Below are 144179 nucleotides of genomic sequence, written 5' to 3'. Positions count from 1 at the left end.
ATTATTATCCGTTCACTGTAATAAATGATTAATTAAGAGAAGTCTTTTACGCGCCAAAACGGGAGAGTGAAAAATCTTAACCAAAACCACACCAAAACAATGAGAGACGACTAAATCACGCACTGATGCGTGTAACAAAGCGGGAAGTAAACGAAAACGCTGACAGGTGGCGCAACACTCTTATGCTTTGTGGGGACTTGTATCGCCCTCTCACTCACTCCGAGAGTGGAGTGGAGGCTGTCAATTGTCAGGATGGATTCGATCCATTATGGCGGATTAGGTTGCACCTGAGTCGTGACAGAGACTGGTTGTAAAAGTCGTTGACTTCCACGTGTCTAAGCTATGTAGCTGTTTTCTTGTACGATTGGTACAATAAAGTATTGTTACCCGTTAACAAGTGTATTATTTTGATGTTTAAGAGTATAGGATCTCTCGTCTGGTGACTACAAAACCTACAGTGGTGACCCCGACGTTCATATAGTAACGGTTGTGCGTGTGCTGTAAGTTAGCAGTGAACTAGTACGCTATTTGGTAATTTTACCCTGGAACGGTGATGTGATCGCTCAGTAGTGTTGTTAATGAATTTTATTGAAAAATTGTACCGTCTTCAGTATCCTTACCGCCAATTTTTCCCATCTGCCATCGTGTGCGTCCGGCTTTGTGATTGTTCGTATCGCTAGGCAGAATTCTGGCACGCAGTTGCTGCCAGTTGAAATTGTGCTGGGTGCAGCCGGCTTTTTCAGTTTGACTGTTGGCCGCACTTGTTGGTAGTGTTCGTACGGTTGCTGTTTGCCGGTTGCCGGATGTTTGGTTGGTTGCTGTACTTTGGGGCGCGACGTTTCGCCACTTGACTCTCGCATCTCGCCGTCTGACAGCAGGATCAGCTGATTTCAAACTTCAAACTTGTGATTGAGGGATCAGCTGATTTGATACTTCAGTGCAGTGCGTAAAGGTACAAAAGTTTAAATTTATTTAGTTTTTTATTATGGGTGTGTGATAATCATCCCTTTTGATTAATTATCGTCACTGTTCTTACTGTATTAAATATTGTGTTGGAAAACTATTTTTAATTTAAAATTAGATCATACTTTTTTATTTTATTGATTTATTTCACATATATTATTCATTTTGTTCCATTATGTCGTCTGAAGAGCTACAAGTGCAATTAGATCAAACTAATGCTCAACTACGTGATGTCAGGGACGCCCTGGCTAACGTTATTGCCGGTAATGGCCGTAATGAAGGCCGCATCGACGCTGTTTCGCTTAAAATTCCCAAAATTATAACTTCTGATATTCAGTGCTGGCTTTTTCAGGTCGATGCCGCTTTCCGCCGTGCCAATATAACTGTAGATTCTACAAAATTCGATTATTTAGTTATGGCTATTGACGATGCGGAAGCCTTCAAATGTATCAGCTCAATAATTAAATCGAGTCCGCTTCCGGGTGATGCGTTTGAACAAGCAAAAGCCAAGCTTCTTTCACGTTTTTCCTTATCCAAGGAGGACAGATTAAAAAAGTTATTAAAGGGTCGTGTCGATGTTAATTGCAAACCTTCTATAGTATTGAGTCAACTTCGTGATTTGAATGAAAGTAACCTCTAGGATCAAGTTCTTAAAACAATCTTTCTCGAGTGTCTTTCGCAACAACAGCGCGACATTCTAACGATTGTATCAGACAAGGACCTTGAAACTTTAGCCACTATCGCCGACAAAATTTCGTGTCAACCGGGTTCGAACGCTGAATTTCCCCAAGCTTTCGGGGTGTTTAAAAAACCCGAGCCATCATTGCCAGTAGACCGCTCTGAATTTCAAAAGCTCGAGGCTAAATTTGACACCATAATGGAATCATTTAAGCAAATGCAAATGGAATTTAAACGCTTACGCAGTCGCGATCGGTCACGGTCTGGGTCCAATCAGGGTCGCAGGAGTAATTCTGCGAAATCCGAGTTATGTTATGCGCATCAGAAATACCCGAATAACGCTCTTTCGTGCAAAGAGTGGTGTAAAATGTTCGCGGAATTTTCGGCTAAGCCAAAAAACTAAGTTCTACACCTTCCTGTTTGGAGGCGGCAGGTAAAGGTGTGATTGGACCTTCTCGACGTCTTCATATCCGTGACAGGACCACAGGTCAAATTTATCTTGTCGATACCGGTGCGGACATTTCGCTAGTGCCAGTCGATCCTAGGTTTCGCGACAGACCGGCTCGGCTAAAACTTTATGCCGCTAATAATAGCTTCATAAATACTTATGGTGAGGCGCTTCGTACTCTGAATTTGGGGCTGCGGCGCGATATATCCTAAAACTTTTGTATCGCGGAGGTTCCATATGCCATTATTGGCGCCGATTTACTTTTTCAGTATAATTTGGCGGTTGATCTACGCAGGAAATGTTTAATGGACACTTCAACTGAGCTATGCTCTAAAGGAATTGTCAAAGAGGCTCCTGTACACTCCATACATTGTGTGCTGATAGATAGTGAGTGCAAAAAAATTCTTTCAGAATTCCCAGAAATTACAGGCAGCTCCTGCAATATTCCTCCAAAAATTCCTAGAGTTTTCCATCATATAGTTACCTCAGGACCTCCCTTGTCAGCTCGGGCTCGTCGGCTACCGCCTGATAAGCTTAAGTATGCAAAAATGGAGTTCCAGCATTGGATAAACACTGGTAGGTGTAGACCCTCTTCTAGCTCTTGGGCAAGTCCCATTCATATGGTCAAAAAGGGTGACACCGAGTGGCGGGTGTGTGGTGACTATAGACCGTTGAATGCTGTTACCAAACCGGATAAATATCCCATTCCCCATTTATATGACTGCTCCAGTGAATTACATGGTAAAAAAATCTTCAGCAAGCTTGATCTTATTCGTGCTTATCAGCAGATTCCAGTTTATCCTGAGGACATCGAAAAGACTGCTGTAATAACTCCCTTCGGTTTGTTCGAATTCATGTTCATGACTTTCGGCTTGCGTAATGCTAGCCAGACCTTTCAGAGATATCTCAACCAAGCCTTGAACAATCTTGATTTTACCTTTGCTTATCAGGACGATATTTTGGTATTCTCCAAAACCATTGAAGACCATCACACTCATTTACGAGCAGTCTTCGAAAGACTTAGAGAATTTGGTCTTCGCTTAAATCCCGCCAAATGTGTTCTTGCCGTTAATGAAATTGATTTTCTGGGTTATCGCATTAACCATCGTGGTATATCTCCTATTCCTACTAAGGTTAAAGCCATTTTAAGTTTCCCCAAGCCTTCTACGGTCTCTCAGCTTCGCCGCTTCTTAGGCATGGTAAATTTTTACCATCGCAATATTCCTACCGCGGCCTCCTCTCAAGCTCCTTTAAATGCATATTTCAAGGACTCGCGTAAAAATGATCAAAGTCCTATCATCTGGACGGATCAGTCTGAACGAGCTTTTGAAAAAGTTAAACAGGAGCTGGCTAGTGCAGTCTTACTAGTCCATCCCCGCGCTGGTGCGGAACTCCGTGTGGTATCCGACTCCTCTGACATTGCGATTGGTGCTTCCCTCGAACAACTGTCTGAACCGATTGATGGAACGAAGCAGTCCTGGGAGCCTTTGGCATTCTATTCTCAGAAATTGTCCCCTCGGCAGACTCGATACAGTCCTTACGATAGAGAATTGCTAGCCATTTACGAGGCAATTAAATACTTTGAGCATTATCTTGAAGGTCAGGAGTTCAAGGTTGTGACCGACCATAAGCCCTTGATCTACGCTTTTCTTCAGCGTCCAGACAAAGCTTTTCCCCGGCAATCTCGCCAACTTTCATACATTTCCCAATTTACTTCGTGCATTGAATACATTAAAGGTTCAGATAATGTGGTGGCTGACTGTTTGTCACGTATTGAGTCTCTCTCTCTACCCATAGACATCTCTCTAAAACAAATTTCTGATTTGCAGAGCAAAGATGAAGAACTGGCAGAGCTTATTAAGACACCCCATAAAGATTTCTGTTTTAAAACCTTCGACTTTGGTCCTGACAAGACATCTTTATATTGTGATGTCTCTGGCGACTCCATTCGCCCCTTTATCCCTTTGCCATTACGGCGCGTGATCTTTGATCGTATACATAACGCTGCCCATTGTGGAACCAAATCAACTGACAGGCAAATTCGCATGAAGTACATTTGGCCCGGTCTGCACCGTGATGTTGCACTATGGTGCAAAACCTGCTTAGATTGCCAGCATGCCAAGGTTTCTAGGCATGTCAAATTTATTCCTGAACATTTTGTAACCCCTGATGGTCGTTTCGACCACGTACATATCGATCTGGTGGGCCCCTTGCCTCCAAGCAACGGCTTCCATTATATTTTGACAATGATTGATCGGTTCTCCCGTTGGGTAGAGGCCATTCCAATCCCGGATAAATCTGCCCAAACTGTTTCGCGGGCCTTTTATGATACATGGGTCTCTCGTTATGGGTCTCCCAAAGTTATTACCTCTGACCAGGGTCTTGAGTTTGAAGCCACCTTATTTAAAGCCTTACTTAGCCTTATTGGCACTCAACACATCCATACGACTGCTTACCACCCTGCGGCAAACGGAATGATCGAGCGTTGGCATCGTTGCCTTAAAGCCGCTTTGAAGTGTCACAATGACAAGAATTGGACGCGGACCTTATCCACGGTTCTTTTAGGGTTGCGCTCTCATGTTCGTGCTGACACACATCACCACAAGAGGCGCGCGTTTGTTTTTAAAAATTTATACGAATGCTCCCATATTTTCTTACGCAATGTTGTTGCGAAGGCACTCGAACGAACTTATTCCGGACCTTACAAGGTTGTTAAAAGACTGTCCGATAGGGTGTTTGATATCGATATCAACGGGAAAACGAAAAGCGTCTCGGTTGAGCTACTTAAGCCGGCATATCTCATGTCTGAAGACTTGTTAGCTGATACACTTGATAGCGACCCTCCTTTAACCACCCCTTCGAGTCTAGCTGGAACCCAGGACTTGAATGGTGCTGGCAATTCGCCAGTCACCTCATCCAGTTTGGCTGGAACCCACGACTTGGACGGTCCTGGCGATTTGCCAGTACCAATGGTTGAAAAGGTTTTAAAAACTTACGCTCGTAAAAAGCAAGTGAGATTTTCAAATATATAATTTTATTAATCTTTGCATATTATAGTGTTTGTAACTTTGTGTTATTCTAATGTTGCTAATGCATAATTTTATTAATCTTTGCATATTATATAATGTTTGTGACTTTGTTGAATTGTAACGTTCACACTAGGAGGGGAGTGTGTGGGGACTTGTATCGCCCTCTCACTCACTCCGAGAGTGGAGTGGAGGCTGTCAATTGTCAGGATGGATTCGATCCATTATGGCGGATTAGGTTGCACCTGAGTCGTGACAGAGACTGGTTGTAAAAGTCGTTGACTTCCACGTGTCTAAGCTATGTAGCTGTTTTCTTGTACGATTGGTACAATAAAGTATTGTTACCCGTTAACAAGTGTATTATTTTGGTGTTTAAGAGTATAGGATCTCTCGTCTGGTGACTACAAAACCTACAGCTTAAGACGCCTTCACACAAGTAATATAACGAACAGAAAATTTATATAAAACCATTTCCAACCACATTATAAAACCAGTTAAAGCAATTATTATTAGTATAGTATGTCTAAATGATTTTTAGTACTGCAACATATTATTATTAAAACGATATATTTAAATTAATACAATATTTAATAAAACGAAACTTTATTTATAAATTTGGTGATTTTTTCATTACTAGTTTTGGCCATCGCCTATTGGCGGCGCCTGCCGCGTTGCCGCCGCTCAGACCGCGCTATGGCAGGCGTTGATTAAGATAAGAGATTCAAATGCTTATTTCTTTGAATTTTATTAAATCTTCGTGAATAAATTGAATTGCACCTAACATTGTTTTAGAAAATATATCATCATTTCTGCTGCCTAATAATGAGATCATTAAAAAAAGTGAAGTGATAAAAATATTTTCACCTGGATAAGACTTTGGGTAGGATTGTATACAGGCTTAGACTTAAAAACTTCGGATAAAAATCGGAATGTTTATTGCTTTCAGGATAAAGTTCACAAAATCTCATTGAAGTAGTTTTGAATTCCTATCATCATCGTACAAATTGTTTTTTGTCGGCGAAGCAATTCTTTTTGGACACCGGTAGTTCTTAAACCCCCGGTAGTGTGGGACTCAGTCCTATAGTGCCCCATAGATTTACTTTCACATGTTCAGTTCTGTTGCTTCTAGAATGTCTAGTATTTTGCCCAGTGGTGTGGTTCTTATCCTCTTTGGTGAGGGTTTGCCATTGCCCAGGGTTGTCGTCCTGGTGTGGTTGAATAATCACATAGAATATGAAGAGTGATTTCTTCCTTTTCCCCACAGCCTCTACACAGCGGTGTATTTACTTTCCCGAGTCCGTGTAGGTGTTTGGATGCATGGCCTGTGAGCACCCCTGTTACCTTTCGCAGTTGTTTCTTTATATGTATTGTATGTATTTCTATAGTCTTTGTATGTATTGTATGTTTCTTTATTTTAGTTGTATAATTTAAAACATTCCCAATTAGGGTAGGGTTGCCTATATTGGACCGGCTCCTAAATTTTACCTTTGAAGATTTGAGCAAACCGACAACAAGTGGCGCCATCTGTCAATGCCAACTAAAACTACACCTCGAAAACTGTTTCAACAGGTGTGCGTCTGTAAATAACGGTTGAGGAAATATTAGTGTTTTCGTGATTTTTTAACTTCCGATACAAATATACTAGTACTTACCGTTCAAGTAAGTAATCACAACATTTATAATATCATTATTTCTCAAGATTAAAGAGGCCATAGTTTAGGGGTTATTTTAGTGACCTAACCTCCAAATTGGTAAAATCCGTTGTGGGTGAAATTTGATATTGTTTAGTTTTGAGAACGAGGTTCCTAAATTGGACAGCAATTGACTTGTAAATTGGACCGGTCCAATTTAGGCAACCACTTCCATTTACTTAGTTCTTAATATTTTTTTTTCAGAATGTCATCACGTGGTAAATACGGCAAGTGGAGCACAGAAGATTTAAGCAGTGCTATTTCCGCTTTTCGTAATGGTTCTTATGGGCTTAATGAATGTGCAAGGTTGTTTAAAGTACCTAAAGCTACACTAAAAAGACATCTCGAAGAGAAAAACAAACGGGCAAATAATTCAATTAAAAAAATGGGCAGGTTTAGTGTATTTAATGAAGAAGTTAAAGCAGAATTGGCTAGGGATATTTTGATTTTTGAAGAGCGAATGTTCGGGATGGGCATACGAGACGTCCGCAAACTGGCATTTGAATTGGCAACAAGAAACAATTTGAAACACAATTTCAACACAGATAAACGTATGGCAGGCAAAAAGTGGTATTATGGTTTCATGTCAAGACATAAAGAAATATCGTTACGGCAGCCGGAGAAAACATCAATGGCAAGGGCTGCAGGATTTAGCAAAGTACAAGTTAATAAATTCTATGAGCTTTAAAAAAAAATCTGTGAAGAGAATAAATTGACCGCCACACGCATATTCAACGTCGACGAGACAGGCTGCTCAACCGTACAACGGCAATGTCAGAAAATATAGCCAAGAAGGGAAAACATCAAATTGGGAGCATTTCTAGTGGAGTGAGGGGGGCAAATACTACTGTGGTTTGTTGTGCAAGTGCAGCAGGGCAGTTTGTACCACCCATGATAATTTTTAAGAGGAAATGTTTTTAAGAGGAACTTTCATTAGGTGCTCCGCCTGGCAGCATTGTCACTATTAGCGATACTGGATATATCAGTAGCGATCTTTTTGTGACATGGCTTAAACATTTCATTGAAACAGTTAAGCCAAGCCCTGAGGCCCCTGTTTTGTTATTGTTGGACGGCCACAGCACCCACAGCAAAAACCTAAAAACTCTACAAATTGCCAGGGATAATGGAATTAGGTTGTTCCAGTTACCAAGTCACACAACACACAGACTCCAACCGTTGGATGTTGGATTCTTCAGAGCCTTTCAAAATGTTTATGGACAATGCATTCAAAAATGGTTGCGAAATAACGTGGGTCGAACTGTCTCAATGTTTCAGGTTTTATGGGATAATTGGAGAGGCTTATGGGTTTGCTGCAACAGTGAGAAACGCACAGAACGCTTTTCGTGCTAGTGGCATTTGGCCTATAGATGAAAATGTTTTTAAAAAATCTGATTTTGCAGCTTCAATGATGTTTGACAGTGCATCAAACTCTAACCATGAATCCCAACAGGAGGCATCCCCTTCTGAAGAAGATAATATTCCATTGGCGCAAGTCGTTAGGTCGCAAGGATTACGAACGAAGAGAGCAGCATCAACTTCCCTAAATATTTCAGTCTAGGATATTTCGCCGTTAGCTATGAAAAAATCAAAATCATCAAAAGTTTGCCGCACCCAGGACGCAGTTGAATTGACTAGTTCCCCGTACAAAAACGAACTTGAAGCAAGAGCTAAGACATCTAAAGCAAAATCGGTTAAAACTACTTTAAAATTTTCAAAGATTAGTGATAAAAAAAAGGTAGCAAAATTAGGTGGAGCTAAATCGGACAGCTGGTATTGTGAAATATGCGAGTCTGAATCAGTCGAAGAAATGATCCAGTGTCTTAAATGTAAAATTTGGTTTCATGCAAAATGTGTCAATGTATCGCTAAAAACTAAGATATTTTATTGTTCAAACTGTAAAACTTAAGATTATGATTTTTAATATTACATAATAATAAAGATTTTTTACATTTAGGTTAAGTTTATCAGTTAAAAAACGTTGAATATTAGTTTATGTTATGCTAATATATATCTTTTTTTGCGTTCCTCATGTTTAAATATAGGTTTTAACATCGGTCCAATTTAGGGCGCTAATGGTCCAATTAAGGATACCGGTATCCCAAATTGGACTTTTGTTTATATTTTTTTCATTTGAAAAATAAAATATTATAAAGTACCATGTATCTATTATTTGTGATTTTTTGGAATATAAACAGTACTTAGTAAATGATTTTTATAATAAAATTTTGAAATATTTATTAACATGTGTAATACAATAGATGTTTGACAAGTGGTCCAAATTAGGATACCTTACCCTAACATAAAAAAATATATTATTTAGCTCTTTTAAAATTTTAAAAATATTTTCAATCCTTATTAAACTTAATCACAATACCTTTATAATTTATTATTAAAATCCAGGGTTGTTCAGCAATATTTTTATAAAACCAATCTCAAGTTTATTATTGAATGATTGAGGGACATCTAACTTTGGTTCTGTTACAATATATAATCTGGCCTTACTGCTGCCATCACCCCTCTACTATCAATTATTTCCAGATCGTTCCTTTTACACCCGTAAACAAAATATGTATCTGAAATCAATAGAGGGTTTAAAATATCAGCCGAACCTCGATAAAAGCACTAACATTGAATTCGCTTGTTCAAACTGTGTTCATTTTTTGAGAGAAGTCCTTTGGCATTTTGATATAATTATGTAGCGCTTTTACGATTCGTTAAATGTGAATTAAAACACAATTAATGCACGAAAATAATCAACATATTTACATACTTACACTACTAAACACGATCACCTGCGACTACTAGAAATATTTATTTTCACCGTATTTAATTACTATACTACTTATGTTCAATTTAAATATAGTGCCAATTTTTTAAACTGCACTGAATTGACCTGAAAGACCACGTGTAACGTGCTGCGAATCATCCTTCACTCCGGGTCATCAACTCTGCATGTGAGTTTGGGAGTTGCTAACTTCTCAGATCATTGGCAAGCAACTCCTCCTTTAGAGAATACAAAGCGACACAAAAGTCCTCATAGGTTCGCTTCTGGTGTGACGCCTCCTTGGTAGCCAGGTAGATAATCTTTCTGCAGTTTTTTTATCTGTTATCTTAAGTGCTTGGCCGACTCTGGGGTCAGACCGACGCGACACTTTCGACGCGACTGATTTTTCTGAACTTTCTACGAAAAACCTCAGCTATTTCTCCAGACAAGTGTAAATTCTTTTAGCCATACAAGTGCCAGGGCATACTCAGCTGAGATCCTAAACAAGTCCTGCTGCAATTCACAGATCACGCCGTAACGACTTTTTTCAGTCAATAGAATAATAAACCATGAGCTGGACCCTGGTTGGATTTTTCGCAGCTTTCACAGATTTTTAGCGTTTTCGCGGTTTCCGTAATAAGGAATCAATTAGTTTAAAGTGCTTTACCCCTTGGCGACTTTTGTATTCTGTAATGAACATCCTTGATGGCTTTCAGCACTTTGTATGGCCCATCCTAAAATGTTTAAAATTTCTATGACAGATCCTTCCGTCTCTTAGAGTCATAGAGCCAAACCAAGTCACCGTTGCTGTACATCAGGTCTTTGGCATTGACATCATATGCAACCGATCGCTGGCATCTTGAACGGAAATGCGCACTTGATTGTAAATGACATCCATTCTTTTACGCAGCTCACTGACGTAGTCTTCTCCGGCCACATCTGTTCCTGGCGGGCAACCAAACTTCAGATTACATCGGAGACGGCGTTTTCTTTTCATCACTATTCGAGTCGAAGACTCACCGTTGCTCTCATGGATGGCCGATTGATAAGTCAACAGAAGCAAATGAAGAAACCTATTCCAGTCTCTTTGGGTGTCTAGGTACTGTCTAGGTACTCTTGGACAAATACTGATTAATGGTTCTTTTCATTCATTCTACTATGCTATCTAACTGCGGGTATAATACAGTAGTTCTCATTTTCTTGATTCCAAGCGTATTAGAGAAGTTCTGGAACAAATTGGATTTAAAATTTCGTTATTGGTCTGAATATAGCTCCAAAGGTACACCAAATCAGCAGATCCATCCTTTTATTAAGGCGTCGACAATAGTGCTTCCTAAACTTGGAGGGCATGTCTCAAGTTATTGGCTGAAGTAGTCCATCACGATCATGATGTACTTATTTCCTGTTTGGAGCAAATGACCAGCAACGTCAGTAGCAATCCTTTTAAAGGAACTTCCCACATTGTACTGACACATCAAAGTCTTCTGCTTTCTCCACTTCTCTTATATCTTAGCTTTCCTTCTTCCAAAATTCGCTTTTTCCCTTCCTTTATCCAGGTGAGGACTATTTGGATATCAGGAGTTCCTCTTGGTTTCTTATAAGATTCCCATTTTGTCAAGTTTTATCGACGATAGTGGTTCTTATCAACTAAGTATTTTTTCCCTTTGCCCGATGACACGGTTTGCAGTTCTTTGGACAGGTTCTTTTTATATAACCTGCCTTGCCACATTTCCAATACTCCAACTTCCGGTCCGGAGGACTATGTCCTTTAAGCGCCTCCCTTATTGACCGATTAAGTTGTCATTTCCTGAAATTACTTACCAAACACGAGTCTGGCTTATTTGTGTTTTTGATAGCTTCGAATTCAAGGGCTCGTGTTGCATCTACGAGCTTAGGTGGATATGCTAGCAGTAAGGCCTGCCTCATTTTATCATAGCCGAGTCCATTAATGCTTGAATTTTTTCTAAATTTTAAAATTTAACAGAGGATTTAGGAAATTTCACTAGAAATGTGAGTGGTTGCCAGAAATGTCTGTCGCAGCTAGCGTCCGATCGATATCCAGAAACCAAATCGAGAACGCAGCATATGTCCGTTGCCAGCAACCTACTAGGCTGGGATTCTAAAATCACGATTCGACACGATTACTCGATATGACTGATTCTAAATAAATTTTTCAGTCGTGAGTGTCTTGCGGATTGCCTATTTTTTAACGATTTGTCGACAACACGCTTCGGTATATCGAATACACCAGACGATATAGCTTTTTCCTTTTTTAATACGATTCATTAATTTTTAAAATATAAGAGATTAGAGAAATTCAAAAGTGGATGAACACAACAAGTTTTTGTGATTTTTCATGAATTCAATTATGATTTTCCAATGGTGGTGGTTTTAAACTACAATTTTTTATTTTAAAGAAATGAAGGGCACAAGGGTAAAAGGGGCTCATTGCAATTTTACTCAAAACTGTGATATTTTCAGGATTGATAGTATTTCATATGTACTTTTACCTCCCATATTCCAAACTAGATAAAACGTGCTCATTGAAGAGAAAATCTGCTTAAAAAAAAGCTTAACACGGGTAGAACGAGCTCATTTATCGTGTAAACCGAGCAAAAACGAGCTCATTGTAGAAGTTAAATAAGTTTCCAACACGAGGGTGTTTTAAAAAACTTTTATTATGACAGGGTGTGACCGACTTACAAGACATACGAGCAAAGAGTTGTTTAACAATAGGTTACATGAGAATATATAAGCTTAAAGTGATTACAAAGCATAATAAATTGAATATAAAGCATAAGATAAATAATTAATTAATAAGCATATTTAAATATACAGGTCGTCAAAATTATACATATAACTCCTCCCGCCTAAGACGAAAACAACAGGGATGAAGGGCTGTTTTCGGGTTTACCATTGGTAGGGTTGTTAGCTTCTTCTTCTTTTTCTTCTTTCTTCTTAATTAGGAGTTCGTATACTGCAAAGGCAATAGTAAAAACAATTAGCAATAAACCAAGGGTAGTAGCGAAACTCCAAGTAATAGGGTGGACTGGGTCGTCATCTTCCGGAATGGTCTTCAGTAGTTTAGCTTGTTCCTGTAGTCTTTGGACATGGTTGAAATCAATGGAATCTAGTTGAATAGCATCGGAGTGAAGTTTAAATTCAATATTGTCGAAATTAATTTTTGGTAGATAGAAAGGGCTGCTTTCTACAGTGTCTTCCTTGTTCATTAATTTGGATCCAAGTAGACTAATACCACAATTATAAGGTATAGAAATTAGGCTTGGTTCTGTCACGAAGAGGATTTCTTTATTCTGGCACAGCTTCTGGATTTTAATCTTGGTAGAAGTAGGTATTACCAAAATATGTTGATTGGTAATAGGGCGTATAATTGGTGTGGTTACATTTACATTGAGTAGTTGGCATTTCGTCATCTCAGCTTTCTTGATGAGGGTAGTAACACAATCATTGAGTTCTGGATTTAAAGCATCTCGGCATATGTAGAGGTTTTCAATCTTGGGACAAGCTTCATCTTGGTATTGTTGTGAATAAGTGCCCATCAAAAGGTAGGGTGATTTGGGTACAATTAAGGATTGGTTTATAGGAACTGAGAACAGGTGAAACAATTCAAATGATTCTTTTACGAATATTGGAAAATGAATTGCAAAAATTATTTTATTTTTTGAAAAGCTGACTTGTAGTCCTGCTAATTGATAATAGTAATTAAGGTCCTCTAACATTAATATTTTATCGGTACCATAAAGGGTAGATAAATTTGAAACTATTAGTTCTAGTTGAGAAGCTGACAGTATTGTGCTGTGCAGGGTATTTAATTTTGCAAATGAGATTGCATCTTCAATGTTATCTAAAATTGTTATAAAACTTTGACAGTTAATAACTATATGGTTTATAGTATTTTGTAATTTTAGGAGTATTGAAATATCCGTTATTGTTTTGTTCATTTGATTTTCAAATTGATTAACATGTGCCTGTAAAGATTTTTGATTTTTATTTAATATGCTTATAGTATTGTTGTAATTATTGATTAATTCTTTAGTTAAAGACATTTGTAAATTTAATTCCTTTTTATAAGTATTTTGATTATTACATAATTCTTGAATAGCTTTTTCGTAGCGCTCTCCATCATCTGAGTCCAGAGTACCAAATAACCATTTTGAGGTTTTTCCTACAACGTTTAATAGTCCACGTTTCGTTCTATGCGGTTTGATATTATTTAATTTAATTTTTATTTCATTAATTAAATATTTTGCGTGCGTAAGCAAATTAAAAGTATTTATATGATGCATTAACATTAAATTGATTATATTGGTATTATTGCAAGAAGCATCTAAAATATTATAAGCGTTTTCTAAATTACTAAGTTCTAACAATAAGGGTTCTAAGTCTATAAAATTTATAAATGTATGCTTATTTTCTATTACTCGTGCATTACCAAGGTGGAATGGGAGTAAGGGCGTATTTATAGGGGTGACTGATAAGTCGTTCTTAGTCTGATCCGTCATCTGTTGTGTCGGTGCAGTTATCAGTAGTGCGATATATGTCATCATCAGGGGGTTCATTTTCCTGCGGAAAAGAAAGTCTTTTAGGTTTTTGAATCTGTGATTTATGTATGACTTTCTTTTTATTTGAAATTACTTTAGTTCCGATATCTTTCTTTACAATTTCTATTTTCTTTCTAGGTTTATCTTTTGATCTATGAGCTTGTTTGTCATTTACATAAATTTTACTACCAGAGGGAATGTCAACGGGGTTTTCACGTTTTTCATTTTGTTTTTGGTTTTGTTTTATTTTAGTATTTAGGGATGTTTTAAATATATTGTCATATATTATTTTTAGGCGTTCTCTTCGATCAGTAATGTATTTATTGAGAATTATTTCATCAGTTAAATCGAAGGGGTCTAAAGATTTTACACGGCCATTGATGATGTCAAATGGTCTCTGTTTTGTAACACTATGATATGCAAGATTATAGCCTATTACTGCGTATAACATAAGTTGCTTGGTAGAGGCATTGGGTTCTTTTAGTTTTAAAACTCTAAATAAATCTAAAAGGGTTGAATGGACTCTTTCAACAGGGCTATTACTGTTTGAATTACCGGGGGTGGTAAAGTGTATTTTTATATTATGTAATTTGCAAAAATCAATCATTAGTGATGTTTTAAATTCGGTACCATTATCGCAAGTAATTTGTTGTGGTAAACCGTGATGACTAATAAATGTACATAAATTATCTAGCACAATAGTTGCTGTGCAACTTGGTTCTAATGGGTATGCTTGAGTATATCTGGAAAATACATCTATTATTGTAAGAAATTTTGTGTTACAAATTTGAAAGGTGTCTATGTGAATAGATTCTAAAGGTTCAGAGGGTGTAGGTGTCAAAGCAAATTTAATTTTAGGTGGATGTCGATCGTATTTAGCTTGCTGACAAATTTCGCAATTATTAATATATTCTGTCAAATCATTCTTCATATTTGGCCAGTAATATAATGTTTTTAGGGACATCAAGCATTCGTTTATTCCTCTATGACAAGTTTTCTCATGGTGGTTAGTTATTAGTTTTAATTGCATATCTTTATCTATTATATCATTTAAAAATAATTTTGTCATGATAAGTTTATAAGAATTATGTCTAAACGTATTGGGTAGTATTACACTTATTTTATAATCTAAATCATTAATTTCCGATTTCATAATGTAGATACAATGTACTACTTTTGGATTTACATATTCTTTAAAGAATTTTATAATTTCTTGTTCATAATTATTTGTTAATGTTAAGTGATACCTATTTTTATTATTAAAATGAATAGTTTTTAAAACGTTAAATTTTTCATTGGATTTTTGTGTAATAATGATTTGATTTGTGTAAGTGTTCAAACAGTTCTCTGTTGTGGGTATATTTAGTATTGGATCTTCATTTGCTGAATGGACTGTATTTCCATCAGATTGTTGATTTTGAATATTTTGAGTATTTTGAATATTTTGAAGGTTAAATGGGGGTCTAATTTGAATGTCTGATATTATGTGGATTTTCTTTTTGGTTGGGTCAAATATATTTTCTAATTGATCTAGTTCTTCAATTGTTACATCTTCTGATTCATTAGATAGGTATTGATTTATATCATCTGAGATATCGCCAGGGTTTCCTGAAAGTGATTGATTTTCTATTACATTAATCTCTATGCGGGATAGTGCGTCTGCGTTAGTATTTTGGGTTCCCTTTTTATATTTTACATCATAGTCAAATTCCTCTAATTTAAGTCTCCATCTTACGAGACGTGAATTTGGTTCTTTCATATTAAATAAATATTGTAAAGGTTTGTGGTCAGTGATGATAGTAAATTTTCTTCCAAAAAGATATGGTCGAAAGTATTTAGTTGCCCAAACAATAGCAAGGAGTTCCTTTTCTATTGTTGAATAATTAAGTTCTGCGGGGTTTAGTGTCCTAGATGCGTAAGCAATAGGTAGATCTGAGCCTATTGTTCCTTGGCTAAGTACAGCTCCTATAGCAACATTGGAAGCATCTGTCGTAAGTAAGAATGGTTTCTCGAAGTTGGGATATTGAAGTATTGGGTCGTTGCATAGTATGTTTTTACATATATTAAAAGCTTCAACGTATTCTGGTGTCAAATTTATTGTAGCTCCCTTTTTTAGACATTTTGTAAATGGTTTAGTTAATTTAGCGAATCCTTTTATAAATCTTCGGTAATAACCTAGCAATCCTAGAAAAGATTTTATTTCTTTTGCTGTTTTTGGAATTGGAAATTTTTGTATTGCGTTAATTTTCTTGGGGTTTGGTTTTATGCCATTTCTAGTTATTACGTGTCCTAAAAATTCTACTTCGATTCTAAGGAATTCGGATTTGTCTAGTTGAATTTTTAATTTTGCGTCTCTAAGTTTTTCGAAAACGTATTTTAGGTGTTTTATGTGTTCTTCAAGGCTTGTAGAGAACACGATAATGTCGTCCATATAAACTAAGCAAAACTTTCCTTGTATATCTCTTAGAATATTATCCATTATTCTTTGGAAGGTTGCCGGCGCGTTTTTTAAACCAAATGGCATTCGAACATATTCGTAGTGTCCATTTTCTACTGTAAAAGCGGTTTTTTCAATTGAATTAGGAGACATTTCTATTTGATGAAAGCCGGATGATAGATCAATTGTTGAGAAATAAGTACACCGTCCTAATTTATCTAAGATATCGTTAATATTGGGTAAAGGGTAACGATCGTCTATAGTTTTGGAATTTACATTTCGGTAGTCGTTTACTATTCTCCATTTTTGTTTTCCGCTGGAGTCTAATTTTTTACTAACAATCCAAATTGGACTACTCCACGGGCTTGAGCTTGGTCTAATAATACCGTCGTCTAACATTTTATTTATTTGTCTTTGTACTTCTTGTTTATGTATAAAGGGGTATCTATAAGACTTTGTATGTATGGGGATTTCGTCGGTGGTTTTAATCTCGTGCTTTATTTTATTAGTAAAGGTTAATTTGTCATTTTCTTTGTGAAAAATATCTGAAAATTCTTTTATTATTTTAAAAAGTTTACTTTTTTCTTCAGGGTTAAGATGTTCATGTCGGATTAAATTATTTATATCAAAATTAGGTATCGATTTATTTACATTATAAGGTTTATTTTTCAAATCTTCTATATGGAAAAATTCAAAATTTTCTTTATGGAAATTAGGTAAAATATGACCTCTAAGTGGTTCATTTAACTCAATTTGAATATTCTTATCAGTATAATTAAAAATGTCAACGCGTGCGAATCCATGTCGTGCTGTTGTTAGTGTCTCAGGAAAGTATAAGTTACCTATTGTTGTCTCTGGTAAAATTATATCCATGTCATCATGTGCTACTGGAATCTTGGCACTTAATACTTCGTATGCATTAACAGTAATTTTATATTTCTCACGCTCGGGTTGTCGATAAAATAAGGTTAATGAATTATTTTTGCTGATTAGTCTTTCGTTAATTAAATCTATATTAAACCCAAAGTTCTTTAAGTCATTTAATCTTAATATGCCATCGAAATAATTATGAAAGTCGTATAAGATAAATGAAATATTTTTATTTGTTTTAAATTCGGGAAAAGCTGGAATATCGGCTTTAAATAAAATTTCTTTCTCTCCTACGCCAGTTTTTAAGGTAGAGGAAAATTGATATATTTTGTCTGGATAGTGTTTTTCTGCGATTGATGGTCTTAGTAGAGAATGAGAACATCCTGTATCAATTAAAAGTTTAATAGGGGGTTGTTTTATTTGTAAATATGGTAGGCTATTAATTGTTTCTACATTCATATCGAAAATCATTTGTGAATTTCTGAAGGGCTGGTTATCTGAAAATTTTCATTCTCATTATGATTTTCATTTAATGTTAAATCATTAAATGATGAATAATCATAATTGGGGTCGTATTCGGGATTATCGTTACAATTATATGTTTCATAGTGGTTATTATGTTCTTGATCATTATTACCAGAATAATATTGATCTTGATTAGACATATTATCAGAATAATAGTCATTTTGAATATTATCGGCATAATATTCTTCTTCGTTAGGATTAATTTCTCGTTTATTTTCAAATTGGTATAGTTCTTCAGATATAAAGTTTCTTGGACCTGTTTGTCTGAAATGATTTTGATTGTTATTGTTATTATTTTTGTTTTGAAAACTCTTTTGAGAAGGCATAGTATAACTTGTCCTTGTGGACATAGGTTCTGGTTGATTTTTAGGAATTGCTCCTGTAGGTTTAAATACATTTTGAGGAGGGCCAAAAACTTGTCTATTTGTTGGTAATGGTCTTTGAGGTAATTGTCGAGGTCTAATATCTACTGGGCCTCTAGGAAATTCAGGATTAGTATTAAATCTTTGATTATTGTGTATTTGGTTTAGATATTGTTGGTTACTATAATTATTTGGGTTTGGATTGTAATTGTTATAATTAGGGTTATAATTTGGATTATAGTTTTGATTATTTGATCTATGATAATTAATATTATTGGGTTGGTACTGTTGTCTAGTATGATTATGATTTGGTTTTTGTTGGGGTTGTTGTTTGTTATGAATAGGTGTCGGTCTAATTAAATTTTGGGTATATTGGAAATTTTCTTCTTCTACAATCATTGTCATAGCATTTTCAATACAGTCTGGACTTTTGAGTCGAATTATACTTTGTAAAGGATTTGGTAATCCGCGTATAAAGGTTCTTAAGCATACGTTATCATATTGTCTTAAATGAATTAATTTGGTACCTTCATCCATTTGAGTAGATGGGTAACCATTGATTTTTTGTGCTAATAAACTTCTTAAAACTTGTAAACGTTTTCCAAATTGTAAAGAAGGTTCATTTTTATAAGGGGTTGCCATAAAAAGATCCTGTTCTAAACACTCTAAGTTTCTTTTATCGCCAAAACAGTCAAATAAAGCGTTTTTAATTTGAAGCCATGTTACTAGTTCTAATCTACAACCTACTAGAATTTGAGCTCTTTCAATTAACTTCATGCGAATCGTACGTATCAAATAATTTTTTAATACTACGTCATTTTCATTTCCATAAGTTGCAAATAAGAAATCAGCGGCGGAAATAAAGCTATTTAAGGTATTTGGATTTCCGTTGTATGGTAGAATAGTGTCTACATACATTTTTAATAAAGTATAATTAACATTACTTGAAGCATTTGTTTCAGGCATTGTGAATTGATTTGATGTTTCAATACTTTCACGTATAGTTTCTTGATTTAATCTTAATGTTTGTGAAAATGTATTGATTAAACTATCAATATCTTCAAAATTAGTATTCATAAAATATTATTTTGACTAGAAATGTTTTCTTTAACTATTATATCTTAAATCTAAAATTCAAATTAAAATCGTCAAATTTAAATATGCTAAATAAAATGTGCAATTCAATATCGATTTGGAATATATCTTTTCCAATTTATAAAATCAATTAAAATAAAATAAAACTTAATACTAGACTATTAATTGCTCAATCGGAGAAATTAACAGAACTTTTCACCTGCTCAAACGGAGAAAATGAAAAGGGTTGATAGGAATTGGGCACTTACCGTTTGGTACTTTTCGGTCTTCTTCCTATCGGGTGAACACTCTGCTGCTTGCTTGCCAACCACAGCTGCCAGGAGTTCGTCTCGGTGCTGAAGAGTTGAAACTCACGTTCTGAAGCAATAATCGTCTCGATGACGTGAATTTTTATTGCCAAAACTGCCCCGATCCTACCGACTGCGCCAGTTAAATAAGTTTCCAACACGAGGGTGTTTTAAAAAACTTTTATTATGACAGGGTGTGACCGACTTACAAGACATACGAGCAAAGAGTTGTTTAACAATAGGTTACATGAGAATATATAAGCTTAAAGTGATTACAAAGCATAATAAATTGAATATAAAGCATAAGATAAATAATTAATTAATAAGCATATTTAAATATACAGGTCGTCAAAATTATACATATAACTTAGAAATGAGCGCGTTTTTGCATGCAATGCGTTTCAACCATGCTATTATTAAAATTAATTTGTTCCAATGTTTAGTATTATTGCGTCAGTTAGTTGGTCGGTCTACTAGACGAGAGCGTGCTTGTTTGTTTTCTTTTTTTTTTTTTGTTTTATCCTTAAAACTCAAAAAGTTCTCATTATGGAAAGTGGTGAACATAGCAGTGATGAAGAACTAAACCTGAAAAATAGTGTAATGGAGCCTAGGAGCAAAAAAAGAAACGGCAGATTAAGGGACGTTAATAAGAAAATGAGACTCCAAAGTCATGAAATGGGCCCTGATTGCAACTGTTTAAAAAAGTGTTTTGATGTTGTACCCAGTGATACAAGATGTAACATATTAAAGCATTTTAACATGCCTAGTTCGACTAATGCTCAAAATTCATACCTTAGTGGCTTAATATCAGTACTTCAGTACCGGTTCAACGTAAGACATTGGGAGAAGGTGCTAAGCACTACAGTGCATCCTACAAGTACAGGGTGCGAACTGTGGTAGCAGGTAGCACGGAGGAATTTGACGTGTGCCGTAAAGCATTTATTGCTATACATGGCATATCAAGAAAAAAAGTGGAAATTTGGGTAGCAAGCTTGAAGGAAACAGGATATGCTCCTGAAGATAAACGAGGTAGCCACCCAAACCATTCTAATAAGCTTCCAGTAGAAACTATAAGCCTAGTCAGACAGCATATCAATTCATTTAAAGGTTGTGGAAGTCATTATGGCCTGAAGAACTCTTCAAAAATATACCTTTCTGAAGATCTAAACATAAAGAAAATGCATAAAATGTTTAAGGAACTTCACCCTGGCAATAAAATATCGTACGAGTCGTACAGGCAGATGTTTTGCCGTGATTTCAATATCTCCTTTGGTTATCCACGAACGGATACTTGTAGCAGCTGTGATGAGTTCACAATAAAAATTAAAAACTTAGAATCTGAAAAACTGGTAAAAAACTCATCTGAGGAGATCTTACGGATATCTAGGGAGATGGAGAGATTAACTACAGAAAACGCGTTACATAAGAAAAAAGAAACTTTTTACAGTAGGAAGAGGATGGCTAAGATAAACAGTCAAAAAAAATCTTACCTTTTTTCGTTTTCTTCATAACTTAGTCAACAACGAGAAAAGGTTATAATCAGCTTCTATCACGTTCCCCATTCGAGGACATTCCTATAATATGGAATGTGATAAGAATTTTGGCCTTGTAAACCAAAAAAGCAGAGCAGATCTTCCCAAAGACTGGTTGAAAATATTCTAAAACTCCATTTACGGTTATCGAGGTCAATCACACCTTTTTCCGCAGCTGGGGAAAATTTCTTGACAATAGTTACGCAAAAAAGTCGCTATTCTCATCTAGATCAATTAGAGAAATTAAGATAAATAGAGGACCTTTGATACAGTATCGCACTACATATAATGGATGTTGGGAGTCAGTTCGTTGCAAGGAAAAAACCGAAAGTCTTCGCGATTAGCTGTTCGTCATCTTCAAGACAACGAATTTATGCTACCTGAGTTAAGTTATGAAGGTACAAATTTTTTTATTATTATTAAATCTGTTTTTTACGTATTTTATTTATATATTTAGGGCAGCTTCAAATATCTGCTGAGAAGTTTCGGGACCTGCAGCATTTAAAAAAGTTACGCAGCGCAAGACTTTTTTTCAAACCTGCCGCATCACTAATTAACGAATTGGTAAATTTTAAGTATAAGGTCGGTTTTATAGTTTATATGTTTTTTTAGGAATATTGTTTGGAGCCTTTCGCACTAACGACGATCGAGGTTATGATTACTGTGAAAGAACAGGCTCATTTCAATAAAATGGACCCCTTTTTCCCCTGTCACTTTTGTACCTATATGCGATTTTATTATTTTTTTGTACTAAACGGAAATACAAACAGTCTCAAAACACTTAAGAAGTTTGTTTATTGTTTTATCTTCACAAAAAAAGTTAATTGATTGAAAAAAGCAACATAGCGTTCGTAAGCTAGAATTTCAACCTTAAAATCGCTCTGCTGAAAAATCACAAAAATGCTCATGAGCTCCTTTTAACCCTGTGCCCTTCAAATAATATAGTTATAGGCATATATCTAAATAAAAAAACGCAAAGGCGAAAAAAATTAACAAAATTCTTAGTGTTCATCAATAAAAAAGACAACTGACGTTTCCAACTGTCAAATATTAGGGAAAATACCAAATATACACCAAGAAACCTAAATCAAATCGAATAAAACGAGTTTAGCCGACGATTGAAATTAGAATCACCCTTCTCGTCGCGATCGAATTCGAAGTCGTGATTTTAGAATCCCAGCCCTAATTACAGTCCGCGCTTGCTGTTATTTAATCAATATTTTATTATATTAATATAATAAAATATTTAAATAGTATATAATAAATTATTCTACTATGTAAATATTGAATATTTTCTGTTGGGCGAAGAAACGAAAATTCAAAAAACCTTTTTTATTTTTTCCTAGCGTAATTTAAAATCGCAGATTATAAAGCATTACACTGTTCAGGGTCACTTTCTCGTGTATCATGCACTTTTTTACTTTCACATTATACTTTTCAACGCTGCATAGCACTTTCAATTCAACAATAATTTCAGATAATCTCCATCAAAATTTTGAGAAAGAGAAATATATTTTTTTACATATTTAAATCTGGTATAATCCAATATGGCACGCATAGGAAAAAAAATTCTAAACGATTTAAAAATTAATTTTAAATCGCTACCGTGTTGAGCATAAAACGCGGCTCTAAGAAAGTGTAATTTATTTTGTATAGAGCTTTAAAAAGCGTCAGGAAAATATGTTTAAAATTTTTTTTTAAATTGAAAATCGGTGAATTCTTCTAATTTTTAAAGCCGAAATTTTCCATGTACCGGGACCTTTTTCAGATACTGTTTACATGCAGTTGAAATGCTTTTAATATTTCTCTTATATTTAGTGGCTACATTTAATTGGTAACCTACAACAACTAACATAACTTACTAATCTTTTTTTAATTTCTACACAATATCTACGCATATATAATTAGTCCTAATAAATAATATTTTAGAATGTTTACATGACCTACATCAATTCTCAAAGCCACTACCAATACCAGTGTTCCCTCCTACCAAGCAAAGCTGGCTTATAGGAGAAATTAAATGATTTTGTTCAAGTCAATATTAACAGTAACACATCAAGAATCATCCGTGTATAAAAAATTTAACAGAGAAGAACCTGTCAAGGTTCGTTTATAGATGCACGCGTGCGGGAACAAAAGTTTTTTTAAATGGACTTAAATGATAAAATTGTGCCTGTAATTACCGTTTAGTGCTAGTGCATACTGGACCTGATAATAATATAAAACTTAACGTTTGTTATCTTTCTTTTTGTGAACAACAATGCGATAAATATTTATCTGTTACTAAAAACTATTACTGATTTATCAAAGTGAATTGTTAATTTATTGTGACCGATTTTTTACAACTTCAAAGGGTCAACATGACCGTAGTAAGGTAAAATCAATTTAGTATTTATTTATCTTCTTATTAAATAGCAAATATATTTGCCACCTTTTTTTATAATTTGTATTTAAATTTTAATGATTTTTTTAAAGAAATATATATTTTTTTATTTAAAAACATTTTTTTTAAGTTTGAGAATTTAATATTATTTTAAAATTAGTTTTATAGGTTCTTTTTTATAGTTTTGGTATGTACAGTATCCCTGTATCTATCACATTTATTATCTAATTATATAATACATATAAAAAAAAGTTTTAACTAAAGTAATATCTCAAATAAGTGTTTACACATATTCAAAAAAATACAATTCCAATATTTAATCATATCACCTTGATGACTTAACACCTGTATGTATAGTACTGCTATTTACTAAAGAAACAAAAAAAACTGTAAGAAATAAAAACCAATTATTAAACACATAATACCTATTATACCCAAGCTACCTAAAACTAATTTCTATAAACACCGGAATTTAAATTTCATACACAATTAATCTTATGTTATTATAAATAATAGTTCTACATATAAATACTTAAAACAATTTTTGAAAAATTTCAATATTTTCAAAAATATACGACCGACACTTTTTCATAAGCATATTAATTTTTTTCTTAGAATATTAGAATTAGCGTTGGCGTGGCTAACTATGGGCAGTTTGTTTGCTTGCAACATCTCTGATGCAATAATGCCAAATGCTTATGTAGAAATCGCAAAAAAAAACTTTATAATATCATAAAAATTTTTCACTTGTTTTGACATGCACAAAACAATTCTACTGTTCCTCTTTAATAAAGTATGAAGCATTTTCTTTAATAATATACCGGGTGGTGCGTCGCCGAGCGGAACTGGAAATCCCATGTAAATTTTAAGGGGATCAATTATTGGCTTTCCTGTACATTGTACAGAAAAAATGTAAGATAACTTTTTGAAGAGACCAATCTGGCAAACCCTCGTGCAAAGTTTCAAAAAATTTTAATAAGCGAATCTTGAATCATTCAATTAAATGTAATTGCAAAATTACCAAATTTTCGGTTCAGGTAAAACCAGACACCAGCCACCAGCAAACATTTTGTTATAAGGCTTTGTCAAATCTGACCTACAGCTGAATACAAGAAATGTTTTTTTTTTCGTTTTATCAATCTCACAACCAGATACATTCAAAGTGAGGCGTCTCATAGCAAAACTCGTCTTATCCATGTTAAGTCGTTCTACGTAAATTCGGAAAAACCTGTACTAAAGTAATTTTTTTGGATACAATGACGAAAAATAAATAATAATATAAAATGAGTTTTTAGAAAACACTCACATCAATTTTTTCAAATGTAGAATATTCTTAATCGGCTAAAATAAATAAACAAAAATGGATAAGACAAGTTTTGATTAGTCATTTTGGATTTGACAAGTTATGCTGCAAAAAAAAATAAAACAACGCCGAGTTTGAGAAGGGACATCTATATTTTTAAAAGTACAAAAGTCTTAAAAGTTAAATTCTTAATTCTCCTTCATCTTCTGCTTCTCGTGGTTCGCAAAATTGATCTTCTGGAACTTCAGAATTAGATCCTATCAATGGCTGCGATATTCCATCTAAAACATCTTTATAAAACTTTAGATCCTCTTTGCTCTTCCATTCATTTCCAAAATGTTTCTCTAGTAAATTATCAATATCCTTTAACTTGGCAGAATTTACTGGACCTCCCATTGGAACAGTGTCTGGAGCAAAATGATCTAATTTTTTTCCTTTTTTTTAAATCGACTTAGGTACCCCAGTATCCGAGTTATAAAATTGTTCTCCTCTAACCATAATATTATTTTCACCAGAGTTTTTAGTCAATATAAACCTTTTAGCAAGAACTTAAAATGCCAAGAGCTAATATTTTTTAAAAATTCGCCAACTTGAGATTTCCAGTTCATAACCAGACAGTCTTGGCCTAAGTTTACTACAGTACCGTGTTTTTTAAATAAATCCAAATATATTTTAGGATCGATAATCGTCGACATTTTTTTAAATTCCTTTTCAATTCTACCGAATACCCTATCAGGTGGTAAATGTGAATGTCCAGGAACAGTAAAAAACCGGAGTAATGTTAGCAACGGAATACCAGCAACGGCGGTTGCCGGGTGGTCACGAGTTGCGCGCGATGTCGAAGCGGCGCTTATGAAAATTGATAGTTTATTTAACACATGCAAAACTTTAGATGCATTAAAACTTCCTATCATTAGATGCATTTTCTCAACGCAAAAAATTCCTCTTTACTAATTTTATTATGTCGGCACAATTAAAAAAATTATGAAAAATTTTATCGGAAAAAAATTATTTTAAACTCGATATAAGTCGTTTAAAAAGCAAAAAAAACACCGTTGGTATGGTAGCAATTTGAGGATTTTTTTAGGGATGACAACTCAATATCTCTACTAACTTACTGGATATACCGTTTGAGAAAGTCAACCAATTTTAAAAAACTACTTTTTCTAAACTAACTTTTTTACTATGATAAAAGAAGAGTCCAAATTCGGTATATTCGACATTTGAAGGGTAAAAAAACACCGTTGCTACGGGTAAAAAATTAGGATTTTTTTAAGAATGATAACACGGTATCTGTAGATACTTACTATCTATGTCTTTTCGAAAAGCCGACGTATTTTAAAAAACTAGATATTTTTTAGTTTGATAAAAAAATAGACCAAATTCGGTATATTTGACATTTGAAGGGTAAAAAAAACACCGTTGCTACGGGTAAAAAATTAAGATTTTTTTTATGAATGATAATACGGTATCTGTAGATACTTACTATGTATGTCTTTTTAAAAAGCCGACGTATTTTAAAAAACTAGAATTTTTTTAGTTTGATAAAAAAATAGACCAAATTCGGTATATTCGAAATTTGAAGGGTAAAAAAACACCGTTGCTAGGGGTAAAAAATTAAGATTTTTTTATGAATGATAATACGGTATCTGTAGATACTTACTATGTATATCTTTTCAAAAAGCCGACGTATTTTAAAAAACTAGAATTTTTTTAGTTTGTTAAAAGAATAGACCAAATTCGGTATATTCGACATTTGAAGGGTAAAAAAACACCGTTGCTACGGGTAAAAAATTAAGATTTTTTTTATGAATAATAATACGGTATCTGTAGATACTTACCATGTATGTCTTTTTAAAAAGCCGACGTATTTTAAAAAACTAGAATTTGTTTAGTTTGATAAAAAAATAGACCAAATTCGGTATATTCGAAATTTGAAGGGTAAAAAAACACCGTTGCTAGGGGTAAAAAATTAAGATTTTTTTATGAATGATAATACGGTATCTGTAGATATTTACTATGTATGTCTTTTCAAAAAGCCGACGTATTTTAAAAAACTAAAATTTTTTTAGTTTGATAAAAGAATAGACCAAATTCGGTATTTTCGACATTTGAAGGATAAAAAAACACCGTTGCTACGGGTAAAAAATTAAAATTTTTTTAAGAATGATAAAAGAGTATCTATAGATACTTACTATGTATGTCTTTTAAAAAAGCCGACGTATTTTAAAAAACTAGAATTTTTTTAGTTTGATAAAAAAATAGACCAAATTCGGTATATTCGACATTTGAAGGGTAAAAAAACACCGTTGCTAGGGGTAAAAAATTAAGATTTTTTTAAGAATGATAAAAGAGTATCTATAGATACTTACTATGTATGTCTTTTAAAAAAGCCGACGTATTTTAAAAAACTAGAATTTTTTTAGTTTGATAAAAGAATAGACCAAATTCGGTATTTTCGACATTTGAAGGATAAAAAAACACCGTTGCTACGGGTAAAAAATTAAAATTTTTTTAAGAATGATAAAAGAGTATCTATAGATACTTACTATGTATGTCTTTTAAAAAAGCCGACGTATTTTAAAAAACTAGAATTTTTTTAGTTTGATAAAAAAATAGACCAAATTCGGTATATTCGACATTTGAAGGGTAAAAAAACACCGTTGCTAGGGGTAAAAAATTAAGATTTTTTTTATGAATGATAATACGGTATCTGTATATACTTACTATGTATGTCTTTTTAAAAAGCCGACGTATTTTAAAAAACTAGAATTTTTTTAGTTTGATAAAAAAATAGACCAAATTCGGTATATTCGAAATTTGAAGGGTAAAAAAACACCGTTGCTAGGGGTAAAAAATTAAGATTTTTTTATGAATGATAATACGGTATCTGTAGATACTTACTATGTATGTCTTTTCAAAAAGCCGACGTATTTTAAAAAACTAAAATTTTTTTAGTTTGATAAAAGAATAGACCAAATTCGGTATTTTCGACATTTGAAGGATAAAAAAACACCGTTGCTACGGGTAAAAAATTAAAATTTTTTTAAGAATGATAAAAGAGTATCTATAGATACTTACTATGTATGTCTTTTAAAAAAGCCGACGTATTTTAAAAAACTAGAATTTTTTTAGTTTGATAAAAAAATAGACCAAATTCGGTATATTCGACATTTGAAGGGTAAAAAAACACCGTTGCTAGGGGTAAAAAATTAAGATTTTTTTAAGAATGATAAAAGAGTATCTATAGATACTTACTATGTATGTCTTTTAAAAAAGCCGACGTATTTTAAAAAACTAGAATTTTTTTAGTTTGATAAAAGAATAGACCAAATTCGGTATTTTCGACATTTGAAGGATAAAAAAACACCGTTGCTACGGGTAAAAAATTAAAATTTTTTTAAGAATGATAAAAGAGTATCTATAGATACTTACCATGTATGTCTTTTTAAAAAGCCGACGTATTTTAAAAAACTAGAATTTTTTTAGTTTGATAAAAAAATAGACCAAATTCGGTATATTCGAAATTTGAAGGGTAAAAAAACACCGTTGCTAGGGGTAAAAAATTAAGATTTTTTTATGAATGATAATACGGTATCTGTAGATACTTACTATGTATGTCTTTTCAAAAAGCCGACGTATTTTAAAAAACTAAAATTTTTTTAGTTTGATAAAAGAATAGACCAAATTCGGTATTTTCGACATTTGAAGGATAAAAAAACACCGTTGCTACGGGTAAAAAATTAAAATTTTTTTAAGAATGATAAAAGAGTATCTATAGATACTTACTATGTATGTCTTTTAAAAAAGCCGACGTATTTTAAAAAACTAGAATTTTTTTAGTTTGATAAAAAAATAGACCAAATTCGGTATATTCGACATTTGAAGGGTAAAAAAACACCGTTGCTAGGGGTAAAAAATTAAGATTTTTTTAAGAATGATAAAAGAGTATCTATAGATACTTACTATGTATGTCTTTTAAAAAAGCCGACGTATTTTAAAAAACTAGAATTTTTTTAGTTTGATAAAAAAATAGACCAAATTCGGTATATTCGAAATTTGAAGGGTAAAAAAACACCGTTGCTAGGGGTAAAAAATTAAGATTTTTTTATGAATGATAATACGGTATCTGTAGATACTTACTATGTATATCTTTTCAAAAAGCCGACGTATTTTAAAAAACTAGAATTTTTTTAGTTTGTTAAAAGAATAGACCAAATTCGGTATATTCGACATTTGAAGGGTAAAAAAACACCGTTGCTACGGGTAAAAAATTAAGATTTTTTTTATGAATAATAATACGGTATCTGTAGATACTTACTATGTATGTCTTTTCAAAAATCCGACGTATTTTAAAAAACTAGAATTTTTTTAGTTTGATAAAAGAATAGACCAAATTCGGTATTTTCGACATTTGAAGGATAAAAAAACACCGTTGCTAGGGGTAAAAAATTAAGATTTTTTTATGAATGATAATACGGTATCTGTAGATACTTACTATGTATATCTTTTCAAAAAGCCGACGTATTTTAAAAAACTAGAATTTTTTTAGTTTGTTAAAAGAATAGACCAAATTCGGTATATTCGACATTTGAAGGGTAAAAAAACACCGTTGCTACGGGTAAAAAATTAAGATTTTTTTTATGAATAATAATACGGTATCTGTAGATACTTACTATGTATGTCTTTTCAAAAATCCGACGTATTTTAAAAAACTAGAATTTTTTTAGTTTGTTAAAAGAATAGACCAAATTCGGTATATTCGACATTTGAAGGGTAAAAAAACACCGTTGCTACGGGTAAAAAATTAAGATTTTTTTTATGAATAATAATACGGTATCTGTAGATACTTACTATGTATGTCTTTTTAAAAAGCCGACGTATTTTAAAAAACTAGAATTTTTTTAGTTTGATAAAAAAATAGACCAAATTCGGTATATTCGAAATTTGAAGGGTAAAAAAACACCGTTGCTAGGGGTAAAAAATTAAGATTTTTTTATGAATGATAATACGGTATCTGTAGATACTTACTATGTATGTCTTTTCAAAAATCCGACGTATTTTAAAAAACTAGAATTTTTTTAGTTTGATAAAAGAATAGACCAAATTCGGTATTTTCGACATTTGAAGGATAAAAAAACACCGTTGCTAGGGGTAAAAAATTAAGATTTTTTTATGAATGATAATACGGTATCTGTAGATACTTACTATGTATGTCTTTTCAAAAAGCCGACGTATTTTAAAAAACTAAAATTTTTTTAGTTTGATAAAAGAATAGACCAAATTCGGTATTTTCGACATTTGAAGGATAAAAAAACACCGTTGCTACGGGTAAAAAATTAAAATTTTTTTAAGAATGATAAAAGAGTATCTATAGATACTTACTATGTATGTCTTTTAAAAAAGCCGACGTATTTTAAAAAACTAGAATTTTTTTAGTTTGATAAAAAAATAGACCAAATTCGGTATATTCGACATTTGAAGGGTAAAAAAACACCGTTGCTAGGGGTAAAAAATTAAGATTTTTTTAAGAATGATAAAAGAGTATCTATAGATACTTACTATGTATGTCTTTTAAAAAAGCCGACGTATTTTAAAAAACTAGAATTTTTTTAGTTTGATAAAAGAATAGACCAAATTCGGTATTTTCGACATTTGAAGGATAAAAAAACACCGTTGCTACGGGTAAAAAATTAAAATTTTTTTAAGAATGATAAAAGAGTATCTATAGATACTTACTATGTATGTCTTTTAAAAAAGCCGACGTATTTTAAAAAACTAGAATTTTTTTAGTTTGATAAAAAAATAGACCAAATTCGGTATATTCGACATTTGAAGGGTAAAAAAACACCGTTGCTAGGGGTAAAAAATTAAGATTTTTTTTATGAATGATAATACGGTATCTGTATATACTTACTATGTATGTCTTTTTAAAAAGCCGACGTATTTTAAAAAACTAGAATTTTTTTAGTTTGATAAAAAAATAGACCAAATTCGGTATATTCGAAATTTGAAGGGTAAAAAAACACCGTTGCTAGGGGTAAAAAATTAAGATTTTTTTATGAATGATAATACGGTATCTGTAGATACTTACTATGTATGTCTTTTCAAAAAGCCGACGTATTTTAAAAAACTAAAATTTTTTTAGTTTGATAAAAGAATAGACCAAATTCGGTATTTTCGACATTTGAAGGATAAAAAAACACCGTTGCTACGGGTAAAAAATTAAAATTTTTTTAAGAATGATAAAAGAGTATCTATAGATACTTACTATGTATGTCTTTTAAAAAAGCCGACGTATTTTAAAAAACTAGAATTTTTTTAGTTTGATAAAAAAATAGACCAAATTCGGTATATTCGACATTTGAAGGGTAAAAAAACACCGTTGCTAGGGGTAAAAAATTAAGATTTTTTTAAGAATGATAAAGGAGTATCTATAGATACTTACTATGTATGTCTTTTAAAAAAGCCGACGTATTTTAAAAAACTAGAATTTTTTTAGTTTGATAAAAGAATAGACCAAATTCGGTATTTTCGACATTTGAAGGATAAAAAAACACCGTTGCTACGGGTAAAAAATTAAGATTTTTTTAAGAGTGATAAAAGACTATCTATAGATAGTTACTATGTATGTCTTTTAAAAAAGCCGACGTATTTTAAAAAACTAGAATTTTTTTAGTTTGATAAAAGAATAGACCAAATTCGGTATTTTCGACATTTGAAGGATAAAAAAACACCGTTGCTACGGGTAAAAAATTAAAATTTTTTTAAGAATGATAAAAGAGTATCTATAGATACTTACTATGTATGTCTTTTAAAAAAGCCGACGTATTTTAAAAAACTAGAATTTTTTTAGTTTGATAAAAAAATAGACCAAATTCGGTATATTCGACATTTGAAGGGTAAAAAAACACCGTTGCTAGGGGTAAAAAATTAAGATTTTTTTATAAATAATAATACGGTATCTGTAGATACTTACTATGTATGTCTTTTCAAAAAGCCGACGTATTTTAAAAAACTAGAATTTTTTTAGTTTGATAAAAAAATATACCGAATTTGGTCTATTTTTTTTTATCAAACTAAAAAAATTCTGGTTTTTTAAAATACGTCGGCTTTTTTAAAAGACATACATAGTAACTATCTATAGATACTCTTTTATCACTCTTAAAAAAATCTTAATTTTTTACCCGTAGCAACGGTGTTTTTTTATCCTTCAAATGTCGAAAATACCGAATTTGGTCTATTCTTTTATCAAACTAAAAAAATTCTAGTTTTTTAAAATACGTCGGATTTTTGAAAAGACATACATAGTAAGTATCTACAGATACCGTATTATCATTCATAAAAAAATCTTAATTTTTTACTCCTAGCAACGGTGTTTTTTTACCCTTCAAATGTCGAATATACCGAATTTGGTCTATTTTTTTATCAAACTAAAAAAATTCTAGGTTCTTAAAATACGTCGGCTTTTTAAAAAGACATGCATAGTAAGTATCTACAGATACCGTATTATCATTCTTAAAAAAATCTTAATTTTTTACCAGTAGCAACGGTGTTTTTTTACCCTTCAAATGTCGAATATACCGAATTTGGACTCTTCTTTTATCATAGTAAAAAAATTAGTTTAGAAAAAGTAGTTTTTTAAAATTGGTTGACTTTCTCAAACGGTATATCCAGTAAGTTAGTAGAGATATTGAGTTGTCATCCCTAAAAAAATCCTCAAATTGCTACCATACCAACGGTGTTTTTTTTGCTTTTTAAACGACTTATATCGAGTTTAAAATAATTTTTTTCCGATAAAATTTTTCATAATTTTTTTAATTGTGCCGACATAATAAAATTAGTAAAGAGGAATTTTTTGCGTTGAGAAAATGCATCTAATGATAGGAAGTTTTAATGCATCTAAAGTTGTGTTAAATAAACTATCAATTTTCATAAGCGCCGCTTCGACATCGCGCGCGACTCGTGACCACCCGGCAACCGCCGTTGCTGGTATTCCGTTGCTAACATTACTCCGGTCAGTAAAAATGATTTCTATGGATTTAATATTGGACGGTGCGATATTTATAAGAAAATGAGATAACATACCTATCATTGTTGAATTGCGATTTTGTCCACCGCGTCCGTCAGCACATAGCCTTATGACAGAATAAGAGGACAAATCAGCTTTTGACAGAACATCATAGACTGCCGAAGAGATTTCATTTGAATCCTTTTTATGTTGATGTTCAATCCAAGTGTAGATATGAACGTTTTCCATGGTCATTTTTGCTTTGGAAGAACCTTGAATAACAGTAAAGTTATATGTGTACAACTGCCTGCTATAATAAGCAATCTTGTCGGGGACCTTGGGATTGACCAAATTTTTTTGACAATCAAACGAATATGTTATCATATTGCAGTCAGCCTCTTTAAGTTTGGCAAAAAATGCATTGGCTCTTAGCTTGTGTATCCTTTTTTCTATCATCAATTGGTTTTTTTATCGACGTCTTTTTCTAATTTTATTTTTTCAGAAAGCTCAATGCATTTGGAACATGCATCGGTTACAGGACTTCCAAATCCAATGTTGTATTCTCTTGAAAAAATGTGATGGAAAAAATTTTTTTTACTTTAAAAGTCGCTTTTTGATTGTAGAGCCTCCAAAGCTTGAAAACATTTAAATTACTACTTAAATATTGCCGACTACTTGATTTCAAACGACAATAATGGCTTTCCACTCCTTTCAAACTCTCCAGAAATTTTCTCACGGCCACTCGCTTTTCTTCGTATTTTTTGCTTACGCGATCGCCACCACGATTTTCTCTGGGCAAAAGCCCAGTTTCAAGATATCGCCTGGCAATTCTTTGGACGCGATCCTTAGAGATATTAAGAATGTTTAAAAACGTTTTTTAGCAAACTTGTATTTCAAATTTCTGGCAACCGGACTTTTTCACAAAATACTTAACACTTACACTTTTTCGGCTGCTACCTACTTTTATATGTCTATCGCGCTTCGGTTATGAATATTTACAAAATTTTTATATGTACGCATCTGGCTCCTTCTTGGTTTTCCCCTGATAAAAGTTTTGATGAAAGTCATAAACATCTCGGCTGGTTAATCTTATACATTTGTATGTTTTTCCATTGTGACCGCAGGTAGGATAAACTGGCAAACCTTTGGCGGAACGCCTAAAGTAGCAAAACAATTATCTTTAATACCCTGTCAGTCTTGCAAAAAAAAAAACATAAAATACCTTTCGCGTTTTAGTATTTTTCTTTTCCACTGAGATCTGTCACTGATATTTCTTCTGCATTTACCCCGTTCTGCGGGGATAATTTTTTGCTCCATATTAAAAATAACTAGTTAGTCTTATAAATTATAATTCCAGTAAAAATACCTTAAAAGTTAGTACAATAACGCTGTTATAAGCTATACTAATCCAAATAATCTACAAAAATATAAAACGGGTGATACAAGCAGGCACGTGTTTCATGTTTTCTAATTGGTCGCGCGGATAACGCGCGTTTTGAAACGACATATCAAGTGGATAAGGCAAGTTTTGCGAGAACAGCAATATTTTGCCGTTGAATTTTAATAGGATAAGGCAAGTTTTGGTGAATATTATTAAGGTAGAAGGAGCATATTAACCTAAAGAGAATACTGCCATATTTACCACATTTTTCGTAAAATTTGGATAAGACGAGTTTTGCTATGAGACGCCTCAAGTAAGACACGTTAACATTACTTTTTTATCAAAACTTTTATTTAATATATTTTTCGTCGAATGAATAATTCATACTTGTTTTCAAATATCGACTGTCACTGATTTATTGACACGTTTCCCCACGTCAGTGACAATATTCATTTTACTGGTGCCCGTTTGGTTTTACCTGAACCGAAAATTTGATAATTTTTAATTGAATAATTCAAGATTCGCTTATTAAAATTTTTTGAAACTTTGCACAAGGGTTTGCTAGATTGGTCTCTTCAAAAAGTTATCTTACATTTTTTCTTAAAAAATGTTTTTTTATAAAATGTACAGGGAAGCCAATAATTGATTCCCTTAAAATTTACATAGGTTTTCAGCGACGCACCACCCGGTATAATAATATAATATAAAGAAGTCAATTTTCAAAGTAACATGAATGCAGATATATGACAATAACATATTCGACAATAACGTCATTTTCTATGTGACACTTGTACGTTACTTTAAGGTCGTAAGGACTTAAAAATGACTCTACATATAGACCAAAAAGTACGAAAAACAACAAACGTCCTCAAAAAATTATTTTGCTACCTGGAAAGTACTCAGGCACACTCTCCATATGAACAGTCAAAACTACATTCATGTACTAAAAATAGCATTTCTGTCTTCATTAACATCTGTTTTAAGGTGACACTAACTTAGATGCAAAATATATTGCAGCAGGAATCAGAAGAGCTGAATGTAAGTAGCATGCTCCTGACGAGGTATAACACATGAGGCTTATGAAGACTGCTGCTACAAAAAACCCATAAGAAGTAAATTAGTTTTATTGTACAATGTCGCCGTTCAGTATGTCCATCAACACATGGCAGAAGCATGTACAAAAGCTATTAAAAAAACTAATTTCTGTCGATATTTAAACCATTAAAATATAAAATAATCTACCTGATTTCATCCAATTTGGCCATTGCTAAGATAGTAAGCATGTTGAACACCCAAAACGTGAAACAAACATCGAATGTCGGTAGCGATGGTGGGGCCAGCGCCAGCGCCACCTGTAGCACCAGTTATATATCTTATTTTATTCACGTGATAGATTACTGAAAGTTAACCCCCTTTGGGTATTACCAACTCCATCCGCTTTAGTGATGTGCAACGATTACTTTTACTAAGTATCGAGTAGATATATATAATTATACTTTATATCTAAGTATCAGATACTTTGTATTCGTTACAAAGTAGTCATTACTTGTATACTCGTTAGTGAATATACAGACGAATATTAAGATTTTATATGAATACCTATATTAAATTTAGGGCTTGCTTTGGCGTTTGTTATATTTTTTGAGTATAATAGAGGGTTATCAAGTTTTAGTAAGATATTACAAAATGATACTTTAATACTTTGATGCTAATAAAAAGTAATCAAGTAATCAGGCACGACGGACGAACGAAAGGTATTGAGTATCGAAGTATCAAGCAAGTGCGTGGCGACAACGCCGGGTAAATATAAATAGGTATTATTGATCATTTTATTAACAATATTGCCATATTTTACTTATAAAATAAATTTAGTACGCATAAGCAGCCACCGGTGACATGGAAATTTGGGATTTAAAAAAGTATTCGAGTAACGAGTAGTTGAGGTCTAAGGATTGAATTATTTTGAATCTTCGCATGTATCAAATTTTAAAGTATCGAGTAGATACTATCCGCACATCTCTAATCCGCTTTAGTGTGTGTTTGTTGTACAGCGAATATAGTGCAGGTGAACCCGAGTTCAATTCTCGACATTGTCGCTTCTTTTTTATTCTTTTTTTTACTTTAAAATTTTGATTTTGGTAATCAATTATGTAATGAAAAAAACTCAATATATATCTGTGGTAACAGAAACTCATTTTAAAGACCAGAATGTAGACGCTTATTAACCTGAAATTACCAATAAGGACGATATAAAGACGTCTTTGATCTCAAAGTCCACTGACGTCAAAGTGACATTGACGCCCGGGCGACATTTTAGGTCACAACAAGTCTGTGACCTAAAAATGACGTCGCTTTACGTTCTTTAATGTCATCTTGCTACCTGGGTTAAGACATAAGACCTGTTCCACGACATAATTCACTTTCCCTTCCTAAATTTTAAAGCTCTTCTTTTAAAAGGTGTTTTTAATATATCGAAGTGAAATTATATAATGGTATTTATGACTCGTTAAAGATGCGTTTAGTTAGAAATTTCAAACGGAAATTAAAACAATAATATTTGCAATATTTCTTATCCTCTTAGTATCTTAATGTTTTTAGTATATTATTATTATCTGTTTTATACATTAATATTGTTAACTGTTTAGCTGGGTATATAATATTAAGAGTATAATGATTGACATGCACGGTTGATGGAACTGTTAGGCTGGAGAAGTCATATAAGCGGTAGAGATGAAAGAGGCTAGTTTTGTAACTGTCTTAAAATTGTTGGTTTTCGATTTTTTTTAAATTTATTTTAATTTAATAATTTCTTTGTTTTTTTCCCTCTTAATTGTAATTTTTCTTACAATTGATTTCTTTACAGGCAGGATATATATAAGAGTAGCTATATAGCGAAATATCGCCTAATTGTATAAGTTGGTAATTTCTTTTTAATTTTTAATAAAAGACGATTATTATTATTATATTGTTTAATATGAAACAGTCATTTAATAAATAGGTAGCTAAGGCTATTCAAGTCAACGAGATAACCTTCAGCATTTGTTAAAAGATAAGAAAAAATTATTTTCCATTGCTGTTGTTATTACCGTTTTGTTTTTGTTCCATATTCTTCTGTTATCATATTATAATGAGTAATATTATATATTTTGTAATAAAATATTCTATTCAACACTATTTAATTTAACCATTAAATTAAGATATCCACATCCTCCGCCTTGGCTGTGGTAACTGATAATATAATGGAGGCACTGCATCATAGACTTGAAAGTATTCTTATACTATTAGACTACTCCAAGGCATTTGACACTATAAATCATCGACTCTTGTTGGCAAAGCTAAGATATTACGCTTTTGACGTCGACTCACTGTCACTCTTCGCATCATACTTCTCTAAAAGGTCACAAAAAGTGTTTGTTAATAGTTAGGTAGTGTGTACTCGGAGTCTAGTACCATACTATTAAGAGTATCTCAGGGCTCTATCCGTGGTCCTTTTCTTTATTATTTACACGTCTGAACTTATAAGCTCTCTTCATGTCGGAAAGATACAAGCTTTTGCTGACGATACCCAGATGTACTATCACTTCTCTTTAAAAGACTTTGTTACTTATACCGAAACTCTTAATCATGAACTAAACATTCTAAAAGATCTCTCTAAAAAACACGGCCTACAACTGAATCCATCAAAACCAAAACTTATGCTGTTTGGCAAAAGAAATCAAAACGAATATTTAAAAAATAATAATTAAATCAAAATAGATGACTAAATATTACCATTTTGTAACTCTGCTCGTAATCTGGGTGTTATACTTGATTGTCAGCTTAATTTTTCCGATCATGGTAAGCAACTTCAACAAAGGTCATATATATCGCTTAAACAACTAAATTCCAATAGCAACGTTTTAAGTTCTAAGTTAATGGCAATGTTATGTGAAACTCTTGTACTTTCCCACTTTAACTATGCTGATTTTATTTATGGTCCTTGTCTTCGTCAAGCTATATCGTATTCAAAAGGTGCAGAATACATGTATTCGTCTAATTTTTAATTTAAGAAAATCAGATCACGTATCACATAAAATTAATGAGTTGAACTCGTTAAATATGTCGAATCGTAGAACTCAACATTTGGATGTTTTTATTCATGGTTTAATTACTAATTCAAAATTTAGAGAGTTAATACATTTAAAGAGTTAATACAATTTTCTAAACTCTGTTTTTTTGCCTATGAAATAAAAATATGGCTTTCTTACTATGGCAAAAACAGGACTTTTTTCCCAGAGAATGGAGGAAGAAGCAGTCTTTATTGTATCGCTGAAGGACAATAGGGCAGTAAGCTGAAAAAAACAAAACTTAAACTTTTTTAATTAATAAAAATATGTTTTTCTTACTATGGCAAAAAAGGGACTTTTTTCCCAGAGAATGGAAATCATACATCAATCATAAATGTACCATACCATGTTTGAGGTAAATAATATATGGATTTCTTTGTTCCTCCCAAAATGTTTTAATTTTCTCCAAATATTCTATACGCCACCTGACAATTCCATTACAGCAGCTCTTTTGTTAACCATCTTAAGCTTAAATCCAAGTTTAATCAGGTATCTCTGCAAAGTTGGTATTGAGAAATATGTGTCCCTTGCCGATAAGGTGTCCTTAACAATCTCTTTGGTCATAACCTCATTGTTTTTGTATTTAAAATACACAACTTCCCTTAGCAATTTGGCAATATCCATGTCAAGTACCTTTAATTGTCCTGCATCTTTCCTTTTTTTTTTGTTTTTAATCCCTTTTTTTACAAAATAGCATATTTTACTATAGGGAATCCCTGTTAAAAACGCTGTTTTTTGCAAAGCACTACAATCATTTGTAAACTGAGGATACTCATTCCTTAGATTGTTATAGACAATTAATAAATTTGTTGGGCCTCTATATTTAAACAATTACGTTTTAAAACTGCTTGATTTTCCCCTGTAGCTTCTACTTCACTTACTTCTTTTTGCTTCCTCAACACTAGAAAATCAACTATCAGAACTATGTAAGTCTAAATCATGTTAATGTCTTTCTTGTGCACCCACGGTCGAAACACTTTAAGGTCTTAGATATAATACCAAAACAAATCCACAAACACAAATAAAAAAATACACTTCCTCGCAGTAAAAACTGCAAAAAAATTAAATTTCAATACAGGCCAAATTCTAAATTCTCCACTTTCATAAACGTGTAAAAAGCCAAACCGGCAAAACCCATCAAATAATAATAACCTCACATGGCTCCCCTCCCAACTATTAAAGGCGATAGACCCATCCTTAAGGATTTCTTTAAAAACACGACAAAAGTAATACAAAAACAGCCCAAAAATTTATTTGGGTACCGCCCCGTAATCCTCAAAATCTGTGGGATAGAGAGAGATACACAATCACTTGCACAGCTTAAAGTAGGAATCGCCAGAACGCAGGTGTTTTATCTTTGTTTAATAGACTGGCTAAAAAGAGGTGAGAAGTCTGTGAGTGCTGGAAGTGTTTAAAACATTTTGTAAGATGCTTGAATTTTAGTCCGCGGTCAATTTTGTGATATTATTTTCTTTCTAAAAATGGATATTTTCGAAAGAAAAATAAAAAAATAGTGTAAAACATGGGGTTTTACGTATATTTAAAATGATTTCATAGATAAACTATATAAAATTTTGCCATTTAAACAAACAATAAATACGACATAGGCGTACGGACTAGTTAGTGCGGCATTTGCGATACATCAAAGATTCTAATAAGTCTCTGAACTGGAGTTTACTTCATAATTTTACTAAGCTTAAGTCTTTTGCCGTTGTATGCACCATTTTTATTTTTAAAAATAGGTATTACCTAAAAAAAACAAAGTCCCGCACTATAAATCACCTTTTTAACAGCGTACTACATTTAGAATAAATTGAGAATAATTCTCATTTTCTAGCTATCTCATTTTTTGTCTCATAATTTAATAATACTTGATGGTTTTGTCCAACTGCCTGGCATTGTTTTTCTTAAAAGTACCGGGTGTCCAAATAAGAAAGGACGCCGGCTGTATCTCGAAAACTATTCATCGCACAGCGCTGAAAAAAAAAATTCTTAAGAAAAGTGGCCAAAAAAATGGCTGGAAAATATTTACAAGTTCCTAAGACTACCACAAGAGGGCGTAACTGCACAGTAATTTCAAAAAATTTAAATTTCGTCTAAAATAGCCAGTATTAGGTACCATTTTGAAAACATCAGAATAATCTTCATTAATTTTGCCTTAATTTGGCTAAAGAATTTTCTTCATATCTCCAATTGGAAGGGTGGGGAAAGATCATAAATAATGCAACTTTTTAATCGCCCTGTACTCAGATTCTTTATTAAAAGTAATTCAAGTGGGTACTCGTTTAAAAGGAAATTCAAAGGGCTTTCAAAATATGCACCTGTCAATATCACTTTGTTTTCAGTGAAGTCGTCAGAGGGCGTTGTTTAACAGAGACTGGGTTTTTAGAGATTTTCTCTAAAAACTGAAATGCAATGATATGATTTTTTCACTGCGGTTTCGAAGACTTAAAACATACTAACAAACCAGTGAAAAATTTCAAATTTTAACTATAAGTATCTATAATTAATTTAACAAATGATTCAGAATTAGCAGGAATTGACAGATTAGATAAGTCGGAATAAGTTTGTCTCAGCATTTTTACATATATTGAGTCGCATTAATATACAGGGTGATTCACGGTAGATGGCCTATTAGACGTTTTAGGCGAATGGCAACGCCGATCAATCTGAAAAAAAAAACGTTACAAAAATTAAACTCCCTCGACTTGATAACAGTTTATTTCAAATGCAATCCGAACTCAACGGATGCCTCTAGAATAATTTATATGCTATGCGGTATCCAGAACAGAGACGTTATACGAAAAGGACATTTGCAAGTTTAGCTACTCGTTAGCAGAAAATGGCAGTATCCGTTTACCTCTTATTCAATCTTCAAAATCCTTCTGACTAAACAATTATAACAAATAGCGCAAATTAATACTAAATATAAAATAAATAAAAATATAACATATAACTAAATCAATTTCTTTCAAGATGTTCGAAGTGTCCACCATTGTTACTAATACAGTCGCGTCCTTTTCGATAAGTAACGTGAACTGCAGCCTCCACTTCGGCAACTGATATGTTTGTTACCGCATTTCTGATCCTGGCTATCATATCATCTCGTGTTGTAGGTCTGGTTTGGTAAACGATATCCTTTAGTCTGCCCCACACATAAAAATCTAGGCAAGTCAGATCAGGAGATCGCGGGGGCCAAAGATATATACTTCCTCGACCAATCTACCTATGAGGAAACCTTAAATTTAAAAAAATTTCTCACATTTATCGCAAAATGCGCGGGACATACATCATGCTGTAAAAACATCTTTGCACGGGTTTGAATTGGGATGTCTTCAAGCAGTACAGGTACGTGATCTTGTAAAAAATTTAAATAGGTGTGTCCATTGACGACCTCTTCAAAAATGTATGGACCAATAATTCTTCCCCCTATTATCCCACACCAGACATTAACAGACCACCGACCCTGATACTGCACTTCTCTCATCCAGTGGGGATTTGTGGGAGTCCAATAGTGCATATTGTGTAAATTTACACTACCAACACTGGTCAAAGTTGCCTCGTCTGTATATAGAATGTTTGAGACAAACTGGGGATCTTCTTCCATCATATTGCTAAACCAGTTACAATAATCAAGTCGTCTATCAAAATCGGTTCCTGTTAATTCCTGATGCAGCACCATATGATATGGATGCAACCTAAAATAACATTCAAATTAGGTAAAAAATAAAAATAATATATATTTTTTAATATTCGATTCTAGTAATATTAAAATTTAATTATTAACTTTTTAACAAACCTGTGGCCTCTTAAAATGTTATGCACAGTTGATTTCGTAATGCCCAAATCCAATGAAATTTGCCTTAATCCTATGTGAGGGTATAATCCAATATAAGCAAGCACATTAACAATATTTTCTTCGGATCGTCCAGAGCGACGTCTTCTGTTAAGAGGTAAATGGATACTGCCATTTTCTCGCAACCGAGTAGCTAATCTTGCAAATGTCCTTTTCGTATAATGTCTCTGTTCTGGATCCGCATAGCATATATTCGAGAGGCAACCGTTGAGTTATGATTGCATTCGAAATAAACTATTAGCATATTATAGGCTACTTCATTTGGAATTTTCATTTTTAAACTTATTAATTTGTAGTAAAAAAACACTTAAAACTTAAAACTGACAACTGTCAATTTAAGTAACTTTAAATGACATTTTCCAATCCTTGGTTTCTGTTTATATTTCCATAGGCCTCTTGATATAATAATAATATTCAAATAGAATTAATAAATAATGCTCTAATAAATCATATTCGGAGATTCTCGATTGCCAATTATATTTTCAAGTAGAAATATGATTATGAGCTTTCAAATAATTTTCAGTAATTTTTGATAATATTCTGTCACAAAGACCGCCCTAATATTGCTAATAATATTTAAAATTTGAAAAATAGGTTATTTTAAAATTACTCGAAAACAAATGGAGATATCGAAACGCGGTTTTCACTGGTTTGTTAGTATGTTTTAAGTCTTCGAAACCGCAGTAAAAAAATCATATCATTGCATTAAACTTTTTAGAGAAAATCTCTAAAAATCCAGTCTCTGTTAAACAACGCCCTCTGACGACTTCACTGAAACAAAGTGACATTGACAGGTACATATTTTGAAAGCCCTTTGAATTTCCTTTTAAACGAGTACCCACTTGAATTACTTTTAATAAAGAATCTGAGTACAGGGCGATTAAAAAGTTGCATAATTTATGATCTTCCCCCACCCTTCTCATTGGAGATATGAAGAAAATTCTTTAGCCAAATTAGGGTAAAATTAATGAAGATTATTCTGATGTTTTCAAAATGGTACCTAATACTGGCTATTTTATACGAAATTTGAATTTTTTGAAATTACTGTGCAGTTACGCCCTCTTGTGGTAGTCTTAGGAACTTGTAAATATTTTCCAGCAATTTTTTTTGGCCACTTTTCTTAAGAAATTTTTTTTTCAGCGCTGTGCGATGAATAGTTTCCGAGATACAGCCGGCGTCCTTTCTTATTTGGACACCCGGTACCTTTAGTAGTCTATGATAAAGTAAAAATATTGAAAATTACCTTTTAAGGTTTAAATGCGAAAATTTTAAAAAGTATTTACTTAAATTGCGTCAAACCAAGTACCCTTGTAAAGAGAATTAAAAGACCTTTCAAATGAGGTATCACTCGACCCCACTTAAGATTTTAGGGGTAGTGCCACCCCCGCTTAGGGGGTTGTAGGTGGGAAAGTGATTTTGTGATTATTAAGTGTCCCCGTCGAAAAAAAAATCGACGGGTCCGAGCGTTTTTTTAAAAAGTTAATGGACTGCCCGTAATTGGCTCTGTTTCGTTTTCGATGCGCCACCCGGTATGTTTGTGTACAGTATTGTTTTGGTGCAGGTTGTGAGTCCCCGTGTTGGGTATAAAGAAGGGTATAAGTATTTTTTTTTAGTGGGAACAATTATTTCTTTATAAATATTTCATCTTTATATTATTTTTCTTATTATTATTATGTATGATTACCGAAATTTATTTATTTATTTATTATTTATTAGGGTTGAGTTTAAGTAGCCTTAGGCTAGAGTTCGCCCCTTTTTTTTCTTTTTCATTTGTAGTATTTGTCAATCTGTTGTTTTTTTTTGAATAAAAGAAGATTATTATTAATACCTTATAATATTGATGGAAATTTTACGATTCCTATAATAAAATAAATCCATATATGCTAAGGCCTAAAAAAGTTGTACGCGTTTTTATCTAAACGGAGTGTCGCCGAGAGCGCCCTCTAGGATTTACACATTAAAAAATTCGTATTTCTCGACACCAAAATCTATCCTCTATGATTACATTTTGTGATGATATGTTTCTTTTCGTATGAATTATTAAGAAGTAATGAAAATAAATATATGCTTGACAGTCACCAATTGATTTAGTTGGTTTCTATACCAAAGCCAGAAGACTTATCGATACATGTTTTATTATGTATAGCAAACCAGATACTTATACATACTAAATGTGAATGGTAATTTAATGTCCTTTTAATTTTAAATAAATTATCACTTTCTATAAAAGTGATCCGGTTTCAAAACTTTAAGCTAAACATTAAGCCAACAATATAAAAGATATATAATGTGTAATTATATGTGCGTTTATAGATTATTAATTGATAATCAGGTCCGTAACGCCATAATAGTTATGCAACAATGACAAATTTGTTACAGGTGTTAAATTTTAACCTTGGTACCTTATTAGTTTTTAGTTTGATTGGTGGTTTTAACGGATATCGCAATTACAAAAATATACGTTTGGATAGGACTTATATTGTAATCGTCACATTCAAAAACAATAGGAATTTGTAAAGTACACAGGATGATTTTTTCACAAAGAGATTTTAGGGTTAAACGTTTTTTAAAAGAATTTGAGGTTTATAAAATTATTAATTAGTAATATTTAGTAAATTTGTTTATCATAAATATATCGACCCCGACTAATAGGCTTATGTTTTTTATATTATAATTACAACATACTCTGGGATATGCAGATTTTATTTTAAAAAGTAATAACTGAACAAGACAGTCTATTTTATTGTCTGATCGCGTTGCATATGTTTTAAATAATTTTTTAAAATATTGTGAGTTTTTCATATTTTCTGTAGTTAGTTAATACTGAAACCTTATTATGAGTGTAACATATTATTTTATTGAAACGTAAGTATTTATCTTTAAATTTCGTGGTTTGTGTGATGTTCCCCAAATATTTTATTTCTAATCGAAAATATAAATGCATTAGTACATTAATTAGGAGAGGTATATTAACTAGGAGACCTTTGATGATATAAAAATAAACTAATTTAATTCGTCAAAGAAAGTTTAGACGTAGATTTAAAAAAAATATTTAAATTAGGTACACACCTTCTAGTGGTAATGAGATATAAATGTCTTTATTCTACTATAAAATGCAGGTTATTTTATAGTAGTATCTTAGGTTAGAACACGCGGTAAAATGATTTTAAAAAACACCATTTTTTTCTAAATTGATTTTTGTTTATTCGCCATAAAAATACGAATAGGAATTTTCAGCTGTTACATGTTGAAACGGTTTTTAAAAACTCTATAATTAATTTTCTCCGTTCTGCATGGGTTTATGTAATGTAGATCAAAATATCAACGGTTATCACTTTAATTAGAGTTCAAAGGCTATTTGACAAATTAGATCACCTTACGTTAAAATAAAAATTAAACAAGTTTGGCTTTAGTAAAAATCTTTTCAAATCCGATTTACTAACTTATAATTTATAATAACTACCTTTCAAGTTCTACTCACTTCGTTAAGTTAAATCAAAATCTAAGGTACCTCAAGGAAGAAACCTAAAGCACCTATAATTTTTTTGATTTTGACAAATGATATAACTGATGATGTACTGTCAATAAAATAATAATATACAGACAATCTGAAGATATATTCCACTGTTGTAGAGACTCATTATTTTTCTATTAATTTTAATTCAATCAGTTATCCTTTTGTGGACGATTTAAAATACAGGGTGTCCATTTATATATAAACTGACAAAATTTAACTGCTTATAAGTCGAGAATGAAAAATGACAACAATGCGCGGTTTTCACAGAACTTCATCAATATTTTTAAAGTTTTTTTTGACAGTGTTGCCAAGTTTCAAAATTTACCTGAAATAAGAGGAAAAAAATTGATGATTTTCAAATTTCAAATTTTAAATGTAACACCCTGCTTTAAATGTATCACATGAAAGCCTCTTAAGTCCCCTTTCCGAAAATGTATAAATTGTCTTAAATTTATTGTTTTTTTTACAAAGCCAATTTTAGTAAATGACACTTTTTTGAAAATTTTCCTAGAATACATATTCGGTGATTGATGAACATTTTCTGGTAATTGCCTATGTATCGCTTTAGAATGATCATTTTGCGCTATTGTCATGTCTATAAAAAGTATTTATTCTATGTAATAAATTACAACTATTTACCACAATTTTAACAACAAACAATTGAAGAAATTAATTTTAATTTATAACTAATAAATTAGCTGCTGAATATGACCCCCATTTTGCTCCGAACACAAATTTAGACGGAGAAATAAGTTGCCGAAGGCGTTTTGTAGCATTCGCGGTGTAATTTGGTTGAAAACGTTTACTATGTTGTTGCGCAGTTCATCTAAGTTTCTTGGGGTTAGATTGTAGCAACGGTCTTTTACATATCCCCATATACAAAAATCTGGAATGGTTAGATCGGGAAAAAAAGGTGCCTGTGACCTGCTCACCCTATCCATCTGTTTCCAAAAGAAATATCTAAGGAATCCCTTGCGACCCTGGAGAAGTGTAATGGTGCACCGGCTTGCTGGAAGTAGACCGTGTCTAAAGTTCCATCCTGCTGAAGTTGAAGATAAAAAAATGTTTCCAACATATCGGTGTAATTGTTTCCATTCACTGTTGCTTCTTGAAAAAAAAATGGCCCATAAATTTTAGATTTCGATACTGCACACCAAACGTTCAGCTTAGGAGAATCTCTTTCAAATTCGTTATACACTCGAGGATTTTCATCTCCCCAAATTCGGCAGTTATGCTTATTTACTCGACCACTGTTGTAAAATGTTGCCTCATCAGACATTAATAAGTTGGTATCCGGCTCATTTCTAAAAATATTTAGTAGTGTTTCGCACATTAAATAATCTTTTTTCAAGGGCGCGATTTTCTATTTTTTGGAAAGTTTGAATTTTGTAGGGTTTAAACTTAATTATTTTTAGAATTTTATGTACTTTACTTTTTGACATATATGTTGTTTGAGCTATCTTCTTAATAGATATTTGATTATTTTTTAAAGACAACACTTCTTTTACCAGCAAAATATCATCCAACAGATTATCTTGTGCATTTAGGTTTGTTCTAACTTTTCTTTTAACTCTTGCTACTGGGAAAATTGGCGTATCTAATGAAGTATATAATTTTGTGAAGGTGGAGCGCTTTCAAAAATCAGCCTAAATCTTCTTCTCGTCTGCGTAACTGATTTGCATTCACTAAATAATAACACGCAACGTGCCTTTTCCCGGGTGGTTAAAAAATGCAAAAATACATATAGAAATCAAATTATTGGGACTGCCCAACGAATGACGTTAAAAAGATTTAAAAGTAGTTGAAGCCCACAAAACAAATTGTGTAACTCACAGCCTCCTTGACAAGCTACAATTGTTATTGTTGTCACTTGATACCGAGAATGTTACTTAACAGGTATTTATTATAGGAAAATTTTCAAAAAGGTGTCATTTACTAAAATTGGCTCTGTAAAAAAAAATAATGAATTTAAGACAATTTATACATTTTCGGAAAAGGGATTTAACAGGCTTTCATGTGAAATTAAAAAGTACTACTAGGGTGTTAAATTTAAAATTTTTGAGAAATCGGCCTTTGAAAATCATCAATTTTTTTCCTCCTATTTCAGGTAAATTTTGAAACTTGGCAACACTGTCAAAAAAAACTTTAAAAATATTGATGAAGTTCTGTGAAAACCGCACATTGTTGTCATTTTCCGTTCTCGACTTATAAGCAGTTAAAATGTGTCAGGTTATAGATGGAAAACCTGTATTTCAATAGAAATCTTAATTGTTAAAATATCTGAGAATAGCTTTCCATGTATATATAAATTCTACATTTTACATCTACAATTTCTACATTGTTCCAAAAACGATAGGGATATTAATGATTCAACATGAAGATAAATGTAGATTATCTTAATTTATTTTACGTCCTTACGATGTTCGGACTTAAATATTAATATAAATATTCATTATTCAGTAATAAGATAAAGCTTAAATTATAATATGAAAGTTTTCTATTAAAAAATTAGCATACATTTTTAATTAGTATATTTCATTCTTTATTCGCTAACAAAAAAAAATCAGAGTATGTTTTAAGCATCAAAATTATAGTGAAGTCTGACACGGATTTATTTTATTTTGATACTCCTAAATTGTAGGTAGACCATTATAAGTAAGTACACCCATAAGAGTCCCATCTTGAATTAATTTCAGGGTATCTCAGTAATTTTTTAAGATATGGCTTTGCAGTTTTCGCGGCCCTGTATCACTTTTTTTGTAAAACTTTTAAAGCCACAAACAGAAATAGTCTAATTACTTTTGCTACTATAATACAGGGCGAAAACTAAATGTTCGCTTTTGGAGATGTTACTATTTCTTAGGCCCTGTATAAGATGGGAAAAAAATAAAAAATTATAATAGATATTTGCTTATACAGGGTGTTTTTTAACCTATACGCATAAACTTGGAAAATTATTACCGACAACAAATAATGACTAATAGTGAAAAAAAAATTTAGTAAAATAGTTTTAGTTACGGAGATAAACGACTTATTAATTAAAATTAAAAAAAAACGTAAATTCTCCAAAATAAATGTTTATTTAACTATTATAGTAACTGTTCGAAGTTATTTCCATGACTTTCAATACATAATTGAGCACGCCTAATCCAAGAGTTGCAGACAGCAGCTAATCCAGGTTGTAGTCGAATTTCCTCGGCGGCAGCAAATATCCGATTTCTTAATTCTTGTTCATTGTCAACTTCGGTTACATACACCAGAGATTTTAGGTGGCCCTAAAAATAAAAGTCAAGCGGATTAAGGTCGGGTGATCGAGGAGGCCATCCAATTGGACCACCTCGGCCTATCCATCGTTCGGGGCACATTCGATCCAAATGCCGTCGCACTGGTCGCGCAAAATGTGGTAGAGCACCATCGCGCATCGTAAAGAAACCACAAATTCTGCCTAATGGGAAGAGGAACTTCTTCAAGGAGTACCGGCAAATTTTGTCGCAAGAATTGTAAATAAAGAGCACCAGTTAGACGATTATCCAAAATGAAAGGGCCAATAAGTATTCCGTTTACAATTCCAGCCCACACATTTACTGAAAATCGTTGTTGAAAGTTTGTTCGCCGAATGTCATGCGGATTTTCAACTGCCCAAAAATGCGTGTTGCGAAAATTGTTATATAACCATTGCATGTGAAAATTGCTTCATCCGTAGCTAAAATGTTCCTGGTAAAGTTTGGGTTTAACTGCTGCTGATGTAACAACCACTCGCAAAAGGCGTTTAAGTTAACTACGCGGCAAAAGTTTACTCGAGGCGCATGATCCCTTGGAAGTAAAGCTTGTACCCTTTGGACATGAAATGGATACAGTAATTCATGCCTTAAAATTCGCCAAACTGACTGGTGTCGCGTGACTGGTGATAATCCAAATTGCGTTGCAATTGTTCTAGTGCTTATGTCAGGATGCTCTTCGATGATATCTAAAATCAAATTCTCCAGATTTAAAATACGCCTAGGTCTAATGGCTCCACCATGTTGCCCTGGCCTCGGCCGCAAATTTCCAGTTTCTCTACCCCGCTAAACCACACGGAAAAAAGCTTCACGCGACGGATGATACCTATGAGGAAACCTTTGTGCATAAAGATTAGCTGCAGCCACACTGTTTTGTCTTGATTCCCCGTATACCAGTAACATGTCCATTAGTTCCTCATTTGAAAGATCATGCGGCATAATTTTAATAAAAAACGAAATACGACCACAACTGTATCAACTGATAGCAAAGTAGGTACTACTAAACATAATAAACATCATCCAGACTTCTTAATTTGAAAACAAAATTCCACCTGATAAAGTTCTTACATTTTTGTGAAAGAAAAAGAATTATCTCAGAAACTAAAAATATTTTACTAAAATTTTTTTTTCACTATTAGTCATTATTTATCATTAACAATAATTTCCCAAGTTTATGCGTATAGGTTAAGAAACACCCTGTATTAGATATTTTTACAGAAAAGTCAGTGGCGTATTAAAAAAAATTGAGAGCACTGTTTTTAAGATTGAGCAAACACTTGGTATTTTTTAAATTGAACGTACATATATTTTAACGTCAAATGTTTGCATTTTTTTTCTGATTACATTGATGTATCACAATCTAATCTCTAATGAATTTTAGCCTCAAAAATTAGAAAAAAGGTAGGCTATGAATTCTTTCACCCATGCACTTAATTATTACTTTTTTAAAACGCCAGGTAATTTATACCTATTTATTTAATAATAATTTAAACACAAACTCAAAATATCACTCTTTAAAATGAACTTAAAAATGCTGAAAATTATAAAAATATGTCGGTACCGATTTAACATTAAAAATTGTAAATTACAAGAATCAAATTATAAAATTAATTACAAAAACCAAAAATAAAAACGTATAAATCTAATAATCGTCCATTTTGTCTTATTTACAATAAAATTTACATTTTGCATTTTTTACAATAAAAATTTTTTACACAGGGTGTGCTATGTAGGCGAGGCTAATACCAACTTTCTCATTTTAAACGCGACACCCTATATGTTATTACATTTTTAGATTCTGCCCAAAATTCCAAACATTTTGATGTATCACATGCTATACCTTTATTCACCTGTTTTTTAAGATTTGATTTTTTATTTTAAAAATGTTTTCAATTCAAAAAATATGCGTTTCAGTAAAATTTTTTTTTTCGTAATGTGTTTTACGAATGTCTTATAAAATAAAAATGTGGCATTTTTATAAAAATGAAGTTTTGCATTTATTCACACAGAAGTATCCTGATTTACCACCCATATCTCAAAGTACTATAAGCAAGATTGAAAAACAGTTTCGGGAAAATAGTCACGTAAGAATAATAACTAGTTCTCGTCAATCTCCGCTTAATGAAGACACCAAAATTAATGTGTTATTAGCCATTGAAAAAAATCCTAATATTCCCACTAGGCAGGTAGCGCGCGAATTGGAAGTAAGCCAGTCTTCAGTAGTAAGGGTTCTTGAAGTAGAAAAATTTCATCCCTATAAACTAACAATTCTCCAGGAACTCAATGGGGAAGATGCAGATAGAAGAATTGAATTTTATGAACAATTTATGGAATTAATGCAGAATAATAATCTTATTATAGAAAACATTCCCTTTTCCGATGAGACGACATTTATGCTGAACAGACAAGTAAATCCTGAAAATTGCCGTTATTGGGCACAAGAAAATCGATGTTGGATGAGGCTAGGCCACAGTCAACACCCAGAAAAAGTAAAGGTTTGGCAGGAATTCTAGGTCAGCAAGTTATAGGCCCAATTTTTTTCGAAGAAAATTTAAATGGATCAAGGTACTTACAGTTTTCCCAAGAAGAACTAATTCCAAATCCAGCTGTTCTATTCCCCGATACAATAGAATTTAATATGCCGAATAGAAACATCTGGTTTCAGCAAGCCTCCCCATTTCGCAAGACCTGTTGGAAACTATTTTTCCAGGTAGATGGATTGGCAGGAGAGGACCTTTTGAATGGCCACCAAGATCGCCCGATTTGACTCCGCTGGATTTTTTCCTATGGGGATATTTGAAATCCAAACTTTATGTGTCAATTCGAACACTTATTAAAGAAAAAGGTTTAAAAGAACCCTCTTTAAGTTTATGAAATACATTTTCTTTAACGCCCTGTATCTTAAAAATGATCGAATAAAGGTATGGCATGTGATCATCAAAGTGTTTGGAATTTTGTGGAGAATCCAAAAATATAATAATATATAGGGTATCCCATTTAAAATAAGAAAGTTGGTATCATCCCCGCCATACATGGCACATCCTGTATAAAAACTTTTTATTGTAAAAAATGCGCAACTTACAATCTCAGTTGCCATGTCCGAGCGTTTTTCCGAACACGCCTCCATTTATTTATTCTTGAATTTAAGTTACAGACTCGCACTGTATGCAACTGAATAATACAGCGTGTCCCAAATGTGAGCCTCACCATTGGGATCTCATTAACTAGAAGAGATACTAGGTCGGTTAAATTAAGGCATAGCTACGCAATTCGGTGCTCATTAAAACGACCTTTTGAAATTTTAAGAATTTCGAAAAGTTCCGAAGATATTTGGAAAAAACCGAATATTGGCGATTTCATTTTAATTGTTTTACGACTCTATTTAAATAGATATAACAAAATAAATTACTCATTCTCATTGCCACTTTCTCTATATTAAAAAATGGTGTCGTCAGATTTTCAAACCGACGTTTCGTATTTGAGCTGTCATCATCAAATTTGTTTTTTTCAAATACGGCCATGGATTTTTTATTACGGATTTTAAGAGTTCCTTATGTTCCTAAACCAATGATGTATCGCACTTATTCAAAAATTTTATTTTTATGGATATTTCCATAAGGACTCGTGTCTTAAAGAGAAAGACAGAAAATATATTTTTAATAGGATTAAAGACGGTTTCTTTACAATAGCAACAAAAAAATGTAGTAGCAGCAAAAATATAGCATTGTTCAAATCTTAGGCCCTGAGATAAATATGTAGAAATTTCAGCAATTATTTATCAAAGTGGCGGTGCGTCGTCCATGCTGATAATAATTGTTTATTTGTTTACTTTTAAACTATTAAATATTTTTACAGTTCACCGTTCGTTAATTTTTTCATTGGATTTCGTTCCTTATTTGTTGGAATATCCACAAAAGCGACAGCCACATTACACTTATTTTGCTGATATTGATAATAATTAAGCTCAATACGGAGGTTTTGTTAAACCAAGGATTAAATATGGAGACACTCCCGAAGAGGAACAAATTATTTTGGACACTATAAGTTTTAAAACCAATAAAGAATTTTAAATTATTTTTAAGGCAAATAATAATCCTCGAGCTTAAATTAGATTTTTCTCAAACGAAGTGGCACTACCTTAAATGACAGTTTGGAGAACTTTACATAATCGTGGATATAAACCTTACAAAATTCATATTAGTCAAACACTAAGACCTGGCGATGCTGAGAGACGCTTAGAATTTTGTTACTGGTTGCAAGATAAAGTTAATGAAGATGCTGACTTCCTAAATAAAATTATAGTGACAGATGAATGCAGTTTCAACAAATGGACTATTTAATAGACATAACGAATACTAGTCCTATGGTTCGAACCTTTAATGTGATGCTCAAATTACGAGACAGTTTTACTAGTAACCAAAACTCTTTATTTTTACTCTCGACACGTGTTTCGCTAACGATGTTAGCATCTTCGGGAGAAGATTAAAACTAGTATATTTAGTAATTTTAAAAAACAAACACTATTGGTCAATAGAAAACCCGAGGCAGAATCAAGAAGTAAGGCCTAAGGGATAAAAATCAGTTAATATATGGGTAGGCATGCAGCACAATAAAATTAGAAAAAAAAGAAATCTGACTTCCGAAAGATATGTAGAATTAATAAGAACCAATACAATGGATTCCTTAATGGAAGAACCTTTGGATGTATTACGTCAACTATGGTGGCAACCAGACGGTGCACCACCCCATAATGGATGATGCGTCACCATTTATTAAATTAATTGTTCCATAACAAATGGATTGGAAATCAAGGACCCGTACGTTGGCTTGCTAGAAGCCCCGACCTAAACCCTTTAGATTACTTACTTTGGAGATTTTTTCAAAACCGTCTTTATCAAAATACGCCACAAAATCTTAAAGCCTTACGTCAAGACCTAACAAGGGAGATCAGGGCTATTCAGCGTGTGATCTATAAAATTCACAGACTGACACGAAAATACATCCAAGCAGGCGGATTACTATAATTATATTTGAATATTTGCTTTAATTGTGTTATTTTTAAACCTCTGTTTATCTTAGTGTTTAAGCTTTTTATTAATGCGATATTATAAAAAAGGGTGTCTTTAATCCCATTATATTTTTTGTCATTATTATAAATTTTTAAATAAGTGTTGATTTAGAAATATGAGGGGCTCTTAAAATCCGTAATAAGAAATCCAGGACCGTATTTAAAAAAAACAAACTTAATGATGACAGATCAAATACGAAACGTCAATTTGAAAATCTGATGACACCATTTTTTAATATAGGCAAAGTAGCAATGAGAATGAGTAATTTATGTTATTTTATCTATTCAAATAGAGTCGTAAAAAAATAAAAATGCAATCACAAATATTCGGTTTTTTACAAATATCTTCGGTTCAACTATTCGGAATTTTTGAAGTGCGTTTTAATGAGCAACAAATTGCGCAACCTTGTCTCAATTTAACCGACCTCGTATCTCTTTTAGTTTACGAGATCCCGTGTGTTTACGTGAGGCTCGAATTTGGGACACCCTTTACACCGTTTGACAACTTTAAAATGTTTCAGAAGTAGTGTTTTGTGGATAAATTGGCCTACTTTAGAAGAACTGGACTATTTATTTCTCGCCCATTTTTCGAATTATGTTTAATTCATCTTCAGGTCTCTATAATAGATAGAAATAAATGGTGTTTAAAAACATTTTTTAAACACCATCCAAAAAAGTTTTTAAAGGAAAACCATCAAAAACGCTTAGTTTAGTTTAGTCATAGTTCTCTTCTGTTAGAAACGCAAATCTACGTTTTTATCCCTGTAATACGTGCTATTTTAATTAACATAAGACAACTACGACTTTGAGAACTTTTTTTGATAATTCTCTTTTTTCCCCTCCTTGAAACTCTCTTAAACGAGTCTATAAACTCGTTTACATAAATAAATGATAAGTTATGTTTTTTAATAAATATTTGAAAAAGTTTTTAAACATTATTTCTTTATGTCTATTGTAAAGCCCTGAAGATAAATTAAATATAATTCGAAACGTTGGCTACAAGCAAATAGTTTCTTCAGAAATTGACCAAATTTACCCAAAAAACACCACTTCTAATTCACAATCTTTGGTCACCATTGAACAAGAGTATTTAAAATGTATATTTGAACAGAATTGATTTATTAAATGTGGCAATTGTAGTATTTAGGATAATAAAGAAAATATAAAAAAATCAGGAAAACCTTTTCTATATAATAATAATTAATTTCCTTAGTGATCACAAATTAGGATTTAGAAAATGTGTCGATTAAGTCAAAATCTCAAATCTGCTAAAATCAAAATCTGGTTAACCAATATTGAAAAATTTCCTATCTTTTATTTCCCATAAAAATTAAAATACTTCATTTAAACCGCAGCCTGTAAATTTATCCTTGATGGCATCTTGATCTTGGTAATTCCTATATAAAATAATTTATATTAACAAAACATGTGAAAGGATGACTCGTGAAGACCTTCACGGATCAATGTTTTATTTATTGCCCATCTGATTGAAGCATAATGACTGAAAAATATATAAGAATATTAAAGCGTACTTAACCATATTTCATTCTTAAACCGGATGTAAGTAAATTTCCTTTTATCGCATATTATTAGTGACACAATTAATAAAAGAAAACAATTCTCGTATATCATGCATTTCTAGAATGAATCTAATATAATCTCTAAGGTCAGCTTACAGTTCACCAGATTCTTTAAAATAAATTGTCAATAAATCGAACACAATTCAAAAATTACTGTAGCAGTAATATATATATAATTAATTTACTTTTAAAAATTGAATTTTTAAGACTAATATGAGGTGGCTGAAACAGAAAGTGGCTATTTTTTTTTCAAAGAACCATTTTTCAGATTTTTGCAAAAAAACTGTTTTTTGTGCGGTAGTGCAGTTATTACCTGCAATCTTGAAAACGTCGAATAGTCAATTTTGAGAGACACATATTTGTAGGGAAATATAAGATTTGTGTCATTTGAAGTTGTAGTTTTTGCAAAACAACCGTTGAAAGTTGAAAAAAGAGGCAGTTTGTCATCGCTTGAAAACGGAAACTGTTGTAACTAACTTGACAGTTTGACGTGCCTCATTGGACCAATGAAAATGGTAGAAAGGCGTGGCCAAATTAGGGCGGGAAATCAAATTTCATTTAATCTGATAAGCTTATTATTTAAATAATATCTAAAGCAATCGCCTAATCGAAAAGGTTACTTATAGATAAAAGGGCCTTTTTGATTGGTGTTAGCATCAGATATTGATCAGCGTAAAAATAAAATTCTTCAGCTCTATTTTACATATCTAAATGAGTTAATTTACTGCAATAATCAATTAACAATAGTGTACTACATAACACCAACTACAAAATGGAAATAAAACAATGTACTGCTTTAATACATTTATTATTTAATTTTCCCGCCAAAAAAATTACTTAAAATAGTATAAGAAATTTACAATTATTTATTATGAGACTTTATATAAATTAGAATTAATAATGTTTAAAAGTATTTTGTTAGTACTGAACTACCCTAATTTTTAAATAGATTAGAAAAGGTTGTGAAGATTTTTGTGCTATTGTACATCTAAAGACATTACCAATAGGTTAATAATATCTCTATTTTACTAACACAAACATATATTCAATAGAGGATGAATTATCCTTGTTTAATATGTACTTGTTTCTGTTTCTTACAGAAAAATTAAGCAGATTTTAATAACTAATTAAAAATTTTAAATATAAAATAATGTTAATAAAAACTTAATTGAAAGACTCTTAAAAAAACACATGTTAAAAGAAAAAAATCATTCTGATCCATTCTGGGTCCTCAGTTCTCTTAGTCTCTATATCTAAGTCTCGTTTAAGTGAACACAGGAAGTTATATGATACAAGCATGAAATAAAATAAAAAAATAGGCAGTGCAAACCTTATAAATAAATGCACTCAATGATTAATTTGAAAAAAAAGACAAAATAAATGTTTAAATAAATATGTATTGTAGTGTAAAGCCAGCAGTATTAGCATTATTAAAATTTGTTGGAAAAAACTGATACATTGCTTCAATTGCATATCTCTCTCCATGTTTTTCTCGTAATAGGGACTGAAGGAACTTAAAAAAATCTTTTCTTACTATGTTTATGAGAATTACTTAAAATATAAATACTCTTACATGGAGGATATTTACAGGAATATTTTAATCAACTTTTTAATTGTGGAAAAGAAAATGAGAGGCCAGACATTTCGTAATATGTATAGAAAAGTGAAACTTCTTCATTGAAATCAACTGAATTTAATTTTATTAAAGACTGAAGATTGACAATACAAAAACATAATAGGAATAAATAAAATCAGATTTTCTTAAAAGAAACCCACTCAAACTCAACCCACGCTTCCAGCATTTATTAAAATGAAAGACGATCTCAGATGGTATACAAATCAGTCAAAATCAGTCAATGTCAACAACTGTCTGTCAGCTCCCTGTCAATTTTTCCATGCAAGATGGCCGACATACGATTCCGATTTTCACCATACAAGCTTCATACATGTGGTCTGGCATGTATACGTTTGATGTATGCAGTACCGATCAAAAAGTGAATAATGATAGCTTGTGTATTGAGTCACACTAATTCACTGTTCTAAAGGTATAGCTAAAACCAATGTTTAGCTATTTATTATTGATATTGTATTTCGTATTTTGATAATTATCAAGTGTCACCTTTGTGATTGCGTTTGTTACCGTTTGTTTATGATATCTTTGTTATAAGAAAATACACCGAAATGTGCAAGCACGCACCTGATAAGTTCTGTTTGTTTTATTGATAGTTTGTATAAATCAAATATGTATAAAAATGTCAAATATATATAATAATATAATCATAACATAAAAATGTTGACAAAGCTTACTTAAATTTAGAGTAAACAAACAGACCATAAAAGAAACAAATAGAAACACATAAAAAATAAATTGGTCAATAAATTAAAATATCAGAATTTATAAAACATTTAAATATCACATAACAAACATAATAAAAACCTTTAAATTAGTAGTAACTCAAATTGGTCAAAATCTGTAAAAAATTTATTTTTTGGTTAAGATGTACGGATCAGTAAATTTATATTATATGACGACCAAGTGTTATTTACATTTTCCGATTGGATAACTAAAGAATACTTCTTATGCATCAAGGAAACAGTCTGCAGTATAAATAAAGAGTCAAGATTTTCTGGATAATAAAGTGAGCTTTATTATATATACAATAGAATAAGACAAGTCAGGAGAAAGAAACTGATAATCCTAATTAACTTATTTAAAAGAGTAAAACTATTATAAAAAAAAATCTTATTACACATTAAAAAATTACAAAAATTAATTACACATTATAAAACTAATTACACTTAGAAACTATAATAACCACAAAAGTACCAACAAACAGTACTGACACTGACTAGGCAGGAGTGACTTTCAGCATGTTCCTAAATTCGTTGATATCATAGACAACAGAACGTATAATAAGACGTTTTAGTCTATTTTTAAATATGTTGAAGTTATCTATTTGTTTTAACGAAGCAGGAAGTTGATTAAATAAGCTAATTCCTTCATAAAAGGGAGTCTTTTTAAAATAAACAAAGTTAAATTTTGGCAAATAAGTGATCCTTACATCTAACATTATATTTATTAAAATAACTTAGTTTGGAGTAATGTTCTTGATTTTTAAATATGTATAATAATAATTTAAATATATAAATTCCGGGCATTGTTAAAATATTATAGTTTTTAAATGTTTCACGGCAGGTTTCATTATATTTCAAACCAAAAATCAGTCTCATAAATCTGAAATACAAATACCCTTTGTGCCTCTGATCTATTACCCCAAACAGCAACATGTGAGGTCAAGAGAGGGTACACTATACCATAGTATACACTTAGTAGACCCTTCATTCCTAGATGCATTTTAAGGGTAAACAATGAAAAAATATACTCTAGATGGTTTGCTGCATAGCTCGTCAATTTGAGAAAGAAAAGATAGGTATTGGTCTATTATGTATCCCAGAAACTTAACTGACGATTCGCAGACAATTGAAACAGTATCCAAAACTACAGAAAAAGTCTGAGCCTTCAACACATTCTTTGAGAAACTTATGCATTTAGTCTTTTCCAAATTTATTATAAGGTGATTTCCCTTACACCAATCGTTAAACTTTTTTATAATAGGCTTTGAATTCGATTTCCTCCATACTTTCTCCTGTAACTACAATAGTAGTATCGTCTGCGTACATAAACTCTAAAGCCATACATTCCTAATTTTTGCAACAGTATTTTACAAGACACGCAGCTGAAGGCCTTTGCGAGATCAGAGAACACTACTGCGGCTGCATCCCCACCATTAAGGCTCAGATAAAGCTTCTCCAACGTATAAAAAGATGCATCACTTGTATCCTTGGAACATTTAAAACCAAATTGAGCTTTATTTAAGAGAGATTTTTCTTATAAGAATGCATTCATCCTATTTTCAATAGCTTTTCCACAATTTTAAAGAGTGAAGAAAGTAGAGATATAGGTCTGAAGTTAGCAAGGGTATCATTGCTTAAAAATATAGCTTGCTTTAATAGAGCCGGAAAGTCATCATCCAAAAAAGGGGCATTAATGCATTTAGCCAATGATAATAGTGCTGATAGAGGCGAATTTGCTAGAACTTTTATTGAAATTCCGTCCCAACCTGAACAACATTTAGATTTAACCTTTCCTAAGGTTTCCATGATTTCTTCAGCTTTGATAGCGACAAAGTAAAACGACTCGCCAGACCACACACATTCAAGGTATACAGGGTGTTCCGTTGATCATGTTACAAACTTCTAGGGCAGATAGAAATCGTCAAAAGAAAAACAAAAGTTCATATAAACATGGGTTCGGAAAAACCTTCCTCAGGGAGCTAGAGCTCTTTGAAAATAACCTTTAAAAACTAGTTTTTTTTTAATAGCTCCGGAACTACTTTAGCTACCGCAACCAATTTTGGGAGGTAAATTATTGTTAGTACGTTTATTCTTTTGAACCTACTAAAAAAAAAATTACCAGGGGTTTCAGAATCAGGGGGGTATTTGGTAAATTTAGGCCCATTTCTTCAAGACTTAAATTACTGCCCGTTTGGGCATTAGATTATGATGTTCCTATGCTTTTTACATAAAAAAGGTGCTCTTAGTAAAAGTCGGTAAATGGTAAATATCACCGTTTTTGTGAAAATTGACGAAAAGCAAGTTATGAGATACAAAAATGAATGACCTATTATTATTAATAAACAATTTAGAAAAAAATCTGGCGTAAATAAAAAATAAATGTTTAAGAAAAGTTCAGGTAGCCACTTTATTAAATTGGTACTCAAATTAATTAACTATCACTTTAATTACCTTGAGGCATAAAATGTTTAAATGATTTTAAGTGTAATAAAAAAACCAACAAATTAACAATTTTAGAAACGTAAACAAATTTTATTAAAGACTGGTATTACAAATATAAACTTAAAATATTAATTGCTCAAAATGCCGGCCGCCACGATCGATACATTTATTGTATCTATGTGGTTGACGTGGTTAAAAATATCAGGCGTGGTTTGAATTACTTCAGCAGCTGCGGAAATTCTGGCCACCAGGTCTTCTTCTGACTCGATTGGAGTTTCATATACGAGACTTTTTATATGCCCGCAAAGAAAAAAATCTAAGGGTGTCAAATCTGGTAGGCGCGCTGGCCAGGTGACAGGGCCTCCGCGGCCAATCCAGCGCCTTCCAAAATTTTCATTTACAAACTCGCGGACAATAAGTGAAAAATGAGCTGGCGCTCCATCGTGTTGTAGCCATAAGTTCTGTCGTATATTTAGGGGCAGATCATTTAATAGTTCTGGCAGTACATTTCTTAAAAATGTAAATAAATATTTCCCGTTAAACGAGGAGGCAACATAATTGGACCAATTAAGCGTTCTCCAACAATGCCGGCCCACATATTGACCGAAAACTTATGTTGATAGCTCTTAAAATGAATACCATAAGGGTTTTCCTTACTCCATACATGATTATTCTTAGAATTAAAAATGCCTTCTTTTGTAAATAAAGCCTCGTCAGTAAAAAGGACATATTTTGGAAATTGAGGTTCTTCTGTATACCGGTCAAGAAACCACTGGCAAAAATTCACGCGGAGCATAAAATCATTGGGTCCTAATGATTGCACCTTTTGCAGGTGGTAGGGCCGAAGAAGCTGTTACAGCTACTGCTCGAGTACTTACTGATGGGTTATCTTCAAATCGCTGAAGCACTTCTTCCTCAAAATCCGGGATTCGGATGTTCCTTTGCGCGCCATTATCTTGGCGTTTTATTTTAACGGAGCCAGTCTCCCTGAGCCGTTGATTGACCCTTTCAAAAAGTGTGAGAGCTGGGATTCGCCTTTCGGGAAACCGCTCTTCATATAGTCGAGAAGCAGCCCTACCATTACATCGAACTTCCCCATAAATTTAAAGCATATCGGCGTATTCAGCAAAAGTGTAATCTTCCATTACTTAACCGTAATAAAAAGGGAATTAATATCATGTAAAAAAAACTGACAGTCATAAATTTAAAAAATACTGACAGCGGCAATGAATTAGCATTATTATTATTATTATTAAAAAAATTAATTCAGGTGCTGTATCTTAGTTTGGTTTTAATCAATTTCCACAAAAACGGTGATATTTACCGACTTTTACTAAGAGCACCTTTTTTATGTAAAAAGCATAGGAACATCATAATCTAATGCCCAAACGGGCAGAAATTAAAGTCTTAAAGAAATGGGTCTAAATTTACCAAATACCCCCCTGATTCTGAAGCCCCTGGTAAATATTTTTTTTATTTAGTAGGTTCAAAAGAATAAACGTACTAACAATAATTTACCTCCCAAAATTGGTTGCGGTAGCTAAAGTAGTTCCGGAGCTATTAAAAAAACTAGTTTTTAAAGATTATTTTCAAAGAGCTCTAGCTCCCTGAGGAAGCTTTTCCGGACCCATGTTTATATGAACTTTTGTTTTTCTTTTGACGTTTTCTATCTGCCCTAGAAGTTTGTAACATGATCAACGGAACACCCTGTATATTCAAAGAAACAAGCTAATCACACACATCTTAGAGCTTACGAGCAATTTTTGGTTTCCAAACAAAAAAAATGTAGAGAAAAGGTGTACTCCAAACGCTACCTGCGTTACAGTCATACATTGCTACGATTGAAAACCGTTGAAATGACGTTTGTCAATGAATCAAGGCATGATGAGCGACTATTGCTGGATGCAACTTCGAGGAGATTGCACGCAACATAAGAGAAAAACTTTGCAAGTAAAAGCGTATTTTCGACTTCAAATATGACTGTGTCAAAAACTGAAAAATCACATGTGTTGACATTACGCATCATAACTTCCATACTTTTCATTTGATTTAGACTAATTTAGATTTAAAATAAAGGTGACAAAATTGTCTTTGAGCTCACGTAATTGTCCCAGAAAAAAATCAATTAACTTTGACAATTTGGAAAAAAATATAAAATGCTCTTTTTTCAACTTTCAGATATTTTGCTAAAATCTGGAAAACGGTTCTTAAAAAAAAGTTATTTTCGGCTTCAGCAACTTTAAATTAGTCTCAAAAACGCTTTTTCGTCGAGGTACATTTTTCGTGTAATTTATAGTAAAATACTTCATTTTAAATATCATCTGTGTTCATTAACATAAAAATGATTTTAATTATCTGCACTAATTATTTTTTTTCATTGAAAGCTTATTCAGTATATGCTTGAACGAATTTATTTCAATTAAATTTATTATTTAAATAGAGGTAAATTACACTTCTTATTTATTAAAAAAGTAGCATGTGTATTGTGTAATTTAACAATAATAATAAGAATAATAAAGACAAAGGATTTGTAGAAAAAAATACTCCCAGTAGTATTTAAACGACTATATGTTTACGATTAGGTCTTATCTTTTAATGATGTTTATAATTAATAAACTTTTTTTGATAAAGAACTATAAATAAGATTTTTTTTTAATTCAGAATAATAAATTTAAAATCAGTAAAAAATATACTTTAACTGATTAGTTAAATGGGTGGCCACAATCTTAAAAATCTGTAAGTTCATTAAATGAATTTCATATAATAATATTACTTTATCTTTATTGATATTGATTTTTTGCAGTGAAAAAGAAAATGAGCCGAAGCCGAAAGTTTCACCCGTAAGAAAAGCTTTGCCGCAAATAATAGCAGTTAGCGTTAAAAATGTTCTACTATTTGCCTTTGGGATGACCTTGGGATTTCCTACTATCCTGATTCCCAGTTTTTCTGATAGTAAAAGTGGAGAACGCATTACTCTGGATCAGGATGCCATATCATGGATAAGTAAGTCAATCTTTTTCTATTTTAAAACAGGGGTACATAGCATATTTTTTGATTTGTAAATAATTAAATCACATAGGAATTATATGGGATTATTTAAAAAACATATAAAGTAGCTATCAGAAAAAAATTTAAAAAAAGAACCTTTATGTGGCCACTGTACCGAACCAGTAAGTACACTGATCAACAACAATAAGGGACAGCGGACAGTTTTATTATTTTATTTTAATATGTTTTTTATATAAAAAACGCTTAACATATTGTCACAAAAAATAAGAATAATAGTTAATATAAGTAAAAGGTGCTTTATATTAACTATTATTCTTATTTTATTTGCTAATAGTTAAAAAATTAAGTTGCCCTAATTCTTGCTATTCTATTCGCTAATATTGGAGATAATAATACCATAACATCTTCTATAAAAACAAGGGAGTGATCTGGAACGTCGGGAAATGACATTTGTTTTTGCCTCTTTTACGTAAGATTTTTGATAAATATTATTTATTTGGAGAATCAATTTGAATCAGTTCACCGGCACAATATTTTATTTGTCTATAGGTAGAAAATTTTACTAAAAGAAAACTTCCGACTTTAATTTCTCTTGGATCATTTATGTCCAACGGTTCATCAAAAGAGTCAATTATATCTGACTCGGTAACTAATATCTTCGCTATCGCTGCTATCAAAGTTTTTTTTTCAAAATTTTTTTTAACTGGATGATTGACATGTCTTTCCAGAGGTCCTAGAAGTCTTGCTCTTCTTTCTGCGTTTCTTAGCAAGCCCTTCTTATATGTTTTTAAATATTAGAGTCCTGGTTAAAATTTCTGTTAATTTTTTTTGTCTTTTTTGTTTTATTATGTTTTTTACACACGTTTTAGGGTGAGTTCTTAAGTTTTTTTTGGGTTTAACTTACAACATTAAAAAGCTAAAACTAGCATTACCGTGGAACTATAGGCAGGTTATTTGCTTGCAACAACTAAAATACAATGACGCCAAAGTATGATGTAAAAATGGCAAAAAAAGCTTTATAATAGGGGAGGATGGGGCAAGTGAGACACCTTAAGGCTCTGCGGCATATAACTTACTAAGTTTTAGAAATAAAAAAACCTTCATCGTTTATAACACGAGTTTAATTGGTTTCAAACTAACATAATCTTAAAAATATACTAAAAATTAACTCTTTGGAAAAATATCAAACTTAAAACAAAAAAAAGAAAAATGACTCTCTTGCCCCAAGTTATAGGGGTAAGTAAGTCACCCACATGGGGCAAGTGAGTCCGAATGCTAATTAATCAACGAAAATTGTCACAAACATAATTATTAGTACCTGGCTCATTATCGGAACAATCCTCATGTAACCAGACACCACATTCATGCACATTATCCAATCTTCATAACAAGTGTCTTCGTAGGTCTCATGACAGTAAATGCGTAATGTGTTTTTCTCTTCGTCCGGCATTGTTTTTATGTTGTGTTGTTTACTCCTCTGCTCTTGACGTGGCACTTTGCTTTTTTTGCTTAGAAATTCCTTCTTTTAATTTTTTTCCATTACTAGTACTTGTCCCTGCTTTGTGGTCTAGTTTCTTTTTTACTTGCTTAGCTTTCACTGGTTTTAATTTTTCTTTCAATTGATCTTTGTAAGGAGAACTGGTAATTATTTTAGATCCTTCTATGCGCCTAGATTTGGATTTGACAAATTCTTTCTTTTGAGAAGGTTTTGGAACTGGGCTTAAAGTTAAAACTGAAACATAACTACTTGATGGTTGCTCTTGTTCAAAATTGTTTACTAATTCTTTAGAAGTACTCTGGATATCATCTTTTCTCAACAAGACTTCATCACTTATTACGGGACCCTCGACGGGATTAATGATTTCTGTCCTACATTTCTTTTGAAGAATGTTCTCGGCTGGCGCAAAGTCACTGTCTTGAAACACATCTGAATTATATGGGTAGATTCCTGTTTTTTCAAAACCCTTAATAATCTTTATTGGTGTAAAAGCCTTAATAAGCCCATTTTTAATAATAGGAGTCATATCATATTCTGTGATCCTAGAGCCTGGATGATTTGTAAGCCAGTGATCCATTTCTCCTGCCAGATTTTTAAATGGTTACAGAAGCTTTAAATGGTCCAAAGACACTTACGTCCAGCGGTTGCAACTTATTTGATGTGTGAGGAGGTAAGGTTATAATAGAAACTCCTGATTTTCTAGCCAGGTTTACTAAATTAATGGACTTACGACTTGAATGTCCATCTAGTACCAGTAGACTTGGACAATCTGTTGTTGTTTTGGTGTAGCCTATAAAATAATTTAAAAATTTGATAAATAGGTCAGCATCCATCCGGCCTGATGGAGCAGGAAATCCTACTGCTCCAGGAAATGAACCGCTCAAAAAACCAGGATTCATTCGAACACGAGGGAAGACCATAAATGGTGGAATAAACGTACCTGTAGCGCCGACACAAGCTAATAAAGTTGTGTTTTTCCTCTTTCTAAAGAAGTTAATCTTCCCACATGCTTTCTTCCCTTTTCAGCTAAAATTTTTCCTGGTTTTTGAAAGCAGGTAATCCCCGTCTCATCGCAGTTAAAAATCCGATGCGGCGGAAAATTAAACTTGTCCAAGGTCTTTTTTTAATTTTGAAAAAATCATTAACTCTAGATTTGGAAAATCCTGTTACTTTTGCAATGCTGGTTGCTTCAGGTCTTCGAATAGAGAGGATTTTCTGACGATTTAAAAATAATTTCACCCAGTCTTTTCCTGCAAGTTTTCGATCTTTATTAAAAGGATGACTTATTTGATTGGCTTCAGCAAATTGAAATGCAATCCTTCGAAGATCTGTAGTCGAAACTCCATAAAACTGTTTTTCCAACAAAATTATGTGTTCACATAATTCCTTTTTCATTTTTTCATTGATTACGGGTTTAAACCTGCCGTGGTTTACAAGTGGAGTGATCTGTCGACGCTTTAATCGTGATTGTAAGGTGGTTCTCGGAATACTAAAAACCACACTAGCTTTTTTAATTGACATCTCTTTATTTTGAATCGCTTCTAAGGCACCAAGAATGGCATCTTCTGAGGATGATCCTTTTTGGGTTTTGCGCACGTAGTTACGCACCATTTTTCCTCTGCAATATATAAAATATATTTATAAGAACTTTTTGTACTACAGTGGGGTAAGTGAGTGATACCTGACTCACTTACCCAAATCGTTCTTAAGATATAAAAATTTAAATCTTGAAAAGACAGATAAATGTGGCAACATTCTAAGCATAACGCGGTATTAGGCAAATATAAGGTTATGGTATGCACTTCATACAATATTAAGAAAATGCCTTTAAATTGGGGAAAATCCTTATTGATTTCGCATAAATATTATAAAACAACACGCAAAATTTAAAAAATGTTAATATTTACTTTAATTTTAATAATTTTCAGCTAAATGCTTAAGGACACAATACGCGCTAATAGACATGTACACTACACTGATCATTGACGTGCTATGATGCCGGTTGCTCGACATATTTCTAGAAACGCACTTGCCCCCTATGTTTCACTTGTCCCACTCTCCCCTATCATAACAATTTGTCACGTATTTTGACTGAGGCACAAAACAATAATGCTATTCCTCTTTAATAAAATATGAAGCATTTTTAAAAAATAAAATATGATAAGATACTCTAAGAAGTCAATATTCAAAATTATGTAGATAACGTATATTAGAGAAAAGAGCAACAACATCGCAACGCCGCTCAATCGCATTGGTGATTCTACCGACATTAGGGATTTTTACCAATGACGTCATCTCTTTGGTGATATTTATTTAAGACACAAATTTTTAACATTTTAATATGCTATTTTTCTGTCAAGACAACAAAAAAACATAAAATCAATCCTGTTAATAAAACCATGAACAAAACACGAGTTTTACTTTTAATAGATAAGTATTTTTTTAAAAATTGAGTTTAAAAATATAAACTTTGACATTTTGCGCATCACTGAGCTTTTGCTTGTGGTGTTGCCATTCCAAATTTTTTATAAGAGGTTTTAGGAATAAGTTAAATCAACATTATACAGAGTGTTTACAAGGGTGGGTAGATCTTAGCAAAACAAACGTTTTTTACTCATTAACCCGCATGCGCATGCGTTCAGTGATAATAGCGCATTAAGGATCGCGCAGTGGTATCCAACCTCGAACACAGGGAAACGTATTTGTACCAGAAACCGTCTTAGTAGATGACATAAAAAGACAAGGAATATTTAGGAGATTGACGAAAAACAAAGAAAAACACAAAGTCACGGTCTCACAACATGTAACAAAACGGGCTACACGTGTTTCGCTCTAGTTAGAGCATCATCAGGCCTTTAGAAGCCATCCACACACTTCACAGTATAAGTTTGTACAAGTTTCTACTGTGAAGTGTGTGGATGGCTTCCAAAGACCTGATGATGCTCTAACTAGAGCAAAACACATGCAGCCCGTCTTATTACATGTTATGAGACCGTGACTTTGTGTTTTTCTCTATTTTTCATCAATTTTGTATGTTGGTCTCTTAGAGAATAATGGATGAGATTTTTGGATATTTAGGAGAGTTTATTAAAAAAAAAATTTTTAATTTAAAAGATGTTCAACATTGTGTTCACTCGCTTCAATTCAAGCATGATAGAGTCGCACCTTTTCCTCCTGCACATGTTGAAAAACTTCCGGAATTTCTTGAATTTCAGCAGCATCCGTAAGAATTCTTCCTACTAACTCTTTCTCTATTTGAACCGGAGTATCGTGCACAAGCGCTTTCTTGTGACTCTATAAAAAGAAGTGGAGGCCATGCATTTGGTGTACCCTTGCCAATCACTCTTCCCTGATGTGTCTGGTTCAGATGTTCCCTTCCGGCTAACGGGTAATTTTCTGGAGCTCCATTGTGTTGGTACCACATGTTTTGTCTGACATTCAGGAGAACATTTTCTAACAATTTGGGAAGCGTTTCTGGCAGAAAGTGAACGAAATTTCTCCATTTAGTCGTGGTGGCAAGAGATACCGGCCAACCAGAGTATTACGAACAAGTCCTGCCCAAACATTCAGCATAAATTTTCGGCAGACGGAAATTCGGCGTTGCGCCTCGTTTGTCGTAAAAACCATTGAGCGAATTCTACCAGAAGGGGATAATCCTCAGGCAGAAGTTGTACCTTTTGAAATTGAAACAGTTGCAGTTGTTGTATCTATTTATGTAGATACTTACACAAAAATTATAATTTTCATTACTATCATAATACAACGAAAATGATTCATTTTCGTGTAAAACCTCCCATACCCGAACATGGTCTATTCGTGCTTTATTTATTAACGAGTGCGCTACAGCTCGGGTACTTTTGGAACGAAGATTTCCTCTTCTATTCCTGATACACGCAGTGTGCGTGGTTTTCCCCCCAACATTATGAGACTTCTGCAAATTAACTGTTTCGTTGCTATAAACAATTCGGATGAATAACACTTTATTAACAAATCTTACGCGTAATCTGCACTGCAGATTCTAGTCTTCAACATTCTATAAAGTACATACGTAGTTCAGTTGGCAGATAATCAAGGTAATGTTTTCGGATAATATTTGAGACTAATGGCATAAGTACTAACATCTATGCACTAAGCCTACACAAGTTAAAAGAATACATAACCTATATTACTAAAAAATAACTACACCTAAATTAAATATAAATATATATTCTATCAAAATTTATAAAAATCTAAATTTCACTATTGAATGAATTATCTTTGTTTAATATATACTTCTTTCAATTTGCTAAAGAAAAACTAAACACAGGGAAAAATTAAGAGTAGGGACGACATGAAAAGAAAAAAAGTACAGAACGATTACTAGAAGATCAAATAGTCTAATAAATACTTTTAAACTAAGGGTAATCAGAGTATCGAAGAGGGTCTATAAAAAGAGTATAAATACTTAAAAATAAGATCAAAACTGTATTAGGCAGTTTTAGACGAAAAAAAACAAGGTAATAGACCTAAATTGAGATAAATAATAAGAAATATTAGATAAAATGAATTCTAGTTAAGATAATATATTAAGCTCTGATAAAAATATAAAACAGGAAAAAATAAATAGAAAAAAAACTAACCAAGGCCATTAATAGGATTAAAACAGAAAAAACTAAATAGTACCAAGATAAAATAATATCAAAAACCTTAGGGTAAAATAGAAAAATAGCAAATAAGAATATTTAAAGCTTTTCTATCTAAAAAGAATTATATTAATATACAGGGTATTTTCAAAGTTGAGTGATTTATTTTATCTGCTTGTAGGACTCGTGAAAAGGAGTTGATAATTATGTTAAAAATCACCTATATAACAGTTAAGCATAATAAAAACGTTAAAAAATTGAAAAAAATAGGAATGTTAATAAACACATTTTTTGATATTTTCTATATAGTATAAATTCTTAACCTTTTTTGTTAACTGCTCTTACCGCTCATCAAAATTGGTGTTATTGAATAACTTTTAGTACGAACCTTTGGTTTGATCAGTTGTACCACCTTTTTAATAGTTTCGTATTTCATTTGTCTAATTACTTGGTGCGCAAGAGTGGCCCATGTTTACGAAAACATTGAACTATAGTTCAGTTCAGAGATCTATTAGAATCTTTGATGTGCGAATAGTCCGTGTGCAGGTGTTGTATTGTCACATGACATGTATTGTCACATGACATGCACGTTTAAATCGCAAAATTTTATGTAGAAAGAGTCATAAAGTAATATTCTAAGCGATATTTAATCATTTCATTAAATAAATAAATGTTTTAAGCATTTTTTAAAGAATTTATACATTTGATTCCCAAAATTTGACTACATGCGCCCACGTACTATTTTGTTAGACGTCTGGCCTCAATCACAGCCACTTAACCGTGAAAAGTTGCACAGGTCCGGCCTTAAAATTTATTTGTATTTAAAACTTTATTATTCGGGATTCGCTGAAGGACAAACAGAGGCAGTATGCTGTAAAAAAAAATTAAACTTGTTTAAATAATAAAAAAAGGGTTTTCTTACTATGGCAAAAAAGGGACTTTTTCCCAGAGAATGCAGGAAGAAGCAGTCTTTATTGTATCGCTGAAGGACAAACAGAGGCAGTAAGCTTAAAAAAAAATTAAACTTATTTAATTATTAAAAAAAGAATTTCTTACCATATGCAACAATAACTAATTTAGCCACAGATCTTTAATTTCTGCATCAGATTCATCATTATCCCAATTTATAATAAAACGATCCCCTCCATTCAAAATAATCTGATGCAAATTGCAATATTCCTCTTCATATCTTATAGTTTTTTCCTCAGATTTTTCTCCATTCTTCCTCTCCTAAATTCATAACTTCCTCCTTAATCAAATTTATAACTTTTTTATCAAATTTTTCGATACTTATTTTTCCTCCGAATTCTCCTTTTTAGTTGTCCCCAAATCAACTCGATAGGATTAAATACACAATAATATGGAGGAAGTCTGAGGACAGTATGACCATACTTTTTAGCTATGTTATCTACTACATACTGCTTTTCCCATGATCTGGTACTTACAACTTCCAATAATTGTTTCTTTGTATAAGATTCTTAAAATTATAAGTTTAATAATTATAATTAAAATTATATTAAAGTATAAGATTCTTTAAATTTGGAATTAATGTTTTCTTAAACCAGATTTCAAATATATCTGCATGCATGTTTCTATGATAGTCTACATTGCACTCTTCTATTTTTTTGCCACACAATTTCAGTCCATCTTTCACCCAACCTTCTTTTGAACCACAATGAATAATGATCATCCGAGATCCTCTGTTTGGTGGAACATCTTTTAGGACACATTTATTAGAACTATCAGTCCAACCCTCTTTTGCCATGACATGTGTATCATACTATTTTTCGTCTAAATAATATATGGATCTTTCTTCCTGCCGATTTTTTTAAATATTTACCAAATATTCTATACGCCGCCTGACAATTCGAGTACTTTCCATTACAGCAGCCCTTTTGTTAACCATCTTAAATTTAAATCCAAGTTTTATTAGGTATCTCCGCAAGGTTAAGACTGCGAAATGTATGTCCCTTGCCGATAAGGTGTGCTTAACCATCTCTATAGTTGGAACCTCGTTGTTTTTGTATTTAGAATACACAACTTCCCTTAGCAATTTGGCAATATCCATGTCAAGTCCCTTTGATTGTCTTGCATATTTCCTTTTTTTCTGTCTTTAATCCCTTTTTTTACACAATAGCATATTGTACTATATGGAACCCCTGTTAAAAACGCTGTTTTTTTGCAAAGTACTACAATCATTTGTGATCTGAGGATCATTCCTTAGATTGTTATAGACATTTAAACAAATTTGTGTGGGGTCTGTACTTAAACAATTACGTTTTAAAACCCCTTGATTTTCCTCTGTAGCTTTTACTCTCCTGGCTTCTTCCTCTGCTTCCTCAACACTAGAAAATGAACCATCAGAACTATATGAGTCTAAATCACTGTCCAGATCACTCCTATTGTTTTCACCACAAATATTATTGTCTTTTTTGTGCACCCACGGTCTCCATAAGCCGGCACAAACACTGTCCTCTTTATTTGACAAATTTTCCTGCCTATTTTCCCAGAGTCGAAACATTTAAAGGTCTTTAAGTATAATATTAAAACAAATCCACAAACACAAATAAAAAAACACACTTAAAAACTGCAAAAAACTTACGAATACAGGCCAAATTCTAAATTCTCCACTTTAATAAACGCGTAAAAAAGCAAAACCGGCAACACTCATCAAATAATAATAACCTCACATGACCCCCCTCCCAACTATTAAAGGTGATAGACTCATCCAACAACAATTTTTTTGAAGGCGATAGACCCATCCTTAAAGATCTCTTTAAAAACACGACGAAAATAATACAAAAACGGCCCAAAAATTTATCTGGGTACGGCCCCGTAATCCTCAAAATCAGTGGGATAGAGAGAGATACACAATCACTTGCACAACTTAAAGTAGAAATCGCCAGATCGCAGGTGTTTTATCTTTGTTTAATAGACTAGCTAAAAAGAGATGACAGTCTGCAAGTGTTTAAAATGATTTGTAAAATGCTTGGATTTTAGTCCGCGGTCAATTTTTTGATATTATTTTCTTTTTAAAAATGAACATTTTCGAAAGAAAAATAAAAAATAGTGTGCAACATGGGGTTTTACGTATATTTAAAATGATTTCATAGATAAATTATATAAAATTTTGCCATTTAAACATGTATATCATGCGACAATAAATACGACATAGACGCATGGACTATTTAGTGCGACATCTGCGACACATCAAAGATTCTAATAGATCTCTGAACTGGACTTTACTAGTAGTGGATATGCACCCATTTAATAGCCTCCCCGTTTCCCAGATTTAACGCGTTGCAATTTTTTTTGTGGGGCTGTTTGAAAGAGTTTGTGTATCATAATCACTTAATATTCCGGAAGAATATTAATCATAATAATAATCATAACATTCTTAAATCTTTGAAGATTGGTTCAGACAAGGAGGCGATAGCTACTTCGAAGTCCCTAGCGACTGAATTGTTGGAGGCTGATTTTATCATTGATAGAGATGGGGAGATGAATAAAACATCAAATATAGACCCGATGACTCCACCGTTAGTGAGACTGCCAAGAGACTCGGATGCGGCAGATGGTCGTTATTTACTGGCTAGGCTAAGGGATCCCTCAATTTTAAAACCCCTCAGGCTATTTCTTTCATATTTGCATGATCAGCCCTCCAGTGTATGTTTCGAAGGACACACCAATACCAGCATCCGATTGGCACTTGCCTCAAAGGGACTTCCTAGTGACGTGGACGCCTTGCGGAAACTCTACTTTCGCTACCATGACGCCTATGGTATTGGTCCAGCTGAAGTAGAAGCAGATCTGTCAGCCTTTGGATCCTTTTTCTCATCAGAGAAATTGTTACGCCTCCAAAGGATTGGAGAAAGCCAGAGCAATTACTATTCTAGAGGGTCTCCCACTAAGAATAAAAAATTTTAGGTAGTTTGACGCAAGAAGAGGATCAAGCACCCTCTAAAATACTGGACAATGGCAAGCTTAGTATTTTTTCTCTAAATATTCAGTCTCTAAGACACAAAACTGACGATCTATTTCTTTTGTTAGAAGAGCTTCATTTTCCTGATATCGTTGCGATATCTGAACATTGGTTATCGATGAGTCCGTTTTTATTAACAATTACTCTACAGTGTCCAGATTTAATAGAACAAATGTATCTCATGGAGGTACTTTGATAATGTCTAAAAGGAACGACTTTTCAGTAGTAACCAAGATCGATAATTTAATAACTGAAAAACTATTTGAATTTTCCATTATCTATAGTAATAAATATGATCTTCATGTAATTTGTATATATAGAACACCTGACGCGGATGTAAATATATTCTTTCAAAAATTATTAAGCTTGCTTGAGTCTCTGCATTTAAACAGCAAAATCGTTTTATGTGGCGACCTACATATTGATTTTTCCAGTGCGTGTGCGGCTCAAGAATCTCTGCAGTCCATTTTCGATTCTTTTGTCTTAATCATGCGCATTAAATCACCAACCAGAATAACTAAAATCAGCTCGAGTACAATAGACTATGTCGTATCTTCCTTTGATCCGGATTGACGTTGACTGTACTGTCCTAAACTCAGGCTTTTCAGAACATGAAGCAGTGTTAACAAAGTTTTCCATAATATCAAAAACTAAAAATATTCCCCGCAAATTAGGCCGTATTTTCTCAGATCGAAATTTTTTAAATTTTAAGCACCTGTGTCTAACAACTGACTGGAATGTCCACTCTTCTGATGCTGATTCAGAATTTCTAGATTTATAAAAACGCTTTCTAATCTGTCTCACAAATCCTTTCCTTTAAGGTCTCTCAAACTGAAAAAACATAAACCTTGGTCTACCCAAGGCTTACGTACATCTGCTAAGAACATTCGTTCATTATTCAATCTTGAAAAATTCTCGGACAGCGCTTCCTTTCATGACTATGTAAGACTATATAAAAAAGTTTATCAAAGGACTCGAAAAGCGGCAAAAGACGTTTACTTTAACAGGAGACTGGCAAAGTCTGGTAATGTCGCTAAAGAATCATGGTCGATTGTTAATAATCCGAGAAATAAACCCTTTAAGTCCAATACTATCTCTACCTCTCCTGAGAACCTCAACAATTATTTTGTAAATGTAGCGAAGAATCTAATGAGTACCATAGTTCCTACCCACAATCCACTTTCTTATCTTTCTAGTGCAGATAAGAATTTACACAGTTTTTTCTTTATGCCAATAGTATTACCTGAGCTTCGCAGTACGATTAGGGAAATCAAAAATAAGAGCTCTTCTGGAACCGATGGACTCACGTTGAACATGTTTCGAAACCTACCAGAGTGTACATTAAACCATCTTACAAATTTAGTCAACCTGTCTTTTCAAAAAGGAGTTTTTCCTAACTGCCTTAAGAAGGCAATAATAATTCCTCTACATAAAGGAGGAGATAAAGATCAGTCTTCCAACTATCGCCCAATTGCTCTTCTTCCCACACTATCAAAAATTATTAACAGATTAGTGAAAAAAAGGCTCCTATTATTTCTACTGAAATTTAAAATACTCACGCCTCAACAATTTGGATTTTTAAATAATAAATGCACAAATGATGCTAAGTTTTCCCTTTTTAATAATGTATACTGTAGCTTAAACAACCAACATCCTACGGCAACAATCTTCTGTGATTTTTCTAAAGCTTTTGATTGCTAATAAAAAAGTTGCAACACTACGGGTTTAGAGGTATGCCCCTCGAATGGTTTAAGTCATATCTCAATAACAGGAGCCAGTATGTGAGGATTGATTCTACGATGAATTCTTACAAGCCAATAGAATGTGGAGTGCCTCAAGGTTCAGTGCTTGGCCCTATTTTGTTTCTCATATTTATCAATGATATCGCTAGTCTGAATATTAAAGGAAGAACCTGCCTATTCGCGGATGATACTAGTTTTACCTGGAACAATCCGGATATTGCCGAACTTCATAAAATCATATCAAGTGACTTAACTTCTATCAAAGCATGGTGCGACTGTAATCTTCTTTGCCTTAACATCTCCAAAACTAAATTTTTGTCCTATAAAAATTATTTGCAATCTTTTGTACTGGATAACGCAACTATTGACGAAGCCGACTCAGTGAAGTTTTTGGGGCTTACTGTTGACAAGTCGTTAAACTGGGACATGCACATGCAACCCTTTAACAAGAAATTTAAGCTCCGCTTGTTTTGCGCTAAGATCAATTACCAAGGAGCTTAGCCTCTCAACCTCTATAAAGTGTATTTTTCCCTTTTTGAATCACACCTTCGTTACGTCCTTCCTTTTTGGGCTGTGTGTAGTGTCACTCAATTTGACAAAATTTTCAGACTTCAAAAGAGAGCTTTGCGTTATACACTTAGACTTAATTATAGAGCTCATTGCCAGGATTTCTTTAAAAAATTTAATATCTTAACTTTGCCGTCACTACTTATATATGAGTCCGTTTGTCTAATTCGCAAGCACGTTTCATCAAATTCAGATAGGCCATCCCATAATTATCATCTGAGAAACGCGGAGTATGATTTATATCTGCCTACTCCACATTCAGAATTGGTAAAAAACTATATTGTACAAAGCAAAAAAAATGCACAATCATTTGCCATTGAACATCAAGTCCATCACATCTTTTCCTACTTTCCATAAGGCATTAAAATCATTCCTGCTGGAGAGAGCCTTTTACTCGGTAAACGATTTTTTTAATACTTAATTTTAACTTCACACACACAGACTGATTTATTGTTTTTATATGTACTGTTTTATGAAGGTAGTAGCTATGTAGTGTTTTGTTTATTTATTCATACTTTTGACCACATACAATTATTGATTTGTATAAGTTTGTATATTTGTTTTATTAGTTTTATTTTATTTTTGTGTGTTTTGTTTGTTTTTGTGTTTTACTTTAGTTTTTGACAAAATTTTTTGACAATAAAGCGATGATTCATTCGAACTTCAAAAGCAAATTGAAAATTTTTGTGATTTAATTCGTGGACACAAGGATTTTATTTTCGAAGTTAATAAAGAGTCGTGGATTCGCCGAGCAAGATTGTGTGCTAATCGAATAAATGGGGACAATTTTGAATAATTTTTTGTAATAACGGTAACCATTTAACTTCATAAAGAGTTTTAAAAAATAATTTTCAATAATGTTAAGTAACTCTCTTATTATGTAACTTTTATATAGGTGATTTTTAGTATATTAACTTCTTTTGACTAGTTCTACAAGGTCAACTTTAAAAATACTCTGTGTTTCAAACTAATAATTTTTATTACTTTACGTCCTGTTTGAGCCTTTTAATAAAATCTTCTAAATTTTTTAGGTTCCGTTAATCTTCTATGCGTCCCATTGGGTTGCCTACTTTCCGGAGTAATAACTCAACCGTTAGGGCGAAGAAGAGCCATGCAACTGGTGAATATACCATTTTTAGCAGCATGGCTATTATTCCATTATGCTACGGAGCCTTGGCACGTCTTTTTAGCTCTTTGCATTACTGGCTTTAGTGGAGGTTTACTTGAAGCACCCGTAAGTACCTTAGTTACTATATCATTTTAAATTGCATATTTTTTATGATTTCGTGTGTTAATGTAGCGTCTATCATTTTTGCTTCATAGGCGATCTGGTTTAGAGAAATGATGTGTATTTTTATTTTATTTTTTATTTATATTATTGAAAAAAACTTATTATTGAAATTTTATTTAGTTATTTTTTCTATTTTATAAGCTTACTATTTTTTACCTATTATCTGAAATGTCTATTGTTACAGCTTTTATTATGATGTTTATATATTGATGTAACAGATTTCTTTCTAACCTGTAACTATTGCATGTGTTTTTTTCCTTTATTTTTAACAGGGTATCCCCAAAGTAGACGTCCAAATGAAAGAAGGCGATAGAGGAAGCTATTTGCAATCAAAACAACCATTTGTATTATTATCCGATTGTTGATTATTTAAAAGTTATTACCGTTTTTGGGTTTTTTATAAAGAGAGTGTCATGCATTCTCTAAAAAATATAGAAAGAATATCCTCACGTATTTGCTTCGTATTTGTTAGAAATGCTGCCTTGAAGAGTGTATCTTTTCATATGTAAAGATTAGAAAATGGGGAAGTCTATCTCCAAGAAAAATGCATGTAAGTCATTTAGTTAAATTTGTTATGCATTTCGGCTGTGTAAACCGCCATCATCAGATACTAAAATAAAATACAGGTAATTTAAGACAATTTTAAAAAGGAGCTTATTCGCTATAACATTACAGGTTTAGAACTTACCAGAACATTACAAAAAACATCAATTTTTAACAAATAAAACTCAAAAGAAACCACCCGTTATCGGGAATAAAAACAACAATAAATAAAAGAATTAAAATTAAAAACATTGTACAATAAGGACATCTACGATTCAGACGATACAGATTTCTACATATTAAAAGAAGGTACTATAAGGAACTATAGTGTATTAACGTTACTTTAACGGAAATATTTAAATTTTGAATAAAACATAATTGGAACATAAGGGTTATAATTGGACTTGTTAGAGGCATTTGAAATAAATATGGCCATACATTCCACAGACTGCACATGCATTAATGAGCAAACTAAGTTCGACAGTTACGTTTTTTTGATTCAATTAGCCCTAGAAAATAATTTTGGCTTTATTGTTTTTAACTCTATTATCTTTTAACGTTTGTATTAATCAAAATTTACATTTTTCCGTTAGCGTAACGTTAATACACAATAGTTCCTTATAGTACCTTCTTTTAATATATAGAAATCTGTATCGTCCTAAAGCCGAATTTACACGTGTCAAGTAGCTAAAGCAAGTTACTAAATTTAGTTACTTGTATGGTGTAAACAACTTGATTTAGTACTTGCGCAAATACCTAATTTAGTAAGATTTTTAGTCAAGTAAATAGAAACAATTTCTATTTACTTGAGCAAGTTGTCTCCTCCACCTTTGCTTTCTAGAAACTAAACCGCCGACTAAACAAGTGTAGACAGGTTTTTTAGTCGAGTTCATAAGTACAGACTGCGACGTTGATTTTTCATTTATTTATGGCGTGTTTTAAAAATATCTCGTTGGAGTGAAGAAACAACAATAAAATTTGTAGAAGAGTATCGAGAAAGGCGATGCTTATGGTATACAAGGGCTACCATTTACAAAAATAAACAGGCTCGGGACTCGGCGTTTAAGGAAATTGAGGAGATCATGGGGATAGAAGGATTCGGAGTGCCTGAAATCAAGAACAAAATACGGGCGTTGAGGTCAACTTATTCTCAAGAAAAAAAGAAAATAAGGGACTCTATGAAGTCAGGAGCAGGATCGGAGGATATTTATGTCCCCAGTGTAAAATAGTTTAAGGAAATGGACACATTTTTACGTAACGTAGAGGATAATAAGAGGCCTACGCAGGATAATTTCAATGTAAGTGTATTGTAGTAGTGTTCATATTATAAGTAATTAATCCGATATACGTGTTTTCCCGTCCCGTAACCCGTAAGTATCAATTTGTTTATATAAAACCCTATAGAAAAATAATAGAAAATCATTTCTTAAAACTCTCTTATCATAAGGAAAACACGTATACCGAACAATAATTTCCATATTATATTATTTATATCAAAGTACAGTCAAAATAACTTCCGTTGCTGCCATGGCACCGCACCTTCGCCCATAAAGTACTGGCCGAGTCGATCTCATAGTTCTCTTGCACATCTTGAAGAATGATTACCCCCTAAGGTTCTTATTGACGGCAAGGGAATATTAGTTTTATTTCTCCACGAACCTAGTCTAACCTGGCCGCTTTCTATATCTTCTTCATCTAACGGTCCACTTGGTGTATAAGTGTTATGAGAAGTGATTCGCAAATAATTGTGTATTGCGCAACAGGCCCTAATAATTCTGTCCACAGTTTCTGGTAAGCATGCCATAGGCTTTTCAAAAATGCGAAATCTGCTAAGCAGAATTCCGAAAGCATTTCATTCGTCTTGCCCGCGAAAGGCGGTAATTGAATATTTTCTGATTTTCCGAAAGTGCTACTTTTGAATACGGTTTCATCAAATACGTTTTCAGTGCAAATGCATCGTCACCAACAATGAAACCACCATATAGTAATAAACCATTCTCTAGGGCTTCAAATAGAGACGATTGTTGGAAAACTCCACCATCGGATTGTCTTCCAGGACATCCAACATTTATATAGGAAAAAAAATAGTTGTCATCTACCAGAGCTAACAAAATAATGCTGTTAGTACCCTTATAATTAAAGAATTCACTGCCACAATTTGCCGGTGCATGAATCGTCACATGTTTCCCATCAATCGCACCGTAACATTTGGGGAAATTCCACTTCAAACGAAATCCCTTCTGAATAACGTTCCATTCTTCTTGGGACTCCGGCACCTAAAATAATATGAAATTTACTGCTGGTTGTATTATCAGTATTACCTACAAGTATTTGAGTTTAGCTAATACGGTACAAATATTTTTTTCTATTTCAGATACAATGCGAAGAAGAAGTTAACTAACAAAAACGAGAAAATGAAGAAGAAATAATGGCTGCAAGAAACGAAACGTCTCAGGAAGTACCGCAGAAAAAAAGTAGAACTACGTCAAAATTGAGGCAAGTTACTGCAGTAGTTAACGACCTAAAAAAAATAAGCGAAACTATGACACATGAATCTGCCAATGAGCATGAATACATAGCTTTTGGTCGCAGTGTTGCTGCACAATTAATGACGTTAACTCCTCTTTCCGCCATACAAGCACAGGAACGCATTCAGTCTGTTCTGACAAGTTTTAAACTACAAGACCTCCAGGCCCAGAGTAACCAGTACGACACATATGCAGATACCAGTAGTGCTCACGCCTCATCTTCCATCTATACACCACTGCAGTCCCCTACATATTCCGACATGCATTCTTCGCATAGCAATGGATCCACAAATATAACTCGTGCAGAATCAGTTGCCGATGTCGTACGATCACAGATAATAGCAAAAGCTTTTTCCAACATTTAACATGTTTTGTTCATCAACAACTTTTTCGTAATAAAAATATTTAAAAATAATACCTTTATATATTCTTTCAGACTTTCATAAATAGCATCACACACCTCGCGTATAAATTTGGAGATTGCAGGTGTTGACACACGAAATAACCTCTGCAAAGTTCTATAACTATTTTCTGGGGCTAAATAAGACAATGTGATTTCCAATTTTATTCTAGTTGGAATAGCTGATCTCATTACTGTGTTCTTTTTCGTAATTTAAGGAGCAATTTGAGCCAACAATATATCAAAATGTTCTTTAGACATCCTCAGCCAATTTGTATATTCTGGTACGTCTTCAGCTGCTAATTCTCTTAATAAAGTAGAGGAAGCACCATATATTTCTCTTCGACTCAGCCATTTTCTCATCCAGCAACGTTTCTTTTTGGTTTTGTTCATTTCTTCTGCAAGTATTTCGGATAACTCGCCACATACTTTTAAAATACAATTCCGCACTGTTGCACGCGTAACTTTTCCGGCCATGTTTTATCAACACTAAACAACTAAACAACAAATCATGTAAACGCTCACAAAAACAAAAGGACTAACTTTTAGCTACTTGATTTAGTAACTTGCTTTAGCTACTTGACACGTGTAAATTCGGCTTAAGTTTAAATTTTATATTTTGAGTCGTAGATGTCCTTATTGTACAATGTTTTTAATTTTAATTCTTTTATTTATTGTTATTTTTATTTCCGATAACGGGTAGTTTTTTTTTGAATTTTATTTGTTGAACGTATATGTTTTTTGTAATGTTCTGGTAAGTTCTAAACCTGTAATGTTATAGCGAATAAGCTCCTTTTTAAAATTGTCTTTCGTGTATTTTATTTTAGTATCTGATGATGGCTGTTAACACAGCCGAAATGCATAATACATTTAAATAAATGACCTACATGCATTTTTGTTGGAGATAAAGACTTCCCCATTCAACTTCTATTCAACTTTTCATATGTAATAATTTCATGCATAATTGCTGCTGTCACTGCCTAGAAAATGATAATTGTTCAATTTGTTTAAGTTTCACATACAAATTTTTGGTTTTGAAGTGATTGATACTGCTACAAAACACATGTATGACCAAAAATGAAAAACTGTCAGAAAAGTTTATCTTATTTAATGTAAATTCTATAACATACTGTTGCTTCGTCGCGTAGGTAGTTAGTGGCTTGTGTTTTGTCAACAAGTTAGGCTTGTTCATGTACAGTCTGTCAGATTTCTTACTTACTTAGGTTGTTTTTCTTTTCGGAGTTTGTGGTGTTTTCAGTCCTTTTACGGTACTATTACGAGTAAACCTTCACAAATGACTTATACTTCCTGCGAATATGCGGAAATGCAATGTGTTTATAGGCTTTGTGATGGAAACGCGAGAACGAGCTGCTGCCTGAAAATAGGAAAGAAGTTTTCTTGGTCAAAATCGATATCCTGTGAGTGTTCATAAATGTGCTTGGAAGGCCTAGGCATAATAACGATGAAGAAGATATTGTGGATATTACTACCGAGAATCCAACAAGTGTTCGTCGTACATCAAGACGTTTGGGACTTCCCAAATCGACAAAGTTCATCAAATTTTACAAAGAAATCTGTTATATCTTTATTTTGTGTTCAAGCACTTCAGCCCACTGACTATGAAAAAAGGAGTTAGTTTTTTCGGAAAAGACTGCATCATAACAGACCAGACCCTTAATTTTTTGTTGAAATTTGTGAAGTAACGAAAGCAGTTTTAAAGCAAAGGGGATATTTAATATAAACAATTTACATTATTGGGACTATGCTAATGCTAAAATGGTGAGAAATGATCGTTTTCTGTATCAGGTTTCGAATCGGATTGAACTCGAATTGAACCATTCGAGCTATGAGGAAGACTTAACGGTGAAGATTATTTATATTTCTTGCAGCATAACTTGAATAATATACATGAATACGTGTTTATCAAGCAACACGCCAAGATATGTGGCTGCAATACGATGGAGCTCCTCTTTACTCTGAGATAATCGTAAGGCAACATCTCGATACTACTTTTAATAATCGATGTATTGGAAGGGAAGGAACTATCCAATGGCCGCTGCGCTTGACTGACCTGAACCACATAGACTTTTTTCTATGGAGATATTTCAAAAAACATGCTTTCATCAATGAAAGCCAGGCTAAAGTAGAACTGCGTTATTGCTTCTTCTTCTTCCTGAATTACAATGGACTCGCGTCGTATTTCGACGGCCGCCCAATCTTGTTGTTTATTATGGACCTACAGTTTAACGTGGGTTCCGAACCACGAGTGTTTTGTTCTTGTAAGACAAACACAAGCAACCATGCCCATGCCAGGATTCGAACCTGAGACCACACGAGGTTTGTTCTCACAGCAGTAAGAAACAAGTTTTCGACAAATACACATGCGCAATAGAGTAAAATGCGTTCGCACAGGAACTTCTGATCGGTTTCAAATCAAAAGTTTGATGTTCTTACACAATTTTCTGATCGTCATCTGATAGTCAGACTTGTTTTCGGATTTATTTCAAGCAAAGTGTCAGAGCATTCGTGTAGCCAATCAACGCCGATCTTCGGAATATGAACATAACCTCTAAATTGTTGTTTGTATTTTGTCGCTTTGTATAGTCCTTGATATTCGTTTTGAAAATTGTATTTTATATTGTTGGATTAGTCTAAAAATAAACATTAAGGAAACAAGTGATTTTGAATCGTTGAAAGAATCTGATCAGAATTATGTTGATTCCGACACAGACTTTTAAAGAAGATTTAATTAAAGAACGGATAAAGCCCAAAAATCAAAACTATTTTCATGAAACTGTGTCCCAATTTAATAGAATAGAATTTCTCGACCATTTTAGAGTAAGTCTTGAAATAGCAAATAATCACACAATCTTAAACTCTATTAATAATATACAGCTATTTCAAGGTTGTAGTATAATTTTTGTTTTGTTTATGTTTTATTTATTTTCCCATTTCCCACTGGCATAAAAAAGTGAGGTTATTTTTCTTCTCGACTCAACCCGTATTTGATGTTCGCACAGACGGTTTCAAATCGATCAGAAGTTGTAATATTTTACACATGCGCATCAAGAATGGTTTGGAAACAGTTTCAAACTTGTAAGAAATTTGCAGTGAGAACAAACCTACGATCGCATCGTGAACACATTGCCCTCGGTGCTACCGGGGTCGGCAACGTTATTGCCAATAACGAAAAGGCCCTCCGGTGCATAAAAAGAAATTTCATCCGCCGTTGCCGAATGTGTATTGGGCAGGTGGTTTACATTTTGAACATTTATTGTGATGTTTCCTAAAAGTAATTATTAGGAAAGTAAAGATTGATTATAATGTTATTTAAAAGTATTTCACCCTTTGAAAATATTCATTTAATAACTAACTTTCCCTGATAGTTATTAAATGTTTGTAGTAAATTTGTTTCTGCGAGCGTCACGTGCAATAAAATTAAACATTTTTAACGATTTTTATGAAAATCAATAAACCGTAAAAACTTTTAAGCCATCAACAATCGGATAATAATATATAGGGTTATTTTGATTGCAAAAAACTTCCTCTATCGCCTCCTTTCTTTTAGATGTCCTTTTTGGCGACGCCCTATATAGCTAGACTTTCATTTCTTTTTTTGGTATACTAAAAAAATGCTTCATATATGTATCAAATTACGAGACAGTTTTACCACTAACCAAAACTCTTTATTTCTACTCTCGACACGTGTTTCTCTAACGATGTTAGCATCTTCGGGATAAGATTAAATCAGTTTTAATGAAACGGTTCAGTTTCATTAAAACTGATTTAATCTTTTAATCTTCACATCAAAGGTTTTAACCATAGGACTATCATATATGTATATTTATTAATTTTTTCCATGATTCGTATATCTAAGTATTTCCATTACATTATTTCATATTCTTTCTGGTTTGTTGGTACGCTTTGTATTTGATTTTTAGCTTTGCCGACCTCATCTCATTACTTCATCTTCTTTTGCTTTCTATCACCTCTTTACATTTCTTCATGCTATTTTTTTATCTCTTTATGCTTATCTTCATTATTACTTTTCATCGCAACTGATTCTCATATTTCTCTTTCTCTGTCACTCTTCTTTCTGTCTTCTTCTTTCTAGGTACTGACCTACGTGGCTGAAATAACCGAACCAAGTATTAGAGGAGCCTTAAGCTCCACCAGCACATTGGCCATTAATACAGGCATATTAACGTCATACTTTCTAGGAACGTTTTTAAAGTGGCGTAATATAGCCTTAATAAATGCTACGATACCGTTCGTATCTTTTATCCTGCTGACTCTTATCGCGCCAGAGTCACCTTACTGGTTAATTTCGAAGAACCGACTCGCCGAAGCCAAGAAAAGTCTGGCTTGGTTAAGAGGTTGGACTACAGAATGCAATATTGAAGAAGAGTTTAATAGAATAGCGGAAAATTTAGAGAATAACCCAATGACTAAGAAGTGGATGGGTAAAGGAGCATTAATAGAACAGCTTAAACTTTATTTAAAACCAACTTTCTTAAAACCTTTTGCTCTGATCATATTCTGTTTTTGTATAGGCAATTTTGGTAACACTCCTGTTGCAGTCTATTCTGTAAATATTTTTGCTTCATTTGGAGTAAGCATTAATCCATACACTGGTACACTTTGCCTAGGAATGGCCCAACTACTGGCAGTTTTAACATGCGTTTTATTAATTAAATTTCTTGGAAAAAGATGGTTAGTTATTATATCTCTTACTGGTGTAATAATTACATTTTTTGCCACAGCACTTTATACCTTCCTAAATAAAGTAGAGTACATACAAGATGTTACGAAGCAAAGCAACATGGGAGTTACATCCTGGATTCCCTTATGTTCTGTTATTGCTTCCGCGTATTTTAGTTATTTATGTATCAAAGCAATACCATGGATTCTTATAGGAGAACTATTTAATAATGATATAAGATCAATAGCAGCTGGAGTCAGTGCAGCCATAGGTTATGTCTTTGGTTTTGTTGCAAACAAAACATTTTTAAATATTATTCAACTAGTAGGATTTTCGGGCGTTTTTTGGGTTTACAGTTGCGTAGCCGCAGGAGGATTAGTGGCTTTATATTTTGTATTGCCAGAGACTGAAGGTAAAACTTTAGAAGAAATTTTTGATCATTATGCGGGTCGAGGTAAATTGGATAATCGAGTTTGTAGAGTAACAAGGTTGAAAAACTCGAGTAATGGAATTGAGATGACATAGTTCGAAGAAATAACGCTAAGTTGGTCAAAGGAGAGGTAAAGAAAGATTGGAGAGAGTAGAAGTGGCCTAAACTAAATTTAAATTTAAAAAATTCAGAAGCTATAAATAATAAAAAGAAACAATTAACGTAAAAGTGCGATGATTTTCTAAATTGTCAATTGCATTAATAAACGTTTACCGTTATAACCTTATTTATATAAAATATAAATAAATTATTATATTAATATGTATAAGTAAATAATATATTAAATACATTTATTGGTGTTCTATATCCTTATTTCATCAAATAGTTATTTATTATATAATAATTTATTGCAGATTTACATTTTATTAGTTTACTAGTTATTATTGCCAGGTTGTTGAAGAAGTGATAACATTAAAGATCATAATGAGTTTATTTTATTTCAGTTATAAAGGGGTTATTTTATCACCGATAATTATCCCAACAAAAACTTATTTTTTTACTAATTTTCCCAAATTTGACCTAACTGTTATACAAACACGGTTTATTTTTTGAATATCAACGTGAAAACCATATCTATTACAATGTTTGTTCTATAGCCGATAGAATTCTATGTAAGAATATCGCAGTTCCTTATTGATGGGATCAAAGATTGGATGGATCCTATCTATTTTATCTATTTTACTTTTTAAGGTGCAAATTTTTTAACAGGTCATGGTTTCTTTTCCAGAAAGTAAAGATATACTTTATTTATTTCATGATTGACCATCAAAGAAGTCATGTTAAAGAAATATATTTTGATGCCAATTTTTCAAGGAAGGTGTGTTGACCTGGTATATATTTATTTCTGTTTTTAAAAAGCTCATATTTCTTAGAAAATGTCAGTTTATGCTTTTTATTCTAGAAGATGTAAAAATGATTTGATCATTGGATTAGATTTATTCCTAATGCTCCAAGTGCATCTTTCATGGCGGCAAACAAATGATAGTTATAGGGTAGTAAATCTGGACGATACTAAAATGTTTCCCAATGCATATTCTTAAGTTTTTGCTTCATTTCACCTACTCTATGTGCCCTGCCGTTGTCTTGAAGAAGGATTACGTTTCTGATGCGGACATCTCCATGGCTGTACTGGCAAATTGACTGAGGGAAACAGCTTACCAAGCGTTTTTCTCACTACACACTACACAATAAAGACCTGGACTGTGAGAGCACTTGTGATTGGCTAGGAAAATTATTTGCCGGTTTATATTTGATCCACCTTCGTATAAGCAATTTTTATATTAGATTTTTTATTAAAAAAATTGAAAAATGTGTAAGGCTATGCACTTGGTAAAAGTGCGTTCAAGTAAGGAATTGTGGTTTTTAATTTTGCTTTTAAAAATATAATAATTTTCCGTTTTTATTATAGAACTATCTTTTTTATTACAAGTGTTTTGTATATTTTTTTATACAATGAAACTCTTATATTTATCCCATTGTTAATAATTTATTATAATTTTAAATTTTACTTTTTAACTTTATTACAGCTCTTAGATTAGTTAAAAACGAAATAATATAATAAAAGACTTTTATAACTAGTTTATTTTAGTTTAATTATTCAAGACACGAGAAAGAAAAGAGTCTGCAGAAAGAGGTGTAATTGTGAATAATAAAATACTTCTGCTCTACAGAAACGATTGGAGAAGCTTCTAAAATCTAATTGTGATAAAAATGCTACATCCTGGATTCAAGTATTATCAAGTATCAGTATTTGTATATATTTCAGTAAAATTCGGTCCTTTAAAAGTTTTTAAGGATGCGAACCAGGGCACAAAGATAGTAGTTATCTACTATTAATTAGTTATCATACTTTCAGTTTGTTAATTCAAAATATCCGATATGAAAACACAATGTATTATGAAGATCTAAAAAGCAAGATCATAAAAAAAGTTAACATTGAGTTCAACTCATAATACCATACGTAATGAATCCGTGGAAGAGGATATGAACCTTAAAAAATACGCTGACAAAATGCACACTGCATGCATACTAAATTAAAGGTATTAAATCAAATTAAAATACTTTTATTTGCCTAAATAAACACGAAAAAGAAATGTATATGCATAAGTACAGTAAGCAACAAAAGAGACTTTACTCTAAGTTTGCCTTTTGATGCTATATGAATATTAACTGGATATTTAAACATTGACTATCTGAATATCAATTTTGGGCATACTCAGAATTTAATGGACCTATTTAAGTCATTTAATCTAAAGCTTCTGGTCACTTGATGACAATAATGAATGTCAGGTAGCTGTAGTGCCTTCAGATTTATCAGATCATGAGGCTATAATATCAAGCATACCACTGAGATCAAATCAGTTTACAAAAATTAATAGGAAAATGAAAATATACAACGGGAGAATCTTTCAAAGGTTTATAGGTCATTGCAAAGAACTAGACTGGGAATCAATAGGTTTGTTCTAGCAGGAAATTTGGGATGGTTTGAAACTAGTTTGATGTATATTGCATGTATATCGCATGACCAGACTAAAACCGCGTTGCAAACGGTTTCGGACTTATATGTGCTAAAACATCTTTTTAAGACATGACGTTGACATTTTGCAACTCAAAACCATTATGTAATATGTGTGTTGGTTAGGTTTTGTGTTTTTTATTTTGAACATGTAAATATTTTTCAAGAAAAGTAATTATTTTATAATAAATGTAATAAATATTATTTTTTTAAATGAATAAATACCACTGATGTTAATGGTAATTTTACTACTATGCTGTAGGACCTTTCTCTAAATAGCCAAGATTTTTATTTGTAGGCGTCCAAACAGTCCCAACAGTTTTCTTTTATAAACCAACAGCCAGGAAGTTCGCCTGGAAATTTACCTTCAGTAAATAAAGTATCTTCATTATACAGGGTGTTCCGTTGATCATGTTACAAACTTCTAGGGCAGATAGAAAACGTCAAAAGAAAAACAAAAGTTCATATAAACATGGGTCCGGAAAAGCTTCCTCAGGGAGCTAGAGCTCTTTGAAAATAACCTTTAAAAACTAGTTTCTTTTATAGCTCTGGAACTACTTTAGCTACCGCAACCAATTTTGGGAGGTAAATTATTGTTAGTACGTTTATTCTTTTGAACCTACTAAATAAAAAAAATATTTACCAGGGGCTTCAGAATCAGGGGGATATTTGGTAAATTTAGGCCCATTTCTTTAAGACTTTAATTTCTGCCCGTTTGGGCATTAGATTATGATATTCCTATGCTTTTTACATAAAAAAGGTGCTCTTAGTAAAAGTCGGTAAATGGTAAATATCACCGTTTTTGTGAAAATTGACGAAAAGCAAGTTATGAGATACAAAAATTAATTACCTATTATTATTAATAAACCTAAAATACAAAAATAAACTTAAAATATTAATTGCTCAAAATGGCGGCCGCCACGATCGATACATTTATTGTATCTACGCACCATATTAAGGTTGACGTGGTTAAAAATATCAGGCGTGGTTTGGATTACGTCAGCAGCTGCGGAAATTCTGGCCACCAGGTCTTCTTCTGACTCGACTGGAGTCTCATATACGAGACTTTTCATATGCCCCCAAAGAAAAAAATCTAAGGGTGTCAAATCTGGTGAGCGCGCTGGCCAGGTGACAGGGCCTCCGCGGCCAATCCAGCGCCTTCCAAAATTTTCATTTATAAACTCGCGAACAATAAGTGAAAAATGAGCTGGCGCTCCATCGTGTTGTAGCCATAAGTTCTGTCGTATATTTAGGGGCAGATCATCTAATAGTTCTGGCAGTACATTTCTTAAAAAATTTAAATAAATATTTCCCGTTAAACGAGGAGGCAACATAATTGGACCAATTAAGCGTTCTCCAACAATGCCGGCCCACATATTGACCGAAAACTTATGTTGATAGCTCCTAAGATGAATATCATAAGGGTTTTCCTCACTCCACACATGATTATTCTTAGAATTAAGAATTCCTTCTTTTGTAAATAAAGCCTCGTCAGTAAAAAGGACATATTTTGGACATTGAGGTTCTTCTGTACACCGTTCAAGAACCCACCGGAAAAAATTCACGCGGGGCATAAAATCATTGGGTCCTAATGATTGCACCTTTTGCAGGCGGTAGGGCCGAAGAAGCTGTTCATTAACAACGTTCCATACCCTAACATGATTTACATGCATCGCATCAGCTACTGCTCGAGTACTTACTGATGGGTTATCTTCAAATCGCTGAAGCACTTCTTCCTCAAAATCCGGAATTCGGATGTTCCTTTGCGCGCCATTATCTTGGCGTTTTATTTTAACGGAGTCAGTCTCCCTGAGCCGTTGATTGACCCTTTCAAAAAGTGTGTGAGCTGGAATTCGCCTTTCGGGAAACTGCTCTTCATACAGTCGAGAAGCAGCTCTACCATTACATCGAACTTCCCCATAAATTAAAAGAATATCGGCGTATTCAGCAAAAGTGTAATCTTCCATTACTTAACCGTAATAAAAAGGGAATTAATATTATGTAAAAAATACTGACAGTGGCTAGCATTATTATTATTATTAAAATAATTAATTCAGGTATCTTAGTTTGGTTTTAGTCAATTTCCACAAAAACGGGGATATTTACCGACTTTTACTAAGAGCACCTTTTTTATGTAAAAAGCATAGAAACATCATAATCTAATGCCCAAACGGGCAAAAATTAAAGTCTTAAAGAAATGGGCCTAAATTTACCAAATACTCCCCTGATTCTGAAGCCCCTGGTAAATATTTTTTTATTTAGTAGGTTCAAAAGAATAAACGTACTAAATAATTTACCTCCCAAAATTGGTTGCGGTAGCTAAAGTAGTTCCGGAGCTTTAAAAAAAAAACTAGTTTTTAAAGGTTATTTTAAAAGAGCTCTAGCTCCCTGAGGAAGCTTTCCCGGACCCATGTTTATATAAACTTTTGTTTTTCTTTTGACGTTTTCTATCTGCCCTAGAAGTTTGTAACATTATCAACGGAACACCCTGTATAATAACGATGACACAAACATTTTTCATGGGGTACCTATGCCAAGTTTGCTGATTCACCACCCACATTCTTTTAATGCCGAGGCTGCCTTAAAACTTGACTAGCAACAAAATTTCTGTGGTCAGCAGCATCCCTATTATCATTTATTAATCAGTAATATCTTAATTATCGTCATCTTGTCCGGCATCGTTGGGGGTAAAGGTAGTTATGTGTTTACTTCAGCTTCGGCAATTACATTTTTCCCATTAGAGATAAATTGTGTAGTACACAGCAGGCCACAATAAAGTGCACTATATTATCAATTTTGCTTAATTTAATATGGTACAGTTGTCGCCATTTTTGCTTCAGCAAGCCTAAACAATGCTCAATGACATATCGATTTGTTGATAGCTTTAAATTAATGTTTCTCTCTATGGCTGTAAAGTTTTCTCTATCTTTATACGGAGTTAAAAGATTTTTTAAACAGGAATAGCCACTGTCTCCCAGTAAACAAAAAACTTGACACCTCTTTACCAATTCCGCACATAGAGGAGAATTTTTAAAAACATCATCTATCATGAACAAAGCCAGGATATCCAACAAAAATATCCCTTATCAATAAATCATGATCACAAACCACTTGCATCTGAAAATAATTTTAAAAGGTTGAGTAAACAAAATAGTTGTTTAGGTCAAAAAATAGAATCTTCAGACTTAATATTCCAAAATTATATTAATCAAAAAATGCTAGAGGCTTAAGTGGTGCCATGACCAGCAAACGACAAAAAAATTTATGTTTGTTCATAGGCCGGTAGCTTGCCATTTCCACCAGATTGTGACTTTCTTCAAATCTATGGCCAATATCTTGAGCCACTTGTCTGCTAACTCGAAAATGCTCAACAAATTCCTGGTTATTGTACAGTGGTACAGTAACTTCGAGATAGCCTTCGTTTTTTGGTCTCCTGTAGCCTGGAACAGGATATCCACTAGCTCATCATCACTCGTGTTCTGTTAGTTAGTTTAATACTTTTATTATCTAGTTGGAATTTGGTTTTATTCATATGTTTAATTAGTATTATATTTAGTTATTAGACGTGGCAACGTTGGATCAGCTGTAAATGACGGGCAATGACAGAACCAACACGGCGGTGTCAACAGGCCTTGATTTCGCTCTTAAATAAATTATATAGTTTAAAAAGTATTCATATGTTTAATTAGTATTATATTTAGTTATTAGACGTGGCAACGTTGGATCAGCTGTAAATGACGGGCAATGACAGAACCAACACGGCGGTGTCAACAGGCCTTGATTTCGCTCTTAAATAAATTATATAGTTTAAAAAGTAAAAACGAGTTACAGTGACCAAAGTAGCTTTCATTTCAAGAACCCAATGATCAAACAACTCGATACAATAGAATTAAATCCATGATTTGAATCCGAACTTGAAGAATCTGATGACATTCTGGATTCTCTTAAAACCCGTAATAATAAAAATTAGATTATATTTATATACCCAATATATAATGTAAAATTACACAGAATTTTATTAAATTTTTTATATCTCTACCTTTAGATATTTAATAAATACAGTAGTAAATTAACTCTAAAACCAGCCCTAATACTTTGGAAGCAGCAAAAATCAGATATCAATTCTCCCACAATGAAACGTGATCAAACCACAAGATAAAACTCCAAATCCGATATACATTTCGGCTTATTGATTGTCTAAATAACAAACAAAAAAAAGAAAACATCGTATACAGATACCTTGCGCATGTCCCAAACCGAAATCCCTAGGAAATTCTACGGACTACTTTCAGTTGTTTGAAACCAATTTCCAAACTGAACTTTGTTGTTGCTAGAACAGCTGACAGGCAGTCAGAATCCCGGATTAGTTTTGCTAGAATGAGATGCGCAGAGATGCGCAGATTCCGGACCGTTTGTGTATTGGTCAAACTTCTGCTAGAACAAACCTAATATTTGTAATGTCAGACCCACTTGAAAGTTTTAACCAAAAACTAATTCATGTTTTTCAAGAAAATTTTTCTCTGAAAATGTAGAGGGAAAAAATGGGAAGCCATGGGTTACAAAGGGACTAACATATTCTTAGAAAGTTTTTTGTCCCACATTTTTATGACATATTTTAACACATATGAAATGATTTATCGCACAATAATTAAGTGCGCGAAACAAAATTTTTATAATAATAGAATTAATCAGGCAAAAATCAAGTCTAAAGAAATTTGGCACATAATTAATAATTTAAAGGCATGACTGTCAGTTCTAATAACCAGCATCAGATTGATGTTAACAGTTTTAATGACTTTTATTGCTCTATTGCTCAGAAGCTGACGTGCCACATGACATCTGGGTTGGATTCTATACAATACTTGAAAGATATTTTAGTGTCTGATTCCTTTAGTTTCCTTTAGATTCCATACTCATATTAATGAAATTAAAAACTTATTTAGACAAATTAAAAATACAAGCTCATCAGGAATTAACGAAGTTTCAGTAAAAATATTTAACAGGTTGCCAGATTGTGTGTTAAAGATCTTAGCTACCGCAATAAATATATCTTTTGATTCAGGCATTTTACCGGATAGCTTAAAGTCAGCTTTGGTAACACCTCTGTGTGAAGGTGGCAGTTTTGAAGATCCTTCTTATCTCCCTATATCCCTTCTTTCTACCTCATCAAAAATTATAGAAAAGATACTCAAATCTAGAATGATGACTTTTTTTCAAAAACATAAATGTTTAAATATTAACCAGTTTGGATTCCGTGACAAAAATACTTGTGATGCGGTATTTAATTTTCTTGAGAGACTGTATCTTGGTCTAAGTCGGGGAGAGGTGGCTGCTGCAGTGTTCTGTGATTTGTCCAAGGCGTTTGATTGTGTGGATCGAGGAATACTGCTGCAGAAACTTACTTGTTACGGTTTTTGAGGAGTTACTCTTAAGTGGCTATAGTTCTACTTAACTAATCGGAAACAATATGTAAAGTGTTTAAATAACCTATCGACAGAGCATAACATTGAGCATGAGCATGGGAGCATGACAAGGCTCGGTACTTAGCCCACTTCTGTTTCTTTTATATATAAACGACCTACATCAATTACTTTGTTTGCCGATGATACATTAATTATGTGGCTAGGATCTGATACTGACTCATTGAGGAATACTATTATCTGTGATATTAAACAATAGTGGAATGGTGCAATAGCAGCAGGTTGATTTTTAATGCTGGAAAAACTAATATTATAAACTTTAAGTATACTGTCACTGATATAGTTCTAGATAATGTCCCATTAAGTAGCAAAGAAACTTATAAGTTTTTGGGATTGGTGGGTGATGGTAGGTGAAAGTTTGATGACCATATACGGATCTTACGAAAAAAATTGGTATCATCATCATGTTTTGCGGTAAGGGTAGCAAAAATAAATTTGGAAAAATGTGTTTCAAGAGAAGTGCATTTTGCCTGAATGGAGTCCCACTTAAGATATGGAATACAATTTGAGGGTTTTGCATGTAGACATTTGATTAAGTCCGTTTTTGTTATTCAAAAACGGGCTTTGCGTTACTTGTGGGGTGGTACAGTTTTGTGTGGGGTGGGTCCTAGGGAGCACTGTAAGCCTCTGTTTATTCGCGAAGGAATATTAACTTTGACTTAACTTTTTATCTTAATGACTGCAAATATGGTTTACAAAAGGTACAAAGGATCACTAAATAGCAGAAAAATACCATTGATGGTAGCAAGATTCGAAAACAATAATTTGGGATTACCCATTCCAAAAACTTCCTTGATTAAAAGTTCAATCATGTATGAGGGAATAAAAATATTTAACGATCTGCCTCTGGAAATCTAAATTTAGATAGTGAGAGATTTTTAAAAAACAGGTCGAGAGAATATTGTTAAGCAAAGCCTTTTATTCTCTTGAGGAATTTTATCATGAAGCATTGTAAATTTCAAGTATTGTTTACCCTCTTGTAAACTTATAATTGTTGTTCTTGTTTGTTTGCACTTTGTTGTTATTTTAAAAATTTATTAGGCCCCAGACAGTTGTCAAAATTCCCCGATCTGAAGAAGTCAAACGTAATGGCAATGGCAACGTTTATATGTATAGGGTGGACAACTAAGACTGCGAGGTACTGCATCTCGGAACGTACTTATCGCAGAGGCTTGCGACAAAAAATATTATTACTAAAATGGCCAAGAGAAAAACCTGGAAAAAATGTTGAGTTTCTAAAATGACCATTAGAGGGCGTAATTGCAATCTTGAATCTAAAAAAGTAAACTGTTTGTGAATTTCGATATATTAACCTAACAAAAAAATACTTGATCTTTAAAGTAAAGGATAATCTGAAATCTTTTTGTTTGACAGTCTTAGCTCTATCTGAGCTATTCTTGGGCTTTAAGTGTCTTAGGGCCGGTATTATAGATATTTTTCAAAAGTTAACTTTAACTTTAACGACAAGTTACTCTTAGCAATAAAATGTCAGTTTTATAAACGCCCCTTTTCTTCTTCTTCGTCTTTGACGCGTTATTAGGGCGATGTGCTACTGTCAAAAGATGTTCAGTGTTCAGTGTTAGATTATATTCAAAGGTATTCACAGAATATACGTGACAAACCAAATTTTTCTTATAAAGTTAACTTATAACTTTAACTGATACCCCATCCACCCGATAAGGTTAACATCTACATTTTAAAGTTAACTGTGTCATGTGACGTTATTTAACAAGTTAACTTTAAGTTATTTGTCAAAATAGTGTTATAATACTGGCCCTTAGTAGTCGAAGTTTTGCTAGTTTCAAATTTCGCCGCCAGAGGGCTTTTTGAATATTCCGACAGAAATGGTAAATTTCCTTAAAAAAATTAAATGCATTGGTATGATTTTTTTCATGAAAAATAAGTAAATGATGCAGAAATAGGCCTTCGACAACCGCAAGTATTAGCAGGACATGAAAGGACGCCATGAAAAAAAAAAAGCCGACCCAGGTAGCACCGTGGGCAAAGCGTTCATGCAATCGTGTGGTCTTGGGTTCGAATCCCGGCATGGGCATGGTTGTTTGTGTTTGTCTTATAAAAGCAAGACATTGTGGTTCGGAACCCACGTTAAACTGTAGGTCCATAAACAACAATATTGGGCGGCCGTTGAAATACGACGCGAGTCCATTGTATTTGAGGAAGAAGAAGAAGACAACAAAAAAACAAATATTTAATCAAAACATAAATATACCTCAAATTGTCAATAGTTTCGCTTATTTTTGTAATAATGAGTTTTATGAACGATGACGCTGTGGATTTGCTTGCAGTTTATTTTGAATGTTTCCGAATGCCGCAGTAGTAAAAAGAGTTTACGCGGCTCAATATTCAAGTCAAGATTAGTGTCTAACTTACGAGCAAGTGGTAGTTTTAGTCCTACATTTCAACAACACCGAATTGGAATAACCCAACAAAATATTAACTACGTACTGGGGTACATTCAAGGAGATCCTCATGTTAGCACAAGAGCATTATCCCTTGAGTTTGGCATCCTGCAAACAACGGTTCAAAATATTTTGAAAGGCCATAGGTATGTTTAAATGACCGTCACAATATACTGACTTATTTTAATTTATCTAATATTTATTTTAATTTTTACTAGTAATTTAAATTAATTTTAGAATGTACCCATATCATGTCGTTTTGCATGAGGCCTTAAAAGAGGAAGACTTCGATCGGAGGTTAAACTATTGTCATTGGATGTTAGGCATAATTCGGGAAAATAGAGAATTTTTCTTCAAAATTCTTTGGACCGATGAAGCCACCTTTAATAGCTACGGTAGAGTGAATCTGCACAATATGCATTACTGGTCTGCACAAAATCTGCATTGGTTGCGTGAAGTTCAGCACCAAGGTCATTGGAGCTTAAATGTGTGGTGTGGTATACTGGGAAGCAGAATTATTGAACCATACTTTTTCGAACAATGCTTAAATGGCAACGTCTGTTTTTCAACTTTTTGACAAATGCCGTTGTTGCTGGAAGATGTGCCATTGGAATTGCGACATATTTTTGCAGTTAGATGGTTGCCCCACACATTTTGCGATTGTCTGGCGAGATCAGATTAATGCAGTTTTTTAGCAGCGGTGGATTGGAAGAGGAAGTCTCTTTCCATTTTTATTTATGGAGTCGAATAAAGGACATCGTGTTTCAGAGTCAACCTATGACCAGAGAAGATATGAAAAACCGGATTCGCAATGCAATTAGGAATATACCCAAAACCGAAATTAATCTGCAGTTCTTTCTACCAATAACTTTAAGAATGTATAGAGCATAATGATCAATATTTTGAACATCTACAGAGGCATTAAAAATCTCTTTCTTTTAGATCGGCCCTTTCTTTTTTTTTGTCCTTTTTTTTTTTAAAAGTAAAGGCGTATAAAGTTTTTTACGGAAACCTTTGAATACCCCCTTCCCCTCACTACTTTATTTTCAGAGATACAGCATAAACTGTCGAACAAATAAGTTTCAGATTGTTCTCTACTTTAAAGAGATTAGATAGATTAATTAGTTTCAAGATCGCAATTACGCCTCCTAGCGATCATTTTAGAAACTTAAAAATATTTTCCAGGTTTTTCTCTTGGCTGTTTTAGTAATATTTTTACCGCAAGCCTAGGGAACAGGGCTGCTATTTTTCAGTGAAAACTCGCTGTCGCTTACAATAAGATCTATTAGGCTACTTGTATGATTTGTATGATTAACGCGGATATCATTAATGTGCTGTGCCAAGTGAAAAGTATTTAAATTTTTTTCAAGCTTTGTTTGTGCTATAGACGTTTTCAGAAGGTCAACATTAAAATCAACAACAAATATAACATGATCATAAAACGGCACTGTTAACGACAATAATTCTTCAAAAGAGTCAAAAAAATTATGCATATTTGATGAAGAAGAGGTCAATATATTACTGTAAATAACATTTTTTTTTGTTTATCTTTTAAACAAAAAAATTCAAAGGAATCTGTAGTAAATTCGAAATTAACCACACGAAATTTAAGTTCTTTTCTAATGTAAATACCCAGTCCTCCCCCTCTGGTAATCCTATCTTTACGAACAAAACGATAACCAGCAATAATAAATGTAATGGTACATAAAAAGCATTTAGCCACTTTTCCGAAAGACCAATAATATTAAAATCAGTATATATATTACGGTAATTAACCAATTTACAAAATAAATATAGTATAAAATATTCAACAAAATAAGATTTTATATCGCAATAAAGCACTTGAAGCATTAGTACTATCATTAAATATCTAGCATAAATAACAGGTACAGTTTGACCATCGGATCTGTGTCTACGAAAAGAATGCGGGCGAAATTTTGAAGCGTTGTCACGTCTTATTGCAAAAATGAAATAGTATTGAATGAAAAGTAAATATAATGGTAAAATTAAGCTATTTAATCATAAAAAAGATAATAAATAATGTAATACAGTTTAAACCATATTTTTTAGTTCTATTTGCTAATGTTTTGCATATTATAAAATCCAATATTGACTAACATTTATCCGAAATTCCTAATAAAACTTACAAAGCCGGCAACGTCGTGCTTTCGCGGAAGCATCTCGCTGTTTGGGGACAGGTGATTGGTTGATGACATCGCGGCCATTAATTTATTATTTTTATGCAGCTCTCTGTCTTTCTCTATCTTATTGGATCGCATCCTACCAGGTTTTGTGTAATTCTCGGAATAATATCGATTTCTTGCGGATTCAGTGGCGGCGGCGTATGTTAATACTTTTGAGCTATTAAACTGTTTTTATTGCTGTATTTTTAGGTACCTACTTAATTTCTGACCTATGACTTTTGAGTAGTGTAGCATAGTTTAGTTTATTTGCTATTATTGTTGTTGCTGTTTTGTTGTTGTTTTGTGTTATTTGTTTCTTTGTTGTTAAAGTTCATAATTTTTAACAGTTTTTGTGTTATTTACGTTAAAATGAATAACTTTATTCATAGCCATGTAAGGGAAGTGATTGCGAATGTTTATAGGTAAGTAAAATGATATAATATATATCATTTTACTTATATAATAAGAGAATTATAAAGCCTAAGCACAGTTATGAAAAAAAAAACATTAAAATAAAATCATAATTTATGCGACACTAAATTTCAAAAATTATGTACCTAATGTTGTAATAAATAAAAATCATATTCAATGAAATAAAACCTAGCTCGATTGCTTTACAAACAAAAAAGATTTAAAGTTAATGTTGGTTATTTTGAATATAAAATGTCTATAAATATAAGTAATATGAATTGGAACGTTGACTAAAAAAAATCGAATATCAGGATTATATACTTCTTGTACAAATTCTTAGGGTTTGAAATGAAGAAGCTACTAATAACTTCGTTAATCTACCAGTAAAGCGCAAACTTGAAAGAGTATCTCAATATACTGGCGTAAGCATTTCAATCGTGAAAAAAATTCACAAAGAAGATGAAGAAAGAATGCGGACGGACCCCAACAAAATGCTTTCTAGTCCCGGCAAAAAAAGACCGCGAATGACGAAGGTGGAACAAGACGACAACTTTCATTTTCAAATAGTTAAACACCTAATAAATCGAATTTATATTAGGTATATATATATATAAATACCTAAGAGAAATAAAAAAACACTGAGCCGAAGGTCGCAATATTGCCTATTTAGATGAAACTTGGATAGACAATGACCTAACGTTTAAAAAATGCTGGCAGAGTGAGACTGTTACTGGAGTGGTTAGCAATATATCTTCAACAGGTACAAATTGATTATACTTATTTAAATAATAATTTAAATTATACATATTATGTAGTAAATTCAATGTTTAAACAGCATAATTGGGATTATCTGCCGTGCTCTTTCCCTCGCGATATCCAGGCATCGAGTACGGCATTCTTATTTTAAGTGAATAAACTAAGTAGGTGTATTACAAATTTTGTGTTTTCTTTACTTTACTTTTATCTCAAACTTCCCTAATCTTGTCTGTCATTTTTTTCTTACATATTGACAAATAAAATATTTTAGAAGACCTTAATTTCCAAATTAATATCTTACTTACAAATACCTATTTTAAAATTAAAACCAAACCATATTTTTTAATATTTAATACATTCAAATCTGTGTAATCGGTTTATAAAATTTCGCACGTCACTGGCCATTTCATGAATGAAATGAGGCGGGTCTAGTCTACAACCACGTTCCCCGCACCGATACCGCTTAGCTACAGATTGGTTGGGCAGACTTTAACATCAATAAAATAAAATAAAATATAAGGACAACAATGGTTTAAAACAGAGTAACTGTAATAGAAAAGAAGACACACTTTAAGCAAAATCAAGATATAAAATTATATTGCACTTAAGCAGATTTTAAAACTCGTTGAAGTGAACTCGGAGAACAATGAAACAAATCTATACTGACACTATTTGAGTTAATCATCATTCTACCTATTGCACAGTTTTCACCATACAGTGTACGATGTTGTTCAAGATAGAATAATCTAGTCTGTCTGAGCACTGTAGTAGGAGGAACATTTAAATTAAGCTGACACAACAACTCAGGAGACTGTATTACATTTTTAAGAATCTTGTATGTTGTGACAATATCGCAGTTTTTACGTCGAGTCTCCAACTTTTCAATGTTCAGCAATCTATACATTTCACTGTAATTAATATCAATACAAGGAATATTAAGCTTGTAAGCAATGTATCTTATGAATTTACGTTGAACTTTTCCTAGACACATTATATATTTAGCATCTGGTAAATTAAATATATTTTAATTTTTTAGCATTTAGGACCATTCTATTGTTCTTGCACCATAATTCAAATTTGTGAAGATCAGAACAAAGTTCATGATGTGCCAAGTTACTGTCTATAATAAAATTCTAAAAATCTTAACATCATCAGCAAAAAGAAACACATTACAATAATCAAAACAATGAACAACATCATTAATAAAAAGATTAAATAAAAAAGGGGCAAGATGGGCACCCTGAGGAACCCTAGAAGTCACTGGAAAAGGACTAGAAGAAAAGTTATTTATCTTTACAATCTGTGTTCTTCCAGACAGATATGACTTCAACCAGGCCAAAAGACAACCACCAATGCCATAGAGTGACAACTTTGCAACCAGGAGAGAATGATTAACCCTGCCAAAGGCCTTGGAAAAGTAAAAAGTATATATGGAATCAACCGACATATCGCTCTCCGACAAAGCTGTTTGGTAAAACAACAAATTAGTGGTAATGGACCTACCCCTGACAAACCCATGCTGCTTAGTTGAGATTATGTTTTTAAATTTCTCTGATAAAAAATCTGTGACATTCTTAGATATAGGAGTCAAATAATTTAACTTCCATGAAGTGGGTGTCTTGAAAGACAAATTATAAATCAGCCATAGTGGACGTGCCAAAGCAAAAGCACAGTATTTTATGAAGACAGCTGGAATACAGTCAGGCACAGGGCTCTTATTAACATTGACATTGGTTAACTTTTCAAAGACTTCAGATATTTGTACATGCATTTCATTAATATCAAAAGAACATGCAATATCAGGCTGCGTAAATTCCTGAACATCAAATTCATCAGGAGAGTAGACTGAAGAAAAATATTGTGCAAATAAAGATGCTATTTCATGGCCATTTTCACCCACTGCATCTAAATATTTCACAGTAGATGGAATACTGTTATTTTGTGTCTTATCTCTTATATATATCCAGAAATATTTAGGGTCACCGGAAATAGAAGATTGAGTTTGCTCAATATAGTTTGAGTAGCACTGATCGGCCTGATTTTTACAGATTGTTCTAAGATTACTGAACATTTCATAGTCTTCAACGGCCTTAGACTGTTTATACTTTGCATGTGCCAATCTTTTTTGCAAGACATTTGATTTCAATTCTGCGCTGAACCATATTGGAAACTTTGTTTTTCTCTTGAATTTATTGTTAATTTTTATGATAGGTACAAAATAAGTGAGAGCGTTTCCCAATGCATTATACAAACAGTCCACATTAGCGTTAACATCAGATGAGAATAAACTATCTCAATCCGCATCAAGAAGGTAGCTGATAAAAATCACCAATGCAGGATGATGTCGATCACATTTAACTAAAAGATCATTTGAGCATGATAGGGTATCATTACTATTGTTACTAAAAACTAGATCTAGATATACCCCATTTGCATTTTGAATGTTATTGATCTGATACATGTTAAGGTATGGCATTGTTTCTAGTAGAAAGAAGATTATGCAGGCCCCACAACACCACTACTAAACATTCCAAGAGAGTCATTACACCAAGTCAATTTTGGTAGATTAAAATCACCGACAATCAAAATTGAGCTGTCACCATAGTCTTCGGCCACCCTCTCGGTTGCCTCACAAAAACGTTGGTAGTCTTCGGGTTTAGAATTGGGAGGTGTGTAAAAGCAACAAAAAATTCGTCTCACTTTACTAAAAATAACGGAAACCCAGATGGCTTCATATTCTTCATGAGCCATAGGCAGCAATTCAGACTCTAGAGACGAGCGAACAGCAATAAGTACTCCACCATTCCTGGTTTTATCAGTCCGTTCAAGACATCTGTCCCGTCTATAAATAGTAAAGCTATGCAGACCCAGTTCACTGTCAAAGAAGTTGCTGTTCAGTGAAGTTTCACACAACATCATCACACCATATACTGAAGTTGAAGCATTTTTGCAACTTCAACCAACTTTGTTCTTAAGCCATTTACATTCTGATAATAAACTGTCACCTCATTAAGAGCTATCAATTGCCTTGTATGTGTACATTTGGTCTTTGAAAATTTACATTTGAATTTCTGGGTTTATATTCAAATGGAAATACAATTCCATCTGGCCAAAAAGATTGATCAGAAATTATGTCATAATATTTGCCACTTACACCAACTTTAAATGATTTTATGCCCTTACGAGAAGATAGCTGATATGCAACTACGTCTTTGTTGTCATCTATCTTCGCCTGATTTTTGACAAAGTCAATAATGGTACCCTCACAGACTTCTTGGAAGCCATCAGATGTGACAATTGTACCGGACACCCTTCCAACATATAACCATTTCTTATAAGTCACTGGTATACTCCAGATAAATGTAGGTTTTTCCCTGTGCCTCTTGAAACAGCTGGCTTGGAGGCAGTTTTATTGTTAGGCTCCAAAGATGATGTTCCAAAGCTAGATTGTGATAACTCAGGACTGATTTTAGAATACTCCGAACTGGTTAGAGAAGATCCCAAGTTGGTATGTGTAATGGCGAGGCTGACCGCTGTCTCCAAAGCCTTTTTTGACACTAATGGCTCTTTATCCTGAGTTCTAGAGTTATTATTATAGGGACCCTTTGGTTTATTGTTGTGAGCTGGGGCTGGTGATTTTAAACCATTTGGTTGGAATCTTGACACGTTGATGTTTGAGAACTTTGAGTTCAAATCACTGATGCTGGTTGAAGGAGTAGAGTTACCAAGCTTGATAGTATTGCTGTCAATTTTGTTCAACATAACATTGACTAACTCTTTGTTTGTATAATAAATATTTTTTGTAACTGATTCAAAATCGAAATTGCAAATATAATTAACAAAGTCATCAAAATCTGTGTTCATAGATCGGATGTGTAAATGTGTCACATGAAAATTTTTACCTCCAACATCACAATGGGAATCACGACGCCTGCCTACGCCATTTTCTTCCTCACCTCATCACCCATTGACGTAAAAAGCACCGATACACCCACCCAGAAAACCATTCCGACCCCGCCTACGCTCCACAAATACTAAAAAAAGTTTAAATAAAAAATAACTATACAAACTAAAAATAAAACCTACATAATAACCAAGCCATCTTGCTAAAAACATTTAAAACCCAATTACGATTACGCCAATCCTATGTGTTTGGTTTTTTATAATATGGTTTATCTACCGAAACATATTAAAAGTTTTACCTTATTTACATAATTTCAGCTTTGTTCATTTATAATATTATGATATATTAAAAAAACTACTCTATATACGACTGAGAAACATTACATCATGGTGTCATAACCATAATTAACAAATAAGAACTGATAATTTGTGTCATTTAAAAATAATTTCTTAATATTTAATATCTAAGGAGAATCACTTACGCTTATAGATGAGATATTTCTTGTTAAATCCTTTAAGATATTAGATGAGTTCACGAATATTTTTTCACCTTTAGATAGTCCCACAACTATACCTCGGTAGGTCCAACAAGAGTTTTTAAAAACTGCAAGGGCTTCTTTGTATAGTTTAATATTTTCACTGGCAAGTACCTCTGAAAGGGGCATACCGGTACCCTTTGGTGCTTTTTGTAGTAAAAAATTTGATCCCGTTGCTACCTGCGACAAAACGAGACTAATACTGGACGTGGCCGTTTAGCAATTTTGGCATGCCGACCGAGCCGATAATAAAAATTTATATCCGAAACTAGCACTTGCAGTCCGACTTTTGTTGTTAATAATTTTGCAATATTATCGCAAATATTTCGGGTTTCCGATTCATCGACTCCATGTACCAGGACTGTATTTTAGTTTAACGCTGGTGTTTCAGTCCTTTGAGATGAAATATAGAGAAGATATATACAATGTCACTCTGTCTAACTGCTGTATCCTTTTCAACATATTATATCTTTCGATATGACAAGCGTGGGAGAAATATGACCTAAATACAGCTTATGACGTAAAATACAGTTTATACAAAAAAGGCTTAATGTCTCATTCATTAGTATTAATGAAACAATTGTTTATTCAGTAAAGGTTAACAAAAATTAATTGTATTTAAGAGTGTTTAAACTCATCCAAAAACTAATCCTATAAGAAATAATACTCAATCTTAATATTAACTAACTAGTTTATTTATCAGCTATAAATTTTTACAAAGGAATCTTTAGATGGCTTAGCATAATATTTTCTTAACTAATGCTAATAGTTATTTAAATGAGAGGAGTCCTATCTTAATTACAAAAAAGCCAATTACATAAATTTGATTGATTATTCTGCCTTAATTGACATATTTTTCTGTATATGAGAATATTGATGGTACACCCGATTTCTTTTAATTTTGGTATGTATATGTTTGTTTCTACGAAAAATAGGTGAAATTAATATACTAACATGTTCCCTAACTGGAAATGTTTGTTTATTATTTGTGTGTGTATTATTAGTACTTTATCAAATCAAAGAATGCTCTCTACCTAACTTTAAATCTAAAAAGATGAGAGTATTACTATTAAAAGCTATATTCCATAAAACTAAGTATGCACAAAATTTCAGTAGAAAGACCCTTTTGTCGCTCTTAATTTTATTATATTTAATACTCTGGTTGGAAAATCAATCATAATGCATAGAGGAGAGATGCTTTAAGGCGAAATATGACAACACGCATACATGCATTTAGCACAGCATAAGTTAAAAGACGAGCCAATGAGAGCGTTCCGGCACTACAGAGGCGTGGCTTGCATACCGCCAAAATTCAAAATACCCATTTTTCAATACATGTAGTTGAACAGCGAGATTTGGAATCTCTGACCTATATATTTGCTAATATAGGACTTTATTTTGTTATGAATGTATATTTTAGTTAGAAAAAGAAATGCGATAATATGATATATAAGACGCTCAATAAAGAAATATTTGTAGCTGTTATATATTAGTAAATTAATGATTTTTTTATATATATTTACAGCGTGATCCAAGATTTTTAAGAATATGAAAATAGGTAATAGTTGCCAAATTTGATTTTTATAGTTATCTACGTAGTACCTTATTGAAGTAATTTTATTATGGTAGCGATACAGGTATGAAAGCAATATCATTTATTATTGTAGATAATTTTGGATGGGAGCAGAAATAAGAAAAAACAGAAACCAATCATCCTCAGGACACTAAGTCTAGGTTCTTTAGTTGTTTAAACGTGGGTAATAGGGAACCGAGTATGGTGGAGCTGCTGAGTTAATTAGTAAATAAGTACAAGTGCATGAGTGAGTACGGTATATATAAAACATATTAAACAATCCAAAAATGTTGGCATTATTATTAGGGATAACACTTTAAAGTTTGTATTTTTTGTTTGGTATTTTAGCTTGTTTTAATGGTATATTAAAATTTAGTGTGAAATTACCTCTTACATATCATACTCCTATGATAAGTACCTATAATTTATAATTTTCATAGTATAATAATTGTCAATGAACGTTTGAAGTTTATTTAAATAACTGTAACACATCTAAACTTATTTTTTATTTAAATAGTACATTTGTTTTACAATTTTTCCCTTCTTTTCAAAACTATAAGAGTGTTCTTGTTCCATTGCTTTATTTTTGAAATTGTTGAATTGAGTCATTAATGTGGCAAAAGCAATTTTATCTAAAGTTCTTCCATAGCTACACATTGCTTGCAATTCAATCTTAAAATAACCGTAAAGTATGTAATAAAGATGGAAATTATTTTTTACGCAAACTACTTCTCGCTTTTCTTCAAACTTCAATACTGAACTATTGACTTTCATTTTTGAACTTTCCTGAATAAAATGGCTGACATCATCCTGAAAATTTTTTTGGTTAATTGTAGGTTCATCAACAACACAACACATTATCCTCTTCCCCTTTAGCTGTGGAACCTAAAATTTAAATTCTTTTAATTTCTTCTCCATAATTCCATTCATGTAGCCCACAGCAAAATCGTTATCATTTAGTCCGGGTTAAGAATATCCCCTGAAAATTAAAGCTTAATGAACAAGAAGTTCGATCGAAGTTGGTACAGGCTGATTTATTTAAGTAGTTGCTATATATATTGCAAAAAATTCGCTTTAAAAACTGTCACATCAATTTGTAAATGGAAATTGTAAAGACAACATAAATGAACATAATTTTTTATGCAATTATTTTTATGTAGTAATTTTTAATTTCCGAAAAACCAAAATAAAATTATGAAATTGGTCAGAAAATCAGATATGTCTTTCATTGATGGATCACCCCTATATGCATGAGCACTTTCATTATGTAAATATATTTACATGGTTATTAAAAAACCCAAAACTCTCTAATTTGTTATAAGTATTAATTTTAATTCATACCAATTTTCTTGAAAAAAAAAACATAATGTTTCCCTTGGCTATTCCATTCATTAATTTTTAAAGTAGTTACCATATCATCACCATCTCTTTTCCTATCAACATTATATTTCCTTATCAAATATGCCAAGTCACGTCTTGTTAGCAAGTTTAGCCTTTCTATTGTGTCATTCTGAATTTTTCTAGCATTTTGAATTATTCGTTCATTTGTTACACCTGCAGTCAATTTCCCAACAATGATATTTTCTTCAGCCTGAGATAACCTTTTTGTTCTTAACTCGTCTACATGTCCTACATGTGTTCAAAAGATGTCACATCAATTGATCCTACAAAGGACTCTAATTATGAATTAGTGTAGGAATTAAAAAATTAATGCAATATTATTACCATTCTTTAAAACTTTAACTAAAATCCTTGAGGGGCAAGTTCCTTAAATGCGTATGCTTCCCCCAGATTTAACACTTCTCATTTTACATGAGCTATTGAATCCTAAAAGTAAACAAGAAAACATACAATTATGTCTGATAACTAAGAGTTTATACAACCTCTGATGTTGCTCCTGTTACAATTGTAAAATATATGTATGTATCTTTTCCATTCTTAAATTTATTTCGGGTCTGACAAGCATAATCGACTTCCCTATTACCTTGCGCCCTCCAAGACGTATATTCTCTTCAAAATTCCTAAAATTTAAAAATTATTGTTTAATCATTATATCGTAAATATCAAACAAATGTTTATTTAAACTATTAAAATAAGAAAATGTCTGGGTATCGTTGGTACACATTGGATATATAATGTGTTTCTTGTATTCCTAGCCAACAAATTCTGGGTGAAACTTCTTAAAGTGTCTGCTTCTCGTCGATGTGCTTGAAAATTCCTTCTCACAGACTTCGCAGATTGAATTTTGTTGACTGCAAAATACGTAATAATTCAGATTAGAACTAAAACAATTATATTTTATCTTAGTGTTGCTGGAAAGTTTACCAGAAATTGAAAGTCAAGTACTAAAATGTTTGTTTTTGAACTCAAAATTAGCGTAGAAGCGAATCTATATAGACAGTGGAGTCAACACTAAGGCTGTGAACACTCAAATAGTCGAAAAATCGATATAAATAATAATTATCGGTGATAATTAAATCATTGAGGAAGCGAAGCAAATAAAATCTGCAATCTAGGTTACGGAAAACAAAACAAAATTTATACGCCATTCTCGCGCGAAATTTTACGAACGTAAATGAAGGGATCAATCGGTTTTCGATCCCGTATTCAATTCTCATTGGCTGGGCATATTCATCTTTTAACGTATGCTATTTAGCTTTGCTACTCGCCTGCTACGTCGTTATTTTTTAGACTTTAGTGCGCATTAGTAAGCGTATGACTTTGATTGGCGTAACTGTATTACGTGCAATAAAATTTCGTAAAAGTTGAACAAATGAAAGTTTAATTATTCTGATGCAAGATTTACATACATCAGTGTACAACCCACATAGAATTGTAATATTAAAATCTTTATTATTCTTATAAAAAAATATAAACTCTTAAGAATAAACTTAACAAACATTTTATTATTCATATTCAAATTATTCTCATCAAATAACAATTTATTTATGATCAATAAAGACTCAAACGGACCTCCTTATTTGGCTAAGCAATTAGTTATCATAGCAATACCTATCAAAAAAGCCATATTCAAAAAATTACATTCTTCGCTACTGGTCTTCGGGAACTATCACATGAATTTTGGAATATATAACACATTTGTACCTATGTTTTTTCCAAATACTGGTAACAGTTTTATGACCCATACCCACTTTCTCCCTAATAATTCTACTTGATCGTGTTGACTCCACTTCTAGGGCTTTACAAATAATTTCTTCCAATTGCTTTTGCAACATTGAACATTGTACTGCCGAATTGCCCCCATAAAACCATTTAATAATTCTCTTTGGGAAGGAATGATTATAAATAGCCTTAAAAAGTTGAGAAGGAAATAATAGTGCTTTAAAATTCAACATTGCAGAGTGCAGTCACATAGAAAAATATCGATATTATTATTGTTATTCTATAAAAAATTAAAAGAACAAATACCTATCGGACGACTAGAAACGGACGCCTATCGACGAACAGAAGCGGTTTTACCATTAATTTGGACAATGCGTAATCTTTAATTCCCCAAACTGTATATGTAAAAACCGCTTGAAAATCTCTAATATTGCGTAATATTTATGTATAAATTTGTGGTAACGCATACGCACTTCGCGAATGCCAGGTCTGCAAAATAAAATTAAAGAACGAGACCAAGGAACAGCATCACAGTCTACTCGATATCCCCTGATTGCGTGATTGCCAAGCGTATTATGGGTTCGTTATAAGTAATTCGAAAAGCAACAATATGTATATTAAAGGTTATAATTTTTTTAAGTATGGACTTACTACTAATAAATGTGTATATTGTTAGGAGAAGAGTTACAAATTAAGTACATAGCCAGTAATTTTTTTTTAATTTTTAACTCTAGCAAAACTGCGGGGCAACGCTGCATCAATTATAAAACTTTTTAAATTGCAGGATTTTATCTGTAAAATTTTTGATTCAAAAAATGAAAAGACTGAAGCTATCGAGAAATATGGTGAATCTCGTGCATGTAGATATTTCAAAGGAATTCGATAGAGTATGAAAACCTCTTAAAAAAACTGTATTGTTATGGTTTGCCACCAACTCTTGTTGCTTGGTTTGGAAGTGTCCTTAAAAAAACGATCCGGATGGATCAAACAAAGATAACCTGGATAGGTTATCTTTGATGAACACACCTCACAAAGATTTTAAATTAACGCTGGTGTCTCTCAGGGATGCATCTTGTTCCTTATCCTCTTCCTATTATAACAAAGCTGTATATCAACTCTTTTCAATCAATCATTCTTGACAAAAATTCTAATCCAATTTACAGCTTTGGTGATAACACTACATTGGTGCCTTCCTTCAAGTCACCCAGCCAGATGACTTCAGCTAACACCCAGTATCATAGGCGTCGCCAGGTATTAAGTTGCCAGGTATTGCAGCTAAGACCCATGCTGCTGCATTTACAAAGAAAGTTGCTTCTGCCGCCCCAAGCTTTATTATGTCCGGGCTTACTTTGCCGCTTTCTTCGTCAGTTCGCTTGTGTAAAGTCTATAGATAATTATTCTTTTGGATTCCCCGAATATATTTATAATTTTAGACACTTCCTGAAAAACACATTTAGTTTTAGTGTTTTTAATGGCTTTTATAAAATAAAATTAGTGAACGCATCAACAATAACTATTACATTCTTTACTTTTACCAAACGGACCGAGGTTGTCAATATCGATTGTATTAAATGGGTGGGGAATTTTTGGTATGGGATGCAAATAACCAGATTTTTTACCTGAGGGAGTCTTATGTAACATACAATTTATACAAGAACTTACAAACTTATAAATAAATTTACGAATTTTTTTGGGAACCAAAAACAAGCGGATATTTGTTCAAATATTTTGTCGAATGCAAAGTGTCCTATATCGTCATGATTTAACTTTAAGATCTGCCACCTACAGGCTTTTGGAAGGACTATTCAACTTCTAGGATCTGTTTTTCTATATACAAAGCCCCTACATAATTCATATTCATTGAAAACTACCTTGTTTTCATGCCGTTCATCAGATCGCAAAATAGTTTTTTGCTATTCATATCATTATCACTTTCCTAACACGAAAGTAACAAATCGTTTTTCGTAATGACTACAGCATAAATACCCTTATTAGAATCAAGTACAGGATTTGTGCTTAACGCATCTACATGACCAATGCAAATACCAGGTTTATGCAAAATTTCTAAGTTATATTCTTGCAAGTCTAAGATGTAGCTACCAATACGACGATTAAGATCTTTCTTCTTAATAGCACTTCGAACAGCATTGCAGTCAGTATAAATCTTAAATTGAACTTCGATTAAATAATGCCTGAATCGCTTTACAAAACAAAGAATAGCTAGGGCTTCTAATTCGAAAGAATGGTATCGTTGCTCGTGGGTGAGGTCATCCTTCTGTAGTAGCCTATATAACTTTTTCAAATCCATCTTCTAGTGGCACAAGCATCTCGGCTAAATCAACTCGACTGGTATCAGTGTAAAGAATAATTGGTTTGGAGCTATTAAACAAAGTTGATATAGGGGTAGAAATCATGTGAACTAAATACTCAAAGGAGATTTGCTGCTCTTCTGACCATGTCCATAATTGTCCCTTTCTTCACAAAATGGTAAGAGGCTTAAATTTTTGTGCAAAATAAAGTACAAGCTTTCAAAAATGTCCAACGAGACCTAAAAATTGTCGAATTTTGTAAATATTGTTTGGGGAAGGAAAGTTATTAATCGCTGCTAATTTTGTAGGGCTAGGTTTCACTTGTCCATTTTCCACTGCATATATCCTAGATATTTTATTTCTGTAGAAAGACATTTACACTTGTCTAGGTTCAGACTGACTTCATGATCTTGTAACTCTTATAAACGAGTCAGCACAAGCTGAAACTTTTGGAATCCCTCTATAGTCAAGAAGGGGATCAGAATATCATCCATATATAGATGGATTTTATTAAACCTGAGGCCGCCTAATATTTGATCCATGGCTTTCTGATAAACATACGGTGCGTTAGTCAAACCAAACGGTAGTTTCAGATACTTAAATTTCCCTTACGGAGTTATAAAGGTGGTTATAGTAATCGAATCTTCAGAAAGACAAATCCGATGGTACCCTGAACGGCAGTCTAAGCCAGAGAAATATTTCTGACCAGATAAGGTATTGATTAGATCTTTACTGATAGGTAAAAGATAATGTATTTTGATAGTGTGTTTGTGGACGAGCCTGTAATCGATGCACAACCTATAGTCCCTGTCTTCTTCTTTACCATAATAACAGGACTGGCGTAAGGTGACTGATGCAGAAGAACTTCAAAAGGGTCTTTGAACTATGAATATATTACCTTTTAACTTAATTACCACCTCTATTCTGAATTTAGGGTTATTACTATCAATCCTTACAGTACTATATTCTTGAAACTGTTGTATAACATTAATAGATAGACGAAGCACATGCGATAACATCAATAAAGATGCAAATAGTAATTGCAGATCTATCCGTGAATATTTAATTTTATAATACTCTGTGAAATATTGACCAATAATAATATCTACACTCGGAATGCACGAACTTTTTAGTCATGAGCAACTTAATCGATACGGTAGGAGAGTCAATGGAAGCTTTACATAAAATTTGATTTGATTTGATTGATCATTTTGACTCAATTTCAATGTCTGAGCCTCCTAATACTGTTAATACTACTATGTATATATATTGTATATACATTGTATGTATATATATATGTATTTTTTGTCAATGTCAAAAAACAAAAAATAAATAAAAAATCAAATAACTCTACAGATAACAAGACACCTACAAACAAATCACACCTAAACAAGCGTAGTAAAGAAAATAAAAATGCGAAATAAGATTTTAAATATGGGTAAAAGTAATAACTTAATATTCGAGAACCATATTCACTGGGAGCTTTCAAACGATATATCGGATAATCGCCGGGACGCCATTTTGAACTTTTGCAAAATGAGGTAGGAACCAAAAAGTAGTATTCAGGTTGCTAATGAAGTGTGCCAAACTTCAAATTTTTATATAACCGCATTCAAAAGATAAGAGGGAGAGGGGGATAATTAAGAGCCGCACTGTATAATATAAATATTGATAAATAGCTGCGACGCGACGTCGACAATATCCCTTTAGATTCCTCTCTCGAGCGAATAACTGCAATGGGTAGATTTGTACCGTTAAGCTTTATGTAACAAGAGGCTCGTATCTTGTTACATGCGCAGGTTGAAAGCAATATGACTTGGCATGATCATGTAGCGGGGGTAACTAGAGCGCCTTCTCAAGAACTTGAAGCTCTTACTTTAAAACTTTGCAAGGCTCAGATTTGTTCACCACATATGGAGCTCTGCACCTAAACTTTGAAGCTGCTTGATTCTATCCAGAAGAGAATCTTAAGCTCTCTAAAGCTAATTAGAAGCTTGGATAGTTTGGCTCATAGAAGGAGGATAAGAAACCTGAGTGCGTTTTATCATTCCACCTAGAGCTATTTGTGCAAGTTCTACTCGACAGGCAAACGCGATTTATAAATATCGAGTGCATCTGCACACTCCTAAGACGTCGCTATATCGTGACTCCTTTTAAAGGAGGAATGCAAGTCTGTGGAATCAACTCCCAAAGCACGTCTATCCCGAACATTGCAACTGGCAAAACCTTAAGAAAAATATCCACAGACTCCTTCGTAGCCACTAGCTCTATTCGTGATATTCGAGTACCACAGGGTGTGTTCTTTTGTGCTAGTATTATCGATAAAAAAAAGTTGAATTGCCTCCATAATACCATTTAATAATTTGAACTCTTTCGGAAGGAGTATAAACAGCTATAATAACTTGAGGTAAAAATAATATGCCTCATTTTGCGTCACACAGAAAATTAAGGCATGGCGATATTATTATTCGGATCGGTATATAATAAAATGCTCACTCATCCACTGGCAAAAATGAAAATTAATTTGTTTTTATAAAAAGATATGCACCTTCCTTAAATAGTTTAATTTCTTCAAGGCGCATTTGGTAAACTAAAAAATATTTTGAGAACATTTTTTCCTGCCAGAAAATGAATACATGAAAACATTCTTTATGCCAGACAACCTGTTATTGATCCAGTACTATAACGTGAAAATCGCGCAAGGAGATGGTATGAAGAATATCATAATTGGTAAGACGTGAATGCATCCATTCTTGCTGTGGTATATGGCGCCAGCTGTGGGTATGGCGAACACCTAGCAACGCATCTCAGTTTGGGCTGGAATTTCGATAGGTTTTCGGACTAATCTAGTTCTCATTGAAGGATTTTAACAAACCAATATCGGTATCAAACTATGGAACTCATTGTTCATCTACGCGCTACAGAATTTGACGAAAATTTTGTATCTATGCACCACAATGCACATCCACAGGCGCATGTTGCAAGAACCTGTTGATGAACTGTATGGAAGAGCAACGGTTACAAATTGTTCAAAACAACATTGACAATTAGCATGCCAAACAGATGTTAAGCTATTTTTATCAACAAGGGTGGTCATAAATTTTAGTACGACGGACTTTTTCTTTTCATAACTAACGTTTTGAATAAAAGTTAATAAAATTTTCTTCAAATTGGTATTTTGAGTTTACACTTGATAACGGTTGGAAATACTTTACCATTGTTTACCACTTTCAAAAGAAGATTCGATATTTTAATTCATCTTAAATATCATACTTTGGTATGCCCCCGGTTTACTACGATGGTTTTTGACTTTTTGATAGATTAATGTTCAGCAGTGTTTTCAAAATGAATTTAGATGTATATATTTTGCCTAAAGATTGGTTAAATATTTTCAAAAGATAAAATGAGCAGTTCTTTCGATTTGCAAAAAGAATTTGTTAGGATTGTAACAGCCTCTGCTGAAATAAAAGCAGAAGAAAAGAAAGGTAAAAATGTTTTGGGTGCACGACTTTATCTTTTTTTTTTAAGTTTGATCAAATTCAGGATTTGCTAGAAGACAAAGTACTAATTTTCAAATAACAAATTCAGACTTTTCGAAAATGGCAAAACTTGAAAAACGGGATAACATGAACATTTAAAAATTTTATTGTATTTAAAATCTAATTTTCTATCAAATTATATAAAAATATACCAAGTATCGCGTTTTAAATTGGAGAATTCAAGTCATGTCTCGTTAAACGAAAAATGATTGAAAATATTTCAATACGTCAGAAAATTAGAATTCACGTAACACACCTAATTACTAAATTTTATTTGGTTTGCTTGAAAAGTAAAGAAGTTATAACCTGCTTATTCCGGTTATCCCTGATATTTCATGATGATATACTCGTATGTTGTGTTTATCAAATAAAGATCTCTTCACCAATAATCTATTTACCATGAAAGGTGCCGCTGGCGGCGCCTCATATTTTAAACTATTGAGTTTTAAAATCAGTTAAAAAGATAATATCTTACCCCATTTTAGCCACATTGTCCTTACAGTTTCCTACTGTATTACTAAAGACCTAGGTGCAGTTTCTAGCCTTAATTTTATCTATTTTTGAACTATTATATGATAATTCTTTAGCTTGGTGCACATTCTGTTGTCATCTGTAGCTCTTATACAACTTTGTTTCAAATGAAGATATTTTGCTTTTTATAAGATGGCATTAGGCCATCTAACAACTGTCTGTCTAAGATACACACTACTAGTTAAATATAATATTTAATTATATCTAAGTTAACTATAATATAAATCTATAATATAATATAAATAACTATGATATAATATATCCAAGAAAAATTAATAATTAAAGAACTTAATTAAACGTAAGCAATATCATTAATAATTTAGTTTAAAGCTCACTTCTGGTAACGCCACTTGTTACGACGACCATTCCAACTTACCTTGTATGTAAGCCTGGGAGGTTAACTGAAGGTCTACCATCTGATTTAAGACCCGTCTTTAAATTAGGCATGAATGAATCATGAATAAAATCATTTTCACACACAAAGAATTTCAAATAGAATTGTTTATTACAAAAATTTGCATGGCTTGGAGGTTTAAGAATCTGAACCCAAATATAAAATATATTGTTAATAAAACTAGGAAATCTGTGTATATTACGGTACAAAGATTGAACGCAGCAGCTTCTTCTCAGAATCCATTTCTTATTTTTGTCTTTTACATTTGCACTTTCCATTTTCACAAAAAAAGTTTATTGCATTACCTTACTTATGCAAATGCAATGCCGCCAATAACTATATTCGATTTATTACTATTATTCGAGTTTTTACTATTTATTTTTATTCTAATATAATAATTACAATCTAACTTGTAATAAATATAAATTACCTAATAAATTTTCGATTACGTAAAAGAAAACTTCTGCAAAATTCTAGAAGCGAAAATGCTAGATAAAAGAATGGCCGTATTTTAACAGATACCAGATGTTTGAGGGTCCGTGCAGTCTCGAGGTGGTAGTTTTGCCTTCCACCGCCATCTACATATCTAGGAGCAGAAGCTTTTTCGGTGTTCTCTCAAGCGCTCGAACTTTCAAGGCCCTGGAATCGATCTGTGGGGTATATGGATTTTATGGTTGTATTTGTAGAGGTTTTTAAACCCATGAAAATGGGTCGAACGGAGGAGTAAACGATCTCAGAATTTTACCACTTTGTTGTTTTATGTTTATTATATTAAAAAAAAATAATGATGACATAAGATGATAATAAATGAAAGAGTAAAAAACCCATATAGAAAAATATCAGATCAATTAATTTAAACATATTATAGGACAAATTATTTAAATCATGTAAGTAATAGGAGAGATAGTAATAAAGGAAACCAAGAGAAGAACCAACAATGCTGGGCGGTCTTTTGGGAGAAAGGCTTATCAACCAGTTCCCAGGAGCAATTTCATCGCTAGATTGGTGTTGCGCTTAATTTATGCATAAGGTTTTCAATTTTTCAAGATTTTCTCAAGACACCATCCAGTAAACTAAGTAGATATAGTATATCATTGTTGTTGGTTTGATTATTTTGGATAAACAACCCAACTCACTGATCTGGGTGCCCGCCCCCAAAATGGACACCATAGGCTCCGGTCCTTTAAACATAGTTTTAGTGCAGGGAGCTTTTTTTGCAATATATCCACAATTTTGCGTCGGTCTTCCATAAAGCCTAAAAAAACATTTTTTAACCCAAAATTTTTTTGTGACGTAATAGGTGTCTGGAAAATATTTTGAAATATTATAAGAGGAACATTATAAGAGGCGTTTTTTGAAATGGAGTGTCATTCTTTTTATCTCATTTTTCGGACCACCTTAGGCTACTTAGTATATACGGTAAATATGGCTATTTTGTCATGCGCAGTTTGATTACAATATATTTTTTTACAAACAAAATTAAAAAATCACTACATTGCCATTTAATTTCATGTTGACATCAGAAATGTTAATTTGATGTCAATATTAGGTTAAATTCTGATTCTAGAAGAATGAAGGATTACTTTGACATGAATGGTCTTTTTCTGTCATATACAGGGTGTTCGTAGTTTAGTAATTTTTACGAATTTCAAAGCTTCATTTCTCGCTTTTTTCAAATGGAACACACTGTATATTTTGTATGCATAAATAAATGAACATTTTTAATTATGTAAACATATATGATATCTTTACTCGTTTTTAAAATATTCACGATAATTTTAAATAAGAACCAGGAAATTTGCCTTCTAACCAAAATAGGTATTTTAATAGTATTTTTTGTTGGCAAGCAAAATATTTCAATTGTAAATATATTTTGGACATTTTTGTGTGGCATTAAAAGAAGTTTTGTTTACAAGATTTCTAAACGTAAATTGCATATAAAATGCATTTTAGCAAGGACGAACTTGTTGACATGATATTGGTGTTGGGTGAATGTGAAAAGAATTGCCTCTCGAATGCATGGGGCGCGTTATATTGATAGGAAATGTCCAGATGAAAAATTTTTTAGAGGGTTATTAGCGAGGTTCGTGGAGAAAGCGAATGTTTGTTATCCAAAAATAGAAAGAATAAGGTTCGTTAGTAATCAGGAGCAAGAGTTACATGAGTTTACACCGGTAACCGAATATTCCCACCTAAGTCACGCAAATATCGGAAGAATAGTTGGAATAAGTGAAAGATCAACCTTCAAATTTGTTGCATTTGGAAAAGGAACCATTTTCATCCATACCACATCCATGAGCATCAAGAACTTTTTATAGGGATATACAAAACCGGCAGATCGACTACTAGTTAAATGTGTGGGGTGGAATTATTGGAAGCCCTATTATCGACCCCTATTTTTTAAATGGTCATCTTAGCGGAGAAATGTACCTTCAATTCTTACAAAATTAATTGCCTAGATTACTTGAGAATGTTCCATTAATTACTAGAAATCAAATGTGGTTTCACTAGGACGGAGCTCCAACACATTTTTCGCGAAATGTCCCTGAACATTTAAATGTGAGCTTTAAAGGAAAATGGATTGGAATGAATGGACCTATTAATTGGCCAGCCAGATCGTCTGACCTAACAAAATGATATTTTTTCTTATGGGGTTTTATAAAATTTATAAATATCTAACTACAACGGCAGTAAGCATGGAGCAGAGAATACGAGATACGTTTACTTAAGTAACTCCACAAATGTTACATGAAGTAGAAGAAAGTTTTCAGGAACGTATTAATTTATGTTCTAAACAAAACGGAGGACATATTAAACACTTGATGTAGTACTAATAAAATGGTTAATATTTTTAATATGCTTGTTTAATTATTATCGTGAATATTTTAAAAACGACTGAAGATAGCTAATTTGTTTACATAACAAAAAATGTTCATTTACTTATTCTTGATTAAATGCATAAAAATATTCAGGGTATTCCGTTTGAGAAAAACCAGAAATGAAGCTATGAAATTCGTAAAATAAGAATGATAACACCCGGTATAAGACAGAAAGAAACCATTTAAGTCAAAGTAATCCTTCATTCTTCTAGAATTCAAATTTAACCTAATATTGATATTAAATAAATATTGCTGATATCAACATGAAATTAAATGACTTAGTGATTTTTTTATAAAAAAAATTATTGCAGTCAAACTGCGCCTGAGAAAGCAGCCATATTTAGCGCATATATTAAATAGCCTAAGGTGACTCCAAAAATTAGATAAGAAAAATGGCACTCCATTTGAGAAAAGCCGCTTATAACGTCACAATTTTTTGAAGCTCTCTGTATATTTCAACATATTTTTCAAAACATGCGCTATCAAAATGTTTTAAGAGATTAGAAAATATTAAACCTAGTTTTTTAGGCTTTATGGAAGACCGACGCACTGTTGCAGAAACCTGTATATATTTAAAAAATAATACACAATAAGAAGAAAGATAAAAAATCTATATGGTTCATTTAAAATTAGTAGCTATGTTGGCTTACTCGTCTCCTTAAAAAACTCTAATAAAGTTTTTCTGTAAAATATACATAGGCGCCAATATTTGAACATAATTTTTATGGGATTTCCTATGGCCAGATAGGCGATGCGCAAGCCGGTATTGCTTCTTCCAAAAAATAAAATTTAGAGTTTTCAAAAAATCTAACTAACAAAAACTAATGCTGTAAGAAAAGCTGCTTTTTAAAATTTCAAATGCCAGAATAGAGAAATCGGTTTGTTTTCTCTTTAATTTAAATCTTTGTCTATAATTTTCTGTTACATGTAAATGCATATATATTTCCACGCTTAAGTTAAATAACTTGTATGTGTAAAAAAATCGCTGTTTTTTTTTAATATAATTTAATATAAGAAACAAACTCTAAGTTATAGTTCATGTCTGATCAATCTAACATTGAGAGAAACGTGTATCAATAAGCAACTAGAGAAATATTCTTTTATAGTGCACATTATATATTCGTTTTGATTATATTTTCCTATATCATGTATTTTTGTTAATGTTTTGAAATAAATATTTAACTAACATGAGAAAGTTTATTTAGCAAAATAAGGTTCACTTTGAATGCCGTATATCCTAAAATAGTATAAAGTTTAAGTCAAAGAATAATTCAGCCCCAGGGCTCTGCATTTAAAATAGTGGGTACCAATTTTGGGCGTAAACTCCTATCCCTCCCCACCACAGCCTAGGTGCTATTAGGGATAAATAATAACGAGCACCTCAAAAATAAACATTTTAAAAACTTGCATAACATGCCTGGAATGGTCTTGAATTTTTTATAGCTATTAATTATTACTTTACTTTTCTTTGATAAGAAATATTTAATTTTTTAGACATTGACCTATTTGGCAGAAGTGACCACTCCGAACCTCCGAGGTGTCTTAGCCTCCACGTCTACAGTAGCTGTGATCTCTGGAATATTGACACAATTTCTCTTAGGGACGTTTTTCTATTGGAGAACGGTAGCCCTAATTTGCTCCATCATGCCAGTTATTTCATGTTTTCTTCTATTTTTTGTTCCTGAAAGCCCTTATTGGCTTGTGTCCAAAAACCGGTTAGAGGAGGCTCAAATGAGCATAGCCTGGTTACGAGGCTGGTTAGATATGGTCGAAGTTGAAGAGGAATTTAAGGAGTTTCATAAATTATTGATAAGCAAAAGGTAAGTGCAATAGGTTATCTAATTCTAAATACTAATTTCTGTTTATTCTAGTCAGTCTGAAACAGATGTTAAGTCAACTAATTTATTATCTTCTCTTAAAACTAACATTCACCTATATCTGCAAAAGAGATTTCTTTGGCCATTCAGCTTAGTCACTTTATCTTTTGCACTTGGACATTTTGGAGGCATGACCACATTACAAACGTATTCTGTAACCATTTTTGCCAATTTAAAGGCTCCCATTGACAAATATTTTGCTACAGTTATATTAGGTAGGTACAATATAATTTACTTTTATATTATAACGGAACATATAAACAGTCGGTTGTGATATGAATTAATTAAATTTTTATGTATTTAATTATCCTTAGAAATATGCTGACATTCACGCCAAATTAAATTGCAATGAAATGTAATTAGCGATCTCTCGCAAGGTCAGCGATCTAACGCAATAAGAATGAGGAAATTATAAAATTGGAATTTCTTGAGAAATCTTATTTGTACATTAAATTTAGTTTTTACAATGAATTTATAAAATTTCCTACATTCGTGTTGCCAACAAATTAAAATGCTGTCAGGTCAAAAATTTAATGAATATACACATGTAAAATTCATCATACGTATCATAGCTTAAAAGTTACATACTTAGAATATTTTCACAACTGTTTTAATTTTAAATAATTACAGGAATATAGGACTTATGAGTAAACTACCATAATAAAAGATAAAATACCAAATAAAATACAGACAAATAACTACTATCTTAAGAATTTTAAGGTTTTATTATTTGCTTATCTGCATTCTGAACGCTACTGGTAGTTTTAAGACCAAAGTTCATTTAAATATTTTTTAATAACTATATTACGTGGTACTATTATGCAATGGTTTCTGCTACTGCAGAGAGTGTTTAAATGAATTTTTTTAGGCACTATATAACAAGTGTAACTATAGAACTGCCTAGTTGTCTAATGTCATTACTACACTCGCCGGCATGAAAAACGGGGCACTTCTAAATATAATTTCCTTACAGTGTTTTATGATATTGTATGTTCTAATAACTTACACAGAAATAAAACATGTTTTAAATAATTTCTAACAACAATAATTCGTTTATTTGAACAAAAAGAAAATGAGTGTATTAAAATTAAAATTCTATAATTTTATCACTGAAAACTGCATAGTTGCCAGTGGGTTTTTATTGTTTTTAATACATTTGACAGATGTTTGTACGTTTCAGCAAGTCGTTTAAAAAATGGATACGTTGATTCAAGATAGAAGAAATAAGCATTATGTTATACAACGTTATTATCCCGTATATGTATATCAAATAGCACTGTGCACCGTATTTATACATGTTTTTTGGAAACTAGAGGTTACCCTAAACGACCCAGAACTTGCCCCCAACGACGAACTTGATCGCTTTATAATCTTATTGCAAACACATTTGATGAAATTAAAAGTTTTTAATTTTGTATGGGCGGGGCCTGTTTACGAGCTGAGAATTTGCGTGTGTTTGAAAATATTTCGTCAAAGTCGAGCAGGTTGTTGTGTTGTGTTAACGTCGCGGTAAATTATTGTTGATCGAGTTTACGCACGTGCACCAAATGGCGATTCCAAACATCCAACAGTGGCAGAGTTTTTTTGAAGTATACAAAAGTTTGCCCGAACTGTGGCAAATTAAAAGCGACATATACAAAAATAAATTAAAGAAAAACAAAGCATGGGAAACCCTGTTATTGGAATATAAGGAAATCGATTCTGAAGGTACTGTAGAAAAATTAAAAGGCAAAATAAATAGCATTCGAACTACCTATAGACGGGAATTGAAAAAAATTAATGATTCTGTAAAATCCGGAGCAGGCGAAGACGATCTATATGTACCATCCATTTGGTATATTTCTTGCTTGGATTTCTTGAAGGACCAAGAGGTACAGTCCCCAGGAGTTGATTCAATTGATTGCGAGAATATGGAAAGAACAAATATACTACCACAGCCTAAAAAAAGTAGGACTAATACTTCGGAAAGTAAAGAGAGATTTCTACAAAAGGCAGTTGAACATTTAGAACATTCTCAGAAGCAGAAGGACGACGCTGTGACTTTTTCTGAGTACTGGGCCTGTTTCTTTCGAAAACTATCGACACACAACAATTGTATGCCAGAAAAGCTATAGAAGAGATTTTATTATTGGGGCAATTAAATCAGCGTACACTAAAGACCGTGTCGACACCAACATCAAATGCGTGTTCATGTTCAAGTTCTAGAACCTCAAAACCTCATACATTCCCTCCTCCTTCTCCAATACCTTCAAATGAACTAGTATTTCGGCAATTACCCAGTCACCCACCGGCATTCACGGGATTTAATCAACAACAAATGCAACAAACAGAACCCGTTGAATATGACAGCGTAGCAGCCCTGTTCAGCGACCCACGTTATCAATGAAACCTTATTAATACTGTTGAAGTGTGATAGTTTAGTTATAATTGAATAATTATACTGTTACTTGTACTTCTTTGTATGTTTAGTTGGAAATGTATGTGTTTTTTTGCAAATAAAACTTAGTTAACTGATTACATTTAGTTTATTGGTTAGTATTATTATAACTGATTACAGTACAAAAGGCATCCCTTGTTCTTTTTGCTAAGTTAGTCGGATTTCTAGCATGTGATGGCTCAAGAGGTACGATGTTATGCCCATCTTCAGATGGTCCATTACTTCCGGTAACATTTACTGAATGTGGTGTATCCTGTTGCCGCAAAAAATTATGTAAATAACAACAAGCTAGCACAATAGTCGTTGCTTTTTCGGGAAATGAATTTATGGGTTTTAATAGAATTTGAAAACGATTGGCCAATATTCCAAATACATTTTCCACTTTAACACGAGCTGAACTGAGTTTTGCATTAAAATGTTCTTGCTCTCTATTTATCCGACATCCTGTATACGGCTTTAAAATGTTTTCTTTTAACGGAAAGGCATTATCTGCTACAAACACAAATGGTAACCTTTCTTCTCCAGGTACCACTACTCTTGGTAGTGGAATTTGAAGATTATCTTCCGATAATAATTTGGCAAACGTTGTATTCGAAAATACACCTCCATCTGACACTCTACCATTTTGCCCAACATCTACCATTAAAAATTGCAGATTAGCATTCACGACTGCCATCAAAACAATACTGAATGTCTTTTTATAGTTAAAGTAAAAAGATCCTGAGTGTGCTGGTTTTTTTATTTCCACATGTTTCCCATCATAGCGCCGATGCAATTTGGGAAACCAGAAACTTCTTCAAATAGCTCAGCTTCTTTTCGCCATTCATCAAATGTTTTAGGTAACTAAAATGAAATGAACAACATAGGTTTGTACTTCATTTGCTTTAAAATTAAAATATATATACCTGTATACAGCCTTTCAATACGTGGATAATACGTGGATATAGCTTGTGAAGATACTGCATAAAAAAAACTTCAAGTCTTCAAAATAATTTCCCTTTGCTAGAAATCGGAGAGTAATATTTAATCTTGTTTCTGCGAAAATTGCTTCCCTCATCAAAGTATTCTGTTTCGTTATAAAAGGTGCAATGTTGTAGAGAAGTTCGGCAAACGTTGCAGATGTCATTCGGAAGTAATTTTTATAATCTATCGGTTCACTTCTTTTCAGGTGCGTCAACAGTCTCCCATTTGAAATTTTTTCCTTTTGTAAAAGCCACTCTTTCACCCATGTTCATGGCTTCCGAGTTTCAGTTTTTATCTCATCTTCATCACACACCTCAGAAATTATTATTAAAGCCAATATGTCTTCCTTGTTACACATTTTCTTGCAACACACATAAACAAACGACACGCTCTTTGATTAACACACTAAATAAATAAATGTTGCAATTTTGTTTGATTATTTGTTTGAACGTGTGTAGAAAAAGGATCAAACTTATTTGCAAACATATTTGCAAATACATTTGACCGTGTATGGTTCGGGTTACAAAGTCTTTAAGATCCTCATGCTATAGCTTATAGCAGCGTTACTCAAAGTGTGCTCCGCGGAGCCCCGGTGCTCCGCAAAACCTCCGGTAGGGCTCCGCCAGTAGTCATTATAAATGAATGCATGTATTAAAGTGGACCCTATAAGAATAAAGTTACCTAAGATAAAAATAAACAACCAAAACGAAACGCCTACTTATAGGTGTTACTAGTACATATACGAAAATTTAATATATGTATTATTAAGTAAATGCCCGACCTATCACATCGAAATGTTACAGCGTTACTCGTACGCCACCATTTGTCCCCGGACTATGAGCAATCCAATGACCTCGGTTCGTCGCGCTGCTTCTCATGCTCGTGCGTCGACGCGTACTTCGGAGAAAATTGTCTGGCTCTCCGAAGTTTCTGAGGAATTCGAGATGATTCGATGGTTGCTGGTATAATATAAAGGAGGATTGTTTGGCGCGGAGAATTTATTAATCAAATGTTGTTCGTAATGGTTGTAAAATCTTGTATTTCGTGCGTCAAGAGATACTATTTGTCATCAAATCAAATTAGTGTTAAAGAAGAATGGAGCGCTGGCTTAAAGGTGTTGCAAAAAATGTGGTTCGCTTGGATGACGCGTCAAATTCGAATCAAGGTGATATGACGGCGTCAAGTTCTAGTTTTATGGTTTCAAGTTCAAGTAGCAAAACATCTAATGACACACTGAAGGTGAAAAAACGAAAGTATGACGAATCATACATTAATCTCGGATTTGTTGATTTCAACGGCGACCTCTTTGTATGTTGTGCAGCAAACTCCTTCCTAATAGTTCTATGATACCTGCTAAGATGCGCCGACATTTAGAAACTGTACATCCCGACTTCAAAAACAAAAGTAAAGAATTTTTTCTACATAAAAAGAACAATTGTTAAGAAGCCAAAAAACTATGGCGTATGCGACTCAGACTGTGAATGAAAAGGCCACGGAGGCATCGTATTTGGTTAGTTATCGCATTGCCCAAGCAGGAGAAGCGCACACTATCGCTGAAAAGCTAATAAAACCATGTGTGGTAGACATAAGAAAATGTATGCTCGACAAAAAATCTGTAAAGCATCTTTCTACAGTGCTGCTTTCGAACGATAAAGTTACGCGCCGAATTGGGGATATCGCAGCAAACATAAAATAAGAACTGATTTCACGGCTTCAAAATAACAAATTAGTCTTGCAAATGGATGAGTCGACTGATGTTGCTGGACTGGCCATCTTGCTAGTAATTGTGCGATATTCATATAAATATTCACTCGAAGAAGACTTGCTTATGTGCTCATCGCTGCCTACTAACACAACCGGAGAAGAAATTTTTAACACGATTAACATATTTTTTGAAAAAAACCTACTCGATTGGAATGATTGCATTGATATTTGTACCGATGGAGCCAAGGCAATGACAGGTAGAACAGCAGGAGCAATATCACGAATAAAAATTAAAGCGCCAGATTGTAGTTCCAGTCACTGCATCCTGCATAGACAATCACTCGCGGTTAAGGAAATGCCACCAAATCTAAAATTGGTTCTTGATGAGTCAGTAAAAATAATTAATTTTGTCAAGTTACGTCCACTACAATCCCGATTGTTCTCAATATTATGTGAAGATTATGGTACCGATTATAAAACACTATTGCTCCATACTGAAGTGAGATGGTTGTCTCGGGGTAAAACTTTGACAAGGCTTTTTGAATTAATAACAGAATTAGAAGCTTTTCTTACAGATGTTCCTTTTAATTTAAAAGACCATTTGTCCGATAAAAGCTGGTTATTTAGATTACCATTTTTAGCAGACATATTTGGAAAACTTAAGGAATTAAACCTGTCACTACAAGGAAAACAGACAACAGTTTTCTATGCTAACAACAAAATAACTGCCTGTAAAAGAAAATTATATTTTTGGATTACTTGTTTTGGTAAGAAAGAAATCGAAAGCTTTTCATTACTACTTAGCACTCAACTCACTTGAGTTCCTTAGTCACCATAGTCTTAGTGATACAGAAATATTTCAAAATGAAATATTTGTTGAATTGGTGTAATATCTCAATGATCTGCAAGGGACTTTTGAATCTTACTTTCCTGAAGAACAGAAAACAAAACTGAAAATAAACTCATGGATTCAAAACCCTTTTTCATTTAAATTTCAGAAGCCTGAAAATATGTCAAATCAGATCTATAAATCATTTCTAGAAATGACATCGGATACAGGCATGGAATCATTGTTCTAAATGATTTCTGGTGCAGGGTTCGTGATGAATATCCACAACTTGCCACAGAAGCTTTGAATGTTCTTCTGCCGTTCCCAACAACGTATTTGTGTGAAACGGGATTTTCAGCATATACAGCTACAAAAACAAAATACCGCAATAGACTGGATGCCGAACCAGACATAAGAATTCAATTTTCTTCTATCAAGCCTGACATTACCCAGTTGATGAGGTATAAAAAACAATTACATGCCTCGCATTAAATGAACTTAGTGTTATCATTTGCTTACTAACTCACTACTTACTGTATCTATATTTTTTTCTATGATTATTAATAAACAATTCACATATAACTCCTTTTACTTTTAGTCTACAGTTTAGGGTTTCGTTACAAATTTAGTTTTTTAAAAGGGTTCCGTCACGAAAAAAGTTTGAGTAACACTGGCTTATAGGAATCAGAAATCGACTTTATACTTTATCATGTCCGGAATACCAATGTAAGAGAACGGACCGTTAGACAAAGACTTGGTAAGGCCAATCTTGCCAGTCAAAGACACGCAATAGCTCCAAACCTTAGACGTTACCGTGTTACTCGACAGTTTTCCATAAATAATGAACACTGGGATTGAAATGGACGGGTGCATCTTATTGCATTATTATCAAGATTTAGCCTATGGTCTCGCCTATGGATGGTTGTGAAATGGTATAGCGAAGACCACAAGAAGGTTTTGAAAAATGTACCTTCAATTCCAGGGGCTACTCTTATGGTGTGGGCTGGATTTTTTCTAGGGGCACGTACACAGTTGCACGTCATTCGAAGAGGTCGTTTAACAACTGTGAGGTACATTAATGAAATTCAAAAAGTTTTTGCTGTTCCTTATGTTGATTTGATTTTTGATGTAATTTTATTTTGATGCATAAGAACGCCAGACCGCACACCATGATAATTACTTAAGAATACTTAAACGATGTAGACATTCCCGTCTTGGAGTGGCCAGCGTTAAGTCCACATGCGACCTAATAGAACATATTTGGGATAAGCTTGTGCGAAGACAAGTCTTGGTCCAGCTCGTTTAACCTTAAATACACTCTTTTAGAGGAATGGGATCTTATTCCTCAAGAAGACATTCGTAACTTGATTTTAGGTATGCCAAGAAGAATGCAAGCAATCATTTGGGTACGTCGAGGCAACACTAGATATATATTTGAAGTGCCCCTCCGCAGTTTTTGCTAGAAGTGCGTTTCATTTTTTAATCATTTATGATATCTTTAGCAAACTACTTAATTTACGCGTTTTCGTAATGTTGTAACAAATAAGTTTATTTTTGAAATAAATGGTTGATGTTTGTTAGAAATTACTTAAAACATGTTAATATATTTTCAAGTTAAAAGATCTCATAGTATTCCGTAATGTAATATGTGCATTAAATGTATTAATGTATTAAATGGGAGACACATAGAACTTTTTATTTGCACCAACTATTTTATAGTATAAATGAGCATAAGTTCTACTTAAATCAGGCTTAATATATCTAAAAAGGTCAAGCAGTAATTAAAACTAAGATGGGCATTAGATTTAATTGCAATTCAGAATATATTTTCAGTAGTTCATTCAAAATTTCATTGGTTTAAATATGTTTAGGTAATTAAATAGTGTATGGTCGTGGTTTTAAAATAACATCTTTTGATTATTTATAAGACGTCTACCTATAGGATCTGGCTTATAAGATTCAAGGTTGGAAAACTAAGAAAAAAAAGGAATTTTTTCAAAAGAGATTTTAAAATTTTTGACACACCTTACTGGCTGAAAATAGAACCAAACATTATGAAGTTTGAGTTTGGAAAGGTTTACAAAAGGATGTCGTCAACTAATATTTATTTCTTCGCTTGATAAAACCTTTTTAAGTGATATATCATCTTGAAGGTCTTGAAAAATGATTTCCAATGATACCATAGAAAGCCATATTTCAGAAAATTCTTCTATGTTTGTTAAGGAAAACAATAAATGAAAACACTTCAAATTTTTTTTATTATTTAATTGACTATTGAAAATTATTTCCGTCATTTAAAAAACAATAATAAATCTTGCTTTTAAATTCTTCACGGACATTTACAAATGTTTCTCTGGATATAGTACCGCATTCCGGTTCTATTATATGGTAGAGTTGCTTTAGTGACACAGGATGCGTTTTAGAAATAACAGGTTTCAGGTGACTCCACTAAAAGAAGTCAAAAGGTATTAGGTTCGGGGATCTAGGAAGCCACTCAATCCGCTATAAGATACATTTCCGTGTATGTCACTCTGATTTTCTAATTCCCGCATTATTATTGCTTCGTCCTTCTGTAGCATATTAGCGTACACGTCGCCATTTAAATTTCCTGGTATAAATATTGGGCCGATAATACCATATCCCAATATACCAACTAAAACAATAATTTTCTGAGGGTACTGGATATGCCCTTCTCTAAATATGTGTGGATTCCCGTTCTTCCAGTGACGACGGTTTTACTTATTAACATGTACACTCATCACTGAAGCTAATATTTATAAAATTTAAGGTTCTTTTCTTATTGATTCACTTGCTGCAGTTGCTTGACGATAAATTTAAATTCATTGCAAACTGATCCAGAATTTCAATTTGTCTGTTTGATTTATGTTTTCGTTCATGACAGGTTCTTCAAATGTAGCTACTAGTTGGCGAACATACTCTGGACTTACATTTGACCTCGATACTTTTCGTTAAAACGTTGAGTGATCGTTAAGAAACATTTATCATGGGAACTATAAATGAAACTAATCTTTACATGTTCAGCTATATGTACACCATTTTTAAAGATAAGACGTGTTGCTTTTCGTTTAAACTGAACCGAAAGTCAACTGGATTTTAGCAGACTTCAGGTACCTCCGATTTTTAACATTTTTGAATATGAAATAGTAAGCTAATCTTCTTTGGACTATTTTAAGCAAAAAAAATTAGAGGTTGAATGTTTTCTTTAAGAAAATAATAAAAAATCATAACAATGTGTAACCTACCTTTGATATAAACCCGTTTTCGAAAATTTTGCGTAAGGACTTTACGACTTAATGGTGATGAGAGTGCGCTTCGAACCGAATGGCCAGGGTTCGGTTTTCAACTATGCCCGTTTTATTTTTTTACTTTTTTGCAATTAAGCATTTTGTAGTTTGTAAAATGATTTAATTTCAATGAAATTACACATAAGAAATGATTGAACAGAGGAAAATGTTTATATAATTACCCTTTCTTGTAACTAAGGCCTTTATTTTCGTATAAAAAACATACCGAAGACACCCATAATCTATTATTGTTTTGGTAATGTCTAGATTCCGGCTAAATTAAGAATAATATAAAATACAGTAATCTTTCGTTTATTGCAACTCCCATTTATTGCAACTCTCGCCAAACCCAACGCGAGACTCATGTTTATTGCAACTTCCTCTCGCTTGATCTCCACCATGCTGCAGTATAGCTTGACTTCACCCAACCAAACCTTAAAATGAGGCTGGTGCGAGTTTTAATCAATGTGATAATAAATATATAGAAATTAATAAGAGTCAATACATGTCAAACGTAAAGTTATTGCAAATTGTTAGTGGAGATGTATTTCAAAAATGTGTAAATTGATTATATTTATACAATACAGAAATATGAATATTATATTAGAGCCTTCTTTTATTAAATTGCTGAAACTGAAATGGTTAGTTGTTAACTTAAAAATGTGCATGCATGTTTCTTTTATATGATGTAAAAGTTAAAAAAAAAGCAAATATTATCTTTCATTTTTAAAAATTAGGTAGAAAGTACTTGCTTTAAAAAAATAAATACAATTTCATTATGGTTTATGTTAGCACTAGCGCGTACACTATAATATAATATACAGTACTTTAATTTTAAAATGCAGAATTCTTCATACCTTCTTTAACAAAAATATATATCAATTTAGATATACCGAGGGACGTTTCATTTTATATTTGACAAAGTTCTGTCAATCACTTCTTCAGCTCCAGCTAATCTCACTTTGATATGTCAAATGGGAACCCTCATCATGTGACACATCATTGTAAGCAGCATTAAAATGCTGCTGGTGGGGTTTTATAAACTTTGCTTTTTGAATACCCCGAAAGCAAAAAATATAGTGGTGTTAAGTCTGGCCACCATGCGGGCCATTCAATTGCACCACGCCTGCCAATCCACATCATTGGAAACTGTTCATTAAGCCACTCTCGAACTGTCAAATCGTAGTGCGGAAGAGCTCCATCTTGTTGGAAAGACACATTATTTTTGTTTAATATCCTAACAGCATTTTCATCCATTCGGTTTTCCGAAAGATGATGATGGATGATTGAAGGCTATATTGTATTATCGAGAAGGTCTAAATAAATGTATTCGCCTACATGTTCAATAAAAAAATGGCCTAATGATTTCGTTACCATAAATACCTTCCATTACATTAACTTTTTCAGGACATTGAGTATAATCCTCTTGAACAAGGTGTGGTTTTTCATTATCCCTGTATCTTCAGTTATGCCGGTTTACCCGTCCATTTAGAAAAAAAAGCTAACTCGTCACTAAAATATATTATGTTCTTTAATAAATGGGAGTTTTCGTCAATTCGCTGCCACATCAGTCCGCAACGTTCAAATCTCTTATCAAAAATCGTCTTCTCTTAGTTGTTAAAGAATTTGGATTTTGTAGCAAAAAACTTTATTTTTTCAAAATTTGTGTGTACAGAACCTGTTGAAATATTAGTTAACACTGCGATTTTGGGGATAAATCGCTTCTACTTTCATCAATTTTTTCGCCTAAGTAACATGGCAAACAATTACCATTTAAAATAATCTGTGACACTATAAGGCAACCCTGCCAAAATTTAAGTTGATAAAATATTTTTTATTACCACACATTTTTGCTTACTTTTCGCTTAAACGTCAACTAATTTTGTTTTTTTCGGTTTGGTTAGATAGGAGATTATATGCCCTTTAAAATGATGTACATAAGTTATATCGATAAAATATTCATTATTCCCAGACATTTTTGCAACTATTCTATAGTCATTTTAATGCTGCTTAAAATGATGAATTACATGACGGGGTTCCCATTTGACTTATCAAAGTGAGGTTAGGTAGAGGTAAGTAGGTGATTGACAGAACTTTGTCAAATATAATATTAAACGTCCCTCTGTATATCTAAATTAACGATTTTTTTAAAGACAATAAGGGTGGTATATATACGACATACAACTTAGGTTTCATTAGATGTGGCGCGTTTAGAGTGAGTCGAACAATCAAATGCGACAGATGCGCAGTCGCATTTGAAATGAGAGGAAGAATGGGTCCCCTTCTCGAGTTGTGATACCTAAAAGCGATCGGATTCGGGGATGTTACAATAAACGAGAGTTGACTGTATGGGATATTTTATGTTTATGTAAATAACAACGCGCGAAGTGACTGCGTTACCATACATGTTCCTTAACTAAGAATTTTTTATTCCTTCCATATAAATTTTTATAGTGCGTTGGGCTCGGTTGAATTGGATTAGGATGTGTTGGGTTGGGTCAAATCGAGTTGAGTTTAGGGGGCGTAACCAACCCCCTTGTGTTTAACATTTATGAGAGGTTGGGTTGCGTTGGTTTGTATTGGGCTAGGATGAATTACTGTTATGTGTTATAGGACGTCGATAACAAGCCTTTTATATACTTTTTATACCTAGTGGTACTCATAGAATCTTTAAATGTTAGAAAATATTATGGCTACGAACCTCTGATTAAGGTGTGAATTATTCAGTGATAATTAATATTATTAACTAATCACTAACACTGAACAGAAAATACTTTCGGATCGTGTAAAAGCACAAACTCGCCGGCCAATTTGAAAATTTATAAAAAATGGTTTAAAAACGGCCAAACCTGGAATTTAAATCACACAATAATCACGAAAAGAATTGATCAACTGAACTTTTAAATGTTCAATAAAATTTAAAATTTGGGATCAAAAGCATAGATTAGCGTCACTAGAGCTGGAAAGAATATTTAACTATAACTCTACTTTTTGTTTGAAATAAAAGTTATGGGAAATGATACGAGGTATCCGTATGTTAAAACGAGCCGACTCTAGCTCTCATAGAATCAGAGAAAATTTTAAAAAAGCCTTTAAACGTAAATACCTAATTATCAAGGCCTTTATGGAAAAAATCAATTTTTTTTTCTTCTATCATATACTACTTTTGAGTACTTTTAAAAAAGGTTTTTACCGATTTGACTCTAAAATAAACGGAAAACCTATTTGTTTGCATTTTTCGATTTTGGAGCAAAATCCGGACCCATACTGAACATTTTTTCAAAATATGCTCTGAATTCAAAATTTCTTTTTTTCTGGTTAAAAACCGTTCAAAATCTAGTAAAAAAGCTTTATGACAAAATTTTCCACGATTCATACCTCAATATAAAGAGAAAAGATTAGGTCACATAAGAGCCTATTTAATGAAATAAGACAAAGGTGTTTGTACGTCGAATTTTTTTGTATTTTTATTTTGAAAGGCAGTTGTAATGAAATGAATAAATTTAACGAATTGAATAGAAACTATAAAAGCCGTGATATTAGTAAAATGTTAAAAAAATACAATAAATATACCTTTTTAATGTTTTTTTTCTAAATTGGTAAAATATTAAAAAAACCATAAACTGCGTTTAAATTTGTATTATACTTAACAACCCCTACTAAAAAAATCCTAACTAAAAAACTATTATTACTGTTATTTTCATTCCAGATATCTTAACCTTGCTACTTAACTACTATTATATATATATTTTCCTTATAAAGGCCCTAAAACCTTAAAACCCCCGGTATAATCCTCTTTCTATACCATTATTATCCTCATAAATGTTCCGTAACATTAATACCTACCCTCTGAATATTAAAAATATATATTTATTTTAATTATCTTAATAATTTGTTAAAAAACTATTTAAAATTATACCCACAATATTAATAATTATTATTGCCAGACATCACCTTCTCAGCATACGTTAAAATACAAATATGCCTAGCCAATGAGAGCGCTTCGGCATCCGCGAGGGCGTGGTATGCGAACCGCCAAATTCAAAATAGGAAATTTTCAATGTATGTAGAGTTTTTCTATTCATATTTATATTTAATTAGGTTATTATGATGCGTATATATTTTAGATGAAGAAAAGTGCAATATGCATTAAAAACATTCAATAATAAGATACTTTAGCTATTATTAGTAAATGGATTATTGATTTTTTTAAATATTTACAGCGTTTGATCAATTATTATTTTAAAAATACTTGCCAAATTTGGTTTTTATAGCAAATTATCTCTTTTAATGACGAAATTTGTTAATCATTTCGTATAGCGGTACGTGTAAGCGCAATGTATGAATTATTTAATTATTATTGTTAGTTAAATATTAAAAATGGGGTGATATGAAATTGAATTGGTGTGTAGAGCTGATAAATTAATTGGTTAATAGGTGGATGAGTGGATAAATAAAGAAGTTAGAAAATAAAAATAAATGGCAATTAAATTTTTTAACAATATATGATAAACATTTTAAAGTTCGCATTTTTACATACCTCTGTCATAATTCTAATATGCACCTTAGTAATATAATAATTGTCAATAGTTATTTGAAAGTATAATATTATTTTAAATTGTCCACTACCAATATACATTATACTTTAGTGGTTGATATAAAGTATATATATATGGTTGGAAAAGCTGGATAAAGGGTAAATATGACTAAAAAGTCAAAGTATAAGAACAGAAAACAAAAAAAAAACGTAGAAATTATATTTTAACTTTGTTTATTTCAAATAATAAAAAATCTATAAATTTATTTGTTATTTAAATATAATAATTTATGATATTTTTAATATCAACAACCTCAAAATTAAATGCAAAGAGGCTAAATGTATTAATCTGGTATATAGTATGTAGACTCGCACTTCTTTAGCTTATTTGTCATCTCGGCTGGTCATGTATATACAGCCCAAACCATTCAAACTTCCATACAATAGTAACATGGAAAAAAATTACTGCTCTGTATACATTTTAATTCATAAATATATTCTCACAGAGGATCTTCCCTCTCGTTCCATGTCAATTTCAAGTTTTTCCAATTAGCTTTTCTGCACCCTAAAAAATATTAAAAACATAGCAAACAAAATGTAATAGAAAATGATTAGTTGAATATTAACATACAAAATAAGCTAACATTTTAGTCTTAAAATAAAAGATATAAAAATAGTTATACAGAAACCAACACCTATGACATCTTATAATTTATTTTTACAATTTGAAACCTGCACCAAAACCTTACAAAAATATACTTAGTTATATTATACTGATTATAACACAAAATACCATATAAAATACCACATCCTATTTTTGTTAACTTCACAGCTATAATACAAACATAAAAAAATAGCAACAATTCAAATATTATCTAGCCATTAAATACACAAAGAAATCTAGCCTATTTTTTATTTGGATAGTACATTTCTTTTTCAATTTTTCTTTTCTTTTCAATGCCCTGAGAATTTTCTTCCTCCACTTCTTTATTTTTAAATTTGTTGATTACAGCCATAAATCTGGCAAATGCATTTTTATCTAAACTTCTACCATAGCTACAAATCTCTTGCAATGCAATCTTAAAATAAGTATAAATGATGTAATAAAAATGTAACTTATATTTTACTCGAACTACTTCTCGATTTTCTTCAAAGTCCATTGCAGAACTATTGACTTTCATTTTTGAACTCTCCTGAATAAAATGGTTTACATCCTCCTGATAATTGATTTGGCTAGTTGCGGGTTGATCAACAAACAAAACATTATCCTCTTCCTCTTCACTCACAGTTGGGGAACCTACAACAAACTCGCTCCTCTGCTCAAAAATGGCTACAGCATGTATATGTTTACAAAGTACTGTTTAGACAGAATTTTCTGGACACTCACATCTGTATTTATGAAAGCATATTTTACAGATGTTACAGTATCCAGTACGACGTTGCTCATCACATAGTTCATGACAAGACACAACATAGAACTTACCACTTACCGAAATACTTTGTACTTTAAATTCTAAAAATTCTACCTTACCATTCATTTTTTCGGCTTTGTTATGGGATTCTATTACAATTTTATGCTGATAGCTATTTGAGTTTGGTCTTGTTGACATGTTCCTTGAATGCGAATGCTTCCCCCAGACTTCTCACTTTGCACGCGCTATTAAATCCTAAAAGTAAACACAACAAAACATACTTATGTATGTTTGATAATGATAACTAAGACTTTGTACAACCTCTGATATCACTCCTGTTGCAATTGTAAAATATGTGTTCTTCCCCATTCTTAAACTTGTTTCGGGTCTGACAAGCATAATCTACTTCCCTATTATCTTGTGCCCTCCAAGATGTGAATTCTTTAAAATTGATTCTTTGACAGTTATATGGTGAATATCAAGCAAATGTTTGTTTAAACAGTTAAAATATGAAAATGTCTGGATATCATTAGTACACATTGGACATATAATGTGTTTTATTTGTTCCTTCCCAACAAATTCAGGGTGAAAATTTTTCCAATGCCTGTTTCTGGTAGATGTGCTTGAAAATTCCTTATCACAAACTTCACAGATTGCATTTTGTTGACTGCAAAATAAATAATTATTTAAATTAGAACTAAAAAAGTTATATGTATCTTACCTTGTGATGCCATAATTGTCTAACAGACAGCAACAGATAAGTGCAAATATTGGTTTAAGTGGAAGGAAATTATGCACTAAGAAACACTGGCAAGTTTATTGAAAAGTAATGAAACTCAAACACTAAATTGATTGTTTTTGAGCCCAAAACCAGCACAGATATGGATTGTATAGATAATGGAGTAAACACTCAACACTATACACTATGAATTTTTACTCAAATAGTCGCAAAGATGATATAATTGTTGATAATTAAATCAATTATTAGGAAGCAAGCAAAGCAAATAAAATCTGCAATATAGGTTAAGTTAAACAAAACCAATGCCTTGATTTTCAATTTCCGTAGCTAATCGGCAACGAAATTTGACGTACGAACTTTCACGAAAGGATCAGCAGTGCTGCTCCACTCTCAATTTCTCTGATTGGCTGGGCATATTTGTATTTTAACGTATGCTCACCTTCTTCCACACCGCTATGCTACCCCCACTCGTTGCGCAAATTTCCCGTAAAAAATGTATTATGAGAAACGTCAGATGCGCGGCGAATTTTACTACCTCAATATAAACCAGTCGATGAAAGATATGCATATATTCGGAAGATTCAAAGTTTTCGCATATCGTTGATACCATTTTTCGATCACTTCGACCCATTTTATCCCTCCAATTTTCGAATTGAATAAATCAGATCCGCCTCAACGTAGAATTTGCCGCCATTATACCGAAAACCACGCGGATACCTCATCTGGCATGTGCGATTTGATTGCGACGTCGTCCGTATGCTTCTACATTGGGTGCTGGACCACTAACTTACTGTTCGGTGAGCTGGCTCCCGTGGTATCGACATCGACGGTATGGCTGGTTGATTATAACGGCTTTTTTTTGGGGGTTTTCCGTATATAACAGCGTTTTCCGGAAAAACGATAATAATTAAAGAAAAACGGCTTTTAGCGAATTATAGCCAGATAGATTTCGGTTGTCTCAGGATAAAAATAGTTATCGTAGGTGTCATAGGTATATAAAAAATTTACGTTTTACTTACTATTTACGGAAGGAGTTTATTTTCGCAAAAAATGGTTTTAACAAAAAAAAACAACATTTACGTAGACAAGCGTTGTTTTATCCATATTATCGGGAACATCGCCGTTTAGGAGGCCTCTGTCGTCAATGAGTTTTAGAAAATTTGGCCTAGTCAGTTTTCCACAACCGCTTAAGGAATTTTTTTCCTCAAAAAGCGATTTGCACATAAAACGGAAAACTCGAAAAAAAAATCGCTATAGACCCAAAGACATAAGGAATTATGTCCCACCGGTCCCGAAAATCGATCAATGCGTCACGAGCACATTAGAGTTTCACTTAATAATAATACTATATATAGTACATTTAATACAAAATTACATACAATTTTTATATGTAATAGTATTAATGTAATAGTATTAATACATTACATACAAAATTTTTTCTACTACCGAAGAAAACATAAAAAAAAATCAAAAATATCAAATTACTTTACGCACTTAATCGACTTTACGGTAAAAAAGACGTCAAAACATTTATTGACAAACTATAAATTAAATGTCAAATAAACGTCAAATTACTTTTTACGCACTAGTGTCTACTATCGTGCGTAAAGTAAGCACTTTACGCACGATAGTAGAAAAAACTATTTTAATACTAATACTATACGAAATATACCCCATCCAAATGTAAACAAGGAGCGCAGTTGCCAAATACCTTTATAGAGAGACTATTTCCGTGGAAAATTTGTGCCAAAGAAGCCAAATTATAAAAATTAATTAATATTAGCAATAAGTATAAATATAGTACTAAATAGTTTTAATTATAAAACAAGTTTTACTTTTTCTCTTGCGTTATAATAAATAATGCTTTAATTTATGCTAATTACAATAATGTATCATTTTTTTTTCTTTTGTTAAAATTGAGTGTAATCATTGGCAACGTGGAATATTTAGCATGTGTTTATTATGCATGTTGTTTCAACAAAATATTCCATCTGCCCCTTGTGTTGATGGTGCGCTCAATCCAAAACAACTAATGATTATTCTAGCGTATTCAATGTTCTAAGGGCCAAGATATGCAAACGGTGAAAAATATGAAATCGCGGTCACAAAAAAAAACAAATAAATTTTTTTCGACGACGGTCAGTGCCGACAATGTCAAGTTTATTAATTCACCTTTCCTGTTATTTTTATATTTAGTAGGTCGCAGCAAATTTTATGATCTTTCAAGAAAAAAGCGTTTTTAAAAAACAATATGTTTTACAAATTACCACGAGTTTATTTTAACATGAACAGAGGTATTTCCGATACCCAAAACAACCCCAACCCTATATACATTGTCTGATTTCATAAAGATCTTGTAACAAATACATCTTTTTTTTTTAGGTATTGCTCAGGCTTTAGGCTGCATATTGAGTTCGCTTCTAGTTCATTTTTTGGGCAAACGAAAAATGAATTTTTTGTCACTTATTGGTACGGCTGTTTGTTTTTTTGTGGTGGCCACCTACGCTCAGATATTAGGAATAACTAATTTAAGGACAGTCGGGCAAATTGACCAAGATAATATTCAAATAGGTGGCTTTAGTTGGATTCCGATGACATTTTTGATTGGAGCGGCTTTTTTCTCACATACTGGAATTAGAATCTTGCCTTGGATGCTTGTAGGTTAGTATAGAGAATATAAAATATTATTTGTTTAGAAAAATCATAATTGTTACAGTTTTACAATATTTATTTCGTAATATTATGTTTTTTTATTTATAAATTAAATTCCTCGGCTGCTTCAGTTAAAAGCAGCACAGTTCGTTGGTGTGAGGCAAAGGTTTGCTTTACAAGAAAGCGGCTAACGGTTATTCGCTAGCCTAGAGTGACGTAAAGAATATTATTATTGTTAACATCCCTCGTTTAGAAAATTAAGAGCCCTGGTCTTGCCCTGATAGTAGTTTATGTAATAACCCAAGTTAACTCTAATCCAATTATTTAGTCTCCAATAACATGATAAAATTTATTATAATCTGGTCTTACATTTTAATTCTTTCAGAGTTCTGGGACTTTTTTCCTCTTTAATAGAAGGGCTGTAATGGGATTGCAACCTGCTCAACTTTCTGCTGATTATTTTGGCTCTATGTACACCAGCCAAGTCATGAACATAACCTCTACAAATAAATTCAATTGTTACAACTTAAGCAGTGTTTCTATTTCAATTTCAGATATTTACGCAGAGTTGAGTCAAGTCTTGCCCCTCACAAAGGACTTGGTCTTGACACCATACATGCCATTTTACTTAAAGATTGTTGCCTTATCCCTTCTAGACCTTCATATTTTATATATAATCAGTCACTAAATCCAGGAAACTTTCCAATTTTTTGGAAAATGAATTTTGAATTGAAGATTTATCGGTCAATATGTATCACCCTAATCACCATTCCTAATGTTTTTAAAAATTTAGTTACAGAATTCATTACTTTTAACTTTTTACCTCTTTTAAACGGAATTCGTCAGAAGAACTGACCTTGCTCATGTATGTTGACATACCGGCAGGTGCCTTGGAGGACGGTAAGGAGATTGATTTCATTGACACCGACTTTTCCAAGGCATTTGACAGGGTGAATCTTGCGATCTTACTGAGTAAACTTTTTGCTTTTGGCATATCGGGTTCTCTTTTGGACTGATTGAGGAGCTACCTTACTGGTAGAACTTAGGTTGTGCGTGTTAACAATTTCAAATCTTCCCCATTAGCAGCCTCCTCAAGGGTGCCACATGGTTTTTTCATCATTGATATCAAATTCCGTTTTGACCATTTTCTCCTCTTTGCTGACGATCTTAAGTTGTTCAGGGAAGTGGCATGCCCTGATGACTGCCTTGCACTTCAGGACGATCTTAATAATCTGGCACTTTGGTGCCATGCCAATGGCATGGATCTTAGCATCTTCAATGCGAAGTCCTCAAATTTTCTAAGGTAAAACAATCATGTAACTTTATTTATCATATAAACAATACCCCTTTGGAGGATCTGCAACAGATAAGAGATTTGGGACTGCTACTTAGTTCCGATCTAGACTTCACTGCACATAAGAATCACATTATTAATAAATCTCGAAAGTTGCTAGGATTTATTATAGCTAGTACTAGAAATTTTAATCACGGTACCGTCATTAAAACATTGTATTTTACCTTTGCCAGAGCCCACTTGGAGTATGTTTCCTCTCTCTGGAGCCCAAACTATACATTTCAAATCCACAAACTGGATAAGAGTTTAGCGTAAATTTTGCAGATACATTCACCACAGATTTTACAATGATTAAGAGTTTTATTAAAGAAAGCTCTATTTGATCTTAAAACCTTATCAGCTAGTCGAAAGCAGAAAGATTTAAACATCCTCTATTGGTTAGTTTATTTAACCATAGATTGTCCACATCTTAGTTCACAAATCACGTTACATATACCATCTCGCAATACACGTTCTACTCAAACTTTCCATATATGTTTTTACAGGACAAACAATGCCAAAAATGCATTCATTCCTCGAACACTAAAACTAAGCAATAAACTACATAGCCATGATTTCTTTTAATCTTTGAAGCCCTTCCTGGGAGCTTTATTTGGCTTTAATTTATAAACTAACTTGATAGCCAATAAATCTTTGTAGCCTTTTTTCTTCTTTTTTTGTTGTTGAATTTCGTATAAATAAGTGCACACTTTTATCATTTAACATTTTGAAAAACCTATTCTACTATTAACCTCTTTTAGGTGAAGTATACTACAGCGAGATTCGAGCGACAGCCAGCGGTTTCTCAGGAGCAGCCAGTTATATTCTCGGTTTCTGTGCAAACAAACTGTTTCTATCTTTAATCTCTCTAATAACTCTTCCGGGAACCTTCTGGATGCACACGGCTGTTTGCTTTCTAGGGTTTCTTTTGTTATATTTTCTACTGCCAGAAACTGAAGGAAAAACATTATTTCAGATAACAGATCATTTTAGCGGCGGATCAAAAATGGACAACAGTGTTACAAATTTCGTCAATAGAAAGAAAATGAAGAAAAAAGCTGCTTTGGTTAATGGAAAAGTTAATCCAGTTTTTGATGATACGGATTGTGATAAAAATAATGGATTTATTGATATTAGATTGTGATATTTTTTAATTTTATATGACTTTTTGTATGAAATATATTTTATTTAATCGTTGTATTATGTGACCATATTTGATAGTTCAGGAAAGTCAGTTCCTATACCCCTTTTTCCTTCTAACTTTCTCTCAGTTATAAGTTGGGGTAATTCGTACTTTTCATGCCTGAGTAGGTGACCTAAGTATAAAACTTAAAAATAAAACAAGTATTTAAATACATTACAAGTGTTTTTTTATTAAATAAAACAACATTTAAAGTTCTATAACTTTCCAAACAAATTTTACTCAAGCCTTCAGCCAGCGTACCGAACATAACAATTAGGTGACAAATGTAGAGGAATTTCTACATATATATGAAACTTGCGATAAGCTACAATTGTTTATGTCACCTTCATCAGAGATGAAATAAAAATTTTTGAACATAATGAAATTCGGATCATGCAACATAATATTGGATCTAGCTTCGTCGGGAACAAAAGCAGGTTTATTTGGTACTTTTCTTCCAGTCGGGGTACATAAAAAGACAATTATTTCAGAAGGAAGGGGCAATCAATTTTGTTGTTAATGACCTTCCACAGAAAACTGATTAAATGTAACGTTCGACGTTCAGCTAAGGGCACTACTCCAAATCTTGATAACAGTAAAGTGTGGTCTTTATCTCTCCCGACATGCCAAATTAAAAAAAAATGCCTTTAAACAGCTTCCATAGTATAAATAGTAAATCCCTCGATCTCTATAAATTGTTTTCTGTTTGTCAGATAGACCATTCACTTTATAAGAATCTCTGAAAATCCATACATACACATCAATTTGTTTATCAATATTTTATGATCAATTTGGTCAAAAGTCTTGCTGAAATCTGTGTATATCGCATCTAGTTGACATTTTTCATCAATAGCCGCACACACCGGCCGAGAAAAACAACAAAGATGTAGGATAGATTTGCGAAAAATCCATGTTGGTCGGTAGATAGTCGAGAACAAATTTTGAAAAAAATATCATGGTATAGTTTAGATGAAGTTACTTGGTCAAGCTCCAAAATTGAGTATGTACAAAATACAATCAACATACTACATATACGCATTAAAATAAACTGCAAAATATATTACGATATTTAGTGATCGATTCCCGTATATATTTACGGTCGATTCGAGTCTTCACACAGCCCCCGGCCCGTTTAACAATCAATATTTGTCAGATAAAGATAGGCAAGTTTGGCGCGGATAACGTGGAACAGACGAAGATACGAGATTCTCTCGATGCTGCTGGGATTGAATTGAGGACAGGCCGCGAATATGAAACAGAGTCGCGCGCTCAAAAATAGGAAATGCAATTATTTTATACGTTTTATTATTGTTAGTTTACAGTATTTCTTCAAATAAACGAATATAAGTAAAATATTAACTTGTCTTGCATTCTATTATTTAGAACGTCATTTTTTACTAGATATTATACAGGGTGCGGTACAAGAGCGAACGTTTTTAGGACAGGTAGCGATTGGCCATTAGAGAATGGAGGGGTGTGCGTCAGATTACATTCGGTGCCTTGACTCAAAGCATTTCAATTGAACTCAAATTCGGCTTGATAGATTCCTATTTTTTGGAAGAAAATGGGGTTACCATTTCAGTAACGACTAAACGTTACGTTAATATGGTAAACACCTTCTTTATCCCCGAGTTAGAAAGAAGACGTATTGACCGAGACCGTTTGTGGTTTCAGCAAGATGGAGCCACAGCACACGCCGCCAGGGCATCCATGGCTGTTTTTCGTCCTTTGATTGCTAACCCTTTAATTTCAAGATTCGGTGACGTTTTATGGCCTCTCCGGTACCTCAAGTTTATGAAAATAATCATCGTAAATTAGATGAAATGAAAGATGTAATCTACCAGGAAATTAGTGAAATCAATAGAGATTTGCTGCAAAAAGTCGAGGCTAATTTCCGCGAACGCCTTCAAAACTGCGTCGATGGAAACGGTCACCATATGCCTGATATTCTTTTCCACAACTGAAAATCCATCTGAGTATTATCAAATGCTATGTCTTTGTGTATGTTGGTCTACCAATAAATGTTCCCTAAAGCAAAAACTAATGATTTTATGATCAAAAACATCCTATTCCTCTGACGGACCGTACAATTATACGGCGCGTTATAAATTCCTAGTTCACTATGGGTATCTCGGTAAATATAAGAGATAAGAAAATGGTTAAATTTAGGGCAAAGTTGCGCATTTTTGAGCCTAAAAATGTGCCATTTCAAAATTTGTATAAAAGGTATTTAAATTTATATTTCTTGTTGAAGCGCTATTAGACCAGCCCTTTTGTACGTGGAAATAAAGTTTCGACGAATCAACCATTTCTTAAGATGCGTGCCATAATATATAGGTCTGTATATGGTAACAATTATAACAATTTTGAATTTTGTCAGTGTGTTTTAATTAACATGGTGCAGACTTGGCTCACCCTAAAATCGGTTTCGCGTTTATATTATACTGTAGTTCTGCTTGTTATTCTATTTGCTATATACCGTTTTTTTTTAAATTTTATTTAGTTTCGTCTGAACTTTTGAACAATAATAATGTTATTTTGGCGGCCTTTTGATACTAGTGATAATAAATCGAATAGTTGTGGTAAATATTTTTAGGCATTTTGTAATGTGTTAGTTTATGACCGTTTTACCGATCAAATTTTAAGAAAGTATCAATTTCTTAACATGTGTCATTTTCGACCTGAATATAATTTAAACCTGAATTACAATTTTTAAATACAATATACGTTGTTAATAAAATAATATATCTGCTTAATAAAAA

General features: G+C 32.7%; 1 protein-coding gene and 3 long non-coding RNA genes across 7 annotated transcripts in view; 2 read left to right on the top strand and 2 right to left on the bottom strand.

Moving 5' to 3' along the window:
• LOC126743917 (uncharacterized) overlaps positions 1-75 on the bottom strand; it is a 19103-nt gene extending 19028 nt beyond the window's left edge. Inside the window, exon 1 of the long non-coding RNA XR_007663022.1 lies at positions 1-75. This exon is cut by the window's left edge and continues 52 nt beyond it. This is a non-coding gene — a long non-coding RNA (uncharacterized LOC126743917).
• A 23180-nt stretch (positions 76-23255) lies between these two features.
• On the top strand, positions 23256-141434 carry LOC126743814 (facilitated trehalose transporter Tret1). Of its 4 annotated transcripts, none has more exons than XM_050451044.1 (7): positions 23256-23614; positions 63324-63523; positions 76972-77174; positions 119941-120266; positions 120318-120538; positions 138632-138910; positions 140996-141434. In XM_050451044.1, exons 1-7 carry the CDS (start codon positions 23601-23603, stop codon positions 141376-141378), a joined length of 1626 nt encoding a protein of 541 aa, XP_050307001.1. In that variant the 5' UTR covers positions 23256-23600; the 3' UTR covers positions 141379-141434. The 4 variants fall into 4 exon arrangements, with proteins under 4 accessions (XP_050307001.1, XP_050306999.1, XP_050307002.1 ...); XM_050451042.1 differs by lacking the exon at positions 23256-23614 and adding an exon at positions 45001-45145; XM_050451043.1 differs by lacking the exon at positions 23256-23614 and adding an exon at positions 63155-63256.
• On the top strand, positions 78271-80717 carry LOC126743821 (uncharacterized). The gene is made up of 2 exons (XR_007663004.1): positions 78271-79072; positions 80149-80717. It is a non-coding gene; the product is annotated as an uncharacterized LOC126743821 (long non-coding RNA).
• Positions 106243-107919, bottom strand: LOC126743822 (uncharacterized). The gene is made up of 4 exons (XR_007663005.1): positions 107555-107919; positions 107397-107498; positions 107083-107335; positions 106243-106650 (listed from the first exon to the last, which is right to left on the bottom strand). It is a non-coding gene; the product is annotated as an uncharacterized LOC126743822 (long non-coding RNA).
• Positions 141435-144179: the final 2745 nt, after the last annotated feature.

The sequence above is a fragment of the Anthonomus grandis genome, chromosome 13, assembly GCF_022605725.1.
Source record: "Anthonomus grandis grandis chromosome 13, icAntGran1.3, whole genome shotgun sequence".
NCBI lineage: Eukaryota > Metazoa > Arthropoda > Insecta > Coleoptera > Curculionidae > Anthonomus > Anthonomus grandis.
The sequence above is the reverse complement of the archived record's forward strand: the minus strand, read 5'-3'. Positions and strand labels throughout refer to the sequence as shown.

Excerpts from the sequence above, each read along its gene's own strand:
- LOC126743814 (XM_050451042.1), top strand. The coding sequence starts at position 45,117 with ATGAGTGTAACATATTATTTTATTGAAAC. Across the intron at positions 63,524-76,971 it reads GGATGCCATATCATGGATAA|GTTCCGTTAATCTTCTATGC; the intron begins GTAAGTCAATCT and ends TAAATTTTTTAG. Across the intron at positions 120,267-120,317 it reads AAATTATTGATAAGCAAAAG|TCAGTCTGAAACAGATGTTA; the intron begins GTAAGTGCAATA and ends TGTTTATTCTAG.